This window comes from Schistocerca americana, chromosome X, assembly GCF_021461395.2.
Source record: "Schistocerca americana isolate TAMUIC-IGC-003095 chromosome X, iqSchAmer2.1, whole genome shotgun sequence".
Lineage (NCBI taxonomy): Eukaryota > Metazoa > Arthropoda > Insecta > Orthoptera > Acrididae > Schistocerca > Schistocerca americana.
Window position 1 is genome coordinate 179,279,894 of NC_060130.1, and position 144,179 is coordinate 179,424,072.

Sequence of the window (144,179 nt, forward strand, 5' to 3'; positions counted from 1 at the left end):
ATGTGTGGTGTAAGATCGAGAACCTCTTGTCGACCCCTATTCAATTTTCTAGGAATTCCGACATTACCCTCACAGTATATATTTTCTTTAATGTCGTTTGTTGTTAGCAATATTAGCCTATTCCCAAGAGTTAGCAGCTTTCACTCAGTTAATACTAGGCAGAAATCAAATCTGCATGTGGAATGCACTTCCTTGACTCTTGTGCAGAAAGGAGTGCAGTATTATGCTGCATCCATTTTCAATAAGCTACCACAAGAACTCAAAAATCTTAGCAGTAGCCCAAACTCTTTTAAGTCTAAACTGAAGAGTTTCCTCATGGCTCACTCCTTCTATTCTGTCGAGGAGCTCCTGGAAGAGCTAAGAAATTAAGCAAATTCCAGTGTTACATTGTTGATTTTCTTTATTTAAACTTACGACTTGTCGCCAGAATATGTTTTCTATTTTTCATTTTATCTGTTTCTACTATCGTGTTATAATTTATGTATTGACTCGTTCCATGATCATGGAGACTTCTCCTTAATTTGGTCTCACGGAACAATAAATAAATAAATAAAGTGTCATTTTTTATCTGATTCCCAAGTGACGTTGCTTCGTGAGCGGTCATGCAATCGAATTCTTCTGATATCTGAACCAGTGCATCATAAACGCCTCCAATTTGAAACCTCAGGGAAGTAACTGCATCGATGCGACTTTCCCACTTAGTATCGCTCCGTGGCTTCAGCGAGAGGTTAGGCAGATACTTCTTCAAGACATCCCAACGTCGAACGGTGGACGAGAAGAAGTTATACAAGCTTTTCACTGTCGAAAACATGGAAACAGCATATTTAGCATCGTTTACAACAAGATTGAATGAGTGACTGCTACATGGTACATAAAATGTTCTCTTGTTCATATCTGAGATTCTTTTCTAGAGACCAGACTTCTTTCTTTCCATGTTTACTCCATTTTCGTATCCTTGCCCTCTCATATTACACAATAGGATTTTTTTTATCTTCCAGGAACTTGAGTATAACCTACGTCAAAGTGGAGCTTGAAGAATCGGGCACTGGAAGAAATTCCAGGAAATGCTCCCAAATTCGGACATCGTGTACCCCGTCGAGTCTTGGCTCCTGGACGAAACAATAAGTATGTGACCGATGATATGGACAAATGTATTATCAGGCAGCAATTTCTATGGCATTGCGAACAATAGAAAGAAATACGAACTTTGCGAAAACTGCACAACTTTTGTCAAACAGAAATGAGCTTCAGAGCTCGCAAGGAAACGCTTAGAAGCAATGTTCTGTCTATGGATTTTTGTTTTAGAAGGTGTTAAAATTAACGTTTTGTTTTGTGCGGACGAGAGGGCATTGTTGCTAAAAGACCATACTTTCTCAGGTTTTCATCAGAATCAAAGCGACCAGTAGTTTACTAAGATGAAACATGGATTCACACGCATTATACAGTAAATAAATGTTGGCAAAGTAGTAGTATGCTAGTAGTATTGTCAAACAAAAGTGCCAGTCAGAGTTTAATTGTTGTTCATGCAGGCGGAGACAGGTGTTTCATGGGTCAAAAACCAAAACATCCGACTATCTCTCAGAAACGGATACCAAAAATTTTCAAAAATACGTCGAAACCCAACTTATGCCAGGCTTATTAGCAATGTCTTTATCCCTTGTAATTACTCGCAACGTATTTACCCATTCGGAATACTTCTAGCCGTTGTAGATGTAGGACATGTTTGACTGTAGTAATTGTTTAACCATTTTTTCCATAATGTTGTAAGAATGAAACACTCGGAAACTGCCATTGAAGGGCTTAGCAAAATTGCTTCAGGCTTAACATGTAACCGCAGTATCGAACATTGCATTCGAATTTCCAAATTAGATTTCGTCTTCTGTAAAATTAGTTGTGAGTAAACGCATGGCGCGTAATAGGCTGCCGGCGCTCCACTCGTAAGAATACTGGCGTGTACGCCAGACTGCTTCCCCCTCTCTGTTCCTCCGGCGTAAACATGACGGTGCTGCCACAGTGGCGAGGAACAAATTAGTCCTCCTTCCTCTCCTTGCTCAACAGGGGCGGCCGGTAGGTAGTCGAAGCGCCATGCCACAGTTCCTGAAGCCGCTCCTTCAGAAGTTTGGTTTCGAATGCCCTCTTAGGCATGAATGTTGAGTTTGTCCAAAAAAAGGGGTGGGGGCGGGGGGGGGGGGGAGGCGGCGGCAGATTTGCCGCCCCTTGGAAAGTGCCGCCCCGTGCGGCCGCACGTTTTGCACGTGCCTTGCGCCGGCCCTGCCCACCGTGCTATGGCTGAAATTATATCTCCTGTGCTTGAACAAAGCCACAGACAAAGGATCTGGGCAAAGCTACATACTATCTAAATAGGAGCTAGGTAGAAAGAAAGAAAAACACAGAATGTGAGGCAAAAAATTCATTTATTTTCAATAATCCAATTTAAAAGTAATTTTACATTTTCATGAGCAGATACAACACTATTTTCACACATCTTCATGAGCTTAAGGATAGCAGGTCTTCAATAGATGCAGGCTTGAAAATTCACTGTATCCATGTGATCTCATCGCCTTTGATGTAGATGATGGTATCAGAATGATCAAATATTCAAAGTGACATCATCATTTTTTATAAGGTATACCAGGATCATCCCAGTGGAGTCCATGAAAGAAAAGTGTAAGCCACTTTGCAGTCCTCCATGTTTTAGGACAGTTGAAATCGTTGAAAGGCCTCGGAGATGCAATTCTTGCTGAGAATGTCTCTGTTATACCAGCATCTTGTGTGTATGTGATGAGTGCAACATCTTTAAATATGAATTGTGTACACTCGTCATCATAGAAACCTTGAATTTCGGCAACGATGTTCACACTGCAAGTTGTCATTGTGAAATGACACATGCCACATCACTGGGTCATTTATACAGTACACTGCATACCAGTAAGTGTGCAATAGTTAATCACACGGTCGTGTAGAACTAGAGCATCCGCTGCAATGTGTTGTGGGAAATTTGATGATTCAAATTTGATGATTCAAATTTGATTCGTATATCTATTGGCCCTGATTTAATTATCTCGTTCTGATTATTACAGTCTATTACAATGATTGGTGCCAGCTCCTTGAATTTCCATGGTCTGAGAGGGCATCCCTCCTCTTCAACACCTTCACAGTAAGAAGCATGGAACCTTGCGTACGTGTCAAATGCTAGACTGTGTACAATCTGATCCCACTGTAGCAGTAAATTGTCATACGGGTAGAGTTTGGAATTCAAGTAGACTCTGGCATTAGCTAAATTACAGTTGTCAAATATGGTGGAATCATTTGCTAAATCCCCCCTTCTATTCATCTGGATTGCAAGTATGATGAATCTTGGTGTTTCCAGCTGCTCTGAAGTATTAAAAGCCCATGTTTGCTCGCTGTCAGTAGCACTGGGTACGCAAAAACCACCCATGACCAGAAACTTAATGGCAGATATGTACCAGTATTCAGAACTTTTAAAAGTTTCAAACGCTCCTCATATGCCACAGTGATGTGTGGCATTTTCGATATGATTTTATTGATGATGATCTGATTCTCCTCTTGAGCTCCTTGAATGTGAGTTGCTATCTGTTGCTCTCTGTACCTGAATAAGGTCCTATTTAGGATTCATAAGAATTTGCTGCATGTCCTCAAAGTACCCCATAAGCATTTTTGAGGTATACATGCAGTAAATCGGTGGTACTCTTCTGCTTTTCTGTCCATAGGCTCATCTATGGACCGTTGTGCATTTTCTAAGCCATTCAAATCTGAGGGCAATGATGAGACATATGTTTTAAGGGTTGATGCGATGCCAACATTACGTGTACAATCAACCTCCATCCCATTATGTTCATAATGTATTTCCTAGAACAGGAATGCCAAAGCATTGATCCCACTGAATGACCACCATCCTTTTTCTTAAAGGATCCATCCAAATATATGAAACTCTTGCATGGAAGAGTTATAGCGTCTTGATGCTGGATGACAATCCTAATTTAATTGTTCTTGTTAAATGTTGTTGAAGCATAAGGTTTATGTGAGAAGTATTCCTGCCGTATGATTTGTTCATCGTTCTCCACTGGGTGAGAGATATTGAGTGACGACGTCATTATGACGTTTCAAGCATACTGATATAAGAAACTAATAGTTCGCATGTGTTATCACCTTGCGGTTCTGCTGTGAAGTGCTACGCTGTGCGCTGTGTGCACTGGTGTTTTATACCTTGCAACTATCTTGTCGTAGATGTAGTCGTACAATGATTTACTCACCACAAAAGTCAACAAGATGGCTATTCTGATCCATAATACGCATCTCCAGATAGTCCAATGTCTGAACTATCACTGGAAGGTATATAGCGGTGGTAGGAGTCTCAACAATCTTATACCCTGTTCCGACTGATGGGAAGAATCTGTCAATTGAAACTTCCTGCTTAAAGCCAGTCAAAGCATTCCCCATCCTTATTTCAGATTTAAATGTACTGATGTTTTCACGGAGCTCAATCCCTTTTCCAGACTGTTTTAAAACTTCATTTAAATCGTCAGTATCGTATGCACCAAGTTTAGTATCTACACTTCCTTCTTTACCATTAATTTCCAGATGCAGTTTACTGTTAGCCTCTGTGATATTTGGGATGGCGTTGTATGTCTCTAGTCCAATCGGCGTGATGCTCCAATCTCCAACGCTTGAATCAATTGGTACGAAGTAATTCGCATGTAGTACAGACGATTGTTCTTTTAATGTCGGACTGTACGACATTGCATCTAAACATCGACTTGTGAATGGGTGCTTAATACCCGACCTTATATATCATTAGTAAAAATCAGGAGGAACATGCATAGATGACCACACAGGAATGTATTAAAGTCTTGGTAGCGTCAAAAATTGTAGAACACGTCTTCTGCCTGTGAAGTATCGCAATTCTTCTGGGGGTTGCAGGTCGCCGAATGAGTCGAAATAGTAGACGTTATTTGTATTTCTTTTTATATCATATGCTACCCAGTGAGTTCCAGGTCCTCCTGCTACTTCCAGATTCACAATTCTCCATTATTCTAATTTCCACATAGTCTTCAGTAATGTATTCCGCTTAAACACACCTCAGAATGTTGAATCTCTTCGTAAAAAACTTAAGCAGATCTGTATTTGTAAGTGCCGTGTCTGGTAGGACTTCTAGTTTGTTTTTTTTTGTTTTGTTTATGAAGAGACCTAGTCCTTTCTTGTATGGTTTCAAGTATAGCCCTTTTCCAATGGCTGCTGCCTCCATCATGCGGTTATGTCTTCATACCTCCTACAGTTGTTCCTGAGAGCTTTGTGCATTCTTGACTGTCCTGGCAATAGCCACATCACCTCCAGCCAGTGAACCCATTACTGAGAGACCGGCTAAGGCAGGAATGAGGAAGGGAATAATTCCACCCGACGTCTTGGGTGTTGGCAGAACCCTGGGTGGTTTAATTGATCTTTTTTTTTTCTCACTCCTTTCTGCTTCAGGGTGCTTTTAGCTGCATACGACGCAGTCAGGATACAGTTTTTCATGCACCCACTGGTTTTCATCTTCTTCCTTAGCGCCCTACGTGCAGCGCACATAACTTGGCTGAAATTCTTCACACCCAAACCCAACTTAACTATACCACATATAGTTTTTTCAACTGCAAATGCTGCAATGCGTTGACCTATACCAATATCCTTTCTCGCACGTATTGCCCTAGTTTTATCAGCTGAAATTCGATTGGCGGTGTGACGATCTTTATTTGCTGAGTAAGCAGTGTGTTCCATACATGCTTCGTCGAGTTGATTTATTCCCCTATAACCGCATGCCAAACGTTTTTTAAGTTTTGTTCCAGGTCCACAGTAGTTCTATCCAGGAACGTGTAATTCGACTGGTAGTTTGTCGAGAGTACCACTTTATCCCCTAATGCGTCTCCTATCACGCATGACATGCTACGGAGGTGCTTGTGATCTGCGGTCCCTGTTATATAACAAATCGTCAGCGCTGACCTAGCTGTTTTGTGATGCGGGGAAACCAAGCCATTTCATCAATGCTCTATTCCCTCGACGCCGTGTGACCCTCTCTACGAGATACACATCTGGTTCAGAGCTCTTGTGTAACTCTTGTGTGTAAAAGCATCCTGCAATTTCAGTACCACTGCTGTCCTTTAAGAGGTAGGTTCTTGGATTCGTTCTCTCCACTTTGGAAACTGTGAATATCTCGGTTGATCAGTGTGGCATGTATGACTTCTCAAATGTTGTCTTGTGTTTTGAAATACGTACTAAATCACCTTCATTAAATTGCTGTTTGCATGGATCTATAATTTTAATACGATTGTATACTGTATCTAGAATTATCATGAACATTGATTGGTCTCATTTTTATTGTTTGATGTTTGGTTTGATTATACTGTGCAATTATTTGCGGGAGGATATTGATCCATCTGTGTGAGCCACGAAGATTGAATTGCATTCACATTTGACTTTTTCACTGTTCTGTTCATACGTTCCACAGTACTCACCTTCAGGTGGGTGAACGTTGAGCAGTGATGTATTCCATAATATTCCATCATGTCCTTGTAATATTTATTGTAAAACTCACTACCGTGATCTGTTTGAAGGTTGTCTGTGCTTCGATTTGTCCCGATCTGCAGCACATGCGCAACTTCCTGCCCTGTTTTCACATTCACAGGTAATGCCCAGGCATATTTAGAATAAGTATCAATGATCATTAAAATATATTTGAATCCGTTAGTCGGACATGAATATTCCCTCATGTCAACAAGATCCCTCTGCCACAGGTCATCCAAACCTCTTATCATAACATATCTTTGAGGGTATGTTTTGCGTGCTGGTTTGTGCAGCTCTCGAACTACAGTCTCCATACTTATTCGATGATGCCTCTCTCTCTAAGCTCAGAAATTATTGAAATAAAATGGCTCTGAGCACTATGGGACTTAACATCTTAGGTCATCAGTCCCCTAGAACTTAGAACTACTTAAACCTAACTAACCTAAGGACATCACACACATCCATGTCCGAGGCAGGATTCGAACCTGCGACCGTAGCAGTCCCGCGGTTCCTGACTGCAGCGACTAGAATCGCACGACCACCACGGCCGGCCCTATTGAAACAACTTCGTTTGAATGAGCTATATTACCAGCAGCAGCTGATGCCTTGAGCAGTCGTAGCCGGTCTATTAGCTCATTGGGGTCGTCATAATGTATACAGGGTGAGTCACTAACTATTGCCACCGAAAATAACTCCGAAAGTGTGATAGTGGCTGAAAAGTTTGTGGGACAAGAGCTGCGTGGGACAAAGGGGGCCATAATATGACATTGGTTTTCTGTTGCTAGGTGGGGTCACTTCAGAGATATGAAGGTCAACTTTGTTTTTTTTTTTTTTTTTAATGGGATGGTATAGTTTGGTACTTATTTTCTGATAGCGGCGATTGAGACGAATCCAATGATGTGTAACAGTAAGGTCTTTGAAGGTCAACGAAGGTCACAACGGTGGCATGAACGTCCATTTACAGAAGGTGTTTGAAGTGTCACCACTTGGTATCAATGCAGTGGTGCAATCTTCTTATCACAGATTGAGTGTTATTCCTTATCACATCGGCAATTACCAAAACATATGCTCTGACTATTCTCTCTTGCATATCTTCATGTGCAGTTGGAACGTCTTTATAAACAATGTCTTTTACGAATCTCCACAAGAAAAAATCCAGAGGCGTCAAGTCTGGCGAACGAGCCGGCCACGACACATCTCCTCCACGTCCAATCCAACGATTTCGGAATTGTTTCTGCAACTGATTTCCAGTCATCAGCGAAAAATGTGCCGGACACCGATCGTTTTTATACCACGTTCTGTTCCTTGTTCCTAAAGGTATTTCTCCCAATAACAGACCTAATGTTTCTTGCAGGAATGTGATGTACTTCCTACCATTAAGATTTCCTTCGATGAAATAGGGGCCTATAGTTCTGTCTTCTAGAGTCCCCCAGCATGCATTCACCGACCACGGTTTTTGGTGTGCAACTTACCGCAGCCAACGTGGATTTTCAGCTGCCCAATAATGCATGTTATGCAAATTAACATTTCCATGGTTCGCGAATGTAGCCTCATCAGTAAATAAAATCAAATTAATAAATGTGTCATCCCTCTGAATCAGAAGTTGAGCCCATCGGCAGAATTCAATGTGACGCATACAATCTGTACCAGTTAATTATTGGTGGAGACTGATATGGTAAGGATGATGTTTATGACGATGCAGAACACGAACAACACTACTCTGGCTCATGCCAGATTCCCTTGCAATTTGACGCAAACTAACAAAAGGATCTCGAACCACAGTGGCAAGAGTACCAATTTTCGTTTCCTCATTAGTAACTTTCCTTTGCTGGATATGTTTCTGATGCGTTAAAGATCCAGTTGTTCTCAGTTTATCATACACATATTTAAATGTACAACGTGTAAGATGTGTACGTTGAGGATATCATTCAGCGTATAAGCCTCTAGCTCTCACTGAATTTTGTTGGCATTCTCTGTAAATGAGAAGCATATCGACTTGTTCTTTGAAGGAATTCACGTTCGCTTGATTCGACGATACTAATCTTACCATTCCTATTAGTGTTGTATTGCGAAACTGTCGAATGGTGTTTACATGTCAATGGCTCGTTAGATGGATACTCCGCATTTGGCTAATATTTACTATTTGCACGATATACGAGAGAGAATGTCAGAGCATGTGCTTCGCTATGTGCCTAAGTGATATACCACTCAATCCATGATAAGAAGATTGCAGCACTGCATTGATACCAATGGTCATCACTTCAAACACTTTCTGTAAATGGACGTTCATGCCACCTTTATGACCTTCGTTGACCTCCAAAGACCTTACTGTTACACATTATTGGATTCGTCTCGATAGCTGCTATTAGAAAATAAGTACCATCCCATTTTAAAAAAAAACAAAGTTGACCTTCATGTCTCTGACGCGACCCCACCTAGGAACAAAAAACCAACGTTTTATTATGGCCCCCATTGCCCCGTGCAACATTTGTCCCACAAACTTTTCAGCTACTGTCACACTTCTAGAGTTATTCTTGGTGGCAATAGTTAGTGAATCACCCTGTATACTGCGAGAGTCGATTTCTTACTCTTTTATGCTGAATGTCAATTCCATCACCACTATTTTTTTCACCGTCCAAAATAGGTCTTATAAAGGATTTCTATTTTACATTGCTTCGACTTTTTGCATTCTTATGCAGACCAGTTAAAAGCAATATTCCACGATACATTTCCAGATCCTTAGGCTAATAATTTACAGTTTTTGTGGGTCTTAGGAAAATAGGGTTCAGTAGACCGGGTGACCTTGGAAATTGTTTATCGCCAGTCTGTATCGTTTTTTCATTTAAAGTAACAGACTGTGTGCTCAACATGTATGGTTTCTCACCACTCGCACTGAATGTTTTGTCTATCCTAGCATTGCTGTGACGATTAATGAAACTGGCGATAGCGTCATTGTTGTCGTTGCAGAATTTCACTGAGAGTTCATTGAGAGATTCAGGAGATGGTTTAAAGGTTTCCCGCAGTGTCTGCTCCCGCTTCAAATGCCCTAACGTCAGCAACTATAACTTCTCACGAACGGCCTTCCGTGCCTCTCGCGTATGGAGTTCCGTGCCTTGATGACTTTATGCTTAGTCAACATCTCGGTGTATACTAATCGGACTTCTGTGCAGCGTGAGGTTTTATATATCCGCTCTTCTTCTTCTTATGCTGCTCCCCCTTCTCGGTAACAGCTATTTTCCCTTCAGTTAAGTTGCCTATTATCTTTTCAATTGCATTAACTAGTTCATACAATGTCCCGTTCTCAATGACAGCTATTTCCCCTCCAGTTAAATCGTTTCCCTTTTCGTCGATTGCATTAACCCAATCATTCAGTGTATTGTTCAGTCTCAGAAAGGTTTGACAGTTTGAATTTTTGCGTCCACGTACAAGTGAATCTTTTGTCTATGTACACCCACCCTATCGAACTGAGCTGTCGGCATAGGTGTGAATTTATCCATGCTGATGCGTATACTGATGTACTCACCTCTTTACATAGCTATGTACACTACTGGCCATTAAAATTGCTGCACCACGAAGATGACGTGCTACAGACGCGAAATTTAACCGACAGAAAGAAGATGTTGTGATATCCAAATGATTAGCTTTTCAGAGCATTCACAACGTGCTGACATGTGAAAAGTTTCCAACCGATTTCTCATACACAAACAGCAGTTGACTGGCGTTGCCTGGTGAAACGTTGTTGTGATGCCTCATGTAAGGAGGAGAAATGCGTACCATCACGTTTCCGACTTTGATAAAGGTCAGATTGTAGCCTATCGCGATTGCAGTTTATCGTATCGCGACATTGCTGCTCGCGTTGGTCGAGATCCAATGACTGTTAGCAGAATATGGAATCGGTGGGTTCAGGAGGGTAATACGGAACGCCGTGCTGGATCCCAACGGCCTCGTATCACTAGCAGTCGAGATGACAGGCGTCTTATCCGCAAGGTTGTAACAGATCGTGCAGCCACGTCTCCATCCCTGAGTCAACAGAGGGGGACATTTGCAAGACAACAACCATCTGCATGAACAGTTCGACGACGTTTGCAGCAGCAGGGACTATCAGCTCGGAGACCGTGGCTGCGGTTACCCTTGACGCTGCATCACAGACAGGAATGCCGGCGATGGTGTACTCAACGACGTACCTGTGTGCATGAATGGCAAATCGCCATTTTTTCGGATGAATCCAGGTTCTGTTTACAGCATCATGATGGTCGCATCCATGTTTGGCGACATAGCGGTGAACGCACATTGGAAGCGTATATTCGTCATCGCCATACTGGCGCAGCTCCCGGTGTGATGGTATGGGGTGCCATTGGTTACACATCTCGGTCACCTCTTGCTCGCATTGACGGCACTTTGAACAGTGGACGTTACATTTCAGATGTGTTACGACCCGTGGCTCTACCCTTCATTCGATCCCTGCGAAATCCTACATTTCAGCAGGATAATACACGACCGCATGTTGCAGGTCCTGTACGGGCCTTTCTGGCTACAGAAAATGTTCGCCCGCTGCCGTGGCCAGCACATTCTCCAGATCTCTCACCAATTGAAAATGTCTGGTCAATGGTGGCCGAGCAACCGGCTCGTCACAATACGCCAGTCACTACTGTTGATGAACTGTGGTATTGTGTTGAAGCTGCATGGGCAGCTGTACCTGTACACGCCATCCAAGCTCTGTTTGACTCAATGCCCAGGCGTATCAAGGCCGTTATTACGGCCAGAGGTGGTTGTTCTGGGTACTGATTTCTCAGGATCTATGCACCCAAATTGCGTGAAAATGTAATGCCAGTTCTAGTACAATATATTTGTCCAATGAATACCCGTTTATCAGCTGCATTTCTTCTTGGTGTAACAATTTTAATGGCCAGTAGTGTATATATAGGAACTCCTGGAAGTTCTGTTTGTACCTGTCATCATTCAGTTTCCTTGTTTTATCAATAACGAGAAACCCATACTGTGACTGATTCCAGCAATCTGCACATATCCTTACAAAATCATTGAACGACACGTCAGTTCCTACATGATCTTGGTAAATGTGTTTTAAGCTCAGATCGTCCTGTTTTAATGCTATGATTAGGTTTGCATTATTCTTCACGAGCTGTTTTGGGATTCTGGAATATGTCTGACTCAGATAAAATACATCAACACCCATATAGCGACCGAAACAGAAATATCGCCTAATTTGATCTTGAGTTTCCACAGCACCATCGTCAAATATGATCACTGTTTTTGGCTTTACTTTTCCTGTTGGAGGGATATCACTGCTCTCACTGAATGTCGTGTATGTCACACCATCTATACCTTGCAGAATCTCCTGTAATAGTTGGTATTTGGGCTGAAACAGTGTTTTTAAAAATATGCATACATACTCAAAGTGGACTGGTTCCGGATGTGTTAGCAGTAACATGAGGACATTTGTCTTGCCGCAGTTGGATGGACCTACAATTATTGCACGATTGTTGTTGGGAAGGAATGTTCCATTCCTCTTCTTCTGGTCTTTTTGCGCACCGTCACAGCTCCATTCACTTACAACAAAGTATTGATGCTTTACCCACCCTGCTATGATACATATTACGTCAGGTACTGCCGTGCAATGGATTTTTATAGAAAATAATCAACACTATGCCCTTTCCATGATACCAACCATTTCAGGTACTGGTGTGCAATGGGCTTACATGGAGAATGTAGTTAAATGACATAATATTTTGCTGTTGCCTGTTTCCAATGAAAATACTGGGGCAATAGCTTTAGTACTTGCAATATAATAAGAGGTAAGAAATAAGAATCGCATACATGCTTATATATTTTTCTTTATTGAGTAATCAGACACATGATGCACTACATTAACTGGTTGTTTCTTTATCCTAACGCTAGTACAGAATATAAAAAAATAAAGCCTTTTTGTAAGCACAGAATTCAGCATGTATTTCTCTCAAACTTATTCGCAGTACAATAGTTCTCGCTGGCACCATACTGACCCACTGTTCGAAGTCATCTTCATGCACACTGTTCATACTTAGATATTCTGCAATGTCTCGATACACAGCTTTAACACAAGGCAGCCATCTGTTCAATTTTTTCCAACCCAATGGGTAGCACCATCTGTGGATCGAAAAAGCTTTTAATGGTTGAGTGCTGTAGATAAATGGATGTGGTTGTAATGGATAGAGTTATAACAGCACAATAAATGTCCAGAGGAGGAAGATTTGGGCGATACTCAGCGGTCAGTGCTTGATATATGCTTTTGCATGACAGAGTTCATCCCATTCCACCTCCGTAAACCGCACTTAAATACTTTTAGCTGCATTCTCGATCTCTATCACAATACGCCACTCTTTGTGGTTTCTTCTACACCAATATGTAAACATTTCGAACTATTAGCAGTTAAGTTATACGCTGAAAAGAAGAGTAGTGGTGCTTAATTGGTATCTACTCATCCACTACATCCTCACTCTGTCCACGACGTATCACTGGAATATTCTGCGATGGCGCGTATGATGGAGGCCATTACCGACCTGCGTCATGCTGATTAGGATCCCCAGTGCACTTCAGCGAGTCAGGGACTGGCTGGGTGTCTTTACCGATAATAACAGCTGATTGTCGTGCTCCATCAAGCTGACCAGGTGCACGACAGGATCCCAGGATGCTGCCACTGCTGTAGGTCCCAACGGGCTGGGATATGTCACTGTTTTTCAACAGAAAATGCCATATATGCTTTCACCAGTCAAATTTTGAATGATCTGAATAACCGAACACCTCCCATTGGGATTTTTTGTGATCTCTCAAAGGCTTTTGATTGTTTAAATCATGAAATTCTGCTAGACAAGCTCAAGTATTGTGGCATGAGTGGGACAGTGCACAAATGGTTTAATTCGTACCTAACTGGAAGAGTACAGAAAGTTGAAATAAGTAGTTCTCGTAACATGCAAAGATCAGCACATTCCTCAAACTGGGAAACTATCAAGAATGGGGTTCCACAAGGGTCAGTCTTGGGTCCTTTGTTGTTCTTATTATATATTAATGACTTGCCATTCTATATTCATGAAGAGGCAAAGTTAGTTCTCTTTGCTGATGATACAAGTATAGTAATCACACCTGAGAAACAAGAATTAACTGATGAAATTGTCAATACTGTCTTTCAGAAAATTACTAAGTGGTTCCTTGTAAACGGACTCTCACTGAATTTTGATAAGACACAGTACATACAGTTCCGTACAGTGAATGGTATGACGCCATTAATAAATATAGACCTTAATCAGAAGCATATAGCTAAGGTAGAATATTCCAAATTTTTAGGTATGTCCATTGATGAGAGATATTTAATCTCTGGAAGAAACACATTGATGATCTGCTGAAACGTTTGAGTTCAGCTACTTATGCAATAAGGGTCATTGCAAATTTTGGTGATAAACATCTTAGTAAATTAGCTTACTACGCCTATTTTCACTCATTGCTTTCATATGGCATCATATTTTGGGGTAATTCATCACTGAGGAATAAAGTATTTATTGCACAGAAGCGTGTAATCAGAATAATAGCTGGAGTCCACCCAAGATCATCCTGCAGACATTTATTTAAGGATCTAGGGATATTCACAGTAGCTTCTCAGTATATATACTCTCTTATGAAATTTGTTATTAACAACCAAACCCAATTCAAAAGTAATAGCAGTGTGCATAACTACAATACTAGGAGAAAGGACGATCTTCACTATTCAAGATTAAATCTAACTTTGGCACAGAAAGGGGTGAATTACTCGTATACTGGCACTAAAGTCTTTGGTCACTTACCAAATAGTATCAAAAGTCTGACAGATAACCAACAAGTATTTAAGAAGAAATTAAAAGAATTTCTGAATGACAACTCCTTCTACTCCATAGAGGAATTTTTAGATATAAATTAAGAAAAAAAAATATTTAAAAAAATAAAAAAAAAAATAAAAAAATAAAAATAAAAAAACACAAAAAAATAAAGTTGTTATATTAACTTAAGTATGTTGTTAAATTAACCTAATTATGTCATGTATTGGAAAATTTGACTCGTTCCACATCATTACGAAATATCGTATTCATGATCCATGGAACTAGTAGTAATCTAATCTAATCTAATCTACAGACCCCGACAGGCTGGAGGATGTCGCATCCGCTTATGAGCAAAGAAGAAACATAGTTACAAGCGATGATAGAAGCACAGCCGGTCGGTGTGGCCGAGCGGTTCTAGGCGTTTCAGTCTGGAACCACGCGACCGCTACGATCGCAGGTTCGAATCCTGCCTAGGGCATGAATGTGTGTGATGTCCTTAGGTTAGTTAGGTTTAAGTAGTTATAAGTTCTAGGGGACTGAAGACCTCAGATGTTAAGTCCCATAGTGCTCAGAGCCAGCCATAGAAGCACAAAGACCCTCACATGGCAGTAAACAGAGACATTAAGCCCAGGGTACTTACTCTTCTGCAGCTTCTTCGTATTCCATTGCTGCTGTGACTGGACGGCGTTGGACGATCTTGACTGGCGCTTCATGCTGGGCGACTGACTGCAACTGAGGCTGTGCAGAGCTGCTGGGCCCGCCTTATATCGCCGTTGTGATCGGATGCTGAGTTCCTATTGGCTAGTACCAATTTCAAGCGCCTCTGGTGGTTAAATTGTGTTAGGGGAGTGCACTTGGATTTTCCACTCAGGAGGACCAGGGTTCAATTTCTGGGAAGGGCACCACCAATTTTAATTGCCCGCGAATTCCCGGGTGGAGTGGGATGGGGAGGTACGTTGGCGCAGCCCTGGGGCAAAGAAATTGCCACAAAAATTCGAAATTCTCGCCAAACTTCTAAATTTCCACCAATAGGGTAGGTTTGGGGAGGGCGGGAGGAGGGGGCTGGGGCCAATGTGCACGCTGAGAAAAACACGTGACATCATCTGGGGGTTGCGGTGGGCGTAGTCAGGCGCGGGGGTGGTCAGGACAGGGTGATTAATTGATCAATTTAATTAATTTGCATATCAAAAATGGTTCAAATGCCTCTGAGCACTATGGGACTTAACATCTGAGGTCATCAGTCCCCTAGACTTAGAACTACTTAACCCTAACTAACCTAAGGACATCACACACATTCATGCCCGAGTCAGGATTCGAACCTGCGACCGTAGCGGTCGCGCGGTTCCAGACTGAAGCGCCTAGAACCGCTCAGCCACTCCGGCCGGCAATGTGCACATCAATTTGATATCAAAAGTGCAGCGACGCCGCCATCTCCCTACTACTGACGTGACAACAACTCTTCATTTACATCTGTTACAATCTTGAGCACCAAAACATTGTCTTCATCTAAATAGTTCTTCTTCTGCAAAGTCTTTATAATGTCTTTCAAACCAGAGTTTCGCTTCTTGAGGCGACAGTTTGTCTGCTGAAGAAGCTTTTTTTTTTGTGTACCGTATGTTTACTTCTGAGGTAGTGTCCAATTTACGCTTCATTGATACAACAGGCTCATGAGGTGGTATGACTGGATTTGGTGGCACTTCTTTTGGCAGCACACAAAAAAAGCATTAAATTACGAAAGTAGCGTTTCACAAGTTTTGGAAGCACAGAAATTACTACTTAATGAAGCAGGTGTTCTCAGTCTATGATCCATAGATCCCAAAGTATTCTGTTGACAGCTCTCACAACCTGTTGCCGTGACAGTAACTTTACTGAAAACGTAAGCCCCTCTTACAGCCCTTGTTGTAGCACTATCTTGAAACACATTTAACAGGTAAAACATAAGGCAGACTGAGGGGACTTTGCCATTCAAAGTTATTCTAAAAACTTTAACATAAAAGTGCAAAAAATGGCTCTGAGCACTATGGGACTTAACTTCTGAGGTCATCAGTCCCCTAGAACTTATAACTAATTAAACCTAACTAACCTAAGGACATCACACACATCCATGCCCGAGGAAGGATTCTATGCTGTAGCGCCTAGAACCGCTCGGCCACCCCGGCCGGCCCATAAAAGTACAATGACACTTGATATGTGTAGACTCACAGCTAACAAGAACTAATCTAGAGTACACATGAAATAAAGATGTACCGAGAAAGTTTGAGAATCACTGCATTAGTTGTTGCACAATTAGTGTAAGACTTACTTTCTTCCGAATTGGTGGTTATATCTCACAGATGTCATTTCCAGTGTTGACCTCTGCAAAATACTTCTCCGTTTGGGAACCTGCAACATTGCAATACTTGCTCAAAAGTGCAGCCTATATTAAGGCATGCTGTGCTCAAGACCTATGCTCTGAATTGGCAGTTACCGCCGTGAAATCAACTCATATAATTCATATGGACACCAGCAGAATAGAAAAAAAAACGAAAATTGAAAGAAATAGTGCAACACAGACAGGTTACAATTATACATTATATATGAGTCAAAAGCAGGTTATCTACTTGAAAGAGTTATACAGTGACCATGGAGACTGGCCTCCTGATAGTGTATTTCTCTACAGATCTTAAGCTGGAACCATCCATTCCTTTTTTTTTTTTTTTTACAACTCCACTTTAATTTGGTAGTAACAAGATAGCTTCCGAAGGTGTCAAGAGATACCACTAGTCATCACATCACAGTGTGCTTCATGTCATTTAGGTACCGGTACTGGCAATCGTCAGAAGGTTTTTAGAAAGCTGCACAAAACCATTTAAGAGGAGTTTAAGTAGTCCATCCAATTCACGGAAAATTCTTTAACCCTACCCTTTTTTCCATTGTTGTTGTTGTGGTCTTCAGTCCAGAGACTGGTTTGATGCAGCTCTCCGTGCTACTCTATCCTGTGCAAGCGTCTTCATCTCCCAGTACCTACTGCAACCTACATCCTTCGGAATCTACACTCCTGGAAATGGAAAAAAGAACACATTGACACCGGTGTGTCAGACCCACCATACTTGCTCCGGACACTGCGAGAGGGCTGTATAAGCAATGATCACACGCACGGCACAGCGGACACACCAGGAACCGCGGTGTTGGCCGTCGAATGGCGCTAGCTGCGCAGCATTTGTGCACCGCCGCCGTCAGTGTCAGCCAGTTTGCCGTGGCATACGGAGCTCCATCGCAGTCTTTAACACTGGTAGCATGCCGCGACAGCGTGGACGTGAACCGTATGTGCAGTTGACGGACTTTGAGCGAGGGCGTATAGTGGGCATGCGGGAGGCCGGGTGGACGTACCGCCGAATTGCTCAACACGTGGAGCGTGAGGTCTCCACAGTACATCGATGTTGTCGCCAGTGGTCGACGGAAGGTGCACGTGCCCGTCGACCTGGGACCGGACCGCAGCGACTCACGGATGCACGCCAAGACCGTAGGATCCTACGCAGTGCCGTAGGGGACTGCACCGCCACTTCCCAGCAAATTAAGGACACTGTTGCTCCTGGGGTATCGGCGAGGACCATTCGCAACCGTCTCCATGAAGCTGGGCTACGGTCCCGCACACCGTTAGGCCGTCTTCCGCTCACGCCCCAACATCGTGCAGCCCGCCTCCAGTGGTGTCGCGACAGGCGTGAATGGAGGGACGAATGGAGACGTGTCGTCTTCAGCGATGAGAGTCGCTTCTGCCTTGGTGCCAATGATGGTCGTATGCGTGTTTGGCGCCGTGCAGGTGAGCGCCACAATCAGGACTGCATACGACCGAGGCACACAGGGCCAACACCCGGCATCATGGTGTGGGGAGCGATCTCCTACACTGGCCGTACACCACTGGTGATCGTCGAGGGGACACTGAATAGTGCACGGTACATCCAAACCGTCATCGAACCCATCGTTCTACCATTCCTAGACCGGCAAGGGAACTTGCTGTTCCAACAGGACAATGCACGTCCGCATGTATCCCGTGCCACCCAACGTGCTCTAGAAGGTGTAAGTCAACTACCCTGGCCAGCAAGATCTCTGGATCTGTCCCCCATTGAGCATGTTTGGGACTGGATGAAGCGTCGTCTCACGCGGTCTGCACGTCCAGCACGAACGCTGGTCCAACTGAGGCGCCAGGTGGAAATGGCATGGCAAGCCGTTCCACAGGACTACATCCAGCATCTCTACGATCGTCTCCATGGGAGAATAGCAGCCTGCATTGCTGCGAAAGGTGGATATACACTGTACTAGGGCTGACATTGTGCATGCTCTGTTGCCTGTGTCTATGTGCCTGTGGTTCTGTCAGTGTGATCATGTGATGTATCTGACCCCAGGAATGTGTCAATAAAGTTTCCCCTCCCTGGGACAATGAATTCACGGTGTTCTTATTTCAATTTCCAGGAGTGTATTTAGTGTATTCATCTCTTGGTCTCCCTCTACGATTTTTACCCTCCATGCTGCCCTCCAATACTAAATTGGTGATCCCTTGATGCCTCAGAACATGTCCTACCAACCGATCCCTTCTTCTAGTCAAATTGTGCCACAAAATTCTCTTCTTCCCAATTACAGTCAATACCTCCTCATTAGTTATGTGATCTACCCACCTAATCATCAGCATTCTTCTGTAGCACCACATTTCGAAAGGTTCTATTCTCTTTTTGTCTAAACTATTTATCATCCACGTCTCACTTCCAAACATGGCTACACTCCATACAAATACTTTCAGAAAAGACTTCCTGACACTTAAATCAATACTCAATGTTAACAAATTTCTCTTCTTCAGAAACGCTTTCCTTGCCATTGCCAGTCTACATTTTATATCCTCTCTACTTAGACCATCATAGGTTATTTTGCTCCCCAAATACCAAAACTCATTTACTACTTTAAGCGTCTCACTTCCTCATCTAATACCCTCAGCATCACCCGATTTAATTCGACTACATTCCATTATCCTCGTTGCGCTTATGGTGATGTTCATCTTATATTTATCCATACATGTTGCTAACAGTCATAAAGTACAATGGCTTCGTAAAAAGCAGGAAGTCTTCAAACCTATAATTAGCACTAGACACACGTGTAGGAACAAAAAAGTCTAAACGTCTCGAAAGAATTATTTTTAGTCGGGCCACAATATTTATTCCTTGTGTTAGCTCAAAACGTTAAACTTAAGTATGCAGTACAGACATATCGGATACCAACACAACACGAATAATAGCCGAACTTCAAATTCCAAAAAGTACGCAGCACACTGAAACATTACAATCATTTCAGTAACATCTCGTGAAACTTTCATTCCGCATGTGTGACGGAAACGACGAGAAAATGCATGGCACTGCACAGTGTCTGATATGAACGCGTGACAACGACGTTTGATGAATGTCAGCTTTGCGAAAATGACCAGAACATACTCTGCTGTATTCAGATAGTTTCCAATCTTTTCGTTGCAATGCCTTCTTGCTCCACAAGATTCTTTCTTCACTGTCCTTCGTGATCCTACAAACAATTTAAAGTCGTTTAGTCGAAATGAATTGTCTATATTTTAACTACGGGCAACGGCCTTGCCGCAGTGGATGCACCAGTTCCCGTGAGATCACCGAAGTTAAGCGCCGTCGGGCGTGATCGGCACTTGGATGGGTGACCATCCAGGCCGCCATACCCTTTCGCCATTTTTCGGGGTGCACTCAGCCTCGTGATGCCAGTTGAGGAGCTACTCTACCGAATAATAGCGCCTTCGGTCAAGAATACCACCTTAACGACCGGGAGAGCGGTGTGCTGACCCCACGCCCCTCCTATCCGCATCCTCCACCGAGGGTGACACGGCGGTCGGATGGTCCCGGTAGGCCACTCGTGGCCTGAAGACGGAGTGCTATATTTTAACTATAAATATTAATATAATTACTTGTGAAAAGTAACACCTGACTTCCCAGTTTTATTGCTACATTCGTAGGCAACACAATAGACTATTCTTAACGAATTTGTGATTATGTTTCGAAAAGCAGCACAGTGATATCAACACTTACCAAGACGCAGCAATACGATGGACGCAGACAGAGAGCAGGCTTCACTTTTGCGGCGTAAGGGCACTCTCTATTTTCTAACCTCCTTGTGGCGACCGATCGCTTCTGTTTTAATCGCTTTGTATGCGCAAATCACAGCGATCTGTCGCTGATCACATGGAAATCCCCGGCAATCTGATGCGATTTGTGCTTGTAATACAGCTGCCTGGCTGGTTAGCACCGGTGTGTGGCAGTATGACTGCGACTCGCTTCTCTGTTTATCAAGCGACGTCCAGCAGTTTTGTTTCGTTTAGCTTTGCGCACGTTGGGTAAGAAATTTACATTAGGATTTATAGTTATACAGGGACCACGAGCTAATCTGAGAAGTGAAGTGAAAGCCGGATATGCCATTTATACACTACTGGCCATTAAAATTGCTACACCAATAAGAAATGCAGATGATAAACGGGTACTCATTGGACAAATATATTATACTAGAACTGACATGTAATTATATTTTCACGCAATTTGGGTGCATAGATCCTGAGAAATCAGTACCCAGAACAACCACCTCTGGCCGTAATAACGGCCTTGATACGCCTGGGCATTGAGTCAAACAGAGCTTGAATAGCGTGTACAGGTACAGCTGCCCATGCAGCTTCAACACGATACCAGAGTTCATCAAGAGTAGTGACTGGCGTATTGTGACGAGCCAGTTGCTCGGCCACCATTGACCAGACGTTTTCAATTGGTGAGAGATCTGGAGAACGTGCTGACCAGGGCAGCAGTCGAACATTTTCTGTATCCAGAAAGGCCCGTACAGGACCTGCAACATGCAGTCGTGCGTTATCCTGCTGAAACGTAAGGTTTCGCAGGGATCGAATGAAGGGTAGAGCCACGGGTCGTAAGACATCTGAAATGTAACGTCCACTGTTCAAAGTGCCGTCAGTGCGAACAAGAGGTGACCGAGACGTGTAACCAATGGCACCCCATACCATCACGCCGGGTGATACGCCAGTATGGCGATGACGAATACACGCTTGCAATGTGCGTTCACCGCGATGTCGCCAAACACGGATGCGACCATCATGATGCTGTGAACAGAACCTGGATTCATCCCAAAAAATGACGTTTTGCCATTTGTACACCCAGGTTCGTCGTTGAGTACACCATCGCTGGCGCTCCTGTCTGTGATGCAGCGTCAAGGGTAACCGCAACCATGGTCTCCGAGCTGATAGTCCATGCTGCTGCAAACGTCGTCGAACTGTTTGTGCAGATGGTTGTTGTGTGTGTGTGTGAAATCTTATGGGACTTAACTGCTAAGGTCATCAGTCCCTAAGCTTACACACTATTTAACCTAAATTATCCTAAAGACAAACGCACACACCCATGCCCAAGGGAGGACTCGAACCTCCGCCGGGACCAGCCGCACAGTCCATGACTGCAGCGTCGAGACCGCTCGGCTAATCCCGCGCGGCGATGGTTGTTGCCTTGCAAATGTCCCCATCTGTTGACTCAGGGATCGAGACGAGGCTGCACGATCCGTTACAGCCATGCGGGTAAGATGCCTGTCATCTCGACTGTTAGTGATACTAGGCCGTTGGGATACAGCACGGCGTTCCGTATTACCCTCCTGTACCCACCGATTCTATATTCTGCTAACAGTCATTGGATATTGACCAACGCGAGCAGCAATGTCGCGATACGATAAACCTCAATCGCGATAGGCTGCAATGCGGAAACGTGATGGATGGTACGCATTTCTCCCCCTTACACGAGGCATCACAACAACGTTTCACCTGGCAACGCCGACCAACTGCTGTTTGCGTATGAGAAATCGGTTGGAAACTTTCCTCATGTCAGCATGTTGTAGGAGTCGCCACCGGCGCCAACCTTGTATGAATGCTCTGAAAAGCTAATCATTTGCATATCTAAACATCTTCTTCCTGTCGGTTAAATTTTGCGTCTGTAGAACGTCATCTTCGTGGTGTAGCAATTTTAATGGCCAGTAGTGTATTAAGAAGTAATACAAAATACGCCCGACGGTTTTGCAGTGATGAGCATTTTGAAGCTTGTGTTATAGCTCTAGAGCTGATGGAAAGTTCACAGTAATAGTCGCGATACTATGAGCTCCATCTTAAGATTTTGTGTTATTTATGAAATAATTATGCGCATTACAGCTTTTAACTTCTAAATAGAATAACATACGTACCCATAACGTTAAGAGGACAGTTTAGTTAAAATGTTCAGTGCAAATCTATTATACAGTGATACACAAGTCCCTTGTCATTTCCCATATTTTCTTTTTTCTTTCCGTTAGGCCCACAGCACAATAAACGTAAGTATAAGACATAATGAAAATGAATGCTACAGAACTAGCTACAATAAGGTAATATATTTCTTTACATATTTTACACGAGAGGCCTGTTTCGGCTTATTGCCATTATCTAGTGATGTCTAGTTGGGAGTGGCGATCATATGGCATCAAAAATAATTTTTTTGCAATGGCTTGGTAAGAATATTACTTTTTGTAGTTACGAAACCTAAAAATAGGTTTTGTCAGATATTTTGACAGTTCTTTACTAGTAAATAATTGTCAAAATTTAACTGTCAGAATATACAGGGTGTTACAAAAAGGTACGGCCAGACTTTCAGGAAACATTCTTCACACACAAATAAAGAAAAGATGTTATTATGTGGAGATGTGTCCGGAAACGCTTAATTTCAACGCTAGAGCTCATTTTAGTTTCGTCAGTATGTACTGTACTTCCTCGATTCACCGCCAGTTCGCCCAGTTGAAGGGAGGTAGTGTTGACTTCGGTGCTTGTGTTGACATGCGACTCATTGCTCTACAGTACTAGCATCAAGCACATCAGTACGTAGCATCAACAGGTTAGAGTTCATCACGAACGTGGTTTTGCAATCAGTGCAATGTTTACAAATGCGGAGTTGGCAGATGCCCATTTGATATATGGATTAGCATGGGGCAGTAGGCGTGGTGCGGTACGTTTGTATCGAGACAGATTTCCAGAACGAAGGTGTCCCGACAGGAAGACGTTCGAAGCAAATGATCGGTGTCTTAGGGAGCATGGAACATTCCAGCCTGTGACTCGCGACTGGGGAAGACCCAGAACGACGAGGACACCTGCAATGGACGAGGCAATTCCTCGTGCAGTTGACGATAACCCTAATTTCAGCGTCAGAGAAGTTGCTGCTGTACAAGGTAACGTTGACCACGTCACTGTATGGAGAGTGCTACGGGAGAACCAGTTGTTTCTGTACCATGCACAGCGTGTGCAGGCACTATCAGCAGCTGATTGGCCTCCACGGGTACACTTCTGCAAATGGTTCATCCAACAATATGTCAATGCTCATTTCAGTGCAAATGTTCTCTTTACGGATGAGGCTTCATTCCAACGTGATCAAATTGTAAATTTTCACAATCAACATGTGTGGGCTGACGAGAATCCGCACGCAATTGTGCAATCACGTCATCAACACAGACTTTCTGTGAACGTTTGGGGAGGCATTGTTGGTGATGTCTTGATTGGGCCCCATGTTCTTCCACCTACGCTCAATGGAGCACGTTATCATGATTTCATACGGGATACTCTACCTGTGCTGCTAGAACATGTGCCTTTGCAAGTACGATGGAGCTCCTGCACATTTCAGTCGAAGTGTTCGTACGCTTCTCAACAACAGGTTCGGTGACCGATGGATTGGTAAAGGCAGACCAATTCCATGGCCTCCACGCTCTCCTGACCTCAACCCTCTTGACTTTCATTTATGGGGGCATTTGAAAGCTCTTGTCTACGCAACCCCGGTACCAAATGTAGAGACTCTTCGTGCTCGTATTGTGGACGGCTGTGATACAATACGCCATTCTCCAGGGCTGCATCAGTGCATCAGGGATTCCATGCGACGGAGGGTGGATGCATGTATCCTCACTAACGGAGGACATTTTGAACATTTCCTGTAACAAAGTGTTTGAAGTCACGCTGGTACGTTCTGTCGCTGTGTGTTTCCATTCCATGATTAATGTGATTTGAAGAGAAGTGATAAAATGAGCTCTAACATTGAAAGTAAGCGTTTCCGGACATATGTCCACATAACATATTTTCTTTCTTTGTGTGAGAGGAATGTTTCCTGAAAGTTTGGCTGTACCTTTTTGTAACACCCTGTATAGACGTTACTTGATAGTGGTAATAAGCCGAAACAGGCATCTCGTGTTAAATTTTTAAAGAAATGTGTTACCTTATTGCACCTAGTTTTGGAACATTGATTTCCATAATATAATTTAATTCCCCTTCATACAATTTGTAAGAAGAGTTGTAGTAATCAGTTGTGCTAGTATTGGCAATATCTCTGTAGAAACATCGTGTTGATTGTGTAGGCCAAAAGATTACAATTACACAATAAGACTAATGAATAGAATAGAGGACTAATGAACGTGAAACGAACTGTATTGTGTTACACAACCCATTTGACGTCAATGGAAAATGTGATATATTCTGTGACGTAGCATACAGTTCACAAGAAAGGCATTGCAAAAGAAGTTATAATTTTAGTCTGTCGTAAATTTATGTTTTGCAAGTATTTGTGTGGATACGTAAATGAATCGCAGCTGCCGCTAAGCATATACACTACTCGCCATTAAAATTGCTACATCACGAAGATGATAAACGGGTATTCATTGGACAAATATATTGTACTAGAACTGACATGTAATTGCATTTTCACGCAATTTGGGTGCATAGATCCTGAGAAATCAGTACCCAGAACAACCACCTCTGGCCGTAATAACGGCTTTGATACCCCTGGGAATTGAGTCAAACAGAGCTTGGATGGCGTGTACAGGTACAGCTGCCCATGCTGCTTCAACACGATACCAGAGTTCATCAAGAGTAGTGACTGGCGTATTGTGACGAGTCAGTTGCTCGGCCACCATTGACCAGACGTTTTCAATTGGTGAGAGATCTGGAGAATGTGCTGCCCAGGGCAGCAGTGGAACATTTTCTGTGTCCAGAAAGGCCCGTACAGGACCTGCAATATGCGCTCGTGCATTATCCTGCTGAAATGTAGGGTTTCGCAGGGATCGAATGAAGGGTAGAGCCACGAATCGTAAGACATCTGAAATGTAACGTCCACTGTTCAAAGTGTCGTCAATGTGAACAAGAGGTGACCGAGACATGTAACCAATGGCACCCCGTAGCATCACGCCGGGTGATACGCCACTATGGCGATGACGAACACAAGCTTCCAATGTGCGTTCACTGCGATGTCGCCAAACACGGATGCGACCTCATGATACTGTAAGCAGAACCTGGATTCATCCGAAACAATGACGTTTTGCCGTTCTTGCACCCAGGTTCGTCGTTGAATACACCATCGCAGGCGCTCCTTGCTGTCAACGGTAGCCGCAGCCATGGTCTCCGAGCTGATAGTCCATGCTGCTGCAAACGTCGTCGAACTGTTCGTGTGCCGGCCGCGGTGGTCTAGCGGTCCAGGCGCTCAGTCCGGAACCGCGGGGCTGCTACGGTCGCCGTTTCGAATCCTGCCTCGGGCATGGATGTGTGTGATGTCCTTGGGTTAGTTAGGTTTAAGTAGTTCTAAGTTCTAGGGGACTGATGACCACAGATGTTAAGTCCCATAGTGCTCAGAGCCATTTGAACCATTTGAACTGTTCGTGCAGATGGTTGTTGTCTTGCAAACGTCCCCATCTGATGACTCAGGGATCGAGACGAGGCTGCACGATCCGTTACAGCCATGCGGATAAGATGCCTGTCATCTCATCTGCTAGTGATACGAGGCCGTTGGGATCCAGCACGGCGTTCCGTATTACCCTCCTGTACCCACCGATTCCATATTGTGCTAACTGTCATTGGATCTCGACCAATGTGAGCAGCAATGCCGCAATACGATAAACCGTAATCGCGATAGGCTACAATCCGACCTTTATCAAAGTTGGAAACGTGATGGTACGCATTTCTCCTCCTTACACGAGGTATCACAACAACGTTTCCCCAGGCAACGCCGGTCAACTGCTGTTTGTGTATGAGAAATTGGTTGGAAACTTTCCGCCGGCGCCAGCCTTGTGTGAATGCTCTGAAAAGCTAATCTTTTGCATATCACAGCATCTTCTTCCTGTCGGTTAAATTTCGCTTCTGCAGCACGTCATCTTCGTGGTGTAGCAATTTTAAAGGCCAGTAGTGTACATCTATACTCTGTAACCCAACATGAGGTGCATGCAGTGACGGATACAGAAAAACCTCAAGGAGGGGGCGCTAAGATATCTTGAGCTACCTTTACTTTTACCAAAATAAAAAATAATCAAGTCACATGCAAAGTTTAAGAAAGTTTTATTTAAACTGATTGTACACATACAATACCATCTTATGTTATAAAAAGGTTACAATTGTTGTTCTCTTCTTTAAATGATGAATTCTATGCGCTTATTCTTCCTGGCAAATTGGTTAATTACATCGTCAATAGGACAATCAATGTCAGGGTTATTATTCAACTGAACTAACGCATCCTCCTTTATTGTCGACGTCAGCCATGTCTTTCTGCGCCGCAATGTTGAACTTCTTTCTACTGTAGCAATAGATGCAGGTAGGCAAGCAAATCTTTTGTACAGCTTATGCAAAGTAGGATAGACATATCTAGGACTAACAGACAACCCTTGCATAACAGAATCACGGTCATTAAGGGCGTTTATGCTCTTCTGCTTGTATTGAAGAATCTCTCCCATTAATCTGATTCTTCTTCAAAGAACAGTAGTTCAGATAAGCACTAATTCAATTTATGTGCCAGATCATTACCGTCACGTTTCAGTAGTTGTGAGGGTAAAAGTATGTTGAATTTTAAGTGATAAATATTTTATACAGCTAAACGTTCTCTCATGTCAGTCGTAACACGGTCCAGTGTTGGAATAAAAACAGTTCTTTTCCAATGTGTCATAGATCAGCATTATGATCGCAGTTTTCCCTGTGTCGTTGTCTGCCTGTAAGACGAAGAACACTCATCTCCACGTCTAACTATATAACTGCCTTTCCCTCTTCAACAATACTTCACAATCCACTGATCACTCTCACTCTTGACTAATCTTCACACTTGCACTTGCTACAACTAGGATTTTTTACTTATTCATTCTTCAGTCCTAATATTTCTGCATCTGAATGTAAACTAGCTTCCTATTCTGCGAATAGTCCGTATTTATAACGCTACATATCGATCGTCCTCTGTACAAGAAAACAGTAGAATACTCGTGACTTTTCTCGAACGAATGCCAGACAGAATAACGAATCGAGATCACTAGAATGACCGCGACTTTTCTTGTAGGTATGTGTTAGCTATCTATGTGCCAGACAAAAAAGTATAAAATACAATGACGCAGGCGCGGGTGCTACATAGGAAAGTACAACACTCGATAACTCGATTCAGTCGAGGGGACTGACGAAAGAAACGAACGAATAGCGTGTGGGCTGACTGGCAGGTGGCAATGCGGTTGGCTTGGGTTGGGTTGTTTGGGGAAGGAGACCAGACAGCGAGGTCATCGGTCTCATCGGGTTAGGGAAGGATGGGGAAGGAAGTCGGCCGTGCCGTTTCAAAGGAACCATCCCGGCATTTGCCTGGAGCGATTGAGGGAAATTACGGAAAACCTAAATCAGGATGGCCGGGCGCGGGATTGAACCGTCGTCCTCCCGAATGCGAGTCCAGTGCCTAACCACTGCGCCACCTCGCTCGGTAATGCGGTTGGCCCCGCAAGGAGGGGCGGGGGGAGGGGGCACATGTATCTACCACTGGGTGCATGGCAGAGGATACGTCCCTTTGTACCAGTTATTAGGGTTTTTACCTGTTCCATTCACGGATAAAGTGCGGGAATAATGACTGTTTGAATGCCTCTGTGCACGCAATGATTATTCTGATCATATCCTCAATATCCCTATGTGAAGCCCACCCAGCTAGGCGTGCGGTCTAACGCGCTGCAGGAAGGCGTGGTGGTCCCTGGCACGAATCTACCCGGGGGATTAGTGTCGAGGTCCGGTGTGCCGGCCAGCCTGTCGATGATATTTAAGGGGCTCCGGAAAGGCTCAAAATCATGAAAAGTTCAATTTTTACTTTTTTGCGTTTCCTGAATCTGCAGACTATTATCTTTTAATAGATATATAATTTATTCAATTCCGAAGACTACAACTATTTTTAAATTTTTTTTGAAATGTGTTCTACATGGGCGTGACCCACTGTGGCGCTGTTAAACTGCTGTCAAATGGTGTTATTATTAACGTCCGTGTTCATCAGGTACATTTTAGTGATGTGAGATAAAGTATGTGTTGTGGCTAACCTGTGATGGTTCAATATACGAGGGTCGGTCAAAAAGTAATGCCTCCCATTTTTTTTCTACTTAAAGAAATTAAGTTAAGTGAAAAATTTGAATTTGGCGCCATTCCTCAAACCTTCTTCTGCAATCCACTGCAGTAGTAACTTTCTGTGTCAACAGGTGGCAGCACAGCAGAAGTTTGTAAGATGGCCGACATCGATGTTCGTTTGAGACAGCGTTGTGTGATTGAATTCTTGAATGCAGAAGGTGAAACGCCCATACGCATTCATGAAAGACTGAAGAAGGTGTATGGTGTTGTGACAGTGGATGTCAGCACTGTTAGACGATGGGTTCGTCGTTGTAAGGAAGCTGAAGGGCAAACACCGTTGACTGACGAAAAGCGGAGCGGCAGGCCAGTGAGTGCAGTGACTCCACACAACATTCAGCAAGTTGATGACATCATTCGTGGTGACCGTCGGGTGACTGCAGATGAAGTGTGTCGCATTATTTCTCTTACTAAAGGCAGTGTGATCACGATTATTAAACAATTGGGGTACTCAAAAGTTTGTGCACGGTGGGTTCCAAGAATGTTAACCGATCAGAATAAAGAGGCCAGGAAAACAATAGCCTCCCAACACCTGCAGCGCTTCCGTTTGGAGGGAGATGAGTTTCTGAAAAAAATTGTGACCGGGGACGAAACATGGGTGCATTTTTTTGAACCCGAATCAAAGAGGCAGTCAATGGAGTGGCGTCACACAAGCTCGCCGAGGAAGAAAAAATTCAAAACTGTGCGATCGGCAGGGAAAGTTATGGCAACAGTTTTCTGGGATACAGAGGGTGTGATTCTGGTTGATTTTTTGGAGCAGGGATGCACAATAAATTCTGTTCAATACGTCACAACCCTCAACAAACTTAAAGCACGTCTTCAGCGAGTTCGCCCAATAAAATCAATGGCAGATGTTCTTCTTTTGCATGACAATGCAAGACCACACACCAGTCGTCACACCTCTGACGAGATTGTCAAAATTGGATGGGAAGTTTTGCCTCATCCCCCATACAGCCCTGACCTGGCACCATCAGACTTCCATCTGTTCGGGCCACTAAAAAAAGCTCATCGTGGGATTCATTTTGAAGATGAGGAGGCCGTCAAAACATCCGTGCGTCAATGGCTTAGGAAGCAGAGCTGTGATTTTTACCGTGCTGGGATACATGCCCTTGTTCAAAGATGGACCAAAACTGTAGAGATGGGCGGAGATTACATTGAAAAATGACAAAATGATCCTCAATGTTGTGGTTTTCAACCTATGTAATTGCATTTAAATTTCCTGACAATTAAACGTAGAAAAAAAAATAGGAGGCATTACTTTTTGACTGACCCTCGTATATCGCTGGTGTGATTGTCGATTGTTTCATGTTTATTTACTCTGTCGTTATCTCGAAAATATTCGTAATTAATTCTGTTTCTTGAGTCTCTGTTTTGTTGAAGTATAATAATGAGTAAAAGTAAAGTTATTAGAAATCCTCTGAAGGCTTTTAAGAAAAGAAGAAATGTTGGAAAGCCAAAGGTATGTGTTATTACTGTAAACAATAAAGACGATAACCAAGTGAGTGAACCTAACCTCTCAAGTACACCTGCCCATAGCAGTCAAAGTGGGAAAGAAAATACTTCACAGAAGAAGCTTGGTTCAATGAGTGAAAACTATGAATGTTTTATGGGCGAATCGAATGTGAATGAAATATTTGATATGTCGGTTCTCAAAGGAATTTTTTCAAACTGTGTAAGATGTATTCATTGTAGTGAAGTTGGTCTGGAACTCTCCATAATAAAGCACGTAGGACTTGCTAGTGAAATACAACTGAAATGTGATAAGTGTTCATACATGACCACCTTTTGGAACAGTGTTGCAGTAACTGCAACTGAAGAAAATGGTAGCAAAATCTACGAACACAACAACAAGCGATGCTTGCTTTAGACAAGGAACGCCTTCGGGCTGCAGACAGGGCTGTAAAGAGTCTAGAAATACAAGCAAGAGTAAACAGGAGGAGGAACAAGAGGAAGCTGGAGGAGGAGTTTGCAGAGGATGAAGATAATCCATCCTATGGACCTGGAATGCACTAAAAAGTTAATCCAATCTTTGTCGCTTGATTCCCAAAACTTTTATTTTCTCATACTAATTACATGTTTTCTAAGGATCTTCCAAACATATTTGTTTCAAATTTTCAGTATATGTTACACAGTACCTTCTGCATAATTTAACACAGCCTTTTTCTAAAAAACTGTATATTTTTGAATATATAAATAAAAAATTGCAAAAAAATGTTGTGAATTTTCATTACAATTGAAAAAAAATCATCTTTAATAACTGAACTAAAATTTTGTAAAATCCCTGTGTTAAGTTGTAGCCCATATTCCAATAAATAATCTGTAAAAAGTTCAACTTCCTACCTCAAATACTTTGTGAGGAAAGATGTAATTTATAAGCGTTATTTTAACATTGCAAGTATAGGGCGTTCCGGAGCTCCTTAAGGCGGTTTTCCATCTATCTTTACACTGTGTCGCCGATTGCTGCGTATACACCATTTCCACATAGGCGTACACCATAATTATTCTACCACGCAAACATTTGGGATTACACTCTTCTGGTATGAGATGTTCCCAGGGGGATCCACTGGGGTCCGAACCGCACAATAACCCTGGGTTCGGTGTGGGGCGGCGCCATGGTGCGTGGACTGCTGTAGTCTGTTGTGGGGTTGTGAACCACTGAGGGCTACGGCGGGACAAAGCCTCTCCATCGTTTCTAGGTCCCCAGTTTAATACATACATAGATACATCCCTATGTGAGCGATATGTAGGGGGTTGTAGTATATACGTAGATTAATCACTTAAAGCCGATTCTTGAAACTTTGTTAATAGACTGCGTCGGAATTTATTACAACAACTCGTTCCAATAACGATTCATCTCGAGAAATTCAATGTGCTGGTGCTTAGAAACAGCGCATATTCATAGGGTTTAACATATAACATAAAACCCATCGAATATCGCCTTCTGCTGAACACAACAAATATCGTATGGCGTCTTGCTTTCTGCTTGTGACGAAGAGAGCTTCCTGTTAGTTTGACTTTACGTGGCACGTTGCCGAAATATCGCAGAACTTATTCTGTGTTTCACGTAACAAAATGACTTCTGAACGAGAAATAACAGGAGGTGACATCAGAAAACTCGTTGAGCGCCACATCAACGTTAGCTAACTCGTCCCGTGTGCTATTGCCACACTAGGCGATTTTCTCCCCTCGATAACAATCGCGGCTGAAATAATCGCCTGGGGTGCCGCACTTCGATCGATGATAATCGCGACAGATGAAGCCACGCCGACAAAACTGGATGCCACACTAGCGGAAAAAAATAAAATAAAATAAAATAAAATCGATGGTTTTTGCAGTCGCCGCGCGGGATTAGCCGAGCGGTCTTAGGCGCTCCAGTCATGGACTGTGCGGCTAGTCTCGGCATGGGAATGTGTGTTTGTCCTTAGGATAATTTAGGTTAAGTAGTGTGTAAGCTTTAGCAGTTAAGTCCCATAAGATTTCACACACATTTGAACATTTGAGCCCCTGCAGTCATGGTGCAACGAACCACGAGAGACACCGTGCATGATGAGCTGTCATTCAAAGCTTAAATTTTATTGAATTTGTCGTCGCAGAAAGCGTAACTGCTAACGAAACCGGTGGATTCATCCACTGTTTATGAATTGTTCAAGTGAAGGAAAGTCTGTGTTGTTACATAAGAAACTGAGGAGTTATCTGGAAAAAGTCTCTGATTATTACTGCATGTCCGCAGTATCTTCCAACTTGCTGCTGTCGAATATTAAAAATAACTTACAAAATCGGGATACTAAGTTACATGACTGTTGGCGCAAATGAAAAACTTGCAGTAACATTGAGATACGTTTTTTTAATTAAACAGAGTAGGTAAATTATTAAAATGAACATACACTTAAGATAATATGGACATAAAGAAGGTTGCGTTGAAAGAGTTTACATTACAAGTTCATGTCAACTGCCTGATCACTTATAATATTCATCAAGTGACAAAATCGAGTCTTCATCCACCACTCCAGCAAGTGGCGATATACAGGGTGATCCATTGATCGTAACCGGGCCAAATATCTCACGAAATAAGCGTCAAACGAAAAAACTGCAAAGAACGAAACTTGTCTAGTTTAAAGGGGGTAACCAGATGGCGCTATGGTTGGCCCACTAGGTGGCGCTGCCATAGGTCAAACGGATATCAACTGCCTTTTTTAAATAGGAACCCCCATTTTCTATTACATATTCGTGTAGTACGTAAAGAAATATGAATGTTTTAGTTGGACCACTTTTTTCGATTTGTGATAGATGGCGCTGTAATAGTCACAAACATATGGCTCACAATTTTAGACGAATAGTTGGTAACAGATAGGTTTTTTAAATTAAAATACAGAACGTAGGTACGTTTGAACATTTTATTTCGGTTGTTCCAATGCGATACATGTACCTTTGTGAACTTATCATTTCTGAGAACGCATGCTGTTACAGCGTGATTACCCGTAAATACCACATTAATGCAATAAATGCTCAAAATTGTGTCCGTCAACCTCAATGCATTTGGCAATACGTGTAACGACATTCCTCTCAACAGCGAGTAGTTCGCCTTTCGCAATGTTCGCACATGCATTGACAATGCGCCGACGCATGTTGTCAGGCGTTGTCGGTGGCTCACAATAGCAAATATCCTTCAACTTTCCACACAGAAAGAAATCCGGGGACGTCAGATCCGGTGAACGTGCGGGCCATGGTATAGTGCTTCGACGACCAATCCACCTGTCATAAAATATGCTGTTCAATACCGCTTCAACCGCACGCGAGCTATTTGCCGGACATCCATCATGTTGGAAGTACATCGCCATTCTGTCATGCAGTGAAACATCTTGTAGTAACATCGGTAGAACATTACGTAGGAAATCAGCATGCATTGCACCATTTAGATTGCCATCGATAAAATGGGGGCCAATTATCCTTCCTCCCATAATGCCGCACCATACATTAACCCGCCAAGGTCGCTGATGTTCCACTTGTTGCAGCCATCGTGGATTTTCCGTTGCCCAATAGTGCATATTATGCCGGTTTACGTTACCGCTGTTGGCGAATGACGCTTCGTCGCTAAATAGAACGCGTGCAAAAAATCTATCATCGTCCCGTAACTTCTCTTATGCCCAGTGGCAGAAATGTACACGAATTTCAAAGTCGTCGCCATGCAATTCCTGGTGCATAGAAATATGGTACGGGTGCAATCGATGTTGATTCTCAACACCGACGTTTTTGAGATTCCTGGTTCTCGCGCAATTTGTATGCTACTGACGTGCGGATAAGCCACGACAGCAGCTAAAATACCTACTTGGGCATCATCATTTGTTGCAGGACGTGGTTGACGTTTCACGTGTGGCTAAACACTTCCTGTTTCCTTAAATAACGTAACTATCCGGCGAAAGGTCCGGACACTTGGATAGTGTCGTCCAGGATACCGAGCAGCATACATAGCACACGCCCGTTGGGCATTTTGATCACAATGGCCATACATGAACACGATTTCGACCTTTTACGCAATTGGTAAACGGTCCATTTTAACACGGGTAATGTATCACGAAGCAAATACCGTCCGTACTGGCGGAATGTTACGTGATACCACGTGACTATTACAGCGCCATCTATCACAAAGCGAAAAAAGTGGTCCAACTAAAACATTCATATTTCTTTACGTACTACTCGAATATTTAATAAAAATGGGGGTTCCTATTTAAAAAAACGCAGTTGATATCCGTTTGACCTATGGCAGTGTCATCTAGCGGGCCAACCATAGCGCCATCTGGTTTATCCCTTCAAGCTAGACGAGTTTCGTTGTTTGTAGTTTTTTCGTTTGATGCTTATTTCGTGAGGTATTTGGCCCGGTCACTATCAATGGACCACTCTGTATAAGTGATTGGACTCCCAGGTGTACAGATTTGTGTGCTTGTCGATGTCGACATATTTGATGGCGCAATATTTATGGTGCAGTCGTAAACCATCAATTGCACACCGACCAGCATATTGCCGCAGAACGGCATCGAGAAGGTGCTGACTCTCGCACAAGTGAAAAGAGCAGGCAGCGCCACATCTCCATGAAGACAAGAGTTCATCAGCCCCTGTCTACACTGATTTAACCAGCCGCTCATTGCTGGTTGGCCCCAGTTAGGTCACACTCTTTGAGAGCAACAGTACAGAGTAATATGAAGACAATAATTAGCCTGCGTTCTGCTAGTAGTAATAGAGAGTAAATGTAGTTGTGTGTAGGAGGCACCGGAAGTCACTTCATAACAAGAAGTTATGTTTCTTTTTGCTTTAGAAATAAAGTGTTCTATTAATTTGAAAGTGTTATGTACAGATCATTTTGGATTCCTGCTACTGGCCATCACAACTTTTGTCCTTCCCTGTTTGTGACCGTGCTGACTCCCAAAGTAATCGACATAACATCTGTCTGTGTGGATTACAGAACCAATGCTTCCTTCGCTCTTCGCCGTTCTGTCACAGCGCATCACTAATAATTCTTTGTTTTCTTTTAGAGGAGCATTGCTACTAATTTTGTTCTTTCTTGCAGACTAGCCACGACACTTCTGCTATTTTTCTATTTGAATTGTTTCTAATTATTTTGTTGCAGCGCTCCTCTCATTAAAATGGCCTGTAACCCACCTCCTCCACTACCTGTGCCTACGCCTCTGCTTACTGCTGGCTTTGATCTAATGCAGTTTATTCAGTCTGAGAACCACCAAACGTCGCAATTGATGACGGCTGTCCAGCAGCTCACTAATGCACAAAACGCTGCTGCACCACCTCCGTGCATTCCACCGTTCCAAGTTTTAAATAAACAAAAAGAGGAATGAAACGAGTACTACGCCGGCTGGTGTGGACGAGTGGTTCTAGGGGCTTCAGTCTGGAACCGCGCGACCGCTACGGTCTCAGGTTCGAATCCTGCCTCGGGCGTGGATATTAGTGATGTCCTTAGGTTACTTAGGTTTAAGTAGTTCTAGGTTCTAGGGGACTGATGACCTCAGATGTTAAGTCCCATAGAACTCAGAGCCATTTGAACCATTTCGAGTACTACGCTCAGTTCAACGCCCCTTGTGCTACACATCAAGTGCAAGGTACTGTGAAGCTTTATTTCTTGTCAGCGGCCGGCGCAGGAGTTAACCACCTGGCTCAGAAGTTATTCCCAATTAATAGACCATAGTTGTCACTTTTTGAAGATTTAGTTTCAGCTCTCGCTAAGTATTTCAGTTGCAGACTTCGAGAGCATCAGTACTGAGTAATAGGAAAAACGATATTTAGCCTATGTTCTGCGCATAGTAATAGAGAGTAAATCATGTTGCATGGAGGAGGCACAGGAAGCCACTTCATAATGAGAAGTTATGTTTCTTCTGGTTTTAGAAATAAAGTGTCCTATTAATCTGACAGGTCATTTTGGATTCCTGTCACTTGCCATTTCAACTACTCTCCTTTCTTGCTTGTGTCTGTGCTGACTTCTACAGCAGCTGACATAACATTTATGAAGACCTCAGTAGTAGTGCTACTGTCTACAGTCTTTCGTCTGTAAGACTTTATTGACTGTAATGTTTTTAGAATGAAACATCCCCCAGGCTGTGGCTTAGCCATGTCCCCGCAGTATCCTTTCTTACAGGATTGCTAGTTCTGCAAGGTTCGCAGGAGAGCTTCTGTGAAGTTTGGAAAGTAGGAGACGAGGTACTGGCGGAATTAAAGCTGTTACAGCGTGTTCGGTCAGAGGGTTAGCTGCCCTCTGTAATAAAAAAAACTGAGTTAATCGATCATCAACGAACTTAAAATGGATGTCTTACAACATCCGCCCCGAGCAGATGCAACGAACAACACCGAACAAAATGTGATTAAAAAAGAAAAAAAATTTGGTAGAGCACTTGCCATCGAAAGGCAAAGGTCCCGAGTTCGAGTCTCGGTCTGGCACACAGTTTTAATCTGCCAGGAAGTTTTGTAATGTTTTTATTTGAAAATGTAGTTCATCGTTGGTATTCATTTCTTTTAATTGGGGCAAAAGAGATATCAAAAACAACTCATTAGGAGCCTGTTGTAGAGCAGCTCAAGTTGAACGGTGTGTCAAAACTCTTATCAAGTCTCTTCCAGATGGGTCCTGAAGTTTCGCTTTTTTTCTGCTTTAGAAACAGAAAGCTTAGCAGCAGTGTTAGGTGGCAGTGCACTATCTTCGCTTCAGCATCCTCGAGGATAGAGGCATCATTCATTTTTCATGAGGTCCCTAAAATAAAAGAAACATTTTAGAAAAAAACCACGTACCACTTTATACTGTGCAGATGTGATAAGTATGTAGTAAGTCTATATTATGTAGGTAAGTAATGGTTAGTACACCAGACTCGCATTCGGGAGGATGACGGCTCAAACCCGCGTCCAACCATCCTGAATTAGGTTTTCCGTGATTTCCCTAAATAGCTTCAGGTAAATACTGGGATGGTTCTTCCGAAATGGCACAGCCGACTTCCTTCCCCATCCTTCCCTAATCCGATGGGACTGATGACCTCGCTGTTTGGTTCCATCCCCCAAATCAACCAACCAACCAACTACCATATCCATTAGAAATACATTTAAATGTTACAAAATAGCAAAAGAAACTTTTTACTTCCTGTCTCAATTCCATGGCTTCTTGCAGGAAAGACATCTGTCGACAGAACACATATGATTTTTTTGCAGTCATTGTGATGCCACTCTTGTTATTTTTTTGCAGTTTTTTCAGTCAGCGACTATATGCAACACGGGTATTTTTCCACCGCTTTTGTACTTCTTTTCCTATAGGAACGTTAAAAATAGTTGTTCTTACACTTGCTCATAGAAATTAATTTCCATCAACCTGATATTGTGTAGGTACTTAAACAGGTGTCTTGGAACAGGATGCTCCCTGAAGTCTGTACACTACGAGTTTTTACTAGGTCACTCAACTATTGCTCTTATAACTGAAGATAAATTCAGAGAAATTTACAACAGCTTACAACCAAAGTAAATGCCACTGCCAACAAAAAAGGACTTACAAGAAATAGCACTAGATTTTGATAAGACTACAAATTTTCCTCACTGCATACGTCCCATTGACGGTAAGCATATGAAGTCCCGGAATAGTGTAAGTGAATTTTTTGTCATGAACAGTTTCATTCTGTAGTGCTTATGTTGTAGAGACAGAAGTACATCTCCATCTCAATTATTATAAGTTCGCTGTCCAACTGATCGATTGGAACGATATTTACAGAGTCTTGAGGAGAAGAAGTTAACAGGGAAACTACAAACGATTGTTTGAAAGAACAGTATTCCTGTGAAAGTATTCATAGCATTGCATATTTAATTCATAAACCAAATAGTGTAACATGGCAATGTGAACATGAAATCCATCAGCTATTACTAAAACTAAGTATAGCTTATGACAACAATGACATCATCTACAAACCTCTAGTTATCTTTGTCGACAATATATGAATTTTCTCAAGGAACTGACCCTTCTACAGAACAGACGTAATTGCAAAATGTATCTCTTAGTTCTGTAGGTATTTATTAACGGTACACTTCACTTAAAGGCACTGATACTTTATTTCCTCGATCGTCTGCAACACAAGTTGACCGACAACGGTACTAACACGGTTACTACAGGTCGCACGCTTCCGACAACCACCGAGCGAGGTGGCGCAGTGGTTAGACACTGGACTCGCATTCGGGAGGACGACGGTTCAATCCCGCGTCCGGCCATCCTGATTTAGGTTTTCCGAGATTTCCCTAAATCGCTCCAGGCAAATGCCGGGATGGTTCCTTTGAAAGGGCACGGCCGACTTCCTTCCCCATCCTTCCCTAATCCGATGAGACCGATGACCTCGCTGTCTGGTCTCCTTCCCCAAAAAACAACCCGACCCTTCCGACAACCGCACATACTCCGAGGCTCGCGCCGCGGTAGGTAGAGGCCGACTGGCCGGCCACTGGAGAGCGCGGTCTTCTGGCGTCGGCCGTTCGCGACGTTGCCGACTTGTTGGTGTGGAGCGACCAGCGAGCTGGGGTCGCTACAGTCCTGCCAACGGGACGTTAAACACTTATCTTCTCCTCCTCCACCACCTCTTAGTCCTGTGTTTTCCATATATTCCAGAGGTATGCAGCTGGCAATAAGTTTTTATAATGCTCTCAGTCAAGCTGATATTAACAACTATGGCCCTGTGCAAAATTCGCCACTGGTTACCAAGGATGCGAAACAAACATTTTGCTACATGCCTTGCTCTACTCTGCGTATAATTAAACACTTTCTTGAGAATGAGAGCGATTTTCTTGCAGAGCGCCATACCAAGTGTTTATCAAGAGCAAAAGTTCCATAAACTATAAATTCAAACGGCACCGTTTCATTGTTTCGTTCAAACGTTTGGCGTCTGGGAACGGTAACCTTCCATTATAATGTGATCTTCCAAAGTTAATTCATTTTAAGTATTTGAATCACAACCTTGTCCATATCCTCCTATATCAATGTATCACAAGCGATGGTCAGTATCCGTAACTGCCATAAGCACTACAAAATGAAACTGTTTATGACAAATAATTCACTTCCAATATTCCAGGACATCACCAACCATCATACGCTTACCGTCAATGGCATGTACAAATGGCGGAAAATTCGTAGTTTTATCAAAATTCAGAGCTATGTCTTGTAAGTATTTTTTGTTGGCATTGGCAGGTACTCATGTATCTCCAATTCTAGAAGCAATAGTTAAGCGACCTAGTAAAAACCCAGGATGTAGAGACTTCATGGAGCATCCTGTTTCAAGATACCTGTTATAAACAAATAGAATGTGAAACACAATACCAGGTTGGTAGAAATAAATGAAATTCTATCAGCAAGTATAAGAATAATTAGTTTCAGCGTTCCTACAGGAAAAGAAGTACAAAAGAGGTGGAAAAATATGCGTGTTGCATATAGTCGCTGCCTGAAAGAATTGCAAAAAGCTGAGAAGAAAGGTAGGGCAACGACTACAAAAAAACCATATGACTACCAGAGACAGATGACTTTCCTGCAAGAAGCCACGGAAGTGAGGCAGTAAGTAAGAAGTTTCTTCCGCAGTTTTGTAACTTTTAAATGTATTTTCAATGGATGTTGTTGTGGTCTTCAGTCCAGAGACTGGTTTGATGCAGCTCTCCATGCTACTCTATCCTGTGCAAGCTTCTTCATCTCCCAGTACCTACTGCAACCTACATCCTTCTGAATCTGCTTAGTGTATTCATCTCTTGGTTTCCCTCTACGATTTTTACCCTAGACGCTGCCCTCCAATACTAAATTGGTGATCCCTTGATGCCTCAGAACATGTCCTACCAACCGATCCCTTCTTCTAGTCAAGTTGTGCCACACACTCCTCTTCTCCCCAATTCTAGTCAATACCTCCCCATTAGTTATGTGATCTACACATCTAATCTTCAGCATTCTTCTGTAGCACCACATTTCGAAAGCTTCTATTCTCTTCTTGTCCAAACTATTTATCGTCCATGCTTCACTTCCATACATGGCTACACTCCATACAAATACTTTCAGAAATGACTTCCTGACACTTAAATCTATACTCGATGTTAACAAATTTCTCTTCTTCAGAAATGCTTTCCTTGCCATTGCGATTCTACATTTTATATCCTCTCTGCTTCGACCATCATCAGTTATTTTGCTCCCCAAATAGCAAAACTCCTTTACTACGTTAAGTTGCGTAATCCAGACTTACTATATAGTCATCACATCACGCACATTTGCGCAGTAGATGGTGGTACTTGGGTTTTTCCAAAAATGTTTCTTTTAATTTCAGGACCTCAGGAAATGTGAATGACACCTCTGTCCTTGAGGATGATGAAGCGAGAAAGCATAATGAAGACAGTGCACCGCCACGTAACACTGCTGCTAAACCTTCTGCCCCTAAAGCAAAATTAAGGAAACTGCAGGACCCATTTGAAAGAGACTTGATGTGGGTTTTGACACATAGTTCAACTTGTGCTGCTCTACAAGAGGATCCTGAGGAGTTGTTTTTGACATTTTTTCCTTGCTTAAAAGAAATAACTACTGAAGATAAACTATACTTTCAAATAAAAACGTTACAGTTAGTAAAATCGTACACTCGAGAGACTGTAGCCAGCCACACCACTATTGACTCCTTTGTAAATACTGCGCTATCAGATACATCGATATCGACAAGCAAAGAAACCTCTACACCTGAGAGTTCAGAGAAGTTCTCCGGATAATTCCTAAGTTTCTTGTGTAACAACACAGACTTTACTTCACCTGGACGATTCATAATATTTGAATGCATCCGCCACTTTATTGGCAGTTAAACCTTAGGTAACGACGAATGAGATATATTGCTGTATAATGCTACTGCAGCAGACTATTTAAGTTCTGAATGACAGCTCATCATGCAAGGTGTCTCTCGTGGCGAGTCGCAACACAGCTGCAGAAGCACTGATTTTTGTTGCTAGTGTGGCACCCAGTTTTGTCGATGTGACTTCATCCACCACAATTACAATCGTCTCAAGTGCGTCACCCTGGGCAACTTTTTCAGCCGCGATTATTATCGAAGGGAGAACGTCGCTTAGTGTGGCATTAGCTTTAACATATTGCAAATATAGGTTTGAGCTAAATGCGTTGCATCCCCCACGGGGCGCACCGCTCTTTGGTGAGTTCCTGCTTGACTACCACAGGGCCCCAGCCTTTTCAGCATCTTTTCTTTTCCTTGTTGCATGTCCATCCTGTTGGTATTCCTTTTCCCCTCCCTTGGGGAACATGTCTGGGAAGTTCTTGGGAATGTGTTCTACATTTTCAGTAACTTGACTTCAGAACAGTCTTTCCACGGTTTTTTCGTCATTTCTTGCTTTCTTCGTTCCCCTTATTCTCTCCTTACTCAACTTTCAGTGTTTGAGGCTCCTCTTTTTCTTCTTCCTCCATGTGTGCTCCTGAAGAGCGGCCCACGCATCCGACGCATAACAGGTAACAGGGTAACTCGTAATTCCCAGTGCTGGATCGACAGATAGGGTCCACATGCAGCCGTGGTACAGGCCAGGCCTAAGGAAGAGTGACTGCCTGAGCTGTCACCTTCCCAAATTGCCAATTACTCTCTCTGTCAGGTGTTCGGGATATGTGACCTGAGGTGTGAACAATCACGTAAGGCAGTGCACCTCTGTTCGTGGTCGTGCGGTAGCGTTCTCGCTTCCCACACCCGGGTTCCCGGGTTCGATTCTCGGCGGGGTCTGGGATTTTCTCTGCCTCGTGATGACTGGGTGTTGTGTGATGTCCTTACGTTAGTTAGGTTTAAGTAGTTCTAAGTTCTAGGGGACTGATGACCATAGATGTTAAGTCCCATTGTGCTCAGAGCCAGCCATAGAAATTTAGCAGTGCACCTCTCTCTGAGGGGGGCTACCAGTTGGAAGGAGCTCGCCTTTGGAGATGCTGGTAATCATGGGGGATTTTCTCACAATGAGCCAATCATGTTCTTCACAGTCTACGTCCACGAAACGTAAACGGGATCAGGCTAACGATTCAAACACTCTCCCAGATACATCATGGTTTCTCATGGTTTCATGTACCGAGGATGGCCAGTCCTTTTCTGCGGTAAATCCGTTTATTATTCAGAAAGGTGTTGATGTAATTGCTGGCTCTGTGACATCCTGCTCTCGTTAATGCAATGGCACTTTGCTTTGCTTTTGGAGACTACTTGTGACTCTCAAGCACAACAACTGCTTGCAGCTTCGCTCCTCCATGGCTATCCCACTCGTGTTGAAGGCCATCAAATGCTTCGTGTGGTGTTATTTACACTTGGCTGCTCGAAGATCTGACCGAGGCAGAAATCTAAACTTACCTTTCTGATCAGGGCATCATTGCAGCCCACTGAGTGATGAAAAAGATAGATGCTTCCTTAGTGCCCACTCACACACACTTTTTCTCACGTTTGAAAGGAACCTGACCCACTGCTACCTGTGTCATCATTACAATCACAGTCGACTGTTCTGTTGACACTCGGCTGAATGTGTAACCTGTGGTAGGGATGCTCACGGTAGGAATGGACTGTTTCCTTCTCCCCACTGTATCAATTGCAATGGCAACCATTCAGTCTCCTCCCGATATTTTCCCGTGTATCTCGATGACTGGGCCATCCAGGAGATCCGGGTGAAGAAAGAAGCACCTTACCCCGTCCCTTGCAAGTTGTTGGCTAGTCGGAAACCCAGCCTTTTACCATCCAGTACTTACAGTACTGTTCCTGCCACGTCTCTCTCCATGAAGGACATGGCCATGCAAACATGCGACCTCGAATTCAGCACTGTGGTTGTAAAATCACTCAGTCTCACGGTAGCATCCCTGTCTCCTTCTCCTCCAGCTTTGCTACAAGCCACCAAATTTTTGTCTCACTTGTTGAAGCCACCTGCTAGACAACCAGCATGCCAGAAAGTACAGAAGGAATAATCCCATGGCGACATTTTACATCCCTCCAGCCGACAAAAAACTGAATTTCATCTGCCAACAGCACAGCCTCCAAGAAATTAAGCAGGGTCGAACCGTCTTCTCCTTTGCCAACTCGGAGATCCTCTTCAACAGTGTCACCACATGCTACCCTCACCCAGCTCACCTCGGTGTCGCCAGTGCGTACCACTAACGAATTTTCTGCCCTGGACTCTGCAGACTGACAGAGAGAGAATGCCGACACCTCTGCAAATCTCATGGAGCGGGATCTTCCAACCTCTGCACCCTGTAGCAGAGAGTCTTGGAAGGCTAGTCCTCGGCAACCGCCGAGGTGACACCCCTTCATTTTCCCCCTCCTCCCCATCGCTCGTCATGACTCTCCTACAATGGAATGTTTCTGGCCTTAGGTCAAACAAGAAGCGGCCATGGCAATTCCACTGGTGATGGTCCATCTTGTGGGTGTAAATGATGGGAGGCGAGAAACAGTTGCATGCTTGATCCCTGATGTGTGCAGAGTGAAGTTTGGCAATCTGCTGCTTGAAGGGTCTGACAAAACGTTCCGCTTCGCCGTTGGACTGTGGATGGAATGGTGCAGTAGTTAGATGCTGTATGCCATTACGTTCACATAATATTTCAAATTCATTTGACATGAACTGAGGGCCGTTGTCTGACATTATTACTTCAGGTAAACCTTCGAGGCAAAAACTAGAGGACTTGAAGTTGTCAATTTCATTGGCAAAGTGAAAGGAAACTTGCTATATGAGTCAAATACAATGAACCAACGAGTGTTCCAAAAAGATCCCGGAAAGTCTATGTACACACATTGGCATGGTGATTGAGACTTAGGCCAAGTAAAGAATTTTTGTGGCGGAGTGGACTGATTTTTCGCACATGTGTGACACTGTGACATCGTCTGTTCTTTTTGGGTGTCCATACCCTGCTCACACTTGCCCAGTCTACACTTAAGTCCTGCATCAGATAACACACAAAACAAAGAACGCAAATTTGCAATATGATCTTCAGGTGTACGACCTGCTACAACAGTATTGTCCACATAGTTTGAACAGTTTGGCACTTGAGCATCAGCTGTTCCAAATCCCATTGGAGAATGGCGGGTGCAGAAGCACTGCCAATAGGCAAATGCAAATATTTAAACAAGCTCAAATGAGTACTCACCACACACACTTTTAGAGGTTCTTCATCGAGTGGTATTTGAAGATAGCATTGCACAAATCAGTTTTTGGAAAGTAGCATCCCGCGCCTAATTTTTCCATGAGATCTTCTGGGCATGGCAGTGGGTAAGTATCAATCACAGTTTGTTGATTGACCATAGACTTAAAGTCAACACAGAGGCGAATGTGACCCAAAGGTTTGGGAACAAAACCAGTGGACTTGCCCACTGACTTCTTGTATGGGTGCAATAGCTCCGCTATCTTGAAATTCTTTAAGTTCATCAGCGACTTTGTCCTGTAATGCAATGGGGACAGTTCTGGCCTGACAAAATTTCGGCTGAGCATTGTGCAACAAAATTGTTGGCCTTGCCTAAACCTTGCATGGAATGCAGACACTGACAACACATTGTCCTGAATCTTAAAGCCAAAAAAAATTAGATGAGTAAAGACCAAATATGTTCTCACAATCACATGATTGTAGTACTGTAAAAGTCACTGTTCACATATGAGAGTGATACCTGGCAGGCAAAGTACATTTTCTGAGAACGAGAATGTCTTGTCCATTATAAGCCGTCAGGTGTGTGCTAGTTTTAGATAGGTGTGGGGAGCCTAACATTTCATATACATAACAATTCAGAAATGCAACAGAGGCACCCATGTCCAACTGAAATTTCACGTTTCCCACAAAGAAGCAAATGAACAAAAAGTTTGTTGGCCTGGTGTAGCACTGAAGAAACTGCTTGCTTGCTAGTTTTGCTAATGGCTGTTGCAGACTTTGAATATACTGCATTAATGACATTGGCCTCGTGACTAGATTTTTTGTGAGTGGGCAGAATACTTATGTTTGTTCCGTTGGAAACATACAGATTGTACATGTCCTTTCTTGCCACAAGCATAACACTGTGCTTGTTGGGAGGGGCAGTCTTGGCATTTGTGCTGTGAAGAACACTGAGGAAATGACTTAATTCTGTTCGTCTGTGTAGCTACCTCTTTAGTGGCGAGTGCAAGCTGCCGCTGCCGAATGGGCTGGTTGCAAACGAGGGACTCGACCCGACAAATTGCTACCTTCTCAAATTTATCTGCCAAAAGGGCACCTGAATTATACTGATCTGGTATTTTCACTACTTGCTGAAACGATGGATCAGACTGTTTCAAAATCTGTTCTCTGAGTTTGACACGATCACATCACGCAACATAACATCTGAATATAAAGCACCACAAGCACATTTGAATTTGCATTTCCTCGTCATACTCTCCAAATCTGTTACTCACTCACGATAACTTTGTTCTGATCATTTTTTTTCAATTAAAGAATTGATACCTATCTGCTACCCCATTCACTTGTTGGTCACAATAGTTAGTTAGCGAATCTACAACCTCATCATACGAAAGTTCACTCAGAGTGGCGTTAGGGAATAACTTCTGTAGGAGGCAGAATACTGCACTTCCTACCATAGACAAGAAATAGGGGAGTTTCACAGTACCTGATATGTTGTGTGCAATTACGCGGGCTTCAAACTGTTGCAACCACTTGAACCATTCCTCTTCTTGTTCATGAAAGTGGCGAAAAGGCGGTATAGTACTTGGAGCAGCGGTAGATGTTGCTGGTGCTGCATTAGTAGCTGATTCGCCAGGAGCTTCTGTACTGTGTTTAGTAGCAGGGATATTTGCTGGCTCTGAAACTGAAGCATCTGCCTTAGCTGTGTTGCAGCTAACACTGTCAGCTGTGGCACCTGAGCAGGGGGTGGGACAGGTGGGGTAGACCTGTGTTCACAATTGTTGTGAACTGGCTTGCAGCTAGACTGTTAAAGTTTGAGCTAGGTAAAGGCACACAATCACATGCTGACCACACCACCTATCGATGATAAATCTGTGCACAGTTTGTGAGTCCATTGGCAGAAATTGCAAACCACACAATATATGTTAAAGGAAGATGTAGACGAGAAAGTAATTCCACTAAGGTGAAAAAAGAGCCGATTTGCTGACTGTAGACAGAAACTTTTGAAAGAAACAGCATTTGCCCTCATTTATATGCTCATACAGACATAGTCTGCAGACCTGTGTTCACAATCATGGTGGCTGGGCTTGCAGCCTGAACAGTACCATTACAGCTGGGTAAAGGCCCACATTCACATGCTGACCACACCTTCCATCAAAGAAAATATGTACACAGATGGTGAATCCACAAGCAAAACCAGCAGACTACACAATATTTAATAAAGGAAGATATTAACAGGAAAGACCTTCCACTAGGGGAAGAAAGGTCTAGTTTCTGCACATATGCAGAAACGATTCAGTGAAACTACATTTCCCCTCATTTATATGCATGTAGAGAGGTAATCTGCAGACCTGTGTTCACAATTGTAGTGGATGGGCTTGCAGCCTAACCAGTTCCATTCTAACAAGGTAATTGCACACATAAACATTCACATGCTGGACATACCTTCAGTAGATGACACATCTGGTCATAGAGTGATTGTCCACTGGCAGAAGTGACAAACCACAAGACATATAATAAACAAAGATGGTAAATACAACTATGGTAAAAGAATGACAAAGACTGAATTTCTGAGCTTAGGAAGAAATGAGGGAAAGAAACAGCATTTGCCTTCATTTATATGCTCATATACACATAGCCTACTGCCCTGTGATCACAGTCTTTGTGGATGGGCTTGCAGCCTCACAAATAAAAATCCAGCCAGGTAAAGGCACACATTCATATGCTGAACATACCTTCCATCAACCAAAAATCTGTACCTTCCATCGGCCACAAATCTGTGCACATCTTGTGAGTCCACTGGCAGGGGTCTCGAACCACATGATATTTAGTAAAGGAAGATGCAAACAGGAAGGAATTTCTAGTAAGGGAAAAAAGGCCCAGTTTCTGAGCAAAGGCAGAAATGATTTAAAGAAACTGTATTTCTCCTCATTTATATGCATGTATATATGTAGTCTGCATATCTGTGTCCACAGTCATAGTGAATGGTCTTACACCCTGTCCAGCACTATTCCAGCAAGGCATACATTCGCATGCTGACCATACCCTACATCAATGACAAATCTGCACAAAGACTGAGAGTCCATTGGTAGAACTCATAAACCACGTGATATGTAGCAAAAGAAGATGGAAATAGAAAAGATCGTCCAGTAAGGAAAAAATAACAAACATTGAATTGCTCCATGTAAGTAGAAAATTCTGCAAGAAACAGCATTGACCCTCATTTATTTGAAAATACATACACAGTCAGCAGACCTGTATTCACAAACTTTGTGGATGGGCTTGCACCCTGACCAGTAATATTCCAGTTGGGTAATGATACACATTCACATGCCAACCATACCTTCCACCGATGACAAACTTGTGCACAGATTGTGAGTCCGCTGGAAGAACTGATAAACCCCATGACATTTAATAAAGGAAAATGGAAACATGACATATGTTCCATTAAAGTGAAAGATTAACAAAAAGTGAATTTATGAGATTCGACAGAAATGAGTGAAAAGAACAGTATTTGTCTCATTTATCTGCTCATATACATATACCCTGCAGCCATGTGATTCATGGTCTTTTTGGACAAGCTTGCAGCCTCATAAGTAACATTCCATCCAGGTAAATGAATACATTCACATGGTGACCAGACCTTCCATTGATGAGGAATCTTTGCACAATTTGTGAGTCCACTGGCAAAAGTCTCAAACCACACTACATTTGGTAACAAAAGATATAAACAGAAAAGAACTTCCACTAATGGAAAAAATACTGTGTTATTGAGTGGTGTAACTACCAATTTTGTGTGTGAGCCACTTCATAGTTCACACATGAAGTTGGAGCTAGAGGCCATGCAGCCAGGTAATATGGCAGCTGTTGCTTGCACAGTCTGCTGGCTGCACCCCCTGTTGGAAGTAATGAATATATAGGCCAGAGTACAAGCTTTTGCTGGCCATTTGTTTACTGATAATTGTATTGTACCATGTCCTATGTGAGTGTATACTGTCTGAGCAATAAATTACAATGTCTTCGAGTTAGAACATTCTTTTGCGATGAGTACAGTATTTGTCTCGAATGTGTTCCACTTCAGTCATCAGTCCTTTGAGTTTAATTTCCAGGGAGGCAGTGGTTAAATCTCTTCTTGAGCAACAGCAGCTGCTGACAGTCACTATTTCCAGTTTAACGATTACAATGGGACAACGCTCTGGCTGCACCAACAACATATCCACTGCTATTCCCTGTGTATGGAGATGCAGCACAAGACTGGAACACTTACAAAAAAATGCCTGTGGCAACATTTCCAAGCATTTGAGGTAATAGACGTAAACTTGTGCAAGGCCCTTTTTTGGTCATGGATTTCACATTGTGGGTATCAGTAGTTGTGTCAGCTCACCCCATTACAAGAACCTTCAAGTCATTCGTTTGATCAGATGTGTGAATTACTTTCTACCTATCACTGTCAATCTACTCACATTATTACTGCTTATGTGGAGTTTTAACACTGCCATAAATGGCCAAAACAGTCGCACAGGGCATGGGCAACAGCAGTCATCATAATTTTGTGACCAATGTTCATAAAGAATCCTATGCCAACCAAATACTTTGTGCGCAGTCATACATGTTTCTCCTGATAGGGAAGTTTGAGAGCAAGCCCTGCAGTGTGATTATGCTTACAGAAGTATTGAACATAGCTCAGTTATTTGAAGTTTCACATACTACAGGCAGTCAGATAGAAGCCTGGTCCGAGGCTTCAGTAATCAGTGCCTCTCCCCCCTCCCAGCCTTCAGTCAGTGTGCAAAGAAATGTCAACTCTATTGTGACAGTCCAGCAGGCATCTCAGCATCGTATACGTAATTGTCATTTACAACAACAGTCTGTGTCACAATAGCAATAGCCTCATACTCAGCTGCCTACATGCTCATACTGCTCAACACAAACCGATCACATGTCACAAGCACTGGGCAACATGTAACAGGTGCCATAAGAAAGAACTCATTACTTTTGTATCTAACTCCTTTCCAAACCTGAATGAGGATGCAACTAAGATAGATGTGAACAATGTCAGCAGTGATGGTGACTCAAAGCAAGTTATACATTGAAGTGTGTGTGTTTAAAAAATCACTGAGAATGCAGGTGGACATGGGTGCAGCAGCAATATTGGTGAATTCTCAGACTTGTGTGGATTTGGGTTCTCCCCCCTCTGAATCTGGTGTCACAGAGGGTGGTGAGTTATAACAAATGACAGATTCCCATTCTTGGACAGTTTTCTGCATCTGTGACTTACAAGGCTTTGGTTCATTCATTAACATTTCTAGTTCTGGATAATGCATACACTGAAAATCTGTTTGGTTTTGATGCTTTTAAATTGTTTGAATTATCTACTAATTATGAAGCACATTTGGTTTCTGACCAAGTTCCATATCAACAGTTAGATGCTCTCTGTGCCAAATTTTCCTCTCTACTTTCTCCAGGACTGGGTTATGCAACAGAATTGTAGGCTGATATTACAATGAAACAGTCTGCCGGCTTCATTTTTTCTGGCCCACCCAGTACCACTTTTACTTTATGGGATCAAGTAAAAGCAGAATTAGATTGTCTTCAATTCCTTGACGTTATTTGACCTTTTTCTTCCAGTGAATGGTCAAGATCACTGGTGGTAGTAATAAACCATATGGGTAAATTACGCCCCCGTGGTGATTTTAAGAAACTTATTAATGCACAGTTAATCACAGATACCTACCCTTTACTGTTGGTAAAATTATTTGGGGGGGGGGGGGGGGGGGGCATCATTTTTCAAATACTGACTTGGTAGAAGCATGTTTACAGCTGCCACTTGGTGAGGACTGTAAACACCTTCTAGTTATCAGTACGCTGTTTGGGCTTTTCAATACCAATGTTTGCCTTTGGGTGTGGCAAGCATACCAGCTATTTTTCAACACTTTTTAGAACAACTTTTTCCTTCATTTCCAAGCTTTATCAGCTATTTAGATGACCCAGCAGTGTCCAGTGCCTCTTGAGAGGTACAATTTCAGAACCTCCATTCTCTATTTTCTGTTTGACAGTCTGCAGGGTTAAAATGCAATTTGGACAAGACACAGTGTTTTCAACTGTCCATTATTTATTTGTGTTTTGAAGTGTCACATGCTGGGATTAAGCCATTGCACCAGCAAATTTATGCTATTGGTGCACTGCCACACCCCACGTCCATCAAGGAATTACAGGCATTTTTAGGCAAAATTGCACACTATCACAAAACTATACCTGTCACTGGTACTGTAGCACAACCACTCCATGCATTATTATCTAAAGATTTTCTTTTTCACTGGTCCCTGGATTGTAACCGGGCATTCAAGTTATTGAAATCTAAGCTGCAGTTGTTCCCTTGTTTGGCCACTTTTCAGTCAGGCCAGCACCTTGTGTTAGCAATGGCTGCATCTCAGTTTGGCATGGGCACCGTCTTTGCTCGTAAATATGTGGATGGTTCCGAATGTCCTATTGCATATGCCTCTAAATTCTTAAATTTAGCACAACAGCATTATTCTCAGATAGAGGAAGGGTCTTGGTGATGGTATATGCTGTAAACAAAGTTTATGTTTTTGTATACGGGTCTAAATTTCACCTGATTGCAGACTGCAAACTGCTCATGTCTATTTTAACCGTTCAGCATCCTTGCCAGACAAAGCTGCACATTGCTTACAGTGATGGGCTCTTTTCCTGCCATGATACAATTATGAGATACATTTTCAACCTACAGTGCAACATGCAAATACTGATACCTTTTCGCATTTGCCAATTGGTCTGCATCCAGAGTCTGATAAAGAGGAATTACTTTGTTTTCATTTAGATTTGGAAGCTCAGAATATTGTTTTACTATTAGTAGCACTAAAATTGCAGTCACAGTAGCTGCAAATCCTGTTTTATGTAAAGTTGTTTTTTTTGTGCAACATGACTGGCTGGACAAATCTCTGGGCCATGCTTCTGATCCTTTGAGAAATTATTTTGCATTACAAAATCTTCTTTCTGGTTGGGATGGAGTGTTGCTGTTAGCTACAAAGGACACTGCTCCTCATGTTGCAGTCCCGTTTGCCCTTCAACATGAGCTTATGTGTTTATTATATGTGGATCACTGCGGTATGTCAAGTAGAAAAGCATTAGCATGCAGACATGTTTTTTGGTCAGGCACTGATGTGGAAACAGCATAAGTTGTTTCAACCTTCCTGCAGTGTGCCACCCATCCGGCGGCTCCTCATGCTCCTTGTCACTGTGGCTGGATCCACAGGAGCCTTGGGAACAAATTCATGTAGATTTTGTGGGACATTTTTTGAATTTCTACTGGCTTGTTGTAATTGTTGCTTATTCTAAGTTTCTGTATGTGGTGCTTTCTCTATCTACTTCTGCAGCAACAACAATTTCCACTTTGTCAAAAATTTTTGCGATGGAAGATCTTCTGTGTACATTAGTTACTGACAATGGCACCCAGTTCATATCTCAGGAATTTCAAGATTTTTTAAAAAAAAGTAATGTTCACCTTATCATGGTTTCTCCTATCCAGCCTCAATCGAAGAGGGGAGTAGAATGACTACTGCAAACATTTAAGACTCAAATGAAAACATACACTTTGGATGTATCAGCAGAAATAGCTCTTGATTAGTTCTTATAGGTTCACCCCTGTTGGCAATAAGAGTCTGGTAGAATTGTTGCACGGTCATTAGTTCTGGACTCTGCTCCACCTGTTTCGGCTGATGCCAAGCCATCCACCAGCATCGGTGTTACACGCTTCCAGGCTGGCACAACTGTTTGGGTTCATGGGTTTGACTGCTAGCTGAAATGGGTGCTGACAGTATCTGAGAGTACTTATGACTGATTCCCTGTGTAGTGTGCATGGGTAAGGGGAGGGCATCGTGACACATCAACCAGCTACAACCTTGTGTATGCAGCAGCGCACTGGGTGTGCCTCTGTCACTCTTGCACCCACCATCTACCTGGCCATCTCTTACATTATAGCTGGGCCCTAGCCTTCTCCACCACTGCTGATGCTGTTTTCATGATTGTCTCCTCTGCTGTGGATACCCCCTTAAGCTGTCAGGTCCTTGGTGGGACCCCAGCTCCTGGACTGTCACAGCCGATGTCACTGCCACGCTGCCTCCATTGCAAACTGGTGCTGCCTGTTCCACCATCTTCACTGCGACCTCCTTCTCTGGGGTTGGACTCGGCTGTGGAAATGGATGCTGTGCTAGCACTGCCTGTCTCACCATATGTCCTCACAAGAGGGCGGGTCTTGCACTTGTCCGCACTCACACTACTTCCGACTCTACACACTGGTGGCAGTGCATTGCATGACTCAACAACCTATGTCGACCACAGAAGAAATGGACATGAGCACAGTGTTCACTCTTTCTCAAAGAAAGAAGAGTGCTGTAACTACCAATTTTGTGTGTGCACCACTTCATAGTTCTTGCATGAAGTTTGTGTCACAAGAGGCCACCCAGCCTGCTAATATGACACTAGTTGCATTAACAGCCTGCCAGCTGCACCCCCTATTGGAGCTAATGAATTTATAGGCTGGAGGTCAAGGCTCTGTTGGCCAGTTATGTACTGCTGATTGTATTGTACAGTGTCTTCCAAGTATGTGTACTGTTTGGCCAATAAATTAGAGTTCTTGGGTTAGAACACTGCGTGTAGGCAGAAAAGTTTGAAAGAAACAGTATTAGCACTCATCTATGTGCTCATATAGATGTAGCCTGCAGACCTGTGTTTACAGTCTTAGTGGATGCTGTTGTAGCCTGACCCATAACATTCCAGCCAGGTAAAGGCATACATTCACATGCTGACCATACCTTCCATTGATGAAAAATGTGAACAATGTTTGTATATCCACTGACAGAACTGGTAAACCAGGCAATGTTCAGTAAAGCAAGATGGAAACAGGAAATATCTTCCATTAAGGAGAAAAACATTTAAAGACAATTTCTGAGCATAGGCAGAAATGAATGAAAGATACTGAATTTCCACTTATTTACATGCACATACAGATATAGTCTGAAGACATGTGTTCACAATCATAGTAGATGGACTCACATCCTGAGCAGTAACATTCCAATGAGGTAAAGTAACAAATTCACATGCTGACCATACCTTCCATTGACCTTACACCCACACATAAACTGTGAGTCCACTGGCAGAACTGTAAAACCACAAAAGCTTGGTATAGGCAAATACTTTCCACCAAGGGGGAAAAAAAAACATTGAAATTCTGAGCCTAGGCAGAAATGAATAGATGAAACTGCATTTCCCCTCATTTACAAGCACATAATGACATAGTCTGTGGATCTGTTCCCGCAGTCATAGGGCATGTGTCTGCAGCCTGATCAGTAACATTCCAGCAGGGTAAAAGCACACATTCACATGCTGACCATACCTTTGATCAATGACAAATCCGCAGACAGACTGCGAGGGCACTTGCAGAACTGACAAACCACAAAAAGTTCAGTATATTTCAGTAAAAGAAAAACCTTCCACTACTGGGAAATAAAAGGCCGAATTTCTGACCACAGGCAGAAACAGTTCAAAGAAATAGCATTTCCCCTCATGTATATGCTCATATAGACATAGTCTGCAGACCTGTGTCCACAATATTAGTGGATGGGCTTGCAGCCTGACCAGTAACATTCAAGCCAAGTAAAGGCACACATTCACACGCTGATCATACCTTTAACTGACAACAAATCAATGCAGAGATTGTGATTCCATTGGCAGAAGTGACAAACCACACAACATTTAATAAAGTAAGATGGAAACAAGACATATGTTCCAGTAAAGTAAAAAAATAACAGAGACTGAATTTCTGAGCTTAGGCAGAAATGAGTTAAAGAAGTTGGATTTCCACTCACTTAGATGCTCATGTAGATATAGTTGTGCACCTGTGTTTATGATCTTTGTGGATGGGCATGCAGCCAAACCTCAAACATTCCAGCCAGGTAATGGCACACATTCACTTGCTGACCATAACTTCCATCGACGGAAACCCGTGCACCGATTATGAGTCCACTGGCAGAACTGGCAGACAACACAACATTTAATGGAGGAAGATGGAAACCAGACAAACATTCCATTAAAGTAAAAGAATAACAAAGACTGAATTCATGAGTGTAAGCAGAAATGAGTAAAAAAAAAAAAAAACAAAAGAAAAAAAAACATTTGCCCTCATTTACTAACTGATATAGGCATAGACTGCAGATCAGTCTTCACGTTCATAGTGACTGGGCTTGAAGCATGGCTGGTAACATTACAGCCAGGTAATGGCAAACATCCACATGCTGACAATATGTTCCACAAACAACAAATCCACCACAGAATGTCAGTCCAGTGGCAGAACTGAAGCAGGAATGACTGAAAGAAATAGTACTTGCCCTCATTTAACTTCTCATATAGAAATATGCTGCAGTCCTGTGTTCACAATTGTAGTGAATGGGCTTCCAGCATGACCTGTAACATTTCCACTAGGTAAAGTCACACGTTCACATGCTGACCATATCTTCTACTAATGAGAATTCTGCATACAGGATGTGGGGCCACTGACAGAACTGTAAACCACAATAAGTTCAGTAAAGGAGGGACCTTCCACTACAAAGAAGGCCATATTTCTGAGCACAGGTGGAAATGATTCAAAGAACTGGCATTTGCCCTCAGTCATAAGCAAATGTAGATATAGTCTGGTGACCTCTGGGCTTGCAACCTGATTGGTAAACACAGCAGCCATATAAAGGCACACATTCACATGCTGATTATACCTTCCATTGGCATCAAATCAGCAGCCAGACTGCAAGTCCATTGGCAGAATTGGCAAACTACATAACATTTAGCAAAGGAAAATGAAAACAGTAAGAACTTCCACAAAGAAGAAAAAATAAGAAAGATTGAATTTCTGAGAGCATGCATAAATCAGTGAAAGAAACTGGATTTCCACTCATTTACATGCACATAAAGGCATAGTTTCCAGATATGTCTCCACAATTATAATGGATAGACTTGCAGCCTGTCTGGTAACATACCAGCAAGGGAAAGGCATACATTCAAATGATGACTGTACCTTTCATCAATGACAAATCCACACACAGTCTGTGAGTCCAATGGCAGAATTGGCAAATCACACAAAGGAAGATATAAACAAGAAAGGCCTACCAAAATGAAAAGAAATGAGTAGCCTAATATGAAACCTGGATGTGTGTCCTTCCAGTCAAAATTTAGTTATAAGTGGAATCTTACAGGGAATTTTCTACTCTGTTTATTGATGAAGTCCATTTATTTTAGAAATGGATGTAAGTAAGAAAAATTACATTTTGAAGTCCGCTGTTCACTTCAAAAGTCAACACCTACATAACAGCTTGATAACAAATTTGGACATTCGCTGAATAAACCAATGTGAACCAATATTAAGACCGTATATGATCAAATGTCCTCCAAAATAAGACATGGCAACTGTCCATGCCATATGATAAATGTGCTTTATTTATTTATTTACACGTCAAGTTCTGTAGGACCAAATTGAGGAGAAAATCTCAAAGATCATCGAACTTGTCAGTACATGAAATTACAACATAAAAGTAATAACAGATAAAAATAATATGTTTATGAAACCAAAAAAAGTCAAGCCATAAGTTTCAGTAAACACAGTCTACAATATAACGTAAGAATCAGCTTTATTTTTCAAAGAACTCTTCAGCAGAATAGAAGGAGTGACCCATGAGGGAAGTCTTCAGTTTCAATTTGAAAGAAGGTGGATTACTGCTAAGATTTTTGAATTCTGGTGGTAGCTTATTGAAAATGGATGCAACAGTATACTACATACCTTTCTGCACAACAGTTAAGGAAGTCCGATCCAAAGGCAGGTTGGATTTCTGCTGAGTATTCACTGAGTGAAAGATGCTAATTCTTGGGAATAAGTTAGTATTATTAACAAGAAATGACAGTAAAGAATACACATATTGAGAGGGCAATGCCAAAATACCCAGACTAGTGAACAGTGGTCAACAAGAGGTTCGTGAACTTACACCAGTTATTGCCCAAACAGTCCGTTTCTGAACCAAAATTATCCTTCTGCAATGGGAAGAGTTACCCCAAAATATGATACCATATGGCATAGGTGAATGAAAATAGGCAAAGTAGACTAATTTTTGTGTCAAATGATCACTTACTTCAGATACTGTTCGAATAGTAAAAATGGAAGCATTAAGTCTTTGAACAAGATCCTGTATGTTAGCTTTCCACTTCAGTTTACTATCTATCTGAACACCTAGAAATTTGAATTGTTCAGTCTCACTAATCATCTGCCCATTCTGTGAAATTAAAATGCCAGGTTTTGTTGAATTATGTGTTAAAAACTGTAAAAACTGAGTCTTACTGTGAATTATCGTTAGTCTATTTTCTACAAGCCATGAACTTATGTCATGAACTGCCAATGTTGCACACAACATCCTTTACTACCAAGCTAGTGTCATCAGCAAACAGAAATATATTAGAGTTACCCCTAATACTAGAGGGCATATCATTTATATAAACAAGGAAAAGGAGTGGTCCCAACATTGATCTATGGGGCACCTCCTATTTGACCATACCCCACTCAGATCCAACATCACAGCCATTCTCAACACTGTGAAGAATGATCTTTTGCTGTCTGTTATTAAAGTAGGAGGTGAACCAATTGTGAGCTACTCCCCGTATTCCGTAATGGTCCAAATTCTGGAGCAATATTTTGCAATCAACACAATCAAACACCTTAGTTATTAATTTACTGTATAATTACAAACTCATATAATGTAACATGACAACTCCTATATCATTGTATATGATAAAATGGATGCTCAATAAATGAATGAATGAATGAATTGTTAAATACTGTGCATATATCTGATTTATCAGTAACAGAAATATTTTTGCTATGAACTAACTTGATATTGTCGACCTTGTACTGCTGACCAGACACTTCCTTCACAACTGACCATATGGTTTTAATTTTATCCTGTGAATTAGCTATTCTATTTGTGCACCACTCACTCTTTGCCTTCCTAATAACATTTTTAAGCATCTTACAATACTGTTTGTATTGGCCAACTGTAGCTTGATTGTGACTACTTCTAACATTTTGATATAATTCCCGCTTTGTTCTACATGATATCCTTATCCCACTAGTCAGCCTCCCAGGCTGTCTTTTACTGCTAGTATCACATTTAGAATGTTCTAATGGAAAGCATCCCTCAAAGAGCATGAGAAATGTGTTAAGGAAAGCATTATATTTGTCATCTATATTATCGGCACTATAAACATTCTGCCACTCTTGTTCCTTGATGAGTTTTAAAAAACTCTATTGCCCTTGGATTAACTTTCCTACATAGTTTGTTATTATATGAGATATTAGTTTGAATACAAAGGCCTTTTAGTGTTAAAATTTGGGCACCATGGTCTGAAAGGCCATTTACCCTTTTATTAACAGAATGCCCATCTAGTAATGAAGAATGAATAGAAATATTTAATAGCATAGGCTTCTACAGCCAGAGTCAGTCAACATAAAAGTTTTCTGTGTATGGTACCGCGTCATAATGTATGAAACTACTGCTGGTAGTTTCATACATTATGACGTAGTGCAATACCCAGAAAACTTTTATGTCAATAGAAATATTGTCTATGGCTGTGCTACTGTTCCCCTGCACCATAGTTGGTAAAAATACAGTCTGCATCAGATATATGAATTTAGGAGATCTACCAACATCCTTTTTCTTGCACAAACATATACAAAATTAATATTGAAGTCACCACATATAACTAATTTCTGGTACTTCCTATAAAGTGCTAACCTGTACTTCTGGTTTAGAAGCACTTTGAAGGTATTACTACTAATAATTAACAATTAAGTGAGTGAAATGGAGCAAAATGTTTTGGCAGGCACAGACAGAAAAGCCAACAAGAGAATTCGGCAACCTGAAAAGTGGAAAAGAAACACTAAAAGAAACGAAGGTAAGCATAGCTTGTAATCTAAGCTGCTCCATTTTTCATTTATTGCATGTCATGATCAATCGTTGGAAAGAATTTTGATGTCAGAAATAATGTAAGAGTATATAGAGAGAAATCTAATGCTAAGAATTTCCAAGATACATGGCCATGAAAGATAGCAGTATAGGTCATTTTACTGACTGAGAGATGGGCAAATTCTCAATCATTACTTATTGCTTCTGCTATTCTGGTGATAAAATCTGAGGTTGTGTGTTGTATTGTTGGCTTAAAGGGTGTAGGGAAAGGGGTGACATTCACTGTTTAAAAATACACACTAAAATACAAGAAAAAGAAATCTTAAAGTGGAACACTTGAATCAACAAAGTGAACATGTTTCCAAACTAAGTAAACGTGTTTCCAAACTCAGTGCTGTCAATATAATCTTGTAATTAGTATGTTAATGGAGAAACATGGATGTTTGCTGCTATTTTTATATGGTTTCTGTACAGTCTCTTCAATTGTTAAATATGTCTGCTATCTTTATATGACAATATACTGTTGTTAGAGTGGTTTCATTGTTTCATGAGTCCAGGTATTTCACTAAAGACCTCCCAGAGTATCCTACATGTAATCACAGAATTGGTTATCAGTGTTCATTGCTAATGATGTCTGACATTAAGTCCTCCATGATGCATTTTACCCTGTCCCTGAAAAGAGTAAGCAAGATGAATTCATTCTCAAATATTATCATGCTGAAACATCCAACCCTAAGAGGAAGAAGGACCAAGGGCTTCAAGGAAAATATGTTACTTTTAAATACAATATTATCAACTAAAGTGGTAAAAAATCTGCAAGTCTGTAATGAAACATTCCAGGTGTTGACACTAATAATCAAGCACAGGATCATAGGGTTGCTCAAAAACTTCAAGAAAAGTAACTCTCATGTCCCAATAGAAACCTGAGATGGGAATTACAAGGAATCTAAATTTTGCCCACTTACAGAAGTGGTGAAAACCTTCATTTCAGTCTATTTCCATATGAATCACATTATTCAAGAGAAAAACATCCCTTGTTTGTCTGCCAACAGATCAGAGTATCAGTATGTTATACTCTCCGACATGTTCCACACCCATGAGAATCATCACATTTTTGGGTCTATGAAATAAAAACTGAATCTAATCTAACCCTAAGGTAATACACCAAGCTGCCTGCTACTCCAGACAGCTTTATTGCTTCAAACTTTCAGTTGTTTAAGGCTTGTTAAGTGATTGTCTAAACTCTACTAATGTGTCAATATGCAGCTGGATGGAAGGTGAAGGCAAGAAATCCTCAAATGAAATGGCTTCCATTGTATTCAGTGAGTTGAAAGTTGTTGATTTCTCAGGCTATAACACCACATGCCTGTTGGAGGATGGATGTGCAGGGCAAAATGAGAATATCAGTATTTTAATAATGTTAACAAGTTCCTGGCTGGCTATGCACTAGCAAACATAATGAGGACTGAAATAGTCTTTACAGCTACTGGTCACTCTTTCCTACTTTCAGATAGAGTATTCGGCCTAATAGAAATAGAGCTTGAAAAAAAGATGCCATCATTAATAACGCTGAGTATCACAAAGTTTTTGAGAAGTATGGAACTCTGAAATTGATTGGAAGAGACTGAGTATCTCAAGATTGGTAAGAACAAGCCAAGTGGCATATGAAGTCAGCATGTCAGTTCCACTTCAAACTATCAGCATGCAAGCACAAACTTTTTTGGAAAACAAAGTCAGGCAAAGAGGTAGTGAAAGGAGAACTTGCTTACAAGACAGATAGAGAAGCAGAGAGACAAATTTCTAAAGTCAAAAGCAAACTGGAAGAGAGAACTGTCAGGACACTCCCACTGCTATACCAATCAAGGGAGAAAAACTTAGAGATTTTGGCAAGTTGTTAGTCAAAAATTTGGAGAAAACTGGAAGACTCTTGAATGGTACAAAAATGTACTACAGAGATTAGCTCATGACTCAGATTTGCCTGATGATTGTTGTGAAAGTGAAACACAGCACAATGATTTTGGCAATGATCTCATTGTAATGTCTCTTTGAGTTCAGATTCACACCTATTTGCATTTAGATTTTCAAATATAAGTTGAAATTTTAAGTTCCTCTGCCAATTTTCTCATAGTGTGAGAGGTTTAAAATACAAACAAATTTCATTACTACTCAAAATCCCGCAAATCAGCAAGACATGTTAAACATCATTAAAATTAATATCTTATTTTGTATGCAGGACTCAAATCATTGTAGTTTTTATGTTTTTCAATAATATAATAGAGTTTGAAACTTAATTTCTTTCACTTTATATCCAAATTCCTACCTTCTCCCAGCTGATACTATTGTAACAGATTCACAACATTATGAAGTGAATCCCACACATAAAAAATGAATGCTTGCAAGCATGTTCACATCAAAAGTGGACGTCTACACATTTTGGTTTCAAAGATGGACATCTGTAGTTTAAAAGGCAATTTTAAATAGTTTATCTAATTAAACTGACATTTGGGACTTTGCAGAACTATTCCTGCAGTATTAAGGTTAATGATGCCTAAAGCAGCATGTAAATATAATGTGTTTATCTCAGTTTCTTGTAAACAACAGGTGTTTATCTTCGATAATAAACTACTCAAATAACAATGATGGAAATTCTGAGTGTAGGCAGAAATGAGTGAAAGGAACTTGGTGTACACTCATTTACATGTGTTGGAGGGGCTTGCAGCCTGAGCGGTGACATTCCAGCCAAGTAAAGGTACACATTCTCATCATAACTACACCTTCAAATTTCAAATGTGTGTGAAATCTTATGAGACTTAACTGCTAAGGTCATCAGTCCCTAAGCTTACACACTACTTAACCTAAATTATCCTAAGGACAAACACACACACCTATCCCCAAGGGAGGACTTGAACCTCTGCCGGGACTGTACCTTCCATCGATGATAAATTTGTGCACAGAATGTGAGTCCACTGGCAGAACTGGCAAACCACAAGAAGTGCAGTAAAGGCAAAGACTTTCCACTAAAGAAAAACAAAGTCAAATTTCTGAGCAAAGTCAGATCAATTCAAAGAAACTGTAGTTCCCCTTACTTGCATGCACATACTGAGCTACTCTGCAGATTTATGTCCACAGTCACAGTAGATGGGCTCACAGCCTGACACGTAATATTCCAGCCAACTAAAGGTACACATTCACATTCTGACCACATCTTAAATCAAAGACAAATATACACACAGATTGCGTCTACTGGCAGAACTGGCAAACCACAAAAAGTTCAGTATAGGAAGTACTTTCCATTGTTGGGAATTGAGAGGTCAAATTTCTGAGCATATGCAGAAAGAATTCAAAGAAACTGCATTTCTCTTTACTTATATGCTCATATAGACATAGTCTGCAGACCTGTTTCCACAATTTTAGTGGATCATCCTGAAGCCTAACCAGTATCATTCCAGCAAGGTAAAGGCACACATTCACATGCTGACAATACCTTTCATAGACAACAGATCCACACACACTTTGTGAGTCTACTGGCAGAACTGGCAAAACACTTGGCATTTAGTAAAGAAAGATGTAAACAGGACAGACTTTCCATTAAGGAAAAAAACAAAGACTGAATTTATGAGTATAGGCAGAAAGGATAGAAAGAAATAGCATTTGCTCTCATTTATATGCTCATATAGACATAGTATGCAGACCTGTGTTCACAGTTGTAATGGATGGGGTTGCAGAATAACAAGTACCATTCTTGCCAGGTAAAGGCTCTCATTTCCACTCTGACCATACTTTCCTTCAACGACAAATCCACACACACTTTATGGGTTCACTAACAAAACTGGCAAACCACAATGTGTTGAGTATGGTTCAGCAAAGGACAGACCTTCCCCTGAGGGAAAAAGGCCACATTTCTGTGAAACAATTTGAAGAAACTGCATTTCCTCTCATTTCTATTCACATGTAGACAGTCTGGAGACCTGTGTACACAATTGTACTGAATGGACTTGCTGTTCAACCAGTACCGTTACAGCCAGGTAATGGCAGCAATTTACATGCAGACCATAGCTTCCCTCTGGGACAAATTCACACTCAGTTTGTGAGTCCGCAAGCAGAACTGGCAAACCACAAGAAGTTCGGCAATGTTCAGTAAATGAAAGAGGTTTCACTAAGGGAAAGAAAGGCTGAATTCCTGAAAATAAGCAGAAAAATTCAAAGGAACTGCTTTTCCCCTTATTCCTATGCACATATAAATGTAGTCTGGAGAATTGTGTTCACAGTCATAGTGGATAGACTTGCAGAATGACTGGTAACATTCTAACCAGGTAAAAACACACATTCACATGCTGACAACTCATTCCACTGACAACAAATCTGTGCAGAGTTTGTGAGTCACCTGACAGAACTGACAAACTACACAACATAAAGGAGGACAAATAACAAAGACTGAATTTCTGGGTGTAGGTAAAAGTGAGTGAAAGGATCTGGATTTCCACTCATTTACATGATCATATGCAAATAGTCTGCACAACCATGTCCACAGTCATAGTGGAGGGGGTTTCCAGACTGACCGGTAACATTACAGTTACATAAAGGCACACATTCACATGCTGACCATGCTTTACATTGACAACAAATCCACATATAGGTTAAGTCCACTGGCAGAACTGGCAAATAACAAGAAGCTCTGGTAAGTTTGTGAAGAAAAGACGTTACCCTAAGAGGAAAAAAGGGGCCTAATTTCTGAGCATAAACAGAAATTAACCAAAGAAATTACATTTCCCCTTATTTACATGCACATGTGGACGTGGTACGCAGACCTGTGTTTACAATTGTGGTGGACGAACTTGTAGTCTGACCACTAACGTTCCAGTGAAGTAAAGGCACACATTCACATGTTGACCATACCTTCCACTGATGTCAAATGCAAAGATAGTATGTGAGACCACTACCAGAACTGCCAAACCACAAAAGGTTCAGTAATGTTCGGTAAAGGGAAGGCTCTCCACTAAATATAAAATAGCTCAGGTGAGTATGACTCGCACACTGAGGCCTCTGTACACACTTAATGATGTACTGTATATAGACAGTGTCTGAGAATCTAGAATCTCAACCATTTTTGTCTGTTATTGGCATTGGCACAGGCAAGATCTCAGTCCCAGGGACTGTATATAGACAGTTTCTGGGAATCTAGAATCTTGACCATTTTTGTCTGTTATTGACATTGACACTGGAAAGATATCAGTCCCAGAGATTCCAAGATTTTCAAGTATATTTTAATTGGTAGTACAGTGAAACCTTCCTTCTTGCTAGACTGCATGATTCTAGACCAATGGGAGTACCCTATAGGTTTTTGATGAGTGAATTTGTGAATATGTCAGGTAAATGGCTGTATATCTCTGGTTGCACTTATTTAGGAGCTTACATTTATTGCACCACCAGGGGCCTACTGACCTTAGTATGTGACACAAATTTCAATTTGGTACATCTACCTGTTCTTAAGAAAAAGGGGTCTTAACAGTCAGATAAGAAATGGCAAAAAAATTTTCAAGCAGTAGCAGAACACACATATAAAAGAAGTTATAATTAGGCAACCTATTGGAACCAGTGGCTCCTTCTTTGGGCTGAGGGGTTGAAGGGGAAGGAAAAGGGATGAAGGGGAAGGACTGGAGGGATTTCAGGTAAGTCACCCAAAACCACAGGTTGGAGAGACTTACCGGATAGGATGAGAAGGAAAAGCTTTTCTTCCACTAAGGAGAAAGAATAACAATGACTGTATTTCTGAGCAAAGGCAGAAAAGGTTGGTTGGTTGATTTGGGGGAGGGGACCAAATGACAAGGTCATCGGTCCCACTGGATTAGGAAAGGATGGGGAAGAAAGTTGGCCGTGCCCTTTCAAAGGAACCATTCTGGCATTGGCTTAAGCAATTTAGGGAAATCACAGAAAACCTAAATCAGGATGGCTGGATGTGTGTTTGAGGGTTTGATGGGTTATCCTCCTGAATGTGAATCCAGTGTGCTAGCCACTGCACCACCTCATTTGGTATGCAGAAAAGATGGAAAGAAACAGCACTTGCTCATACTTACGTGCTCATGTCAACATAGTCTGTCCACAATCAGAATGGAAGGGCTTGCAACCTCACTTGTCACACATTCACATGCTGAAAATACCTTCCATAGGCAACAAGTCCATGTGCAGTTTGTGAGTTCACTGGCAGAACTGGAAAACCAATACAAGTTCAGTTAAGTTCAGTAAAGGAAGACAACCAGCATCGCACGCGGAGTGCAAGCTGAGCTTAATATCTGCAGCATAGTGCCCAGAGTCGATCGCGGTCCTCTGGTTTGGAGCCGTGTGGAGGGTCTAAACCAGAGGCTCAGACGACTCTGCGACTATAATGGTTGCAAATTCATCGACCTCCGTTATTGGGTGGAGAACTGTAGGGCCCCCCTAGACAGGTCAGGCGTGCACTACACACCGGAAGCAGAGTACGTGTGGCGTGCACACGGGGGTTTTTTAGGTTAGAGGGACCCCCCCTTGGGCGAAACGATAAAATACCTGACGGCTTACCAGAGAGGACATTATCATCGTTGATAAAGAACGTCCGTCCTCAGAGACCAAAAACAGGAAAAGTTAACGTAATATTGGTAAACTGCAGGAGTATCCAGGGCAAGGTTCCTGAATTAGTATCTCTTATTGAAGGAAATAGTGCGCATATAGTATTAGGAACGGAAAGTTGGTTAAAACCGGAAGTGAACAGTAACGAAATCCTAGACACAGAATGGAATATATACCGCAAGGATAGGATAAACGCCAATGGTGGAGGAGTATTTATAGCAGTAAAGAATTCAATAATATCCAGTGAAGTTATTAGCGAATGCGAGTGTGAAATAATCTGGGTTAAGTTAAGTATCAAAGGTGGGTCAGATATGATAGTCGGATGCTTCTATAGACCACCTGCATCAGCAACCGTAGTAGTTGAGCGCCTCAGAGAGAACCTGCAGAACGTCGTGAAGAAGTTTCATGATCATACTATTGTAATAGGGGGAGACTTCAATCTACCAGGTATAGAATGGGATAGTCACACAATCAGAACTGGAGCCAGGGACAGAGACTCTTGTGACATTATCCTGACTGCCTTGTCCGAGAATTACTTCGAGCAGATAGTTAGAGAACCAACTCGTGAAGCTAACGTTTTAGACCTCATAGCAACAAATAGACCAGAACTTTTCGACTCCGTGAATGTAGAAGAGGGTATCAGTGATCATAAGTCAGTGGTTGCATCAATGACTACAAGTGTAATAAGAAATGCCAAGAAAGGAAGGAAAATATATTTGCTTAACAAGAGTGATAGGGCACAAATCGCAGAATATCTGAGTGACCACCATCAAACGTTCATTTCTGTGGAAGAGGATGTGGAACAAAAATGGAAAAAATTCAGAAACATCGTCCAGTACGCCTTAGATAAGTTTGTACCGACTAAGGTCCAAAGCGAGGGGAAAGATCCACCGTGGTATAACAATCATGTACGAAAGGTACTACGGAAACAAAGAAAGCTTCATCATAGGTTTAAGAGTAGTCGAATCATAGCTGATAAGGAAAAGCTGAACGAAGCGAAAAAGAGCGTAAAGAGAGCAATGAGAGAAGCATTCAACGAATTCGAACATAAAATATTGGCAAACAATCTGAACAAGAACCCTAAAAAGTTTTGGTCATATGTAAAATCGGTAAGCGGATCTAAATCCCCTATTCAGTCACTCGTTGACCACGATGGCACCGAAACAGAGGACGACCGAAGAAAGGCAGAAATACTGAATTCAGTGTTCCGAAACTGTTTCACTGCGGAAAATCGTAACACAGTCCCTGACTTCAGCCGTCGCACGGACGCCAAAATGGAAAATATTGAAATAAACGATATCGGAATTGAAAAACAACTGACATCACTTAGTAGCGGAAAAGCATCCGGACCAGACGAGATACCCTTAAGATTCTACAGTGATTATGCTAAAGAACTTGCCCCCTTTCTATCAGCAATTTATCGTAGATCGCTGGAAGAACGTAAAGTACCTAGCGACTGGAAGAAAGCGCAGGTCGTTCCCATTTTCAAGAAGGGTCATAAATCAGATGCGAATAATTATAGGCCTATTTCGCTTACATCAATCTGTTGTAGAATAATGGAACATGTTTTGTGTTCTCGTATTATGACGTTCTTAGATAATACAAATCTCCTTCATCATAACCAACATGGATTCCGCAAACAGAGATCATGTGAAACTCAGCTCGCCCTATTTGCCCAAGAAATTCACAGTGCCGTAGACACTGGCGAGCAGATTGATGCCGTATTCCTGGACTTCAGGAAGGCATTTGATACGGTTCCGCACTTACGTTTAGTGAAAAAAATACGAGCTTACGAAATATCGGACCAGGTTTGTGATTGGATTCAGGATTTCCTAGAAGAAAGAACACAACATGTCATTCTTAACGGTTCAAAATCTGAAGATGTAGAGGTAATTTCGGGAGTACCGCAGGGAAGCGTGATAGGACCTTTATTGTTTACAATATACATACATGACTTAGTTGACAACATCGGTAGCTCCGTGAGGCTATTTGCAGATGACACGGTTGTCTACAAGAAAGTAGCAACATCAGAAGACTCGTACGTACTCCAGGAGGACCTGCAGAGGATTAATGCATGGTGCGACAGCTGGCAGCTTTCCCTAAACGTAGATAAATGTAATATAATGCGCATACATAGGGGCAGAAATCCATTCCAGTACAATTATGCCATAGGTGGTAAATCATTGGAAGCGGTAACGACCGTAAAATACTTAGGAGTTACTATCCGGACCGATCTGAAGTGGAATGATCACATAAAACAAATAGTGGGAAAAGCAGGCGCCAGGTTGAGATCCATAGGAAGAATTCTAAGAAAATGTGACTCATCGACGAAAGAAGTAGCTTACAAAACGCTTGTTCGTCCGATTCTTGAGTATTGCTCATCAGTATGGGACCCTTACCAGGTTGGATTAATAGAAGAGATAGACATGATCCAGCGAAAAGCAGTGCGATTCGTCATGGGGACATTTAGTCAGCGCGAGAGCGTTACAGAGATGCTGAACAAGCTCCAGTGGCGGACACTTCAAGAAAGGCGTTACGCAATACGGAGAGGTTTATTATCGAAATTATGAGAGAGCACATTCCGGGAAGAGATGGGCAACATATTACTACCGCCCACATATATCTCGCGTAATGATCACAACGAAAAGATCCGAGAAATTAGAGCAAATACGGAGACTTACAAGCAGTCGTTCTTCCCACGCACAATTCGTGAATGGAACAGGGAAGGGGGGATCAGATAGTGGTACAATAAGTACCCTCCGCCACACACCGTAAGGTGGCTCGTGGAGTATAGATGTAGATGTAGATGTAGACTCTTCACTAAAGGGAAAAACCAAATTTCTGAGCATAGAGAGAAGATATGATTCAAAGAAACTGCATTTTTCATTATTCATATCCACGTATAGACACAGTCTGCAGACCTGTGCTCACAATCATAGTGGATGGGCTTGCAGCCAGAGTAGCAAAATTGCAGCCAGGTAAAGTCACACATTCACATGCTGACAATACCTTTGATTGATAATAAATCTGCACACAGATTGTGAGTCCACTGGCAGAATTGGAAAACCACAAAAAGTTCAGTAAAATTCACTACTGGAATAACCTTCCAGTATTGGAAAACAAATGGCCAAATTTCTGAGCATAGGCAGATATAGTTCAGAGGAACTATATTTTCTCTCATTTAGATGAAGATATAGATGCTGTATGCAGACCTGTGTTCACAATCATGGTGGATGGGCCTGCAGCCTGATGGGTAAGATTCTTGTCAGGTAGAGGCATATATTCATATGCTGACCGTACCTTTGATTGACAAGAAATCTGCACTGGTGGAACTGGCAAACCATACATCATTTAATAAAGGAAAGTATAAACAAGAAGAACGTTCCACTAAGGAAAAAAAGATTAAAGACTGATTTTCTGACTGTAGGCAGAAACATTTGAAACAAAAATTATTTGCCCTCATTTATATGCTCGTATAGTCATAGTATGGAGATCTGGGACCACAAACTTACTGGATAGACTTGTAGCATGCCTGGTAACATTCTTGTCAGGTAAAGTCACACATTCACATAATTACCCATGTCCCTCCCTCTGAACACCAACCTTTCAGCAGAAGAAAGGACAGCCACACACAAGCTCAAAATAAATCCTAACCTAACCATCCTACCTGGAAACAAAGGTCCCACCACTGTTGTCATGAATCACAGTGACCACCTGGCAAAGGCCTCTGCCCATTATCTGACTCCTACACCTATAGACTCTGCCAGAGTGATCCCATCCCAAAAGTCTAACATAACCTCCAATTTCTGCTTAAAGCCTTAGGCCCTTCCCAGAACCTTTTCCCAGAATCCATTTCCAACCTCATCCCTATGACACCCCACACACCCGCCTTCTACGTGGTCCCGAAAATCCACAAACCCAACAATCCTGGACACCCCAATATATCTTACTATTGTACCCCTGCTGAAAGAATTTTGGCCCTCATTGACCAACACCTCCAACCAACTGCCCATAATCTAGCCTCCCAAGTCAAAGATACCAAACACTTCCTCACGGACTTTCCACCACCCCCACACCTTCGAAACCTCCTGGATTGAACACTAACTTTCCCAATGCCCTTCAGACTCCAAACCCACTGCCTCATTCTTCATACATCTTACTAACTTTATCCTAACTCACAAATACTTCTCCATTTAAGAGAAAGTATATAAAAAAAATCTGCAGACAGCCATGGGCACCCACATGGTATTCTTCTGTACCAATGTTTTTATAGCCCATTTAGTGGAGAACTTGCTAGCTTCCCAAAACGCCAAACCCCTAATCTGGTTCAGGTTCACTGATGATATCTTCATGATCTGGACTCAGGGTCAAGACACCCTATCCTCATTCCTTCACAACCTCAACACCTGCTCCCCCACTTGCCTCATCTGATACTCCTCAACCCAGTGTGCCACCTTCCTGGATATTTACCTCCTCCTCTCTGATGGCTCCAGCCACACCTCTGTCCACATTAAACCCACCAACCACCAACAGTACCTGCATTTTGATAACTGCCATCCCTTCCATACCAAAAAATCGCCCCGCCCCCCCACCCCCCCCATCGTACAGCGTGGTAATCCTGGGATGTCATATTTGCAGTGACAAGAACCCCACTGCCAGGTTTGCTGAGGGTCTCACCAAGTCCTTTACAGACAGGCACCATCCACCAGACATAGTCCATGAACAGATCTCCAATGCCATTTCACCACATATCCCGAGTCACCCCCCCCCCCCCCCACCCATCCTCTTCCCCCAAGAACTTTGATTACCTAATATTATGGCATGAAATGAGGGACATCCTACAGAAGATCCTCCCCACCCCTCCTAAAATGGTGGTCCATCGCCCACCCAACCTCCTCAACATCTTATTCCATCCATATACCATTAACAATCCCGACCCCATCCCCCATCGACCATATTCCTGTGGGAGACCAGATGCAGGACCTGCCAAATCCACTCATGCAGCACTTCCTATTCCAGTCCTGTCACAGACTCATACTTCCCCATCAGATGCTGGGCCACCTGATAAAGCAGATATGTCATATACCAACTCAGCTGAAGGCATTGGACAGCTTTTTATATTGGTAGGACCACCAACCAGCTGTCCACAGCATGAACAGCAACTGTCAAACTGTGGTCAACAGCAGAGTAGACCACCCTATGGCACAACATGCAGCTGAACATAAAATGCTTAATTTCAGTGGTTGCTTCTCTACTCCATCCAACTGATTCCTCCACTCCACCACCAGCTTTGATGAACTGTGCAGACGGGAGTTATCCTTAAACACATTCTCCATTCCTGAAATTATCCCAGCCTGAACCTATGGTAATCTACTGTCACCACAGACCTCCACCCAACAGTTTCTACCCCCTCCATCCTATAACCTCGTACCTATTCTTATCTCCCACCCTCTGTCTGCCAACACCATCCCATCTTTCCCCTTCTCCATTCATCTCCTTTTCTGCTCACTATTTCGTCCCCCCTCCTCACCCCTTCCCCACCTTCCTGCACCACCAAAGCCTCCTGATACTGCGCCTGTTGGCATTCTAGTGCCTGTACTCTCCACCTTGCTGCTTCCATGCTACGCGCTATGTGACAGCTGCATTTCAGTCTGACCTGCCAGCAGTGGTGGTCACGTAAGCTTGCCTGTATGAATGAAGGTATGTGTATTTCCATTACTCAAGAAGGTTTTGGCCAAAAGCTATGTGTCAATGTCTTTTTGTTGTGCAAGTCTGCAATTCAACATGCCATTTTTATGGTGTGTAGCAATCTATTTTTTCCTTAGATTGTTAAAGTTTAGTAAAGGACAATGGAAACAGGAAAGACCTTCCACTGAGGAGAAAAAATAAAAAAAAGACTTAATTACTGAGTGTAGGCATAAAAAGTGAAAGAAACTGATTTCCACTCTTTTACATGCCCATAAAGACATAGACTGCAGAACGCTTTCACAATCGTAGTGGAGGGACTTGCAGCCTGACAGGTAACATTCTAGTCTTGTAAAGGCACACATTCATGTGCTGACCATACCTTCCATTGATGACAAATACACACAGTTTGTGAGTCCACTAGCTTAACCGGCAAACCGCAAGAAGTACAGTAAAGTGAAGGCCTCCCACTAAGGAAAGAAAAGTGCTGTATTTGTGAGCATAGGCAGAAGCAACTGAAAGAAACTGCATATCACCTCTGTTTTATACTCATGTAAACATAATCTGCTGATCTGAGTTTGAATTGTAGTGGATGGGCTTGCTGACCCACCAGCAACATTACAAAAGTTACAACCAGGTAAATGCACACATTCACATGCAGTCCACAGCTTACATTGATTGGAAATCCACACCCAGTTTATGGAGATCCAGTGGTAGAATTGGCAAATTACTTGTCAGTCGGAAACAGGAGATGGAAATAGTAAAGATCTTCCACTAAGGAAAATGACTAACAAAGACTTAATTTCTGAGTGTCGGCAGAAATGAGTGAAAGAAACTAGGTTTCTGCTCTGTTACGTACTTGTGCAGGCATAGTCTGCAGACTGTGTTCTCAACCGTAGTGGATCAGCTTGCAATCTGACCAGTAACACTGCAACCAGGTATAGACACACATTCACATGTTGATCATACCTTCCAGCAACAGTGTTGTGTCAGCTTGGTAATTATTTCCTTAGCACACCAGGAAGGCCATGTAGGCAGCCTGCCCACCAAGAGGTCGTGCTTAAGTGGTCGTCATCAAAATATTTTCCTCATATGGCCACTGCTGTTTACCAAGGAGGTACAAGTTGCCCCCACAGCATCTGGGTGTGCAAACCTCACTGACGGGCAGTGGGCCTGTCACAGCAGCGCAAGCCAGTTTCAGGGCATTATTTTGCTATGTCAGGTCATGTATATCCATCCGTGTCCTACTAATTAGGCCACTGCTGGACCGTGTGAAGGGAGTTACACCTGACACCTCTAGTCCGCAGTACCAGCAGTTCTGCCTGCCTGCATAAGCAGTTCACTTCCAGAGTGAGAGTGTTGAGAGTACCAGCAGTTTTGTCTCAGCACTCAAGGCCAGCAGACCTGGCTATGTTATCGTAGTCTTACCCACCAGCATGTCAGCTATCACAAGCTGGCAGCACCGGCCCAGTAACATCCCAGGTCTTAATGCCTCTGCATACCACAACTCTAGGGTTTGTCATGTAGGGTCATCACAGACAATGTCAGAGGAAAAACATTTCTGTTGTATGCAATTGTGTGGATATTCATTCAAGGAAATTATAATTATGTTTTGGTTTGTAAATAAAGTTATTCTTTTCAAGTGCCTTCAGCCACTCCTTAGTATGAGGATATTTCAAATGACTAACCTGTGTAAGGATTGAGAGTCCACTGGCAGAACTGTCAACCCACAAGAAGTTCAGTAAAGTTCAATAAGGGAAAGAAATTCCACTAAAGGAAAATAAGACCAAATTTCCGAGCAAAGGCAGAAATGATTCAAAGAAACTGCATTTCCCTCAGTTATATTCTCACATAGAAATAGTCCACTGACCTGTGTTCACTATTGTATTGAATGGGCTTGCAGCTTTTCCATAGCATTCTAGCCAGGTAAAGGTACACATTCACTAGCTGACCATACATTCCATTGATGACGAATCTGTGCACAGTTAGTCAGTTCACTGGTAGAACTGAAAAACCACACAACATTTAGTAAAGGAAGATGGAAGCAGGAAAGAGCGTCCACATAGGAAAAATAAATAACAAAAACTGAGTTTTTGAGACTATGCAGGAATGGCTGAAAGAAACTGCATTTGTGCTTATTCATACCTCCCATTGACGACAATACACATCCATTTGGTGAGACCACTAGCAGAAATGGCAAAGCACAAGAAGTTCAGAAAAGGAAAGACCTTCCCCTAAGGAAAAAGAAGGCTGAATTACTGAGTGTAGTCAGAAATGATTGTAAGACACTGGATCTCCACTCATTTATATTCTCGTGTAGACATAGTCTTCAGACCTGTGTTTACAATTGTAGTGGACGAGCGTGCAGCTCGACTAGTGACATTCCAGCCAGGTAAAGAGGGGTTCAGTGCTGGGGCCACTCCTGTTACTTATTAATATAAATGATATGCCTTCTAGTATTGCAGGTGATTCTAACATTTTTCTGTTTGCTCCTGACACTAGCTTGGTAATAAAGGATGTCGTATGCAACATTGGCACTGTTTCAAATAATGCAGTTCAAGACATAAGTTCATGGCTTGTAGGAAATAAACTATCACTAAATCACTATAAAATTAAGTTTTTACAGTTTCTAATACACAATTCAACAAAATCTGGCATTTTAACTACACAGAATGGGCATGTGATTAGTGAGACTGAACAGTTGAAATTTATAGGTGTTCAGATAGATTGTAAATTGTCCAGGAAAGCCCACATTCAGGATCTTGTTGAAAGACTTAATGCTGCCATTTTTGCTATTATAACAGTACCTGCAGTAAGTGATAGTTTGCACACAAAAAGTAGTCTACTTTTCATATTTCCATTCACTTATGACATATGGTATTCTATTTTGGGGTAACTCTTCCCCCTTTCTCAAAGGGTGTTTTTGGCTCAGAAACAGGTGGTTCAGGCAATAAGGGGTGTAAGTTCACAGACCTCTTGTTGACCCCTGTTGATTAGTTTGGGTATTCTGATATTGGCCTCTCAATATATATATACTTTAATGTCATTTCTTATTAACAGTATCTGCTTATTTCCAAGAATTAGCAGCTTTCACTCAGTTAATACTAGGCAGAAATCCAGTATAAAGTTGGATCACACCTCACTGACTCTTGTACAGAAAGGCATGCAGTATTCTGTGGCATCCATTTTCAATAAGCTACCACAAGAATTCAATAATCTTAACACTAATCCACGAGCTTTCAAATCTAAACTGAAGTATTACCTCATAAGTCACTCCTTTTACTCCATCAAGCAGTTTTTTGAAAAATAAAGATAATTCCAGTGTTACATTGTTGATTGCATTTGTATAAATTTATAGCTTGTTGTCCTTTTAGTATCCATAAACATTTTATTTTATCTATTATTACTTTTCTGTTCTGATGTTATGTGCTGATTCAGTCCATGACCATGGAGGTTTGATCCTCAGATTAGTCTTTCGGAACTAGATGCATAAAATGAAAAATGAAGAAATTCATGTTCTGACCATATGTTTCTTCGATGACAAATCTGAGAACAGTTTCTTTGTGTCCAGTGGCAGAACTAGCAAAACACACAACATTTAGTAAAGGAAGATGAAACAGGAAACAACTCCCACTAAGGATAAAAATAACAAAGACTGAATTTCTGAGCATAAGGAGAACTGAGTGAAAGAAATTGGATTATATTTATATATTTATACTGACATAGTCTGCGTACACATGTTCCCAATTGTAATGGATGACCTTTAACCTGAATGGCAGTATTCCAGCCAGGTAAAAAGCACACGTTCACATGCTGACTATACCTTCTGTCAATGACAGAACTACTCATAGTTAATGAGTCCATGAACAGAACAAACAAACCACAAATTGCCCAGTAAAGTTCAGTAAAGGAAAGACATTCTACAAAGCCTCAAAAGGCCAAACTTGTAAGAACGGGCAGGAACAATTCAAAGATCTTGCATTTCCTCTCGGTTATATGATCATATAGATGTAATCTGCAGACCATTACTGGCAATTGTAGTGGATGGGCTTCCAGAACAACTACTAATATTCCAACCACTCAAAAGTACTTATTCACATGCTGACCACACCCAGCAGCAAAGACAAATTCTCACACAGTTTATGGGTCCGCTGGCAGAGCTTGCGAAACACATGACCTTTAGTAAAGGAAGATATCCATAGGAGAGAGTTTCCACTACAGAAAAAAATAACAAACGCTAAATTTCTGAACTTAGGCAGAAACGATTTAAAGAAACTACGTTTTGCATCATTTGTATGATCATAGACATAGTGTGCAGCTCTGTGTTCACTGTCGAAGTGGATGGGCTTGCAGCCTGATTAGTAATATTCCAGCAAGATTCACATACTGGCCATACCTCCCATTGATGTATCCACTGGCAGGACTGGAAAACCACATGACATTTAGTGAAGCAAGATATCTACATCTACATCTACATGACTAATCTGCAATTCACATTTAAGTGCTTGGCAGAGGGTTCATCGAACTACAATCATACTATCTCTCTACCATTCCACTCCCGAACCGCGCGCGGGAAAAACAAACACCTAAACCTTTCTGTTCGAGCTCTGATTTCTCTTATTTTATTTTGACGATCATTCCTACCTATATAGGTTGGGCTCAACAAAATATTTTCGGATTCGGAAGAGAAAGTTGGTGACTGAAATTTCGTAAATAGGTCTCGCCGCGACGAAAAATTCTTTGTTTTAATGACTTCCATCCCAACTCGCGTATCATATCTGCCACACTCTCTCCACTATTATGTGACAACACAAAATGAGCTGCCCTTTTTCGCATCCTTTCGATGTCCTCCGTCAATCCCACCTGGTAAGGATCCCACACCGCGCAGCAATATTCTAACAGAGGACGAACGAGTGTAGTGTAAGCTGTCTCTTTAGTGGACTTGTTGTATCTTCTAAGTGTCCTGCCAATGAAATGCAACCTTTGGCCCGCCTTCCCCACAATATTATCTATGTGGTCTTTCCAACTGAAGTTGTTCGTAATTTTAACACCCAGGTACTTAGTTGAATTGACAGCCTTGAGAATTGTACTATTTATCGAGTAATCGAATTCCAACGGATTTCTTTTGAAACTCATGTGGATCACCTCACACTTTTCGTTATTTAGCGTCAACTGCCACCTGCCACACAATATAGCAATCTTTTCTAAATCGCTTTGCAATTGATACTGGTCTTCAGATGACCTTACTAGATAGTAAATTACAGCCTCATCTGCGAACAACCTAAGAGAACTGCTCAGATTGTCACCCAGGTCATTTATATAGATCAGGAACAGCAGAGGTCCCAGGACGCTTCCCTGGGGAACATCTGATATCACTTCAGTTTTACTCGATGATTTGCCATCTACTACTACGAACTGCGACCTTCCTGACAGGAAATCATGAATCCAGTCACACAACTGAGACGATACCCCATAGGCCCACAGCTTGATTAGAAGTCGCTTGTGAGGAATGGTGTCAAAAGCTTTCCGGAAATCCAGAAACACAGAATCGACCTGAGATCCCCTGTCGATAGCGGCCATTACTTCGTGCGAATAAAGAGCTAGCATGAATGACTTTCCACTAAGGGGAAAAAAATAAGAAAGACTGAATTTCTGAGTGAAAGCAGAAGCAATTGAAAGAAACAACATTTGCCCTCGATTATTTGCTCATATACACATAGCCTGCAGAGCTGTGTTTACAATCTTAGTGGGTGGGCTTGCAGCCTGACTTGTAACATCCCAGACAGGTAAAGGTACACATCCAGTAACTGACCAAACCTTCCATCGACAACAAATCTGTGCATGGTTTGTGAGTCGACTGGGAAGAAGTTCAGTAAAGGAAAGGCTTTCCACAAAAGGAAGAGAAGGCCAAATTACTGAGCTTAGGCAGACAAGATTCAAAGAAATTGCATTTCACCTCATTAATATGCTAATACAGACATAGTTATCAGACTTGTATTCAAAGTCGTGTATTGCATGGGCCTGTAATCTGACCAGTACCATTCCTGCCAGGTAATGGCAAACATTCGCATGCTGACCATACGTTCCATGGACGAAGAAACCACAGACAGTTTGTGGGTACACTGGCAGAACTAACAAACCTCAAGAAGTTCATTCACATTCAGTAAAGAAAGACCTTCCACTAAGGAAAAAGATGGCTCTATTTCTGAGCATTGGCAGGAACAATTCAAGGAAACTGCATTTCCCCTCATTTATAAGCTCATATATACAAAGTCTACAGACCTGCCTTTACAATTGTAGGCGTGGACGTGCAGCCTGACTGGCAACAATCCAGACAGGTAAAGGCACACATTGACTAGCTGGCCATACCTTCCATTGATGACAAATCGACTGGTAGATTGCAAGTCCTGTAGCAGAGGTGGCAAACCTTAAGATGTCCCCGACACCGGCTGTATCGCAATGGTGTATCAGTGTGCGAAGGTGGTGCCTGTGATGGACTCACACACACTAATCTGGAAGGTGCTATTTCCCCTCAAGCTCACTGCCATTCTTCTTCATCTGTTAAACTGTAATGATGGTTGCCGTGTAGCTGTGTTATATGATGATCAAGGCCTGTCATTCAGGTAAGCCCTGGTAAGTCCATCGAAGTATCAGGAATGCTAGTGTCCTGACTCAGGATGCTAGGGATGACTAATGGGTCCACCCACCTGTGACAGCTGTAGTCTGTCTTGAACTCTGCAGCTGGTGATTATGACAAGATAACCAGCTCTCCTAGTAACAGCTCTCATTGTTCAGAAGCATGCAGGATATCTACAAGAGATTTGTGCCACCGTGAGCTGCAACATGCAGTAGATGTGCTTTGTTGGTGCTGCACATTTTAGCAATTTTGATCAGGATAAACTTATGCTGCAGTGTTCATCTTCAGCACACCAGTGTAGAAGTGTGCACAGAATCAGCTAAGCAAAAAATCCATGCAATATGCACTTCTATTTATAAATAAAAGCTGACTTAGGAATTTTCTCTTTCATGAGACCGCTTGTACAAGATCGTGTGTCGATGTAGTAGTAGTAGTAGATCTGTAGATCTCTTTTTGCAAGGATATAGGACATGTCAAAGTATTTACAACTTTAGACCTATTCAAAGTAAGCTAATTCGTATACACATACATTTATAGACTTCTAGTTAGAGACAATCATTAGATTTACTCCTGGTATACAATACTTTTTTTACAAATAACTTATTAAATAATGTAATGTCACACTGTTAATTCATATCTCATTATCAGTCACTGCACACACTACACACACATTTAATTTGACTCGTTCCACATCATTACGAAATATCGTATTCATGATCCATGGAACTAGTATTAATCTAATCTAATCTAATCTGTTCCATAACACTTCACTCACTACACACACAAACACATACACACACTGGTGATCTCTGGGCCATTTTCTGTGCCATAACTTCCCATTTGCGATCCTGAAAAACTGAGTCATCATCCGTCTATAATTAGTGAGATGTTGAGCTGAGAAAGAGGTGTTAGTATTGTGCAATACATAGCTTGAGGATAAGTTTTTCTACAAAAGGAAAAAAGAAGGGAAAAAAACATAGAGTGAAGGTGTTATGTGGAATGTTGGATTTTTATAATCATTATTATTATTTATTTGTATAACATTTTTTTTGCCAAACCCCTACTATGTTTTATCTAAGTAATCCTTCACTGTATAAAATATATTGCCTTTTTAAATAAGTGTATTTTTGCAATTTCTTTTATCTCTTTTGGTAATTCATAGTACCATTTTATTCCTTGGTAGAAAATGCTGTTTCGAGTTTTATGTTTATTTTTTCTTGGCATATGTAAGTTGAGTCTAGCTGTTGTTCCATGGACAGAACTGTTTGTGCAATAATTACCAATGTTATTTTTGATGTGTACAACTGAATGCTAAACGTATTCACATGGAGCAGTTAAACTCCCCAGTGTTTAGAACAGATCTTTACAATGAGCTTGACTTCTATTTTTGGTTATTATACTTACGGATCTTTTCTGGAGTTGAAAATTGTGTTCACATTTTGTGGAATTGTTCCCCAAAAAAGAATGCCATAGCTAAGAACTGAGTGTACTTATGAATAGTATGTAACTAAAAGACACTGGAAGTTACACACTAATGAGAGGATTCTAAGGACATAATGTGCTGATGACATTCTGTTTGCAAGTACCTTTGTGTGTTCACACCACTTCAACTGAGAATCAATATTCATCCCTTAGAAATTTTGCATTTGTTATACAGTCTATAGAGGTGCCATCTACATTTAATTTAACATTGTCATTTTCCATCATCAAACTGAAATTCATGGTATTAGTTTTCTTTATGTTCAATGTCACTTTGTTGCTTATTAACCAATTGTAAACTTCCTTGAGAGTTTCATTTGCTTTCTCTGCAAGGTGTTCTCTTGTTTTCTCAGTGACTATAATATTGCTGTCATCAGCGAAGAGAATTTTTTCACCATGGGTAACACTACTGGGAAAGTCATTGATGTATATCAGGAACAGTATTGGTCCTAATATTCTATCTTGTGGAACCCCTACATTAATTTATTTTGGTTCTGATAAGTGTTTTACTAAATGGTTAGATCTATTTGAAGTATGTGTTATCTCTACTCGTTTCATCCTATCTCCTAGGTATGATCAAAACCAGTCATTAGTTACCCCTCTTATTCCTAATACTTCCAATTTATTTAATAGAATCTTGTGATCAGCTGTATCAAAGGCCTTAGAAAGATCTAAAAATATGCCTGTGACACACTCATCTTTGTCAAGAGCATCAAGTACAACCTTTGTGGATTCTGCTATGGTTGACTCTGTATTTTTGCCACTTTGGAAACCAGGCTGTGATTCACTTAAAAGATTATACTTATTAGGTAATTCATTAATCTGTCTTTCATAATTTCTTCTATTATTTCTGAGAATGGTGGCAATAGGGAAATGGGCCGGTAACTTTCTATGTCTTCTGCATTACCTTACTTTAGCAAACGTACAACTCTTGCCTGTTTTAGATGCTCTGGAAATGTCCCTCATGTGAAGGATTCATTTATTATATTTGTTAAGGGGCCTTGTATAATCTCCATGCATTGTTTCAGTACGCACACTGGTACTTCATCTAAGCCTACTGACCTTTTATATTTTAGTTTTTGAACAGTTTTATTGACTTCATTCTCCATGGTTGGAAGTAACATCATTGTATTTAGTGCAATGTTATTTCGAGGTGTTAAATTTGTTTTGGGGAATTTTTGCTGTACCTTTTCTGCAGTACTTGAAAAATGCTCATTTACATAGTTTGCTAAGTGTTGTGGATCATTTATTACGTTATAACCCTCCCTTAGCAGTATGTTATTCTGAGTTTCCTTGGCTCTCCCTGTTTCCTTTTTTATAACATCCCAGACTGGTTTGTTTTTATTCTTTGCATTATATATTATTTTGTCATTAAATGACTTTTTTTTGTAGCAATCAGCACCTTGCTATAGATCTATTTGTAAATATAATAGAAATTTAAGAATTCTGGATCATTGCAACTCTTTTTCATGGAACTGTGGTATTTAAGTGTTTGTGAGGAATTCTTAATACCTGCTGTTATCCATCTGTTTTTGTGAGATGTTGATACAGACATGCATACTTTTGGAAATGCCTTTTCAAAGTTCAATTTAATCAATGTGGAGAATTTAGAGAATTTCATATTCACATTTGTTTCCTTATACACTTCATCCCAGCTTTGTTTTTCTAGTTCTTTTGAAAAATCTTTTATTTTGATTTCTGATAGATGTCGTTTGTAGGCTCGTAGATTAGGGAATGATTAGATGCCTGACTTTTCTGTTACTTGACAGAGATGGTATGATAGTCCGAGATCTTTTACAGCTTCATCACATTTTTCCCCATCCATATTTGTGGCCACATGGTCAATTACTGATACAGTCATTGTAGTAACCCTTGTTGCACTGTTGACCAAAAGGGGCATGCCAAAACTTTGAAGGATATGTATGAGGGTGCTGCTGGATTCATTTATGACATAAGTGTTGATGTTAATGTCTCCACACAGAATTATGTTGACCTTTGTACTTGAGACTTTACCTAGAACTTCTGTTAATTTATAGAAAAAAGTCTCCACCCTACCACTGGGAGATCTACACACACATAAAATGATTAATATCTTGGTGATATCAAGCTCTGTTAATTGAATAGCTGATATTTCAAAGTGTTTGTCTTCACTTGCTGTACTGAGGTCATGTCTTGATTTGAACTGTGTTCCTTTTCTGATATAAATGCCTGATCCTCCATCCCTGGAAGCAGTTCTGCAGTAAGAGTTTGCCCTTCCATATGACGATAACACTACATGTTGGATTTCTGTCTGTCTACACCAGTGCTCAGTAACACAAACTACTGTGCAGTTCAAAGATTGGAGCTCAACTTCTAATAGTTGTATTTCATTTTTTATTGATTGCATGTTTTGATGGAAGATTGTTAAGTCTGTGAAACGCCCCATGTTACTCTTTCCAATTTTTTGTTTTTCTTTGTGAAATCTGGTATGTGTGATATTTGGAGTATTAAAATCTGTCTTTTGAGTGATTGTTTCAGTATTTTTAAATATTCTTTAGGCAGGGGAACCTGTTGTCTGGATTTATCCTAAAAGAGGATTACTTTTCCTATCCATGACAACAGGTATCTGACCACGTGTGGCCCGAGATCCAACCCCTACACTTTCATGAATCAGCTGTACCAATCGTCCCTTCTCAGTCCTGTTTAGATGTAAGCCATGCCTATTGAAACGCCATCTGTTGATAGTCCGATGGTTACCGGAGAGACATGAGCAGAGTTGGCTGCCCTCAGAGCGATCCCTAACGCCATATTGATTCACCCCACAGCTCCATCAAGGTGTGGCTGATCGTGACGCCGGAACAGCTCAACAAAGTGTACGTTGGTGCCATGAGTCAGGGAAGTGATCTTGTCCAGGTCGCCACCTATGTCATATATCCTGTCCCTGTCCAAACTGTTTACCGCCCCACCCACTATCGCTTCATGGTCCTCTTTTGTAAAGTCTTTACATAAAGACCCTATGCTTACTTTCATTCCATAATGTCATATGGGATTATTTTTTGGGGTAATTCATCAAGCCAAGCTAAAGTTTTCCGTGCACAAAAACGTGCAGTAAGAATTATATGTGGTGTGAACTCAAGAACATCCTGCAGAAGCCTGTGTAGGGAACTAGGGATACCAACTACTGCTTCCCAATATATTTATTTCTTAATGAAATTTGTCATTAAAAATATATCACTTTTTCAAACCAACACCTCAATTCATGGACTCAATACTAGGAATAAGAATAATCTTCACAAGGATTTAAAGTCACTTAGTCTAGTACAAAAAGGTGTGCATTATTCAGGAACACACATTTTCAATAACTTGCCAGCAGCCATAAAAAGCTTAACAACCAATGAAATTCAGTTTAAGAGAAGCCTAAAGGATTTATTGGTGACCAACTCCTTCTACTCCATTGATGAATTTCTTAGTAAAACCAACTGATTTGTATATAAGTACAACATAACTTCTGCACAATTTCAGTGCAGTAATGTGTTCATTGAAAATTTGTGTGTGTGTGTGTGTGTGTGTAAGTATAATCTAACTTCTGCACCATTTCAGTGCAGTAATGTGTTCATTGTAAATAAGTATTACAGTAGGTGTACTACATGTTTATTACCTTATAAATAAAAAAAAACTTTTTTATTTTAAATTCAGTGCATTAGTATTTGTAAAATGACTCTTAGTGTTCATTAAAAAATGAGGATCATTCCACTTGGGACCTGTGGAATGGTACATTAGCTTATTTGTTTTAGTTGTAAATATTTGTCATGTATTGTTGTTTTTCTGACATGTTCCACATCCTGAAGGGCCTCCTCACTACGGATCAATTGGAATGAAAGTAAATCTAATCTAATCTAATCTAAACCTAGGTCCTCCATCACATGACTTAGCCCTGCATTTGGCTTGAAGATACTGGTGGCGTGGTACGCTGCCCCTAGACTTTCCTGTAACTGAGGGCCTACACCTCGCCCATCGCTACTACCTAGCAGCAGCACTTTCTTCTCCCTAACACTTGGTACACTCCTAGGCTTCTCGGACTCGAGTGAAGTCTGCTGCACATTTTCTGCTCCTCTTTAAAGTTCTAGATTCACATATTTTAATGTAGTGTCGCTTCTTTAGCGTAATCTTTCATTGATTGCATCATTAGCCGTTTGTATTGTGATATACTGTCAAATTTCGAAAATTCGCGAGTGACACGATAAACTAGTACTGTTATACTCAATTGTAGGCTTAAACTAAATTGCGCTCTTTTAAAATTTTCGAGGAGAGAAGGCTTATCCTCGTTCAAAACAATCTTTCTCTAGTTTCATCGTACGATTACGTGAGGTTAGTTTCAAAATTTTCGGGCGCTTACAAAACTATATTTCCGTAAGTTAGCCGGACGAATGTTTTGGATGCGTAATTTAATTCGAAGCAGTTCAGAGTTTGTGCTTCAGTGCAGCCAAAGTATGCTACATTATCCCTTAATTACATTGCACATCAACGCAAATAAACGTGCGTTTTTGAGTATTGGTGGAAGCTACCACTGTCCTTTGCATAATCTATGAGCGATCTGTAACAGATCGGCGATTGTGATTTGGTTGTTTAAGCAGATTTTTTAACTAACGTATTGTGTTACATCTATTTTTCCATTAAAGAGGAGTAGCCCCATATATTATCTGCGTTTATCGTATATTAACTCTGTATTCGAGTTTGCTAACAACTACAATTAACATCAAAACGTTTTAGGAAACGGGTTTTTGTGTTACCTTAATAGACATTTTGTTTTGTGTATCTGCGAATTAGCAACTTTTTAGCTCAACAGATTAAAAGATAATTAGCAAGTTTAATTTAAAGTTGTTTGTTCACTGTCTTGTAATACATTGCACCAGCCAAAATGCAGCCCCACTTTGAATGCTGTTGTCAAACACAGGATGAGTTGGTTGACGTTCGTAAGCAGCTGGAAAGCGCTCTGACTACTGTCTAATGATTGGCAGCTGCTGCTAAACAGTGTTTTAGGAAAGTTCCCAAGAGTCATGTACCTTTGATACCCGTACCAGAGGTATCTCAAGTATATCCTCTCCTGTGGATCCTTTGTCCTCTGCAGAAAATACAGGACCTGTCATTACCCATCCACTTGACTGCGCATGGTGTGTCAATTGTAGATCTAGGCGCCTTGTAAAGGGTGGATGGGAATCAGGGAGGACTCAGGGTGTTGTGCCGATCCCCATAACCAACAAGTCTGAGTTGCGGTCTTTCACTCAGACTGAAACTGCGCCAGTGGAACTTAATTCACCTGTTCTGGGGATACCTGTTTTGTCCAGTGTCAGGAGATGGCAAACGCAAAATGGTAGGGGTCTATCAATCGTTGGTATTTCAAACGTATGGTGAATGATGGTACTCCTTAGGGACTGGTTGGTTGGTTTGTTTGGGGAAGGAGACCAGACAGCGAGGTCATCGGTCTCATCGGATTAGGGAAGGACGGGGAAGGAAGTCGGCCGTGCCCTTTGAAAGGAACCATCCCGGCATTTGCCTGGAGCGATTTAGGGAAATCACGGAAAACCTAAATCAGGATGGCCGGACGCGGGATTGAACCGTCGTCCTCCCGAATGCGAGTCCAGTGTCTAACCACTGCGCCACCTCGCTCGGTACTCCTTAGGGAAATGGCAGCAAGGGACAGGAGAGGACACCAGGCACACTCAGTATGTATGGCTGGGAGCCTCATTCAAAATGTTGAAGAGGCTACTCTGGCAGTCATTGAGGGAACAGGGTGCAACCAACTGCCGATTGTGGAAAATGATGTCTGTCATCTGGGCTCTGAGGTCATTCTTGGGTCATTCCAGCGACTGGCAGGGAAGGCTGAGGAGTTCAGCCTTGCACGTGGAGCATCAACGAAGCGTACAATTTGTAGCATTGTCTCCAAAACTGATCGTAGTCCTGTGGTTCTCAGTAGAGTAGAAGGATTGAACTAGAGGCTTCAAAGGTTCTGTGACAAGCTAGGCTGCAACTTCCTGGATTAGCGTCATAGGGTTGAGAACTATGGGGTCCCCCTAAACAGGTCAGATGTCACTACTCATCAGAGGCTGGTACTTAGACTGCTGTGTGTAGTGTGCACACAAGGGTTTTTTAGATTAGGCGACTCTCCATCCATTCCAGATAACCATAGCTGTAGGAAACCCAGACGTATCAGTGTAAGATATAAGGAAATGCCTCCCAGAAGTGAGAGTATTAAAATCCTAATGGTAAACTACTGAAGCATTCACAAAAAATGTCAGAGTTTGAAACACTGATAAAAGCAGTGAAGCTCACATAATATTAGGTACAGAAAGCTTGTTGAAACCTGAAATTGACAGCAGTGAGATTTTTGGGGAAAATTTAAGTATATCGAAAGGATAAGCAAATACACTCCTGGAAATGGAAAAAAGAACACATTGACACCGGTGTGTCAGACCCACCATACTTGCTCCGGACACTGCGAGAGGGCTGTACAAGCAATGATCACACGCACGGCACAGCGGACACACCAGGAACCGCGGTGTTGGCCGTCGAATGGCGCTAGCTGCGCAGCATTTTTGCACCGCCGCCGTCAGTGTCAGCCAGTTTGCCGTGGCATACGGATCTCCATCGCAGTCTTTAACACTCGTAGCATGCCGCGACAGCGTGGACGTGAACGGTATGTGCAGTTGACGGACTTTGAGCGAGGGCGTATAGTGGGCATGCGGGAGGCCGGGTGGACATACCGCCGAATTGCTCAACACGTGGGGCGTGAGGTCTCCACAGTACATCGATGTTGTCGCCAGTGGTCGGCGGAAGGTGCACGTGCCCGTCGACCTGGGACCGGACCGCAGCGACGCACGGATGCACGCCAAGACCGTAGGATCCTACGCAGTGCCGTATGGGACCGCACCGCCACTTCCCAGCAAATTAGGGACACTGTTGCTCCTGGGGTATCGGCGAGGACCATTCGCAACCGTCTCCATGAAGCTGGGCTACGGTCCCGCACACCGTTAGGCCGTCTTCCGCTCACGCCCCAACATCGTGCAGCCCGCCTCCAGTGGTGTCGCGACAGGCGTGAATGGAGGGACGAATGGAAACGTGTCGTCTTCAGCGATGAGAGTCGCTTCTGCCTTGGTGCCAATGATGGTCGTATGCGTGTTTGGCGCCGTGCAGGTGAGCGCCACAATCAGGACTGCATACGACCGAGGCACACAGGGCCAACACCCGGCATCATGGTGTGGGGAGCGATCTCCTACACTGGCCGTACACCACTGGTGATCGTCGAGGGGACACTGAATAGTGCACGGTACATCCAAACCGTCATCGAACCCATCGTTCTACCATTCCTAGACCGGCAAGGGAACTTGCTGTTCCAACAGGACAATGCACGTCCGCATGTATCCCGTGCCACCCAACGTGCTCTAGAAGGTGTAAGTCAACTACCCTGGCCAGCAAGATCTCCGGATCTGTCCCCCATTGAGCATGTTTGGGACTGGATGAAGCGTCGTCTCACGCGGTCTGCACGTCCAGCACGAACGCTGATCCAACTGAGGCGCCAGGTGGAAATGGCATGGCAAGCCGTTCCACAGGACTACATCCAGCATCTCTACGATCGTCTCCATGGGAGAATAGCAGCCTGCATTGCTGCGAAAGGTGGATATACACTGTACTAGTGCCGACATTGTGCATGCTCTGTTGCCTGTGTCTATGTGCCTGTGGTTCTCTCAGTGTGATCATGTGATGTATCTGACCCCAGGAATGTGTCAATAAAGTTTCCACTTCCTGGGACAATGAATTCACGGTGTTCTTATTTCAATTTCCAGGAGTGTATGAAATGGAGGTGGCACATTTGTTGCAGTAGACAAGAAACTAAAATACACTGAGCTAGACCTTGAAGCTGCATGTGAGATTCTTTGGGCAAGATTCAGTATCAGGGGTGGGCATGAAATGACAATTGGATCCTTCTGTCACCCACCAGACTCATATCCCGATAAAACCGAAAACTTTAGAGAAAACCTCAGTTTACTCGTACCTAAGTTCCCCAATCACGCTGTAATCATTGGTGGAGACTTAAATCATTCAACAATTAATTGAGAAAATTAGTTTTGTTAGTGTTGGGCATGATAAAACATCACGTGAAACTTTACTAAATGTCTTCACTGAAAACTACGTTGAACAGATAGTTATAAACTCCACTCATGAACGAAATAAATGGTGTTCCATTTATTTGATGACCGCTTGGGCGGCGCCGAAGATGCCGGGCAGCGAGCGCTCCGTTGCCCCGCGATCTGATGCCGTGTCGCCCGTCTACTTCTTAAAAATATAAGCAAATAAATACTGTACTCATCCAAGCCATGCAAGGAGATGCTGGCACTGCCTGCCATTATTTTCCACGCATTTCTGACATCTACTCAAATACACAACTGACCTTTATAATTGCTACACCAAGAAGAAATGCAGATGATAAACGGGTATTCATTGGACAAATATATTATACTAGAATGGCATGTGATTACATTTTCACGCAATTTTGGTGCATAGATCCTGAGAAATCAGTACCCAGAACAACCACCTCTGGCCTTGATACGCCTGGGCATTGAGTGAAACAGAGCTTGGATGGCGTGTACAGGTACAGATGCCCATGAAGCTTCAACACGATACCACAGTTTATCAAGAGTAGTGACTAGTGTATTGTGAGGAGCCAGTTGCTCGGCCACCATTGACCAGACATTTTCAATTGGTGAGAGATCTGGAGAATGTGCTGACCAGGGTAGCAGTCGAACATTTCCTGTATCCAGAAAGGCCCTTACAGGACCTTCAACATGCGGTCGTGCATTATCCTGCTGAAATAAAGGGTTTCGCAGGGATCGAATGAAGGGTAGAGCCACTGGTCGTAACACATCTGAAATGTAACGTCCACTGTTCAAAGTGCCGTCAATGCGAACAAGAGGTGACCGAGACGTGTAACCAATAGCACCCCATACCATCACGCCGGGTGATACGCCAGTACGGCGATGACGAATACACGCTTCCAATGTGTGTTCACCCCGATGTCGCGAAACACGGATGCGACCATCATGATGCTGTAAACAGAACATGGATTCATTCGAAAAAATGACGTTTTGCCATTCGTGCACCCAGGTTCGTCGTTGAGTGCACTATCGCAGGCGCTCTTGTCTGTGATCCAGCGTCAAGGGTAACTGTAGCCATGGTCTCTGAGCTGATAGTCCATGCTGCTGCAAACGTCGTCGAACTGTTCGTGCAGATGGTTGTTGTCTTGCAAACGTCCCCATCTGCTGACTCAGGGATCGAGACGTGGCTGCACGATCCGTTACAGCCATGCTGATAAGATGCCTGTCATCTCGACAGCTAGTGATACGAGGCCGTTGGGAACCAGCACGGGGTTCCGTATTACCCTCCTGATCCCACTGATTCCATACTCTGCTAACAGTCATTGGATCATGACCAACGCGAGCAGCAATGCCGCGATACGATAAACCGCAATCGCGATAGGCTACAATCCGACCTATATCAAAGTCGGAAACATGATGGTACGCATTTCTCCTCCTTACACGAGGCATCACAACAACGTTTCACCAGGCAACGCCGGTCAACTGCTGTTTGTGTATGAGAAATCGGTTGGAAACTTTCCTCATGTCAGCACGTTGTAGGTGTCGCCACCAGCGCCAACCTTGTGTGAATGCTCTGAAAAGCTAATCATTTGCGTATGACAGCATCTTCTTCCTGTCGGTTAAATTTCGCGTCTGTAGCAAGTCATCTACGTGGTGTGGCAATTTTAATGGCCAGTAGTGTAGTTATTAATCACACAGTGTAATTATCTCTAAGATATTGAATTAACTGATTCACAGATATTATCCTTGAGTTCCTGTATCGTGTGAGGCTTTGTTGTGTACAATTTGGCATTAAGTGCGCCCCACAAATAAAAATCGCATAGAGTTAAATCAGAACTTGTAGCGGGCCAGGTATTGTTACTAATCACTCTTTCATCGAACACATCATGAACTGCGTGCAAAGAAACATTGGCCGTATGAGCCCTTGCCGAAACCCTGTTGAAAAAAATGCGAAGTCTCGTTCTCTTTCACTCAGTTCATTAAAAAACTGTCACTAAATGTTTTACATATATCTGTCACTTATAACTGTGTCATTACAAAAAGTTGTGCCTATTATTCTGTCACCACTAACTGCGCACCACGCCCCTATTTTCTGATCATGAAGGGGTTCCTCATGAAGCACAACAGATCTGTCTGTACTCCAATGTCGACAGTTTTGGTAATTAACATAACCGTGAAACTGGAACCAAGCCTCATCTGAAAACACAATGAGGTAAAGATCAATTTCACCGTCATGCACTTATTTTAAAACCCATTCGCAAAACTTAACCCTGTGCGCAGGATCATCAGGTGGAAGTTCTTGTAGTACTGGTACTTTATAGGGTCTTAGACCAAGCAGCTTAGCACCTCTTTGTACAGAGGTGCACGATATTTATGTTTGCTGCGAAAGACGTCTAAGAGACATTTTAGGGGAATTTTCCAGGCGGTATGCAATGTCATCAAGACGAGCTCCTGTGAGCACTGTACGTCGTCGTTTACGCTTCTTGTCTTGAACATTTCCCGTTTCACGAAATTTATTCACTAATTTGTGAACTGCATCACGACTTGGAACTCAAACACCTGGAAATTTCTGTCCAGTCTCACGTCTTCTGCTGCTGCTGATCGTCATACAATGGTCCCAGGGGTTTCTCCCACCAAACATAGCATATGTTCTTCCATGTCAGGTGTGCAGACTGTGTGGGGCCTTCCGCTGTCTGTCTTCGGAGGTGCAAGGATACCTGTGTCCCACAGATGCTGGAAAACTGTGCCAAACAGCTTATCTGCGCTGTGGATATTTTTCAAAGTAGAGGCCACAGGCTTGCAGGCTTCGTCCATTTGATAAACCATAGCAGGATATCATATCCACTGTGGTGTCACCGCCAGACACCACACTTGCTAGGTGGTAGCCTTTAAATCGGCCGCGGTCCGCTAGTATATGTCGGACCCGCGTGTCGCCACTATCAGTGATTGCAGACCGAGCGCCGCCACACGGCAGGTCTAGAGGGACTCCCTAGCACTCGCCCCAGTTGTACAACCGACTTTGCTAGCGATGGTTCACTGACAAATTACGCTCTCATTTGCCGAGACGATAGTTAGCATAGCCTTCAGCTACGTCATTTGCTACGACCTAGCAAGGCGCCATTATCATTTGCTATTTATCTTGTGAAGCATGTACCGTCAGACAGATGTTCACCAATTATGGATTAAAGTTAAGTATTCCAGCAGCTACGTACGTTATTGGCTATATTAATTACCTTGTCCTGTTCCAGACCTCACGCCAGCCTGCGTGAGCTTAAACGCGTGCCTTTCGGCTTCCTCTCATAGTGACTTGTCTGTCTTGCCAAGTCACATCATCCACTATTTCACCTGCCGAGTAGTAGGCTTCCATTGCTGGCAAGTGATGGAAGAGAGAAAATGTAAATGTACTACACCTTTTGTACGTACAAATACCGCAATAACAGTAAACACAAAAGTGCATTCGCGTCTGGAAGGTAAAACGCCACAGTATGTACCCAGGGTTGAGAATACAGTGCAACAAGGTAGCCAAATAGAATGAAAACATGACTACAACAGCCTGACTCGAACCACATAACTGACTGCAGACCTGCAGACCACCTAATGGTTGGTAGCGAACTATGAGTAGGACATCATAATACCCTGCCAACACATTTGATGGAGCGCCAATGCAACGACTGTGCTAATAATCGCAACCGTGTGTCACACAGCCCTTCCTACAAACCCGTGTTTATCATGGAAAGTATGTGTTTCCGGACCCATGTTTATTGGACTTTTTTTTTGTTTCGATGGGTACTATCACCTCTCAAAGCACTGTACACTTTTTTAACACACTCTATCCTCTTAGACTACCAGTGATAATGTGAGGCAAGTGCCTGAGCTAACACTTCACTGTATCCATGCATATCTGTTAGTTTTGTGTTGTCTTCTTCAATTTTCTCATTAACATGTAGTTGACATTGCTGTACTCTAGCGTTAAACACCTTGTTATTTTTAGTGTCCACCTCAATAAGACTTTCCACTTCCATCAATTTAGCATTGATTGCCTCGATTTTTCTGTCAGCATATAGATGGGTGTGGTTTGCACCCTTCAAGCGAGTGTGCAACCCACATGCAAACATGCAAATTTTTCCATAGTCTACAGTATACTAATGGAGTTATGTTTTGATACAACACCTTTCCTAGCATTGTTTATGACCAGAAATCCATACCACAGCAATCACCAAATCGGGTTCCAGATACTCAGTAGGCAAGTAACAGGTATACAGGGTTACATACTCTGTAGTAGGTGCAGGTATGCATGCAGGCGTCTCAGACTACGAGTACCCAGCATTACATGTAGGCGAGCGAGCTGGCATGTCGGATTTCGAGTACACTGCAGTATGTATGTAGCTCCTATGTGTGAACTACAGCTGGCTGTCACTCCTACGAAAAGCTCGAATGCAGCAAATACATCAGTGCTGTGCTTCATGCTAGACAGCGAATGACAACATGCATGCAAACTGCCCGCCACTGGCTGCCAAATGGAAATGCTCAGGGCAAGGCGTGCTTCATGCTGACAACACGCAGAGAAACTGTGCGTCATTGGCTGCCATGCAGGGATGCACACGGGGCGAGGTACATGGGGGCAGGTGCAGAGGGTACTGAGGAGATCCCCTCCTCCTTTGTGGCTTTGGCAGGTAGCCAGATTTGATGATGCTGATGTGACAATTCCTGAAAGGGCCATGAAGATAAGAACATGTTGATAATGATGTCAGTGACATACAACAAGCTCAATTGTCTCAGCTGTAATATGACACCACACATAAGAATGCTGATGTCAGCGATCTCCTGCTCTGTATGCCCACTGTCTCACTACTAAGGAGACCAAAGAGAACTTACCAGAGAGCAATAGCCCACATGTTACGATGAGCGCCTTTCTTTACCTGAGTTGGTTACTGGCACGTATGCGTGCCATGAAAACTAAACATGTTGACTGCTTGAGACATGAGAGACTCTTCTTCCACGGCAAGCAATAGGCGGAATCCTTTCTTCTCAATTCACATTGTCATACATGTCGAAGAATCACTGTTTTAGAGTCATTAACTTCACCCAATCTTTAATGTTAACGTACCTGCACAGACCATTAGACTTTTTCTGCTGCTGTGCAATAACCGTTACCCACATCTGTGTAAGAATCTGCTGTTGACCCATCCAGGTCATATCCAAAATCTTTTCCCACGTCCTTCTTTCGATAGGTAATTCTATCTGTTGACTACACATACCGTAACGAAATCCATGCTCGTCGCCAGGAATAGTAAATTACTGGTTTGTACTTCTGCATTCGTGCAACAACCCCCAAAATGAACAAGTTGCCAGCGCCTCATGAATATAGCTGGGTGATGACCTTAACTACGGAAAGAAAATTATACGTAGAGGCTATATTAGATTGCTTAACATTTCTAATAATTCTCACAAAAGAATAAGGACTCACATACATACAGTTCACAGTGAAAAATCAAACAAAATCATAAAAAAATATCCTTAAAAGATCACTTGTGACTGTGCTTGCGAAACCATTACTGTGTTTCTGCCCGAACTAAACTTTGGCGCATAAACCTACATCTACATACATACTACACAAGCCATCGCATGGTGTATGGTTACATCACTGCTAGTCATTTATTTTACTGTTCTACCCGCAAATACAGTGAGTGAAAAATGACTGTTTATAAGCCACCGTACGAACTGATCTTATATTCGTGGTCATCGCAAGAAATGTACTTTACGTTGGCGGTAGTCGATCTCTTCCTTCAATGGTGGGTATCACAAACACAGAGGCAGTGCTCGTGAATGGGTCGCACTATTCTTCTATACACAGTGTGCTTTAGAGATGAACTACACTTTCCTAAAATTCTCTCAACAACCTGAAGTCAACGATTCGTCTTCCCTACTACAATGCTTAGTTTCTCGCTCCATAGCATATCACTTTGTAATGTTACACATAGATATTTAATCGACGGGACTGCGTCAAACAGAACACTACTAGAGCTATGTTGGAACATCACGGGATTGATTTTCCTACTCATCTGCATTAACTTACACTTTTCTACATTTAGAGAAAGCTGTCATACATCATACGAACTATAAATTTTGTGTAAGTCATCTTGTATCCTCCTACAGTCAGCCAACAATGACACCTCCCTGTACACCTGAGCGCCATCAACAAGCAGCCACAGATTGGTACTCACCCTGTCCATCTGATAATTCATCGTTCGTTTTTATTTCTATTTTTTATTTTACACATCTGCTTCCGTAGGACCAAACTGAGGAGCAACTCTCCACGGTCATGGAACGTGTAAGTACATAAAATTACAACATAAAAGTAGTAACAGATAAAATAAAATGTTTATGAAATCAAAAAATCAAGTCATAAATTTATGTAAACGCAGTCAAGAATATAACACGGAAATCGGCTCAATTTTAGAAGGAATTCCTCAACAGCATAGAAGGTGCGACCCTTGGGGGAACTCTTCAGTTTAGATTTGAAAGCTCGTGAATTACTGCTAAGATTTTTGAATTCTTGTGGTAGCATATTAAAAATGCATGCAGCAGTATACTGCACACCTTTCTGCGCAAGAGTCATGGAAGTTCGATCCAAATGCAGACTGGGTTTCTGCCTAGTCAACTGAGTGACAGCTGCTAAGTTTTGGGAATAAGATGATATTGTTAACAAGAAACGATAGTAAAGAATACACATATTAAGAGGCCAATGACAGAATATCCAGACTAGTGAACAGGGGTCGACAAAAGTTTCGCGAACTTACACCACTTATTGCCCGAACCACCCGTTTCTGCGCCAAAAATATCATTTCAGATTGGGAAGAGTTACCCCAAAATATACACCATAAGCGAATCAAATTAACGTGTGAGAAATAAGACTGACCGTAAGTAGTGATGATTTTGATGACTTTTTTCATAGGGGACAAGTGATAGGATGTATGTCTGTAACAAAATGGTGTTGAATGGCGCCAATGATCAAACTGTGTTAGCACTAGTGCAAGTTCGACATATTTCTGACGAAAATGATGGCTTAAATGTCTCTTTTCCTTTTGGATATTGTGTGCTATGTGTAGATACAGACATAATTGAAATCTATTCATCTGTTATTCTCTTCAACTCTGTAGTAAATAATTCAACCCTGTCATCATTATTTAAGAAATAGGATTTTAGGTTTTCTGCCAGTGTTTGTAACAGTTGGTTTCCTAATGTTAAGGTACTGTAAAGTTGTGTGTAGTAATTGATGGTTATTGTCACCAGACTGATCGGTATTCTGTTTCCTCTCGGCGTCAATATGACTGTTACTGCCATGGATATTTCATGTAATGCGTACGTTTATGTGAATTATCGGAGATGTGAGAATGAATGGATGAATGGGATCATATTATCGCATTCCAAAGCAAAATAGGAATGCATTTTTATTCTTAGCAAGGGTTTTTCATTTCGTTATACGATGACTGAAATTACAGAATTAAAAAATAGGTAATTTGTGGTATGAGTGAGTTTCTTAATAGAATGAGTGGCTGCGTGTTTGGGGGGAGTCAAATAGACTAGATTCTTGTAATACTTTAGGATGAATGTGGTAAGTTGTACTAGTGTTTCACTTTGACAACGCCATTTAAAATCTTTTACACACCAAGAATGTGGCTGGATGGAGGATGTACTGATAAATAAGTGTATTCTGGGATAAAGTTTGTGGAAAAAACAATACAATGTTATGATTCTACACTCCTTCCTCATCAATCCCTTCACCATTGACAGCAAAATTTCGCGTTGATGATAGCCTGTGATCAAAAAAGTGCTTGGGTTTATCCCACTATCTCTTCTAAGTGAAATATCCCCTGACGAAATTTTTATTCCGGTTGCTAGGATAATGAAATCGGTCCGCCAATTGTCTGGCTGACTTCTTTCTTGTCATTCCGATTTCCGCCTCTCTGGTAGCAGCAAAATGAACATGGAGCTGATAAATAGCAAAAACAATGTCAAAAGGTCAGTAAATAGCACCTTTCACATCCCATTTTCTGTGCAGTGTAGATAGCTATCCTTGTGAGGCAATCATTGAGCAATTTTAATTGCTAATAGAGTTAGTGAGATATCGCTTGTAATGAAATATCCAGTTGCCGATCGTCGTCCAGGATAGAGGGGTCGGTCATAGTGTGTAGCCGCGCGGGATTAGCCGAGCGGTCTAAGGCGATGCAGTCATGAACTGTGCGGCTGGTCCCGGCGGAGATTCGCGTCCTCCCTCGGGCATGGGTGTGTGTGTTTGTCCTTAGGATAATTTAGGTTAAGTAGTGTGCAAGCTTAGGGACTGATGACCTTAGCAGCTAAGTCCCATAAGTATTGACATCTTCAACTTTTATAGTCCTGTCTTCCTCAGTTGCATGTAATATTACGGTATATTAATAATTTTTACTTATGGACCGTCTGACAGCAACTGAATAAAACACAATTTTAGTGCCATACGCGTTTCACCTTTATTTTCTGCAAGGCATCATCAGTGGCCTGGAATATGTACATATGTTAGCTATTTTATTTACATTTTTGTCATTGTGCCTATAAGTTATAAACAGTTCTGGTGGTTGGTATTTCCTATTGAGTAGTAATGTTTTGAACTGTACTTACAGGTTGCGTGGACAATTTCCTACATATTACGCTCCTGTTGCATTTTTGGTGTTGTTCTTCTTCTTATGAACGCCAATTTGCGGTTTTTTTCCCCATTCCACAACACTATGCACTGAACGCTTCTTTTAAAGCAATGTTTTGGTTTCTGTTGCCGACTGTCAAATGTTTTTGCCAAAGATCGAATGTTATTGCCAAACTTATGAGTGTAACTTTTGAAGTACCTGTGGTCTGTTCGTGTATGCATTTGTGTGTGCGTTTGTGTATGTGTGTGTCTGTGTGTGCGTGTGTGTGTGTGTGTTTTTTGGTGTGATATATATTTTTTGTGCTGTATATATATATATATATATATATATATATATATATATATATATATATATATATATAACTTTTGTTGTTGTGTGTGTGTGTGTCTCCAGATGATGTGGGGAAGAGTTTTCTTTTTTTTAATTATTTTTTGTTTTATGCTATCATTTCCTTTACTAAGTGTAGTAGGGAGCCTGTGCTGATGTGTGTTTGTTCATTTATCACATGTCTGTTTTCTGCTATGGCTTTCTGGATGTGGAAGTTTTCTTGCATTTGTATAAGATGATTGTCATGGTTGCTTATTCTCATTATCTTCATTTCGTGTTCCATGTTTGTAGGATGATGGTTGTAGTGTTTTAAATGCTCTGCAAATGTGGAATGGTTTGTTTGATACTTCCAACATCTGATATGTTCTTTGTATCTTGTTTGAAAATTCCTGCATGTCATGCCTATGTATACTGCATCACAACTTTGACATTCAAGCTTATACACTCCTGGAAATGGAAAAAAGAACACATTGACACCGGTGTGTCAGGCCCACCATACTTGCTCCGGACACTCCGAGAGGGCTGTACAAGCAATGATCACACGTACGGGACAGCGGACACACCAGGAACCGCGGTGTTGGCCGTCGAATGGCGCTAGCTGCGCAGCATTTGTGCACCGCCGCCGTCAGTGTCAGCCAGTTTGCCGTGGCATACGGAGCTCCATCGCAGTCTTTAACACTGGTAGCATGCCGCGACAGCGTGGACGTGAACCGTATGTGCAGTTGACGGACTTTGAGCGAGGGCGTATAGTGGGCATGCGGGAGGCCGGGTGGACGTACCGCCGAATTGCTCAACACGTGGGGCGTGAGGTCTCCACAGTACATCGATGTTGTCGCCAGTGGTCGGCGGAAGGTGCACGTGCCCGTCGACCTGGGACCGGACCGCAGCGTTGCACGGATACACGCCACGACCGTAGGATCCTGCGCAGTGCCGTAGGGGACCGCACCGCCACTTCCCAGCAAATTAGGGACACTGTTGCTCCTGGGATATCGGCGAGGTCCATTCGCAACCGTCTCCATGAAGCTGGGCTACGGTCCCGCACACCGTTAGGCCGTCTTCCGCTCACGCCCCAACATCGTGCAGCCCGCCTCCAGTGGTGTCGTGACAGGCGTAAATGGAGGGAGGAATGGAGACGTGTCGTCTTCAGCGATGAGAGTCGCTTCTGCCTTGGTGCCAACGATGGTCGTATGCGTGTTTGGCGCCGTGCAGGTGAGCGCCACAATCAGGACTGCATACGACCGAGGCACACAGGGCCAACACCCGGCATCATGGTGTGGGGAGCGATCTCCTACACTGGCCGTACACCACTGGTGATCGTCGAGGGGACACTGAATAGTGCACGGTACATCCAAACCGTCATCGAACCCATCGTTCTACCATTCCTAGACCGGCAAGGGAACTTGCTGTTCCAACAGGACAATGCACGTCCGCATGTATCCCGTGCCACCCAACGTGCTCTAGAAGGTGTATGTCAACTACCCTGGCCAGCAAGATCTCCGGGTCTGTCCCCCATTGAGCATGTTTGGGACTGGATGAAGCGTCGTCTCACGCGGTCTGCACGTCCAGCACGAACGCTGGTCCAACTGAGGCGCCAGGTGGAAATGGCATGGCAAGCCGTTCCACAGGACTACATCCAGCATCTCTACGATGGTCTCCATGGGAGAATAGCAGCCTGCATTGCTGCGAAAGGTGGATATACACTGTACTAGTGCCGACATTGTGCATGCTCTGTTGCCTGTGTCTATGTGCCTGTGGTTCTGTCAGTGTGATCATGTGATTTATCTGACCCCAGGAATGTGTCAATAAAGTTTCCCCTTCCTGGGACAATGAATTCACGGTGTTCTTATTTCAATTTCCAGGAGTGTATATTCCTGATTGTTGGAATTTGTCTCTCTTGGTAGCTGGCTGGCTTAGGTGTGATTGAAGGGTTTGCCCAGGCTTATATGCTATTTTGAAGCCTTGTGTAAAGGCGAAACGCGTATGGCACTAAAATTGTGTTTTATTCAGTTGCTGTCAGACGGTCCATAAGTAAAAATTATTAATATACCGTAATAAGTCCCATAAGATTTCACAGAAATTTGAATTTTTTTGAAATAGTGTGTGGGTACGGCATTCGCGTGTCCAAGTGCGGTACTCACCACTTGAACTAGTGTATCTTTTGTCATATACTAGGCTAGGTATGCCGTCGCTTACAGTAAGGGTTGAAAAGCCTGAAAGAGCGGACAATACTCACAGCAGAAATGGGAGAGCTGGCACTGTCATCATGTGCCATTCCTTTAAGACATATCGTTTCCCCTAGTGTAATGAGGAAGGAGTCAACCATAGTTCTGAAAGTTGCTTGCATAGTACCACGTCGAGACTAGCCAGTGCCAAAGACGTGATTTCTCGTGAGCTTCCGCCTCTTTTGTAGATACTCACTACGTCACGGCGTGAATAGGGTGGAGTGAGATATACAACCCTTCTTATGCCTGATACAAGTGGATGATGGAATTTTGAGACAAGCCATTTTCTTAACGCGCCCTTTCCGGCGCCTGAATGGCTACAACAACGCCAATAGACACAACGGTTGTGTAGGGAGACAACACTGGTGCTCGAATTCCGGTGTCCTTAAATAAGTTAGTGTTGCAGTACTCTGCCGTCACACAGATTTGTCAAAAACACACTTTCCCTTTATGTGTGGTAAAATCTGATAGGTCAGTCTCAAAAATTATGAAATTTATTCGCAGTTGTGTAATCTTTCTGACCTTAGCTGTATTAGGTATTATGATATTACCTATTAGAGTCACATGTAAACGGTATGTGGAAGAGAACTGTAACTCAAGAGTTCTTCCCGTCTTATTGGGTGAATGATTATTGAACAAGTTTGATTTGCTGAGGCAAGATTAGGCACGTTTCCCCTGACGGAGACGGCTAGCAGAGTTCCAAGACGAAAAAAAGAAAACATTTTGGTATTAGATTCTGATAGGAACAGGAAAGAAGCATTTTAAAATTAAAACAGTCTTCATCCCAACAGATCGTTTATTGAAAAATGCCAACTGGTTATAGTCAACTGGCGACCATCTTCAGATCATATGATAATTTTGATAGAGAGGGAAATCTAATAATAACAGTTAATGTAAGATAGGTAAAATATGACAGGAATAAAATAAGTTATACCCATGATGGTAGGTGATGATAGTGCGTGGAGCAAGTATCGCGAATTCACGAATGTCAAATTCTGATTGGGATAGAGGATCTAAGGGTTAAGTTATGACTTACTGGATACTCCACCCACCGTTTGTTTCAGTACGGTAGTAACAGACAGCCAATTAGGCATACAGCACGTAAAAAGCGTTATTAAAATAATGTAATTAAAACAGTTGTACAAAAATTAATAAAGAAGTTACATAACATCACATAAATAGCTGCTGTATAAAGTAGATTGGCAAAATACACTTAAGTAAATACAGGAAAATATACAGCAGAATAACCAATCGCAATTGGCTGCAAGTATATAGATCGTTCTCTGTGGGCAGTCGAAGAAGACTCATAAAAAGTTATCATAGAAAAGATATAGATAGGTGACGCCGTTGGTTTCCATGTAGATGGCGTCGATATGCACCATCCAGGGCTGGCGGAAGACAAAGATGCGACACAGGTTGCCAGCAGGTAGCCAAGGAAAGTTGTTGATGTATATAAAATGTTTTCAAAAATTACAGAGGAGAAGCAGTCTGGCGATAGTCTCAGATGGGAGCAGACTTCGAGTACATCACGATGGGTGTAGATGCTGACTTCACTCCCCGATGGCGACGGCTTCATTTCGTAAGCGCTGCATCGCTTGATAGGGCGCTAGGTCCGACCACAACTTGTTAGCCATTATGGAACTTTACTGAGACATGTGTTTTACGTGTTTCCACTCCCATTTGCGCCAGCAGATGCTTTTTCCATAGAGTCGTGCGCAGACGACAGTTTCGCAAATCGAGCCCGCACAGGCTTCACCTAATGCCGAGCAGGTGTTCAAATGGTTCAAATGGCTCTGAGCACCATGCGACTTAACTTCTGAGGTTATCAGTCGCCTAGAACTTAGAACTAATTAAACCTAACTAACCTAAGGACATCACACACATCCATGCCCGAGGCAGGATTCGAACCTGCGACCGTAGCGGTCGCTCGGCTCCAGACTGTAGCGCCTAGAACCGCAAGGCCACTCCGGCCGGCGCCGAGCAGGTGTACTTCGCGCTATGCATGCCGCATTAACAACCACTTTGAAGTACTATAATGATCCAAGCAATTGTGTTTGTGTGCTACCGGAATTAACAAGCCTGTTGATCAAGCATATTAGAGGTGAGGTCCTTTATTTTTGTCTCTCCAGTTTTCCCTGTGGCCCACTCATGAGTCTACGATGTTTAGTGCAAATGATCTTTTAAGGATATTTTTTTATGATTTTGTTTGATTTTTCACTGTGAACTGTATGTATGTGAGTCCTTCTTCGCCGGCCGCGGTGGTCTCGCGGTTCTAGGCGCGCAGTCCGGAACCGTGCGACTGCTACGGGCGCAGGTTCGAATCCTGCCTCGGGCATGGATGTGTGTGATGTCCTTAGGTTACTTAGGTTTAAGTAGTTCTAAGTTCTAGGGGACTGATGACCACAGCTGTTAAGTCCCATAGTGCTCAGAGCCATTTTTTTGAAGTCCTTATTCTTTTGTGAGAATTATTAGAAATGTTAAGCAATCTAATATAGCCTCTACGTATAATTTTCTTTCCGTAGTTAAGGTCATCACCCAGCTATATTTCGACACATACCTAAAAATGACCGATTTCCGGGTCATGGGCATCAAAACAGTCATATTCATCATAACGTTTTTCTTCTGGGAGAAGATTTTCAATATATCCACCTGCTGCTTGAATATAGGCTCTCGTCGATGTCTAATGGCCCTGTGGACATGGTCCCAAATTCTGGGAGTATAGCGTGCTTCCTCACAACTTGCCACAATCCGATACCGAAGGGATTCCATGTCAGGCACCAGAGACGAATACTCCGGTGATTTTAAATGGCCCCACAAGTAAAAACCGATAGGATACAAATTAGGTGAAGATGGAGGCTAAGTATCCGTCGACCATGAAATGTTTGATCCAAGTACAAGCGAGCCGTAGGACTGAAGTGTCTGGGAGCACAGTCGTCCAAGACGCGAACTCGTTGAATAATCCGTGGAATGTCTTAAAAAACACGAGGAGTTATGTCTTCCAGGAAGTTTGTATACACCAGCCATGTACGTCTTCGTACAGGTACATGGAGTCCAACGATGTCGCAGACAAACCGCACTTGATGATGAGGTGAAACGGTAGCATTTGGGTTTTCACATGCCCATAGATACTGACTGTGGAAATTTATAATGCCATCTTGTGTGAACTGTGCTTCATCTGTGAATAATACTAAGGCAGGAAATGTCAGATCTGTAGCACAGGGGTCTCCAAACTACGGCCCGCGGGCCGAAACCGGCCCGCGTTAGCTGGCCGGACATCCCCGGTATCCGGCCCGGCAAATATTTGAGGTGGTACCTATACTGCCAGCAATTGAGTTTCGGGGCCTATCGCGACCAATACACCGCGGCATTGTCGGACACAATCACGCAACAGAACTGTCAAATGTATGCTCTGGCTCTGCTACTCGCTACAAGACTACATAACTAAACTTATTGTTGCGCCGTTTGAAATAACAATGCGTTGACATTCTCTATCTCTACGTCTTGTAGTAACAGTGTTCCTAACAATGATTTTGAGATTTCGTTAACTTTGCGGGACGCTTTCGTGAAGAATGTGTAGTGACATACTTTTTTGTCGGTGAAATTCGTCAGAATAAAATACGCCAGAATTTCGGTCAGGTACGTCCACAAATCAAAATTATGTAATTAAATAAAAATCGTAGTTCGTTCCAGTGTTAGCTATTCCCACAACCTTAGATTTTTGCGATTTCATCTTTCTTTTAGCCTTACATTACGGTGATCATGGAGTGCTAGGGTGCTTTAATCCCACTAGGTAGATCTTGGCCCTTATGACTTCGTGGAGGAGTCAATGTGGCCCGCGGACTAAAAAGTTTGGAGACCCTTGCTGTAGCACATCACTGCGAAAATCAGTGGTAGAACATAATTCGTGTAGGGTAATCTGCTGGTAAGGGGCCTGTACACGTTGCAAATGATAAGGACACAATCGTTGCTTTCGTAATGGTCTCCAGACAGCTGTATGAGCAACATCCTCTGGAGTTGTATATCTTGTTCGTTCGCTCTCCATCCCAGGAGATGCAATCTTCCCATGAGTGCTCAGACGGCGAAGGAGCCGTTCAAATGTCTGGAGACGGTCGCCTGTGGTCACTGGGTGGCTCTCCCGCTACAAAAGACTTGCCAGCGCAGATTTGACGACCACCTTACCGTATATTAAGTGTACTTCTGATAAACACAACAATCAATGCGCCCTTCGATTCGGAATTAATTGTACTGTTAATATTTTCTGCCACTGCAACTACCCGCGGAAGAAAAACGTTCCTGTGCATATTACTGTTTCGAAGGCCATAACTCGGACACCCCGGAAACACGTTCCAATGAACTTTTTTAGTGTCGGCATACCTGAATTTATGCCATCCATTTTTCAAACACCTTTTATAACAATAATAATTGCAGTATGTATTGCAATGAGGATGTTGAATTTAAGGAATGCCAGTCTTATTAACAATGAGGAATTTCCGCATTACATTCTTGTCTAATGTGAGTAGTCACATCTAACAGAAGTTGACAGGCCAGAGAAAAAGAAATAGCAGAGTAATAACGTCCTTCTTCACAGCTGGTAACATGAAGGGCCGGGTGATGGGCTCCAGAATGCACTTTGACGCGATGTTTCACCATCAACGGGTGGAGTTCATCCTTTTACCGCTGAAAATGCAGTGTTACTGTTACAGCGTAGTTATAAATCCTGCTACGCCATTTATTTATTTTCCGACGAGTACGACCACACTCTTCACTAAATCACGTTACTGAATGAAATGCTGCACAAAGTTAGAATTTTTAGTTGGTGTCGATGTTAAAGGCTACTGAGTTAGATGCGAGGTCACCAACTGTGCAGTATTTTTCTTCATCATTGCAAGAGAATACATTCAAAGAAATTAAACGAGAATGGGTCAATCTGTACAGTAATTCGACAGACTGAAATTTTTTTTCCAAATTCTGTGACGGAGGAAAATTTCTGTCTCTTGTTCTTTGGCATTAAACTATATGGAAGGGTAGGGTTTAAATTTATTGGAACATAAAAAGCTAGTTTTTATTCTGATTATGCTACCGAGAGTAGATGACCTCCAGTATATCGAACAAGTTATAAGGTAAAAATGATCGTAACATTTAACGAAACACGTTGACATTATTGGTTATTGATTGGGTATTTACCATCAGTCTTAGCGCTTTCCAGGAACCACCATTAACCGCAAATAAATGAAGCAACCCAGCGCAGTTTCTGTTATCAAACAACTCGTCAGGAGAAAATTTGGACGTAATATAATCAATGAATTACTGGGGATGTCTGATAGAAACCGCAAAAACTACTAGTTTTGGGGGGACTGTTTGTAAAAACTACCAAAAAGATCTAAATGCTTCTTACGAGCACGCTTTTAACAGCCAACTAAACAAAATAATAATCATGTGGTAGCTACAAGTTTCTCAGGGATATTTATCGAACGAATAAATTTGTCGAAAAAAAATCCATAACAATTCCCCTTCGATAAGTGTATAATCATCGGAGCTACGATGGCAACAAACGCCTTTAAACCAACCTGACAAGAGACAAGCGTAGTTTTCGTGATGAGAAGTATGGATGAGAAATGAGCAGCTCGCTGATCGTTGACCGGTTAACTGAAAGTCGGGTTTTCTCCACAACGGTTAATGCGAAAGCGTTTTTAACACTAGTGTCTGAAATTAATCCGAACTGGTTAGCAGCTTGAAACCACAAATGAACCAGTTTTGACGGGTAATTCGATATGATACCTTATTGATCTATGACATTAAGTACATAAACTACAGCAGTCGCTTGTCAAATAAAATAATCTATCCTGCGGCAATGCCACACCGCAGCTAGTACAGTGTCAAGGTACATTTCTCGCACATTCTGAGGACTTGAGATTTTGTTGAGTCTGAGATGTGTACATAATGTTTGTTGGCTGTTCCATTCAAAGATCAAAAACTGATTCAGCGGGAAATACCGCTTTTTAAGGAAATGTTCATTCTCCTTCGAAATCTGAAGAATATAGTCTGCAAATTGTATGCATATCAGTCTATCATAGGAATCTGTAATACTTGAAGCGTTGCAGTAGATACGGTTATAGTTACAGAAAATTTCGGAGTACCCTTTGTACTGCTGCGGAAGGCGTTTACACAAACTGATACGGTTTCAGTCTGCCACTTCATATCAGCAGATCATCATCATCATCATCATCATCATCATCATCATCATTTTCTTTGAGTCTTTGTCCCACGTCAACGCGGGGGCCTTGTTACTATTGATTTGGCGATGTTAGTGTCAGAGGGTGTCCTGTCGCCATACCTCATATCGCTAGTTAACTGGAACATATCAATTTCCTTTCAGATAAAGCATCATCTAGACTTACAGTATATTCTTTCACTTCCATTCATGGTCATGTTATTACGCTGTGTGCTTCTACTGTGCCTTCTATATTTACAATTTAACCAGGTGTCAATGGCACGATGAAATGCTGTTACTGTGATACGTTTCAGTTTAATTCTCTCTGCCAGCTGCAGTACTTGAGAGGGGGAAATTATTTCACTCCTTTGAAAATGATTCTGAATTTAAGTAAATACTGCTTTTATCTCCTTGGCGTTTAGATCGTTGCTGCCATTCAAATACTACGATATCTCGTAACTTCCGTTTCTTCCGGAAGACGCTTGCTAAGGCGTCTGCAGAGCGATTTCCATTGCGAAACAGATGCTGTGCAATTTAGATAGGATATGGCTGTGATTGCTGCGCAGTACCTCTGGTTCTTTCTCCGTCACGATAAGCCACGTCCAGTCTGTGTGAACGCGCCATCGCCGGTTATAGATCTTCGTATTTCATGGCGGCCACCATGTGTCACTAGAATACAAAAGAAAATTCTCCCAGATTTTGCACCGACGTGAGTCTATTACATCGAGTATACCAGAACTGTGGAGAATTACGAAAAAAATTGTTACAGAACTTTACAAAATCCGAGTACAGTTCAGTTGTACCATCAAATAACTCTAGAGAGATCTGGTACTATATTACACAAACATTGAAATATGTGTTCAAATGTCGCAAAGGACACAGACGCCCGCTGAACGAAATTGACATTGTTTACTCACAAGGAAAGGTTCTCAGGAGTGGGACAGACTTTTTTGAGCCACGTATACGTATTACGTGGCGTAATTTAGGCTCCTGTGTATCACACGCTGCATCCATTCACCTTGGTGGCCTTCGTTTGCGAATAATAGGCTGAAAAAGCATTTCTCTCGATCTGATGGGGCCTAGTCCTGAAAAAGGTGCAGTAGCTTAGCGGTTAAGTTATTTGGCTATCGAGCTGAAGGCTGAGGGTTTGAGTACTTTTGGGTGCCATTTTTTTACAGCTCTATCTAAATGACTGTGATCATAATTTTATTTCATTTACTGTTTTAAATATAATTTCTATTCATTTCTAATCCTTTGCCACGTCATTTTTACTAGCATATTAACTTTTTTATTCGCTTTCATTTTTTTCTTTTAATCTTTTTTCACTTAAAATAATTTTTCATGTGATTTTAATTATTCTCATTTAGTTATCGTAATATATAAACGCTTAAAAATACCAACCCATTAGTTAAAAGTGAAAGACGACCTAAGTTATTTATATTGCCTGTGTAATGATGTCATAATTTTATTTTTCGTAAAAGGATGTACTTTCTTGAATGGGAATCATCATACAAACATTTAAAATATAATTTTTTCTTGCTTCATAGACAAAATAACGTAGCCCAAGATTTAAACGAAAGAAGGTTTTATAAAAAGAACAAATTCGACAAAAACGAGAATTACTAATATCGATTGTATAACTTTGAAAAAAAAAAACTGATGAAAAGGAAGAAATTTAATCAAAGTAAATACATAAAACTAATCAAAATCACATCGACAATGCTTCTACAACGGTCCTCTTGTATTAACAAGTTATGTACCCTGGTATCTGGTTGTAGCAGACAAACCATACACCCGAGGCTTGTAGACGGAAGCAGGCTAATCCGTCACACCTCGCGAAGTTTCTCTACAGAACATCTAGCAGGTATCTTCCAAAGATGTCCCTTTCGCAGCAGATTATAGCAGCAGGCCGTTATCGTGATGTAGTGATGTTAAGTTAAAATTGTAGGAAAGTGAGGAGCTAATGCACAGCAAAGAGCACTTGATGTATTTTGTGGGATTTCCTGTTTTTTTATGGTCTGTAAGTCTTGCCACAGAATCGTGTTCAAACAAAATTATTTGAACACTCTTCGATTTCAGTCACACATATCACTTGCTGGTTCGCTAAGCCAGTTAATATAACCATTAACTCAGTAGTTGCGGAGATAACGGGAACAATCATTCCAAGTACAGGAAGTCTAGCAAACATGAGCTCTAAATAAATACCCGAAAACCTATGGGCACATGTTCAAATTTGCTTCTCTGAAACACATCTCATAGTTCGTAAAGTAAGCGTTTTAGAACCCATGTATACTGGACTCTTTTGCTTCGAATGAACTCTCCTGTCTTCTGAATATTTATCATTCCTGCTGGGACACCTGTATAGTGGAGCTTTTTTTTTTTTTGTCTTCTTCGATGCGGCCCGCCACGAATTCCTCTCCTGTGCCAACCTCTTTACCTCAGAGTAGCACTTGCAGGCTACGTCCTCAATTATTGCTGGATGTATTCCAGTCTCTGTCTTCCTCTACAGTTTTTGTCCTCTACTGCTCCCTCTATTACCATGGAAGTCATTTCCTGATGTCTTAGCAGATGTCCTATAATCCTGTCCCTTCTCCTTGTCAGTGTTTTCCACATATTCCTTCCCTCGCCGATTCTGCGCAGAACCTCCTCATTCCTTACCTTATCAGTCCACTCAATTTTCAACATTCGTCTCTAGCACCGCATCTCAAATGCCTCGATCGTCTTCTGTTTCGGTTTTCCCACAGTCCATGTTTCACTACCATACAATGGTGTGCTCCAAACGCACATTCTCAAAAATTCCTTCCTCAAAATAATGGAGAGCTCATCATGACACATTTTCAATTACAGCCACATGTTCTGTGGATACACGTTATGTGTCTTTAATGCAGTGGTTTCCATTGCCTTCTGCATCCTCATGTCGTTGATCATTGCTGATTCTTCCGCCTTTAGGGGCAATTTCCCACCCCTAGGACAAGAGAGTGCCCTGAACCTCTGTCCGCTCCTCCGCCCTCTTTGGCAAGGCCTTTGGCAGAATGAGGGTGACCTTATGTGCTGGAAGTCGTCGGTCACCTTGCCTAACGAATAGCAAGTGAGGGGATTGTTCCCAGCTGGCTGACGACGTGCCACGCCACAAAAAAAGCCCCGTTGAAACTACCGTGTGGCCTTCTCCCAGACTGTAAATATTGTGACGTAGTGCCCAACAGGATAACCCGACCATCTGTTAACGTTTGAAAATTCAATACGTCACGAAATAATGTAGGTAGAGAGGTAAACATTGACACACATGTTTGAAATGTCATGGGGTTTTATTGAAACCGTAAGAAACTGCACGAAATCACCAACAGATGGTGCATCGTACAATACAAACGCAGTAATTAGCATAACACTTGACTTTTAGCATCTACATCTACATACATACTCCACAATCCACCATACGGTGCGTGGCGGAGGGTACCTCGTACCACAACTAGCATCTTCTCTCCCTGTTCCACTCCTAAACAGAACGAGGCAAAAATGACTGCCTATATGCCTCTGTACGAGCCCTAATCTCTCTTATCTTATCTTTGTGGTATTTCCGCGAAATATAAGTTGGCGGCAGTAAAATTGTACTGCAGTCAGCCTCAAATGCTGGTTCTCTGTTTCCTCAGTAGCGATTCACGAAAAGAACGCCTCCTTTCCTCCAGAGACTCCCACTCGAGTTCCCGAAGCATTTCCGTAACACTCGCGTGATGATCAAACCTACCAGCAACAAATCTAGCAGCCCGCATATGAATTGCTTCTATGTCCTCCCTCAATCGGACCTGATAGGGATCCCAAACGCTCGAGCAGTACTCAAGAATAAGTCGTATTAGTGTTTTATAAGCGGTCTCCTTTACAGATGAACCACATCTTCCCAAAATTCTACCAGTGAACCGAAGACGACTATCCGCCTTCCCCACAACTGCCATTACATGCTTGTCCCACTTCATATCGCTCTGCAATGTTACGCCCAAATATTTAATCGACGTGACTGTGTCAAGCGCTACACTACTAGTGGAGTATTCAAACATTACGGGATTCTTTTTCCTATTCATCTGCATTAATTTACATTTATCTATATTTAGAGATAGCTGCGATTCTTTATACCAATCACAAATCCTATCCAAGTCATCTTGTATCCTCCTACAGTCACTCAACGACGACACCTTCCCGTACACCACAGCATCATCAGCAAACAGCCGCACATTGCTGTCCACCCTATCAAAAAGATCATTTATGAAGATAGAACACAACAGCGAACCTACCACACTTCCCTGGGGCACTCCAGATGATACCCTCACCTCCGATGAAAAATGGTTCAAATGGCTCTGAGCACTATGGGACTCAACTGCTGTGGTCATAAGTCCCCTAGAACTTAGAACTACTTAAACCTAATTAACCTAAGGACATCACACACATCCATGCCCGAGGCAGGATTCGAACCTGCGACCGTAGCGGTCGTGCGGTTCCAGACTGTAGCGCCTTTAACCGCTCGGCCACTCCGGCCGGCACCTCCGATGAACACTCACCATCGAGGACAACGTACTGGGTTCTATTACTTAAGAAGTCAAGACGACGTTCTTTATAACCATTGCTCAACACGTCGGCCTTCATTCACCAACAATACCTGTAGTCGGGAGACAATGTTGTGAACAGCACTGTACAACATATCAGTAGGTATAGTGATAAACTGCCGTCAGATTTTGTCTTTTAGCATCCCTAATGAGGTCGAACGATCGCGGTACACTTGTGACTTTAGGTAACCCAGCAGTCAGTCACACGGATTGAGGTCTGTGAATGTCGGGGGCCAAGTATGACGGCAGCACGTGATCCTCACCACACGAAGTGCGCAAGAGATCTTTCATACGTGCAGCAATATGGGGTGGAAACTCATCTTGCATAAAGATCGTACCTACCAGCAGATTTTTATCAGCCAGGCTAGGGATGATGAGATTCTGTAACAATGGCGAACTTACAAGGGAACCTCCCCATCGCACCCCCCTCAGATTTAGTTATAAGTTGGCACAGTGGATAGGCCTTGAAAAGTTAAACACAGATCAATCGAGAAAATAGGAAGAAGTTGTGTGGAACTATGAAAAAAATAAGGCAAATATACAAACTGTGTAGTCCATGTGCAAGATACGCAACATCAAGGAGAGTGTGAGCTCAGGAGCGCCGTGGTCCCGTGTTTAGCGTGAGCAGCTGCGGAACGAGAGGACTTTGGCTCAAGTCTTCCCTGGAATGAAAAGTTTAATTTTTTATTTTCAGACAATTATCAAAGTTCAGGCACTCACACATAATCAACTTCGCTCTCTAAAATTCCAGGACATGTTCAGATTCGCTTGGACATATGCAGGATTTGACGGTCTACACACGGAAAAATTTGAAAACCTTAAAATCATACGTTTGACAGAGAAAACTGTGTGAATGTGAAACTGTTGCATTCATTTCTTGCAGTTTATGTGACAAATTCTTATGTTTTCATCACTTTTTTGGTAGTGATTATCACATCCACAAGAAAACCTAAATCGGGCAAGGTAGAAGAATCTTTTTACCCATTCGCCAAGTGTACAAGTTAGGTGGGTCGACAACATATTCCTGTTGTGACGCATATGCCGTCACCAGTGTCGTATAGAATATATCAGACGTGTTTTCCTGTGGAAGAATTGGTTGACCTATGACCTTGCAATCAAATGTTTTCGGTTCCCATTGGAGAGGCACGTCCTTTCCTCTACTAATCGCACGGTTTTGCGGTGCGGTCGCAAAACACAGACACTAAACTTGTTACAGTGAACAGAGACGTCAGTGAATGAACGGACAGATTATAACTTTGCGAAAATAAAGAAAATAAACTTTTCACTCGAGGGAAGACCTGAACCAGGGACCTCTCGTTCCGCAGCTGCTCACGCTAAACACGGGACCACGGCGCTCCTGAGCTCATGCTATCCTTGATGTTGCTTATCTTGCGCATGTACTACTCAGTTTGTATATTTTGCTTATTTTTTCATAGTTCCACACAACTTCTTCCTGTTTTCTCGATTGATCTGTGTTCAGTTTTTCAAGGCCTATCCACTGTGCCAACTTATAACTAAATCTGAGGGGGGTGCGATGGGGAGGTTCCCTTGTTAGCATCCGTCACGCTAACGGTCTGAAAAACTTCACCCCACTTTTCCTCGAAAAAAGCGCTATCTGTTGGCCGGTTTATTTGCTTTCGTTTTTGTTTCAATAAAATCACATAATTTCAGGCATGTGTGTCAAGTTTTACCTCTGTAACTACCTTACTCCTTGGACAGTTAACGAACTTTTGGGTCACCCTGTCAATTACGGATGTTCGATTCGTATTTTAACATGAGTATCACATATCTCCACCTTTAATTTTTTTTTCAACATTGAAAATTTTCGCAGACGATAAAAATTTTGAAAAAGTAATGAACCAAGAACTCCTTTGCCAACTCCTTTGATCAGAATCTTGTTCATCATCCTGAACTTCGACGCTCTTGCTGTAAGAAATAATATGGTTACATATTCTGTGGGGTTCTGCCCACTCGTCTCGTATAGGGTGCCTAAACAATGCTGCGTTCTCGGAATGCTGTACAACAATTCAAGCAAATCACATTAATAGTTTTTATTACAGGTAAGAAGATTGAGAATACTTAACTTTGAATTTACAACGGTATCGCAAGCGATGGGCGACATGAAAACAATCAAAGTCCTTTGCTGTATACAGGGTCCATGCAAACAATTGATAGGGATCACACGTCACTGCTATCTTAGTACTCTCCTATTGTTGTTGTTGTCTTCAGTCCTGAGGCTGGTTTGATGCAGCTCTCCATGCTACTCTGCCCTGTGCAAGCTTCTTCATCTCCCAGTACTTACTGCAACCTACATCCTTCTGAATCTGCTTAGTGTATTCATCTCTTGGTCTCCCTCTACGATTTTTACCCTCCACGCTGTCCTCCAATGCTAAATTTGTGATCCCTTGATGCCTCAGAACATGTCCTACCAACCGGTCCCTTCTTCTTGTCAAGTTGTGCCACAAACTCCTCTTCTCCCCAATTCTATTCAATACCTCCTCATTAGTTATGTGATCTACCCATCTAATCTTCAGCATTCTTCTGTAGCACCACATTTCGAAAGCTTCTATTCACTTCTTGTCCAAACTATTTATCGTCCATGTTTCACTTCCATACATGGCTACAATCCATACAAATTCTTTCAGAAACGACTTCCTGACACTTAAATCGATACTCGATGTTAACAAATTTCTCTTCTTCAGAAACGCTTTCCTTGCCATTGCCAGTCTACATTTTATATCCTCTCTACTTCGACCATCATCAGTTATTTTGCTCCCCAAATAGCAAAACTCCTTTACCACTTTAAGTGTCTCATTTCCAAATCTAATTCCCTCAGCATCACCCGACTTAATTCGACTACATTCCATTATCCTCGTTTTGCTTTTTTGATGTTCATCTTATATCCTCCTTTCAAGACACTGTCCATTCCGTTCAACTGCTCTTCCAAGTCCTTTGCTGTCTCTGACAGTATTACAATGTCATCGGCGAACCTCAACGTTTTTATTACTTCTCCATGGACTTTAATACCTTCTCCGAATTTTTCTTTTGTTTCATTTACTGCTTTCTAAATATACAGATTGAATAACATCGGGGAGAGGCTACAACCCTGTCTTACTCCCTTCCCAACCGCTGCTTCCCTTTCATGCCCCTCGACCGTTATAACTGCCATTTAGTTTCTGTACTAACTGCAAATAGCCTTTCGATCCCTGTATTTTACCCCAGCCATCTTTAGAATTTGAAAGAGAGTATTCCAATCAACACTGTCAAAAGCTTTCTCTTAGTCCACAAATGCTAGAAATGTAGGTTTGCCTTACCTTAATCTATTCTCTAAGATAAATCGTAGGGTCAGTATTGCCTCACGTGTTCCAACATTTCTGCGGAATCCAAACTGATCTCACGCCGAGGTCGGCTTCTACCAGTATTTCCATTCGTCTGTAAAGAATTCGCGTTAATATTTTGCAGCCGTGACTTATTAAACTGATAGTTCGATAATTTTCACATCTGTCAACACCTGCTTTCTTTGGGATTGGAATTATTATATTCTTCTTGAGGTCTGAGGGTATTTCGTCTGTTTCATACATCTTGCTCACCAGATGGTAGAGTTTTGTGAGGACTGGCTCTCCCAAGGCCGTCAGTACTTCCAATGGAATGTTGTCTACTCCCGGGGCCTTGTTTCGACTCAGGTCTTTCAGTGCTCTGTCAAACTCTTCACGCAGTATCATATCTCCCATTTCATCTTCATCTACATCCTCTTCCATTTCCATAATATTGTCCTCAAGTACATCGCCCTTGTATAGACCCTCTATATACTCCTTCCACCTTTCTGCTTTCCCTTCTTTGCTTAGAACTGGGTTTCCATCTGAGCTCTTGACATTCATACAAGTAGCTCTCTTTTCTCCAAAGGTCTCTTTAATTTTCCTGTAGGCAGTATCTATCTTACCTTAGTGAGATAAGCCTCTACATCCTTACATTTATCCTCTAGCCATCCCTGCTGAGCCATTTTGTACTTCCTGTCGATCTCATTTTTGAGATGTTTGTATTCCCTTTTACCTGCTTCATTTACTGCGTTTTTATATTTTCTCCCTTCATCAATTAAATTCAATATTTCTTCTGTTACCCAAGGATTTCTACTAGCCCTCGCCTTTTTACCTACTTGATCCTCTGCTGCCTTCACTACTTCATCCCTCAGAGCTACCCATTCTTCTTCTACTGTATTTCTTTCCCCCATTCCTGTCAATTGTTCCATTATGCTCTCCCTGAAACTCTGTACAACCTCTGGTTTAGTCAGTTTATCCAGGTCCCATCTCCTTAATTTCCCACCTTTTTGCAGTTTTTTCAGTTTTAATCTACAGTTCATAACCAATAGATTGTGGTCAGAGTCCACGTCTGCCCCTGGAAATGTCTTACAATTTAAAATCTGGTTCCTAAGTCTCTGTCTTACCATTATATAATCTATCCGATACCTTCTAGTATCTCCAGGATTCTTCCATGTATACAACCTTCTTTTATGATTCTTGAACCAAGTGTTAGCTATGATTAAGTTATGCTCTGTGCAAAATTCTACCAGACGGCTTCCTCTTTCATTTCTCTGCCCCAATCCATATTCACCCACTATGTTTCCTTCTCTCCCTTTTCCTACTCTCGAATTCCAGTCACCCATGACTTTTAAATTTTCGTCTCCATTCACTACCTGAATAATTTATTTTATCTCATCATACATTTCATCAATTTCCTCATCATCTACAGAGCTAGTTGGCATATAAACTTATACTATTGTAGTAGGCATGGGCTTCGTGTCTATCTTGGCCACAATAATGCGTTCATTATGCTGTTGGTAGTAGCTTACCCGCACTCCTATTTTTTATTCCTTATTAAACCTACTCCTGCATTACCCCTATTTGATTTTGTATTTATTACCCTGTATTCACCTGACCAAAAGTCTTATTCTTCCTGCCACCGAACTTCACTAATTCCCACTATATCTAACTTCAACCTATCCATTTCCCTTTTTAAATTTTCTAACCTACCTGCCCGATTAAGGGACCTGACATTCCACGCTCCGATCCGGAAAACGCCAGTTTTCTTTCTCCTGATAACGACGTCCTCTTGAGTAGTCCTCGCCCGGAGATCCGAATGGGGGACTATCTTACCTACGGAATATTTTACTCAAGAGAACGCCATCATCATTTAACCATACAGTAAAGCTGCATGCCCTCGGGAAAAATTACGGCTGTAGTTTCCCCTTGCTTTCAGCCGTTCGCAGTACCAGCACAGCAAGGCCGTTTTGGTTAGTGTTACAAGGCCAGATCAGTCAATCATCCAGACTGTTGCCCCTGCAACTACTGAAAAGGCTGCTGCCCCTTTTCAGGAACCACACGTTTGTCTGGCCTCTCAACAGATACCTCTCCGTCGTGGTTGCACCTACGGTACGGCTATCTGTATCGCTGAGGCACGCAAGCCTCCCCACCAACGGCAAGATCCATGGTTCATGGGGGTAGTGCACGTACTGTGCTAATACTGCCCAGCCGAGCCTGCCAGGAGCGGCGCTTATATTCACTTGGTCTAGATGCCGCTCCTATCGTGGTGACATCCTGGTCAGCGCGCTGTTGGGTGACGTGGTCCGCCTACTCTTGTCTTCCGTTCTTTGTCTTAGCACCGGCGCTTATCGTTACGCCGGAGCATATTTTAACATACTGGTTCCCTTGTTATCAATAATTATTCTATCATTTTTCAGCACAAGGATGTCTGTGTCGTTTCTCTCGCAAGTTTCAACAGTGAACACAAAATATACACTACTGGCCATTAAAATTGCTACACCAATAGGAAATGCAGATGATAAACTTGTATTCATTGGACAAATATATTATACTAGAACTGACAAGTGATTACATTTTCACGCAATTTGGGTGCATAGATCCTGAGAAATCAGTACCCAGAACAGCCACCTCTGGCCGTAATAACGGCCTTGATACGCCTGGGCATTGAGTCAAACAGAGCTTGGATGGCGTGTACAGGTACAGCTGCCCATGCAATTTCAACACTATACCACAGTTCATCAAGAGTAGTGACTGGCGTATTGTGACGAGCCAGTTGGTCGGCTACCATTGACCAGACGTTTTCAATTGGTGAGAGATCTGGAGAATGTGCTGGCCAGGGCAGCAGTCGAACATTTTCTGTATCCAGAAAGGCCCGTACAGGACCTGCAACATGCGGTCGTGCATTATCCTGCTGAAAAGTAGGGTTTTACAGGGATAGAATGAAGGGTGTAGCCACGGGTCGTAACACATCTAAAATATAACGTCCACTGTTCAAAGTGCCGTCAATGTGAACAAGAGGTGACCGAGACGTGTAACCAATGGCACCCCATACCATCACGCCGGGAGATACGCCAGTATGGCGATGACGAATATACACTCGCAATGTGCGTTCACCGCGATGTCGCGAAACACGGATGCGACCATCATGATGCTGTAAACAGAACCTTTTGCCATTCGTGCATCCAGGTTCGTCGTTGAGTACACCATCGCAGGCGCTCCTGTCTGTGATGCAGCGTCAAGGGTAAATGTAGCCATGGTCTCCGAGCTGATAGTCCATGCTGCTGCAAACGTCGTCGAACTGTTCGTGCAGATGGTTGTTGTCTTGCAAACGTCCCCATCTGTTGACTCAGGGATCGAGACGTGGCTGCACGATCCGTTACAGCCATGCGGATAAGATGCTTGTCATCTCGACTGTAGTGATACGAGGCCATTGGGATCCAGCACGGCGTTCCGTATTACCCTCCTGAACCCACCGAGTCCATATTTTGCTAATAGTAATTGGATCTCGACGAACGCGAGTAGCAATGTCGCGACACGATAAACCGCAATCGCGGTAGGCTACAATTCGACATTTATCAAAGTCGGATACGTGATGGTTCGCATTTTCCCTCCTTACACGAGGCATCACAACAACGTTTCACCAGGCAACGTCGGTCAACTGCTGTTTGTGTATGAGAAATCGGTTGGAAACTTTCCTCATGTCAGCACGTTGTAGGTATCGCCACCGCCGCCAACGTTGCATGAATGCTCTGAAAAGATAATAATTTGCATATGACAGCATCTTCTTCCTGTCGGTTAAATTTCGCGTCTGTAGCACGTCATCTTCGTGGTGTTGCAATTTTTATGGCCAGTAGTGTAATAAATCTGAATACCAGTGACTGATGTCATAGTCAGTGACAGAGGCATGTATTGGTCCTTGTATACATTTCCCTAACCTCACCTGAATTGGGCAATAGGAACTCACAGATAACTGAGATATTTACAGTATCTTAACAGGTCGACTAAGGTCCCACACTCTTTTGATGAAAACTGGGAGGCACGCGGCAAGAAATACCTTGGGATCCTTAAACCCATCACGACTGCCTATTATACCAGTACATACTTCATTTTTTAAAGCTTGAAACGTCCCCTTAGAAAAATTTATAAATGACTGTGCTTAAACTGACACTCAATATTTTTAGCGCAGCGCAATCTGACTTTCAATAATCCCTACAAAAGAATGGCCCTGACTAACAATAACCTATACCTTTCATGAATCACTTACCTCACAAAAATCTTTATTACTCGAACTACTGCAATACAGTGAGCGCCACTACTGCCAGCTAAATATAAGATTCAAACTACTGAAGGCACTAACTACTGATAGGCATAGTTAGCAAATGAAAGATTTTGATAGAGAACAAACAATGTATTTACCTTCATAGTGTTCAAAAGTCATAATATATATAGCAGTTCATGACATCCAGTCTTACAAATTTACTGTCTCTGATGGACACACGTCGAGATCATCCGCTCTCAAAATTCCGCCATCTCTATCCCCACATCCACCGCTGCTGGTGGCTCACCTCCAACTGCGCAACGCTACGCGCTGTTCACATCCAACTGTCCAACACTACAATAACGAATATTACAACAACGCCGACCAGCCACAGACTGCACACAGCACAGCCAGTGATTTTCATACAGAGCGCTACGTGGCGTTACCAACATAAAAACCTAAACAGCCTACTTACAAGCTGAATCCACACAAACCCTTTATAGACTGTCATTTCTCATCGATGGCTCACACATTATTCATAATAATATATAGCACTAAACAGTCACAAAGTTGACGTTTTCCACGATGTTCAGCCAACTGAGAGACTGGTCCATCGACAGGTTTCATCAGTCTTCTCGAATCACTGCTGTGATCAGGTACTGGACAATGGACATTACGGTTGTTCTCGCTGACTGGCTATAACCACAGATTTGAAGTAAAGAAATTAACTATTGATTATTATTATTTATTTATTAACAGTACAGAGTGACCCACCACCTTGGTGACTATGGTCGGCTCTACAGCTTCTCTCAGTACAGTTATTTTTCTTGTCTTTTCCGTAACTACATTGTTAATTAAGAAAAAATATGATACATACAGTACATTTTGAGAAAGGAGAACAAATTTTACTAAATTATTAAGACGAAAACAATAGACAAAAGGAAAGTCCGAAATATTAAAAGAGGCCCCTTTACCTTGTTATTTCAAGTAGGAGAGCTTCGGTAAACACTTCCAGCCCGCTTCGTCTGAATTAGGATGTCCTGTTCTACTATAGTTATTACTGTATGTAAGTACGCCATGAGATTACCTCTAGGTGGTCTTTATATGAGGTATGACAGTACTATTTGTTCCTCCATTTGCCCACTTCATCAACGGAAGAGGGGCCTCAGAAGCGTGTTCTCGAGCATCGTCTCCTGGAAAGTCACTTATCCATGATATGCGTTCGTATTTGTGTTGTATGTACAATATTATAAAGTTCACATGTTTTATAGTTAGCATCTTACATAATTTATATAATACACAATTACATGTTTGAAAATGATGATCCAAAGAACTAAAGAATTACTTGGTGGTGGTGGTTGTTGGGATGTTTAAGGGGGACTAAACAAAAGAATTACTTGCTTTACTTTCTACAAACGAGAAAATTTGTTGTTTTGTCTCTTATTACTAATTTATTTCTAAATTCCTTGTATATTTTTCTTGCAGTATTATTGCAGTCTGATACTATGCCGTATATGTATCTGTATCTCGTGACATTGGTTCAAATGGCTCTGAGCACTATGCGACTTAACTTCTGAGGTCGTCAGTCGCCTAGAACTTAGAACTAATTAAACCTAACTAACCTAAGGACATCACACACATCCATGCCCAAGGCAGGATTCGAACCTGCGACCGTAGCGGTCGCTCGGTTCCAGACTGTAGCGCCTAGAACCGTTTCGTGACATTGTTGTGTTCATATCATCATCTATGTCTGTATGTTCATCTGTTCCCATATCAATGTTTGAATCCCTGTTGTCTCACGTATCATGCTGTCGTGTGTGTCTGGTCGTGATCTTGTATATGGTCGTTGCTCCTTATATGTCTCGTGTAGTGCTCTTGATATTTCGTCAGTGATTCAGTTAAGCATGCTCTATTTATTTGGGTCTCTTAAAGTTTGCCCTATGTCTTCGGTTTCTACAATCGGTCTTTCATGTGTGAGTGTGCCTCATTGTAGTGTTATGTATTCCTAGGACCCATGTTCTCCACATTCACGTGTGTCACTTTGGCTAAGGCCAAAGCGGTACAGGTATGTACGGTAAGGACCATGGCCCGTCAGTAAGTGTACCACACCACAACTAGGGCAATGTGTCTGAGCCTCAACCATTCCCAGATGTTCAGGAAGAACGAGGAGACCCCATGGGTCTTGTCAAATGTTTACCAATCTTTTTGCCATCCCTCAAACTTCCAAAGATTTAATTGGCGTTTTTTTGTTGTTTGTTCCCTTGTTATCTCATGAACTTTTCCAGTTTTCTCCTTTTGAGCCAGTATGCTGCTGCTCTCTGTCTAATGGTTATGTCAGTGGGGTACTTTTGCAAGTACAACGCATGAAGATACCGTGGACTTGCGGCCAGATACCTCTGACATTCTGAGCAATACACTTCTAAGTCCACGTCTCACAATGGTTTTGTGGGTCGTGACTAATAATCGATGTGCGCAGGCATTTTCCGCGAAGCACATAAGAAATGGGGCTGTCTGATATATTCGTGGTGCCTGCAATGGTAGTCTGTAGTCAGCTGTGATTAGCGTGGCATGTTTGTGCATTAGTCTTGTCGCTTTTACAAGTGCAAGTCTGATGTGCTAGTTGAATGTCAATCCTTCCTAAGTATATTGTTGTTATTTTTCTCTCTATGCTAGTGTTGTTCAGTCTGATGCTAAGGTTTCTCTGCAGTGCCCCCTTTGTTCAGTAAATATACTACCTTGTTTGCCACAATAGTGTGCTTGTTGTCGCTGCACATTCACCTATTTTTACTAGGAGTTGTGTAGCCTTGCTTTCGAGTTCCGCTCTTGAGTTTACAGTTATTGCTAGTAGCAAGTCGTCAGCATAGGCTGCTATACCCTTAACACTATCATCTTCGTCCAGATTGCAAAGGAGTGGTTCTATGCCAATATCGCAGGAAATTGGCCTGGACATTGAGCTACTTAGGCTTCCTTTAGTTATTCTCTTGATAACCTTTTGTGTTCCTGCTTGCCATTGAGCCCATCCTATCTTCGCAATAGTCGAGTGAGCTATTTTATAGGACTGTTGGTGTCTGTATCTCTCGTAGCCTTGCGAACAAGGCAGGCTACCATAATTGTCGAAGGTGCCAACTATGTCTGTTGCTACTGCGTGTTTTTCTTCTGTCCTGTATTATTTCCGGCGAGTGGTTAAGAGCATCGTCTACTGAGCTTTTGGGTGTAAACCAATACTGCTGTGGACTAAGGCTGAAGAGCCCCGTGTGTGACTGATCTGTAACTCACAAACATTAGCGCATGATAATCGGAGCCTGCACCGGCTCATCTAGCCATTGTGCCCAGCCGTTGGCTGCCCGCCACGAAAGAAGTGGTTCTTGCTGTTAGAAGAGGCCTGGCGCTGTTTACAGTAAACGGTTGTAGCTTCAAATCAAACGTTAAACCATTTTCCAAGTTTTAAAACTAGTTCACGAGATAGTCTATAGCGTTTCAACAGCAGATATTTTAGGAAAGAATAAGACGCTTTAGTTTTTGTAAAAATGTAAAACACAGCTCAAGATGAATATCTCACAGCAGTGGAAACCGTGGCGAACCAGATCAAACCAGTCAGATGATTTAAGGTCGAACAGAAGCCGAAACCCAAACGTTTGAAAACGCAGGCATTTACAGGGTGATTATACACTACTGGCCATTAAAATTGGTACACCAAAAAGAAATGCAGATGATAAACGGGTATTCATTGGACAACTATATTATACTAGAACTGACATGTGATTACATTTTCACGCAATTTGGGTGCATAGTTCCCGAGAAATCAGTACCCAGAACAACCGCCTTTGGCCATAATAACGGCCTCGATACGCCTAGGCATTGAGTCAAACAGAGCTTGGATGGCGTGTACAGGTACAGCTGCCCATGCAGCTTCAACACGATACCACACTTCATCAAGAGTAGTGACTGGCGTACTGTGACGAGCCAGTTGCTGGGCCACCAATGACCGGACGTTTTCAGTTGGTGAGAGATCTGGAGAATGTGCTGGCCAGGGCAGCAGTCGAACATTTTCTGTATCCAGAAAGGCCCGTGCAGGACCTGCAACATGCGGTCGTGCATTATCCTGCTGAAATGTAGGGTTTCGCAGGGATCAAATGAAGGGTAGATCCACGGGTCGTAACACATCTGAAATGTAACGTCCACCGTTCAAAGTGCCGTCAATGTGAACAAGAGGTGACCGAGACGTGTAACCAATGACACCCCATACCATCACGCCGGGTAATACGCCAGTATGGCGATGACGAATACACGCTTCCAATGTGCGTTCACCGCGATGTCGCGAAACACGGATGCGACCATCATGATGCTGTAAACAGAACCTGGATTCATCCGGCAAATGACCTTTTGCCATTCGTGCACCCAGGTTCGCGTTGAGTACACCATCGCTGATGGTCCTGTCTGTGATGCAGCGTCAAGGGTAAATGTAGCCATGGTCTCCGAGCTGATAGTCCATGCTGCTGCAAACGTCGTCGAACTGTTCGTGCAGATGGTTGTTGTCTTGCAAACGTCCCCATCTGTGACTCAGGGATCGAGACGTGGCTGCACGATCCGTTACAGCCATGCGGATAAGGCGCTTGTCATCTCTACTGCTAGTGATACGAGGCCGTTGGGATCCAGCACGGCGTTCCGTATTACCCTCCTGAACCACCGAGTCCATATTATGCTAGCAGTCATTGGATCTCGGCCAACGCGAGGAGTAATGTCGCGATACGATAAACCGCAGTCGCGATAGGCTTCAATCTGACCTTTTTAAAAGTCGGAAACATGATGGTACGTATTTCTTCTCCTTAGACGAGGCATCACAACAACGTTTCGCCAGGCAACGCCGTCAACTGCTGTTTGTGTATGAGAAATCGGTTGGAAACTTTCCTCATCTCAGCAAGTTGTAGGTGTCGCCACCGGCGCCAACCTTGTGTGAATGCTCTGAAAACTAATCGTTTGCATATCACAGCATCTTCTTCCTGTCAGTTAAATTTCGCGTCTGTAGCACGTCATCTTCGTGGTGTAGCAATTTTAATGGCCAGTAGTGTAATTAAAGCTAAACTTCCAAAACGCTGTAGAATTAACACCACTGGTCAGACGACGTCATATTGCAACGGTATATTATCGGAGAAGGGGGAAAACGTATGACAGAAGAAAAAACAATAATGTGAAAATTCATCAAAAGATGACGCTGTATGTGTCAGAATACGTAAATGAAAACACCTGTCATGCGCACGACCCGTTGAACTTAGTATAAACATGCCAGGTACACTGCTTTTCCTCCTTTACCGTCTGCGATGTTCGCCGTGACTGTCTATGCTTGTAAAGCTGTATTACAAGAATGATGACTGTGCACACGTCACTCTGCAGAAGTTCCGGACACTGCAGGGTTTGAAAAAAGGCGTTGGTCCGATGGCTGCCGAGGGTCTGGGTTCTTATGGTACGCAACCTGGCAGAGGGAGAAAACGAACTTATTCGACGTCAGTGGAAGCAGCGGCCACAGCAATGCAAGAGGAGACGAGTGGTGATGATCAAACACGTGGTGCACGGAGAATTGCCCGAACATTGGACATACCCGTGAACACGGTGCGTAAAATCCTACGAAACAACCTTCTTTGCTATCCATTCAAAATTATCCATGTGCAGGAGTTGCTACCTGTTGACCTGCCAGAAAGGCAGGCTTTAGAATTTCTTGGCGCATAGAAGTGGACAATGATTGGCGGTGGAAGATTCTGTGGACAGACGAAGCCCACTTCCATCTGACAGGATATGTCAATACACAGAATTGTTGGATATGGGCAACGGAAAATCCACACACAACTCAACTGGTAACAATTCATCCTAAAAAGGTCACTATATGGTGCTGGTTTTCAGCATTATTTATCATAGGGCCATATTTTTTCGAAGAGACAGGAAGGTCCTGTTACCTGTACCGTCACTGGTAAGCGATATGTCTTTTGCGCAACCACGTCGTTCCAGCTCTCCAACAGCGTGGATGTGTGGATGGGACCATTTTTATGCAAGATGGCTCACCTCCGCACATTGCAAATCCAGTTAAGCAGCTGCTGAAGCGCCATTTCGGAAATGCTAGAATTATCAGCCACCATTTCACTACAGCCCGGCCGTCCCTATCACCTGATCTTAATGGCTCAAATGGCTCTGAGCACTATGGGACTCAACTTCTGAGGTCATTAGTCACCTAGAACTTAGAACTAGTTAAACCTAAGTAACCTAAGGACATCACACACATCCATGCCCGAGGCAGGATTCGAACCTGCGACCGTAGCGGTCTCGCGGTTCCTGACTGCAGCGCCTAGAACCGCACGGCCACTTCGGCCGGCACCTGATCTTAATCCGTGTGACTTCTTGCTGTGGGGATATCTGAAACATGTTGTATTCAGTGTTCCGATTGCAAACTTAGCTGCATTGAAGGCACGCATTGCGCAACACATTCTGAACATGACCCCGGAAACACTTCGATCAGTTGTGGAACATGCTGTTTCTCAATTTCAACTTATTGCAGAAAACGGTGGACAGCATTTCGAACATGTTTTGCGCCGGTCACACGGAAATTAATAGTCTGAATTGATTTTAACTGATGCTTTTTATGCGGTTTTTGGCCTCCGGACAATTAAAATGCGACGTGAGTGATGCTTTTTATGCTGTTTTTGGCCTCAGGACAATTAAAAACCGGTTTTTCCCAACCGATGTGATATGACCTTACCGTGGTGGATGGGCTTACGTAACTAACAGTACACCTGTACAGTGAGTACACTGAGTAGCACGGTTTGTTTAACGTCAAACTTACACCTTAGGCATTGTTGTATGATTCATTTGTCATTTGTAGTCGACCACTATTAAATTATGAAGCTTACAGCGCCATCTATTGCTACATTTTATAGCTATTTATTTTTCTTCTGTCATACGTTTTCACCCTTCTCCGATAATATTCCGTTGCAATTTGACGTCACTCTGACCAGTGGTGTTATTCCTACAGCGGTTTGAAAGTTTAAATTTAATTATAATCACCCTGTATTTGCTACATAAAATGTATTACATACAAACGTGACAAACCACATAGTGACACGAAAACACAAAATACTTTGTTCAAACAAATTTCGGGCTTCCAGCCGTGACTGACAGCCAGTCAAAATATCATGTGGTGAACTGGACGACGACGTGTTGCGAGCCCGAAATTTATTTAAACACTGAATTCGCCGGGAAAATTTTAAAATTCACACAAAATGCTTTAACACACCGTGAGTGCATTGAGCACTGATACCGAAAGGTCAACATAAAACTATCTTCCCGAGAAACTTGGATGTCTCATTGACGGTCAGTATGAATGAAATGCATTTTAGAACTTTTTGGCATTCCATTCCGTCTGTATGTATGACATTCCAGACCGTTCCTTTCCCTTTTCTAACGTTCTACGTGACTGAAATTTTGACCCGTTCCATTTTATACTGCTCTGTTTGAATGAAATTGAGACGCATTCTATTCCATTCCGTTTCTTAACGGACTGAATGAACGAAATTATGCCCCGATTCGTTCCGTTCCATTATCTTTTCTTGTGATCTGTGTGAATCAAATTCCGACCCGTTCCATTCCGTTACGTTTTTTAACGGTCTGCGTGAATTAATTTCTTTAACATCAGAGGCAGGTGTTAAAGGAAGCAGGGAGTGATGTGTTGTCAGAAGAGAAGCGGTAACAGCACGAGTCACGAGTGTTCAATGATTTCGATTGTGGACTGGTTACTGCATGTCACCTAAGGAGCAGTTTCACCAGGGACATTTCAACCCTTCTAAAGCTGCCCAGATCGAATGTTGGTTATGCGACTGTGAAGTGGCATCACAAGCGGTATGTCGTCCTGAACGGGGTAACTTCAACAGAAACAAGAGTAACTTCAGGTGTGCTCCAGAGCAGCGTAATAGGTCCTCTACTTTTTACGATTTACATAAACGATCTGATTGATGGTATTGACAGCGGCCTGAGACTGATTGCGGATGATGCTGTAGTCTACAGGAAAGTAGTATCACACGAAAGTTGTGAACAAATGAATGAGGATTTGCAGAAAATAAATGCATGGTGTAATGAATGGCAGTTATCTCTCAGTAACGGGTAAGGTGAACTCTAGATGGCGGTTTATTGGTAGAATCCTGAAGCGATTAAGTCCTTCAACAAAGGAAATAGCTTACAATACGTTAGTTAGTCCAGCCTTGGAGTATTGTTCGTCTGTATGGGACCCTTACCAGTTGGGTCTGATTCAAGTGATTGAGAAGGTCCAAAGAAGAGCGGCAAGATTCGTGACTTGTACATTTAGCCATCGCGAGAGCGTTACAAATCTCATAAAATGATTCAAATGGCTCTGAGCACTATGCGACTTAACTTGTGAGGTCATCAGTCGCATAGAACTTAGAACTAATTAAACCTAACTAACCTAAGGACATCCATGCCCGAGGCAGGATTCGAACCTGCGACCGTAGCGGTCGCTCGGCTCCAGACTGTAGCGCCTAGAACCGCACGGTCACTCCGGCCGGCACAAATCTCATAGAAAGTTTGAAGTGGGACACACTTGCAGATAGACGGCGCGCTAAACAGAAGGGGCTGCTCACTAAATTCCGAAATACGATCTTCACCGAGGATGTAGAGCATGTGTCTATTATTACCACCAACTTGCAAATCGCGCAATGATAACCATTCAAACCATTCAAAGATAAGGGAAATAAGAGCTCGTACTGACGCGTTCGGACAGTCGTTTTTGCCTCGCGCGATTCGCGAGTGGAACAGAGGGAGTGGGAGGTGGGGGGTGGGGGGAATATGACTTTGGCACACGAGTTGTGCCCTCCGCCACACACCACTTGATGGCCAGCGGAGTATATATGTAGATGCAGATGTAGAAGAGATCAACTATAGGTAAACTAGGAACAGGCAGCCATCAGGTATTCACAGACGGGACCATCGAGCATGATGTTGTTAAGAAACGCATGAAGTCAGTGTAAGGAATCAATCATGAGTTCCAAAGTGCTACCGAGAGTCCAGCCAACATAATGAGTACGAGTAGTAAGTTAAAATGATTAGGATACAATGGTCGTGTATCTCGTTATATGCCACGCATTTCTGTAGTTAGTGGCCAGCGATGCTTCAGATGCTAAAGAGCGAAGCCACTGGACAGTGCTTGACTGGAAGTAAGTGATCTGGAGCGATGGAATGGTTAGGTGTGGCGAATACTTCTAGAACTTTACCTGCCGTCAAGTTTTTTGCCAACAGTGAAGTGTGGAGGTTGTGGTATTACAGTATAAGGATGTTTTTCATGGTTAGCGTGTGGTCCCCTTATTCTGCTAAAGAACACGCTAAACGCAGAAGGATATCAATACATTTTACATAACTCAGTACTGAGTATAGTAGAGGAACTACTGAGAGATGATGACTGATTTTATCGCCGGCCGATGTGACCGAGCGGTTCTAGGCGCTTCAGACTGGAACCGCGCGACCGCTACGGTCGCAGGTTCTAATCCTGCCTCGGGTATGGATGTGTGTGATGTCCTTAGGTTAGTTAGGTTTAAGTAGTTCTAAGTTCTAGGGGACTGATCTGATGACCTCAGATGTTAAGTCCCATAGTGCTCAGAACCATTTGAATGTGAACTGAATGTATCAACATGACAATCCTACAGCAACATCTGCGAGGCAGTCGTTTGTAGACAATAAAGTTCCTGAAATGGACTGGCCTGACTAGAATTTCGAAATGAGCAAGTAGAACACCTTTGGGATGCGTTATAACCTTACTTCCCTCCAGACCCTAGTGTCCGACAACACTACCTTCTCTGTTTCGGCCCTTGAGGGAGAATGGGATGCCATGCCTCCACAGAATATCAGAAAAATCATTGAAAGTGCCCCCAGCAGAATTCAAGCTGTTAGGAAGACCATGGGTGTCTGCATAAATTTATTCAAGAGGGGACAAGGTCGAAGGATTGAAATTTTTTGTATAACTGAGTTAGTAGAGTTGGTAAGTTCAAAAAGTGTCCTGTGCCAATAACTAGTAGAAACATGAAATACACAACACTTACTTTATCTCTAACGATTGATATTTAGCCAGTTAGTACCCTGGAGGTAGATTACTTTGATACCAAAAGGGTAAGCATATTTCAGTAGCATATGTATATTCATATTTTTGTATTATTAGTATTAAGACAGATGCCACCTTCTATTAAACGTTCTGAAGGCTATATCTCCATATGATTAAATCTAGGGTACCCAACTAGCTATGAAATGTAGCTAGGAAACATTCAAAAAAATTGTTCATATTTCACCAATGTCAGGTAGACACTGAAAATTAAAAATCTAGAACTGAAAAACGCAGAAAGATCGAGATAATTTTGTTGTATATCAATAAAACAAACAACAAAAATGCCACATTAACGTTCCTCGAACTTGGAGAAATAGGGAATATACTTTAAAAGACTCTTATTTACGTCTGATTACACTTTGCATGCAGAACTTCACAGCTGATCGTTTTTATGGATTTATCGCATTGCTTTCACTATTTTTATTTTTTAATTCAGGCTGGCATATCTAAAATTGAACAAAATGTGTTTTGTAAGCTAAATGTTTTGGGCTGATTGTGTAGAACGTAATTCAGCACTAGTATACGACTAGATGGACGTGAGAAATCAGTCAAAGCCATTCTCATATTGGCCTAAGCTGATTTCTTCAGATTGTCGCATTATTTTGCGACCATACCATCTGTAATGCAGAATTCATAGCTCTACGACTGTGTTGCACTCCCAAGAGTTTGAGGAGGACGCAACTTCTGTAGGGAAGTTTCACACTTTTTTCTTTTCTCCAAGTACATAAAACAGTGTTTTCTTTTGTCAGCTGATGATTTTGGCTCCATAGATTAAGTATAGATATACACACATACAATATAAAATGACCAAGTTTTGAAGAGTCCACAACAATAACTTTGCCATGTAAAACAATATATAATCGGCAAGCCATCTACATCTACATTTATACTCCGCAAGCCACTCAACGGTGTGTGGCGGAGGGCACTTTACGTGCCACTGTCATTACCTCCCTTTCCTGTTCCAGTCGCGTATGGCTCGCGGGAAGAACGACTGCCGGAAAGCCTCCGTGCACGCTCGAATCTCTCTAATTTTACATTCGTGATCTCTTCGGGAGGTATAAGTAGGGGGAAGCAATATATTCAATACCTCATTCAGAAACACACCCTCTCGAAACCTGGACAGCAAGCTACACCGCGATGCAGAGCGCCTCTCTTGCAGAGTCTGCCACTTGAGTTTGCTAAACATCTCCGTAAGGCTATCACGCTTACCAAATAACCCTGTGACGAAACGCGCCGCTCTTCTTTGGATCTTCTCTATCTCCTCTGTCAACCCGATCTGGTACGGATCCCACACTGATGAGCAATACTCAAGTATAGGTCGAATGAGTGTTTTGTAAGCCACCTCCTTTGTTGATGGACTACATTTTCTAAGGACTCTCCCAATGAATCTCAACCTGGCACCCGCCTTACCAACAATTAATTTTATATAATCATTCCACTTCAAATCGTTCCGTACGCATACCACCAGATATTTTACAGAAGTAACTCCTACCAGTGTTTGTTCCGCTATCATATAATCATACAATAAAGGATCCTTCTTTCTATGTATTCGCAATACATTACATTTGTCTATGTTAAGGGTCAGTTGCCACTCGCTGCACCAAGTGTCTATCCGCTGCAGATCTTCCTTCATTTCGCTGCATTTTTCTAATGCTGCAACTTCTCTGTATACTACAGCATCATCCGCGAAAAACCGCATGAAACTTCCGACTCTATCTACTATGTCATTTATATACACTCCTGGAAATTGAAATAAGAACACCGTGAATTCATTGTCCCAGGAAGGGGAAATTTTATTGACACATTCCTGGGGTCAGATACATCACATGATCACACTGACAGAACCACAGGCACATAGACACAGGCAACAGAGCATGCACAATGTCGGCACTAGTACAGTGTATATCCACCTTTCGCAGCAATGCAGGCTGCTATTCTCCCATGGAGACGATCGTAGAGATGCTGGATGTAGTCCTGTGGAACGGCTTGCCATGCCATTTCCACCTGGCGCCTCAGTTGGACCAGTGTTCGTGCTGGACGTGCAGACCGCGTGAGACGACGCTTCATCCAGTCCCAAACATGCTCAATGGGGGACAGATCCGGAGATCTTGCTGGCCAGGGTAGTTGACTTACACCTTCTAGAGCACGTTGGGTGGCACGGGATACATGCGGACGTGCATTGTCCTGTTGGAACAGCAAGTTCCCTTGCCGGTCTAGGAATGGTAGAACGATGGGTTCGATGACGGTTTGGATGTACCGTGCACTATTCAGTGTCCCCTCGACGATCACCAGTGGTGTACGACCAGTGTAGGAGATCGCTCCCCACACCATGATGCCGGGTGTTGGCCCTGTGTGCCTCGGTCGTATGCAGTCCTGATTGTGGCGCTCACCTGCACGGCGCCAAACACGCATACGACCATCATTGGCACCAAGGCAGAAGCGACTCTCATCGCTGAAGACGACACGTCTCCATTCGTCCCTCCATTCACGCCTGTCGCGACACCACTGGAGGCGGGCTGCACGATGTTGGGGCGTGAGCGGAAGACGGCCTAACGGTGTGCGGGACCGTAGCCCAGCTTCATGGAGACGGTTGCGAATGGTCCTCGCCGATACCCCAGGAGCAACAGTGTCCCTAATTTGCTGGGAAGTGGCGGTGCGGTCCCCTACGGCACTGCGTAGGATCCTACGGTCTTGGCGTGCATCCGTGCGTCGCTGCGGTCCGGTCCCAGGTCGACGGGCACGTGCACCTTCCGCCGACCACTGGCGACAACATCGATGTACTGTGGAGACCTCACGCCCCACGTGTTGAGCAATTCGGCGGTACGTCCACCTGGCCTCCCGCATGCCCACTATACGCCCTCGCTCAAAGTCCGTCAACTGCACATACAGTTCAAGTCCACGCTGTCGCGGCATGCTACCAGTGTTAAAGACTGCGATGGAGCTCCGTATGCCATGGCAAACTGGCTGACACTGACGGCGGCGGTGCACAAATGCTGCGCAGCTAGCGCCATTCGACGGCCAACACCGCGGTTCCTGGTGTGTCCGCTGTGCCGTGCGTGTGATCATTGCTTGTACAGCCCTCTCGCAGTGTCAGGAGCAAGTATGGTGGGTCTGACACACCGGTGTCAATGTGTTCTTTTTTCCATTTCCAGGAGTGTATATTGTGAAAAGCAATGGTCCCATAACACTCCTCTGTGGCACGCCAGAGGCTACTTTAACGTCTGTAGACGTCTCTATTGAGAACAACATACTGTGTTCTGCTTGCTAAAAACTCTTCAGTCCAGCTACACAGCTGGTCTGATATTGTACTATGTCCAAAGGCTAAAAGTAAATTAGTATGGTGATTCTATTGCGATCAAATAGAGGGGGCTGGCTTACGGGAGCTTCGGACAGAAGCTCGCCATGTAAGCTGCTGCCATTTAAGCTGCTGCCATTTCTCTATAGCGCTGGGAAGTGGTACTGAAACCTGTTGGCTAGGTAGTTTGGCCAGTCCTTTTCTGCAGCGCGATAACGTCTATGTGAGGAGGCGACAGACAAAAGATTGCGGACTCTGTTTTAGCTCCATAGCTATGTCGGCTGTCATTTGTAAATGTTATTCTCCCAGCTGAAAGCAGAACAGCACTGAAACCGCCGTCACATCAAGCTGTTGATGTGGTTTCCTATTAATAGTGAGTGTGACAACCCAGAACTGTTAAAATAATCTACAGTTTACCAGAGACAAAGACAATAATAGCTAAAAGCTCATAACAATTCTGTTGTGGATAAAAAATTATCTCCCATATTCCAGGTCCGCAGCTTGTGGTCTCGCGGTAGCGTTCTCGAGCACGGGGTCCGGGTTCGATTCCCGGCTGGCATCCCGAGATGACTGTGTCGTCTTCATCATCATCATTCGTCCTCAATACGGTCGGAGGAAGACAACAGCAAACCACCTCCGTTAGGCCCTTGCCTGGTACAGCGGCGCGGGTCTCCCGCACCGTTCCCCTACGCTCTGTCAAGAAGCATGGGACTTCATTTCCATTTCCTTATTCCAGGAGGGTGTAAATTGCCCCCATGCCCCCCCCTCCCCTCCTTGCAGACACCTATGATAAAGCTGAAGTGGGAAACACCCTGTACTAGAATGTAGCCGCAACATGGAGGGCAGTTTCTTACAGTTTTTCTGTAAGATGAGGCACTTCGTTGGAATTTTATTGTAACATGGACAATTCGTTACATTTTTGCTGTACGTGGGGCAATTATGACAATGTGTGGGGCAACTTATTACAGTTTCATTTGATGCTTATCTGTACCATGCGAGAGAATGAAAATGCACTTGATATTCATAATTGGAATAATGCATATTAATTGGTGGTGCGATTGGTTTCGTTACTAGCTTTGAAAGTGGCAGACAATAATTCACCTGATAATAAATTAATAAAGTGAAAGAATCGGCTGCAGAATGGGAAGTTGCATATGAGAAGAATCCATCTTAGAAAAATCCACAAAAAGTGCATTTCACAGATCTGGAAACGGTTCACAAATTTATTACTTGGGATTTCACGTAACGAACAGCACACATATGATCTTGTGAACATATGGTGAGACATCGAATTCGATTTCAGAAAAGGCTCACCTTACTGAGTGGACGTGTGAGGTGCTTTGCACCACCGAGAACGTATTCAATGTCACCTCCTGGAGAGGCTGGTTGCAACGCACAACTATTTTCACAACTGAGAAGTGATGGCTTGGCTTATCACATGCTCAAGCTCACAAGCTAACCAGCAGTCATTAATTTTTTCCACAAAATTGTAGTTATTGCCAGCCAATGTAACCACGGAGCACAGAGCTGAAGAGAGACAACACCTGCATTTGAGTTCCTTGCATATATATATTTTGTTTCCTATACCTTGAAATGTGGAAGCAAAATATGATGATAGTATAGAGGTGAAGATAAACATGTGGATTCGATATTGCATTATGTTTTCCTTGTTTATGCATATCTTTAGGCACACATACCTTTGCAATAATGAATCCTGTTCCACGAAATGGTGAAGTGAAATATGGTATTTATGTTGGCAATACAATTTGCTGACTAATGCGACAACTTGCTAACTAATTGCAATTTTTTTGCCTGTCAGAACAAGTTTGTACTTGTTGACTCAGCATTGACTTGTGTTGTAAAAGCAGGTTACACACTGTAAGTGGCATGTCATTGTTGCTGGACCATCATAAACATCATCACAGTTATCATCATTGTTCAACGCATTCTTCGTGTCAGACACAAAATGTGTGTCTAGCTTGGTCTACATACTACTTCTACTGATACAATTTATGTTTTGCTTGTCAACTAATTGCAGTACGAGAAAGCAGGGATTTCTCTGCTTCCATGTTGCAAAACTAAGCGTCTGGATGAGAACAAAAGTGAAATATGCACTGAAAGACTATCAACACTGGAAGAGGGAGAGCAGCACCTAATGTTGATTACAAGGCGTGCCAACACCAAATTTGGAGCAACAGTACAGGTTTTTCTAAAGGACTACAAAAGATATCTACCATCAAGATTGTTGGCTACTATTGACGGGGAACTTGAGTTTCTCAACAGCCACACTGTGTGAACGATATGTTGTGGTAGAGTGAACAACACGGACACAGTTATTTCGAAAGTAGTCATATGAGCTAATGTAATTTCTTATTTTTTCCACGTGTACCTAGTAGAAAATTTGGTGTGCAAAATTGTCACTTCCTATTCAGAAGGTGTCACGCAGTGAAGCTATAAGCGAATTTCCCTCTCTAAAAAAGAGTGTTGTGGCTCTGTGTTTAATTGACAGGAGGTAGGAGTCAGAGTCGAGTCAATGTTTTCTGGTTTGGATTTAAACGCATTTTCAGGAGTGAGTGAGAAAATAATACAGTCACTTTAGAAAGAGAGCTTTTCAGAGCCTGAATTCTTTGTTACTTTTGAAGTTTATGATAAGTATGAAAGTTACACTGCAGTGCTTCTGTTTCAGTATAACAAAGAGACTGATTGCTGTATTAAATACATGTTATTCATGTTCTACACAAACTGCCCACAAAATGCAATTTGGTATCATTTAGGTTTTATTAAGGGAGATAAAGGCGTCAAAACGTGGTTAATTGGTAGATATGTCTCACATATTTACTCAACTTATAACTGTCTACAATCGATGATATTCTAAAAAATGTTGAAGATAAATTAGGATGTGTATTAAATTCGTATATTTCCCCTGTGTGCCTGCATAAGATGAAGAACGATTTGTGCTGGAAGTCAAAGTTAACTGCGAGTCTAGTGTATGTGTGAAAATGTGATTTATTGTATGAAAATGTAAATAGCTTATAATAAAGTTTATAACTATAGTATTTTTCTTTGGTGTTTTTTCCTCCCATTCCACATTCCATCTGAGAGAGAGAGGGGGGGGGGGTGGAATTTCCTGAGCAAGCACGATATTTGACATAAACATTTTTTGTGCTGTATAAATCAGAGAGAAGAATTTTACTGGTTATTATGAGACAGATATGGAAATACTGTAGACAATTTTTGGATGTTGTATGCACATATGTGAGATGAAATTTAATGATGAGGCCGTAGAATATTTGGCATAAACAGAGAAAGAGAGAGAGATGCAACACAGAGGTGTAACATTACACAGTCTGTGTGTGTGTGTGTGTGTGTGTGTGTGTGTGTGTGTGTGTGTGTGGTGAACAGCGAGTTTACACGATCTACATAATTTTTTTTTGGAATTATTGTGGTACTGGCGATAAATTTTTGAACATAGTACCATTTTACGCACTTCAAATGAAGGTTGCAGAATTGCAGATTTGACAATGCTTTTTTTTGAACATGGCGCCGATATATACGATTCAGGTGAAGCTCACATGATTTTCGTAAATACTGAGTATCTGCAAATACTTATAAACATGGCCTCATAGTACGCAATTCAGATGAAGCTTACATATTTTGACATGGAAGTACTATGGTATTGACAACAGTTCAAGAAAATGGCTCTGAGCACTATGGGACTTAACATCTGTGGCCATCAGTCCCCTAGAACTTAGAACTAGTTAAACCTAACCAACCTAAGGACAGCACACACATCCATGCCCGAGGCAGGATTCGAACCTGCGACCGTAGCAGTCGCGCGGTTCCGGACTGCGCGCCTAGAACCGCTAGACCACCGCGGCCGGCAACAATTCAAGACCTTATGCTATTTTATGGGAGTTCCGGTGACATTTAGGTAATTTGGTAGATACATCTTATTTATCTTGCAACGTGTTTCTGTATTAGAAAACAGAACTACTCCCATGAGCAGTGAAATTAAAGCCCTGAACTCTTCAACTATCCAATAAGTAAAATACTTTACGCCCAAGAAAGCAATTTGGAAACTCAATCTGACCTTACTTTCAACACAATAACTACTTACACGCACATCTACTTAATCTGAGTGTAACGTAAAGGCCTGCCGGTGTGGCCGAGATGCTCTAGGCGCTTCAGTCTGAAACCGCGCGATCGCTACGGTCGCAGGCTCGAATCGTGCCTCGGGCATGGATATGTGTGATGTCCTTAGGTTAGTTCGGTTTAAGTAATTCTAAGTTATAGGGGACTGATGACCTCAGATGTTAAGTCCCACAGTGCTCAGAGCCATCTGAACCATTTGAAAAGTGGGATACAAGCTGCGTCATTCCACCTTCTTCAGAACTTTTAAAAAGTTTTCAAAAATGCGGCATGCGAACATATTCGCGCTTTTCAGTGTTGATGAAGGAGACAGTGGCAGTTGGAAAGAGACGGAAAAGTAAGAGAGAAATAAAGAGAAGAAGAAAGTGGAAGTGTGGGATAATGAGTGACAGAGTATATGATAATGACAAGGAGGAAAAGAGAGACATTGACAGTGAGAAGAGACAGCAGCAGTAGGAAGGAATGAATAAGATAGCAAAGGTAAGAGAGACAGTAAGATGGAGACAGTGACAGAGAGAGGAGAAAGTAGTTGTAGGACAGAACGAAGGAGACTATAAATGTGAGACAGGAGACAGTGACAGTTTAAGAGACACAAAAAGGTAATGAAAATGAGTTGGGGTGAATGAGCGAATGAGACAGGGCAAGTGGGCCTGGATGTGTGGGAGTGAATTACAGCGATGGACTAGTGGGCGGGAGTGAGTTATAGTTAGGGGATCTCTTGGGAGTGAGAGGTGAGTCGTACGTTGAAAAGCGTTCGAGTATATCCACATGCCAAAATTTTTGAGAAATTTTTGAAGGTGCTGATCTAACAAGTTTGAGATTGGTTCTGATCTATCTTCCTACCACAGTTGCGCAAGGACACTCTGTAAGTGTTTTAGGAATTTGGTGTTGAACCTACGGCCTGCAAGGTAGGAAGATACCATCTCACGCACGCAAAGTTCAGTGATGTAATCAGACAATGATCTCAATGTCGGTTCCACTACACTCCCTGTGAAGGAAGTGCTATAGCTAACAGAAATTAGTGTATGGTTGAAATGGCTCTGAGCACTATGGGACTTAACTTCTGAGGTCATCAGTCCCCTAGAACTTAGAACTACTTAAACCTAACTAACCTAAGGACATCACATACATCCATGCCCGAGGCAGGATTCGAACGTGCGACCGTAACGGTCGCGTAGTTCCAGACTGTAGCGCCTAGAACCGCTCGGCCACTCCAGCCGGCAATTAGTGTACGGGTTCAGATGTAACTATACATTAGCAAAAATGGAAATCGAGATTTTCGTTATTAAGATTTATTTTTACTCTACTTATGACTTCATGACATAGCAATATTAGCAAAATTACGTACAGGATGGTAAAATATTTCTCAGAACTGTTGAATCGCCCAGACCAAGATGGGATATTACGTGCAAACACTACGGAGGCAAGGAAAGATGAAGAAGAATGGGAAGTTAGTGAAGAAGACGTGAAAATCGCAATCAAAGGACTCAGAAACAACAAGGCCCCAGGGGAGGACGGAATAACATCAGAATTAATGAAGGAGGGAGGTGAGAGCTTACACTAAGAGATATATAAACTGATCCAGTTGATATGGGAGAAGAATGGAAATAAGCTGTAATATGCCCAATATACAAGAAGGGAAGCGAAATGAAGTGAGGTAACTACAGAGGAATCAGCTTGTTGAATGTAACGTATAAGGTGCTGTCCATCATTATCCTCAGAAAATTGCAACCATTCATAGAGAACAACATACAGGAGTTCCAAGCTGGCTTTCTACCAGACCGATCGACGATAGATCACATTTTCACACTAAGAGAATTGTTTGAAAAGCACTGGGAATATGATAAAGATATCTGCACCCTGTTCGTCGATTTTTAACGTGCATATGACAGCATCCGCAGGAATAGCCTATGCAATGCAATGCGGGACTTCAGAATCCATGAGAAGCTGGTGAGAATGGTGCAAGCTTGTATGGAAGGGTCAAAGGCAGCAGTACGTTTCCGAGGAGCCACATCAGAAACATTCGAGATTGAGACAGGCCTCAGACATGGGGATGCTCTCTCATGTGTTCTGTTCAATGTCATCTTGGAGAAAGTAATAAAAGAGTGTAGGCAACAGGAGTGGGCTGGAGTAGAGATGGACGGTAACTTCAATTGTCTCGCATATGCAGATGACATAGTACTATTAAGTGAATCAAATGTACCAGAAAATGGACAATTATGCGCAGAAGGTAGGGCTCAAAGTGAATCGAGACAAAACAGAGTTCATGCAATTAGGAAAAAGACAAGAGCAGGTAGAATTTCTTGAGATAGATGGCAAGAGGTTCAGAGAGTAGACCAGTTCAGATACTTGGGATCTTGGTTTACCAGGGACAACAACATAAACATGGACATCAAGGAAAGAACAGCAGTGGGAACGAAATCCATGCATTCCCTCAGAGAGACACTTGGCTCTAAATCGATCTCAGTGAACACTAAGATGAAAATCTACAACACGTTGATATGCCCAGCTGTAATGTACGGTTCAGAAACATGGAGCATGACTAAGCGAGAAAGGGAAAAACTATTAATATTTGAAAGAAGAGTAATGAGGAGGATATGGGGACCAGTTTTAGATAGCGGAGAATGGAAGAGGAGGAAAAACGAGGAAATCTACTTTCTGATGCGCCAACCAACTAACCTACAGAAGATAAAGAGCAAAAGTATACAACGGGTGGGCCATGTAGCCCGTATGCCAGATGGAAGACAGGCGAAGATGGCGCTAGTGGGGAAACCAAACACCAAACGCCCCATTGGACGACCAAGACAGCGCTGGATGGACGACCTGGCGAAGGACCTAGCAGCCCTGGGAACTGAAGACACCTCAGGGAACCGGGCACAAAACAGGAAGGAATGGAGGCAGTTTGTGGAAGCAGCGCGTGGGCTGCAGGGCTTGTGATCGCTGAATATCTATCTATCTATGGTAAAATATTGATACTGGGTGTTCACAACTGTGAAGCGAATTTCCTAACTATTATAAAATTAGTTAATGGCAAAATGGTTGATGACCATGTATGGGGATCGATAAAAAGACAAACAAATTAAATACAGTTGGGGCCAGAGATAACAATTACGCTAAAATGCACAGTGAAAATACCCGAAATTGAATGGGGTCGGCAAAGAGCAATCAAAGTGAAGTACACAATTAAAACAATTCATAACTCTTCAGTGGCTGACTTTTCGTTAGCTCTAACATCTCGCATGTCTGTTTTAATTAAGCCCAACAATTGCGAATATGTTTAACTACAGGTCATGGCTGAATGCACGAAAACTAGGAAAGAGAGAGACGACCGCAGTTCTGAGTGTCAATTGATTATCACTTGCTGGCGTGTCTTGAGCGCGCGTGTCTTTACCTTACGCCGGCGGCGGCAGTGGCTGCTGTCGGCACGAGCTGTGAATCTCAGAATGTATTCAAAATCTTTCTCGACTGTTAAAACACCAGTCGGCGATATTTCCTACGTCTTCGCTGAAGTCGAGACTCCTAGTTATTCCCTAGCTATGTTAATTGGCATGATACACGCTATTTGGCTGGAATAGCGCGTACGTCGTTGCCCTCAAATCACTCGCAAGCGTTAACTGTCAGTGCTCGGTGCTATTATCCATACTAGGACACTTTGCAGTTTAACTCCTTACGAGTTACAGGGTGTTTCAAAAATGACCGGTATATTTGAAACGGCAATAAAAACTAAACGAGCAGCGATAGAAATACACCGTTTGTTGCAATATGCTTGGGACAACAGTACATTTTCAGGCGGACAAACTTTCGAAATTACAGTAGTTACAATTTTCAACAACAGATGGAGCTGCAAGTGATGTGAAAGATATAGAAGACAACGCAGTCTGTGGGTGCGCCATTCTGTACGTCGTCTTTCTGCTGTAAGCGTGTGCTGTTCACAACGTGCAAGTGTGCTGTAGACAACATGGTTTATTCCTTAGAACAGAGGATTTTTCTGGTGTTGTAATTCCACCGCCTAGAACACAGTGTTGTTGCAACAAGACGAAGTTTTCAATGGAGGTTTAATGTAACCAAAGGACCGAAAAGCGATACAATAAAGGATCTGTTTGAAAAATTTCAACGGACTGGGAACGTGACGGATGAACGTGCTGGAAAGGTAGGGCGACCGCGTACGGCAACCACAGAGGGCAACGCGCAGCTAGTGCAGCAGGTGATCCAACAGCGGCCTCGGGTTTCCGTTCGCCGTGTTGCAGCTGCGGTCCAAATGACGCCAACGTCCACGTATCGTCTCTTGCGCCAGAGTTTACACCTCTATCCATACAAAATTCAAACGTGGCAACCCCTCAGCGCCGCTACCATTGCTGCACGAGAGACATTCGCTAACGATATAGTGCACAGGATTGATGACGGCGATATGCATGTGGGCAGCATTTGGTTTACTGACGAAGCTTATTTTTACCTGGACGGCTTCGTCAATAAACAGAACTGGCGCATATGGGGAACCGAAAAGCCCCATGTTGCAGTCCCATCGTCCCTGCATCCTCAAAAAGTACTGGTCTGGGCCGCCATTTCTTCCAAAGGAATCATTGGCCCATTTTTCAGATCCGAAACGATTACTGCATCACGCTATCTGGACATTCTTCGTGAATTTGTGGCGGTACAAACTGCCTTAGACGACACTGCGAACACCTTGTGGTTTATGCAAGATGGTGCCCGGCCACATCGCACGGCCGACGTCTTTAATTTCCTGAATGAATATTTCGATGATCGTGTGATTGCTTTGGGCTATCCGAAACATACAGGAGGCGGCGTGGATTGGCCTCCCTATTCGCCAGACATGAACCCCTGTGAGTTCTTTCTGTGGGGACACTTGAAAGACCAGGTGTACCGCCAGAATCCAGAAACAATTGAACAGCTGAAGCAGTATATCTCATCTGCATGTGAAGCCATTCCGCCAGACACGTTGTCAAAGGTTTCGGGTAATTTCATTCAGAGACTACGCCATATTATTGCTACGCATGGTGGATATGTGGAAAATATCGTACTATAGAGTTTCCCAGACCGCAGCGCCATCTGTTGTTGAAAATTGTAACTACCGTAATTTCGAAAGTTTGTCCGCCGGAAAATGTACTGTTGTCCCAAGCATATTGCAACAAACGGTGTATTTCTATCGCTGCTCGTTTAGTTTTTATTGCCGTTTCAAATATACCGGTCATTTTTGAAACACCCTGTAAGACGAGCCTGTGAACAAGTGTTCACATAATGACTCTCCCAATCGTCTCTGCGCGGCACGAGACGCCTTGCTCAAACAATTGACAGTTTTCGGCAAGAGAAAAGACCAATTACTGTGTCTGCAATTTGCCTATATCAAAGCTGGTGGCCACGTGTTTTCTTTCTGGCCAGTCAGGGCGTTCGTACTTGTTTTAACTCCACCCACTAGAGTTTTTGTAGCTCGGATTGGGGAAATTACTTGCATGCACTTACTATTGTGAGTGGCAGTGGTTTATATTCACGAAACGCTGGCTTATTTATTAGATCAGCATATTAATATGATTTGTATCTTTTCACATAACTATGTCATGTGACATATTTATTTAACCGGAATTGTTTCAGGAATTCAATGTAAGGTGTGTTATTTGTTTGACACCTTAGACTGATGGGGACAGAATAAGGGAGCTGGTTTCGAGCATTTCAGTCAGAGTCTATTAAACAGGAGCATATTCGACTTTTTTATGCTCTGAACGAGCCTTTTTCTGTAGGTCGACAATGACAGGAAGAAATATGTAAAGATGAAACAGAAGGATTTGGAGCGGTAAACAAGTCCATGGACAATAGCTGCTAAAACAGGCAATGTTAAGAGTTGACTAGTGACTCACAAAAGCCGGCAGGTGTGGCCGAGTGGTTCTAGGCGCTACAGTCTAGAACCGCGCGACCGCTACGGTCGCAGGTTCGAATCCTGCCTCGGGCATGGATGTGTGTGATGTCCTTAGGTTAGTTAGGTTTAATTAGTTCTAAGTTCTAGGCGACTGATAACCTCAGAAGTTAAGTCGCATAGTGCTCAGAGCCATTTGAACCATTTGAACACCTGCTCGGCATTAGGTGAAGCCTGTGCGGGCTCGATTTGCGAAACTGTCGTCTGCGCACGACTCTATGGAAAAAGCATCTGCTGGCGCAAATGGGAGTGGAAACACGTAAAACACATGTCTCAGTAAAGTTCCATAATGGCTAACAAGTTGTGGTCGGACCTAGCGCCCTATCAAGGCTGCATTTTCGACGTATCAGTAACATTTTCAAGTCAACTATTAAAAATACAGACTATACAGCATTATCAATTTCCACATGTTAGCACAGCTGTTTCAAAATATGTTGAAAAACGAAAGACCAGTAGTGTAAAAGGTGTGGGAGGATATTATGACTATCGGGATCGCGGGTTCTCTGTCAGGAGGTAGGAGGGCGTGGGCAGCAGATGACTCATGATGGCAAACAGAGAGTCTTTATTTCAGTAACAGGAGATTACGATTGCTGGATGGTTCTCTGGGTGAATTTTCATCTCCTCGTAATACGCCAGCGGAGATGGCACCTGGAGCGTCTGGTGCATTGGCTTGTAGCTGATTCGGCGGCAGTGGTTATGCACCACAGTGTCCTGGAGCGGGCGTCGGCCTTCCACGAACACGGACAATTTATTTATTTATTTATTGTTCCGTGGGACCACATTAAGGAGAAGTCTCCATGGTCATGGAACGAGTCAATACATGAAATTATAACACGATTGCAGAAACAGATAAAATGAAATATAAGAAATATATTCAGTTGTAGATTGTAGAAACAGATAAAATGAAATATAAGAAACATATTCAGGCAACACGTCGTTAGTTTAAATAAAGAAAATCAAGAATGTAACACTGGAATTTGCTTAATTTTTTAGCTCTTCCAGGAGCTCCTCGACAGAATAGAAGGAGTGAGCCATGAGGAAACTCTTCAGTTTAGACTTAAAAGCGTTTGGGCTACTGCTAAGATTTTTGAGTTCTTGTGGTAGCTTATTGAAAATGGATGCAGCAGAATACTGCACTCCTTTCTGCACAAGAGTCAAGGAAGTGCATTCCACATGCAGATTTGATTTCTGCCTAGTATTAACTGAGTCAAAGCTGCTAACTCTTGGGAATAAGCTAATATTGCTAACAACAAACGACATTAAAGAAAATATATACCGTGAGGGCAATGTCAAAATTCCCAGACTATTGAATAGGGGTCGACAAGAGGTTTTCGAACTTACACCACACATAGCTCGAACAGCCCGTTTTTGAGCCAAAAATACCCTTTTTGAATCAGAAGAATTACCCCAAAAAATAATACCATATGACATAAGCATATGAATATATGCGAAGTAGACTACTTTTCGTGTTGAAATGTCACTTATTTCAGATACTGTTCTAATGGTAAATAAAGCGGCATTTAGTTTCTTAACAAGATCCTAAACATGGGCTTTCCACAACAGCTTACTATCTATCCGTACGCCTAGGAACTTGAACTGTTCCGTCTCGCTTATAACATGCCCATTCTGTCTGATTAAAATATCAGTTCTTGTTGAATTGTGAGTTAGAAACTGTAAAAACTGAGTCTTATTGTGTGTTAGCATCAAATTATTTTCCACAAGCCACGAACTTATTTCATGAACTACATTATTTGATAATGTTTCAATATTACACACAAGATCCTTCACTACCAAGCTGCTGTCATCAGCAAACAGAAATATTTTTGAATCACCTGTAATACTACAAGGCATATCATTTATATAAATAAGAAACAGCAGTGGCCCCAGCACCGATCCTTGGGGAACGCCCCATTTAACAGTGCCCCATTGGGACTGAACATCATTACCACTCTCAATATTGCGGAGAATTACCTTCTGCTTTCTGTTCTTAAAGTAAGAGGCGAAGCAATTGTAAGCTACTCCCCTTACTCCATAATGTTCCAACTTCTGCAGTAATATTTTGTGGTCAACACAGTCAAAAGCCTTCGTTAAATCAAAGAAAACACCTAACGTTCGCAACCTTTTATTTAATCCGTCCAAAACCTCACAGAGAAAAGAGACTATAGCATTTTCAGTTGTTAAGCCAATTCTAAAACCAAACTGTACATTTGACAGCAAATTATGTGAATTTAAATGCTGCAGTAACCTTGTATATACAACCCTCTCGACAACTTTAGCAAACACCGATGGCATAGAAATAGGTCTATAATTATCAACATTATCCCTGTCTCCCTTTTTATAAAGTGGCTTCACTACCGAGTACTTTAATCGGTCAGGAAACCGACCACTCCTAAAGGAAAAGTTACAGATATGGCTAAGTACTGGGCTAACATACATAGAACAATACTTCAGTATTCTGCTAGATACCCCGTCATATCCATGAGACTTCTTGGTCTTTAGTGATTTAATTATTAACTCAATCTCCCTCTTGTCAGTATCATGGAGGAGCATTTCAGGTAACAGTCTCGGAACACTTTTTTCTACGAGCGCTATATGATTCCCTGTTGGGACTAGGTTTCTATTTAGTTCACCTGCTATATTCAGAAAGTGATTATTAAATACTGTACATATATGCGACTTATCGGTAACACGGACATTCCCACTACGCACTGATTCTATATCCTCGACTTGTCTCTGCAGACCAGCCACTTCCTTTACGACTGACCATATGGTTTTAATTTTATCCTGAGACTTAGCTATTCTATCTGTATACCACATACTTTTTGCCTTCCTAATAACTTTTTTAAGCACCTTACAATACTGTTTGTAATGGGCTACTGCATTTAGATTGTGACTGTTTCTAACGTTTTGATATAATTGCCACTTTGTTCTACAAGATATTCTTATACCTTTAGTCAGCCACCCAGGCTGCCTGTTTGTGCTAGTACCCTGTTTTGAACGTTCTAACGGAAAGCAACTTTCAAAGAGCACGAGAAAAGTCTTGAGGAAAGCATTATATTTATCGTCTGCTGTATGAGCACTATAAACATCTTGCCACTCTTGTTCCTTGATAAGGTTTACAAAAGTCTCTACAGCAACTGGATCAGCTTTCCTAAAAAGTTGGTAACTATATTTAACATGTGTTGCAGCACAAAAATCTTTTAGAGTTAAAATTTGTGCATCATGATCTGAAAGGCCATTCACCATTTTGCTAACAGAATGCCCTTCAAGTAATGACGAATGAACAAAAATTTTGTCTATGGTTGTTCTACTGTTCCCTTGCACTCTCGTTGGAAAGAATACGGTTTGCATAAGATTATACGAATTAAGGAGGTCTACCAGCATCCTTTTCCTCGCACAATCACTTATACAATTTATATTGAAGTCACCACATATAACTAACTTTTTGTATTTCCTATAAAGTGAACCAAGAACCTCCTCTAGCTTTAGCAAAAATGTTGAGAAATCGGAGTCTGCGGATCTATAAATAACAACAGAAAGAAGTTTAGCTCCACTAAATTTAATCACACCTTTTCAGTGCAGTACTTTGAAACATCAATTGACTCAAATGGGATACCGTTTTTCACATACATGGCCACTCCTCCACACCGCAAAGAGTTCCTAGAAAAGCTGCCAGCCAACCTGTATCCTGGTAAAGGAAGCCTCTGAATTATCTCCTTATTTAAGAAGTGTTCAGATATACCAATAATTTCAGAGTCAACATCTATAAGCAGTTCACTAACTTTATCTCTAATGCCTTGTATGTTGGGGGCATGCGCCCAGCGTGGTCCGGCGAGGCATGGCGTCAACTGTTGTGAGTGTGTCTGCATTCCGCCCTGTCGAACATCTCCTCGAGGCGGCCTTTTGGAGGGTGCGTAGGCCGAATTCCGGGGCTCAAAGCTCGGTCACGGTGTTCACAGTGGCGGTGCACAGATAGTGCGTCACTCGACTGCCCAGCTGCATCCGTCGATGGTGGGCTGGT